This window comes from Pipistrellus hanaki (genome assembly GCF_964339955.1).
Source record: "Pipistrellus hanaki genome assembly, chromosome: 3".
Classification (NCBI taxonomy): Eukaryota; Metazoa; Chordata; class Mammalia; order Chiroptera; family Vespertilionidae; genus Pipistrellus; species Pipistrellus hanaki.
In genome coordinates, this window is record NC_140505.1 from 101,023,258 (window position 1) to 101,166,988 (window position 143,731).

The window sequence follows — 143,731 nt, forward strand, 5'->3', positions numbered from 1 at the left end:
AGTGGACAGGTGGGATCCACCCACTCCAGTGACAGATCCAGCCTCACTGCTCCCCAACCCCTAGCATGTCTGGGCCTGTCAGCCCCTCCATGAGGATGGATGCTGCGGCCAAGAGGCACAAGCAAGTGGGCAGGGAGTTGACTCTGGGTCTTTTGCCTCTGGGGGACTTGAAGCTGTGTCCCAGTTTGTGCTGGCCCAGACTCTGACAGCAGGGAGGAGGAAGTCCCACCTCCACAGAATCAGCCAGAATCAGCTATTGGTCAGACAGCTTTCAGTGGTTTGACAGTCGTCTGACAGCAGGGAGGAGGAAGTTCTACCCCTCGTGAATCAGCAGTTGGTCAGACAACTCCCTGCCACCTGACAACCAGGACTTTCATTCACCTGACAGCAAGGAGGTGGGACTATGTCTAATCATCTACTATTTTTTTATTTTATTTTATTGATTCTTTCCAGAGAAGAAGGGAGAGAGATAGAGAGTTAGAAACATCAATGAGAGAGAAACATCGATCAGCTGCCTCTTGCACACCCCCCACTGGGGATGTGCCTGCAACCAAGGTACACGCCCTTGACCAGAATCAAACCCGGGACCCTTGAGTCCACAGGCTGGCGCTCTATCCACTGAGCCAAATCGATTAGGGCTAAACATCTATTGATACAAGTTAGCTCTGCAGCTGAAAGAAGCCAGCAGGGGAAGGCAATTAGGAGTGACCAGGCTGGCATAGGAGGGAAGTTGGGGGCAAACAGGCTGGCAGGGGAGCAGTTAAGACATCAATCAGGCTGGCATAGGAGTGGTTAGGGGGTGATCAGGCTGGCAGGCAGAAGTGGTTAAGGGCAATCAGGAAGGCAGGCAGGTGAGCAGTTGGGGGCCAGCAGTCCTGGATTGTGAGAGGGATGTCCGACTGCTGGTTTCCCAGATTAGAGAGAGTGCAGGCTGGGCTGAGGGACAACCCCCCACCCCCCACCTCCACCCCAGGATCCATGCACAAATTTTCGTGCACCAGGCCTCTAGTCTATATAATAAAAGCCTAAGTGTCCCTTATGGTGGAACGACCGGTTGCTGTGATGTTACTGACCACCAGGGGGCAGACGCTCAATGCAGGAGCTGCCTCCTGGTGGTTAGTGTGCTCCTACAGGGAGAGTACTGCTCAGCCAAAAGCAGGGCTCATGGCTGGTGAACACAGCGGCAGTGGCAGGAGCCTCTCCCACCTCTGTGGTAGTGCTACAGAGCAGCAAGCAGAGTGGTAAGGAGCAGCAAGCAGGCAGGCAGTACAGAGCAAGGGGTTCCAGTCTGTGAGAAGGATGCCCGACTGCCAGCTTAGGCCCATGGACATCCTCACAGACTGTGGGAGGATGCAGCCCAGGCTGAAGGACACCACCAACCTCCCCCCCCCCCCCAGGGCACGAATTTCTTGTACTTGGCCTCTAGTATTTAATACTTTGTTACAGACCTAGCTGGTTTGGTTCAGTGGATAGAGCATCAGCTCATGGACCAAAGGGTCCCAGGTTTGATTGCAGTCAAGGGTGCATACCTTGGTAGTAGGCACGTACCTTGGTTGCAGGATCAATTCCCGCTCCTAGTTTGGGTATGTTCAGGGAACAACCAATCGATGTTTCTCTCTGTGTCTCTCCTCCTCCCACTCTCTCTAAAAATCTATGGAAAAATATACTTGGGTGAGGATTAACAAAAATAATAATAATGATACTTTGTTACATGCTTGAAAATTGCTAAGAAAGTAGCTCTTAAATGTTTTCACAACACATAAAAAATGTAATTATGTGAGGTGATGAATGTGTTAATTAACCTAATTGTGGTAATCATTTTGCAATACTATATATACATGTATCAAATCATCAGATTATATGCCTTACATAATCTTAGATGTCAATTATATCTCAATACAGCTAGCTGGGGGGAAATAAAAACTAAAAATTGTAACTGGAGCCCATGTCGTTGTGGCTCAGTTGGTTGGAGCCTTGGCCAAAACACCAAAAGGTGGAGGGTTTAATTCCTGGTCAGAGCACATACCTAGATTTCAGATTTGAGCTTGGTTAGGGCATCTATGGGAGGCAACTGATCAATGTTTCTCTCTCTCTCCCATTCCCTCTCTCTAAAATTAATGAAAAATATATTCTCAGTGAGGATTAAAAAACAAACTGTAGCCTAGCTGGTACGGCTCAGTGTTTGGGCATCAACCCATGAACTAGGAGGTTTGATTCCAGGTCAAGGCACATGCCTGAGTTTTGGCTCCATTCCCAATAGGGGGTGTGCAGGAGGCAGCCAATTGATGACTCTCATAATTGATGTTTCTATCTCTCTCCCTCTCCATTCCTTTCTCTAAAATCAATAAAAACATATTTTTAAAAATCATAACTGGAGAATCAATCATAGCCCACCCCTACCCCCATTAAAATCTGCATTCATTTCTCATTGAATTAAATATATATCTAAACTCCTTGTCATGACCATCATGAACTAGGAAGTCCCAGTTAGATTCCCAGGCAAGGCACATGTCCAGTTTGCAGGCTTGATCCCCAGTCATGGGCATACAAGAAGCAACCAATCAATCATTTTCTCTCACCATTGATGTTTCTATCTCTCTCTCCATCTCCCTTCCTCTCTGAAATAAATAAAAACATATTTATTTTTAAAATATATTTTATTGATTTTTTACAGAGAGGAAGAGAAAGGGATAAAGAGTTAGAAACATTGATGAGAGAGAAATATCAATCAGCTCCCTCCTGCACACTCCCTACTGGGGATGTGCCTGCAAACAATGTACATGCCCTTTATTGGAATTGAACCTGGGACCCGTCAGTCCGCAAGCTGACGCTTTATCCACCGAGCCAAACCGGTTGGGGCTATTCTATAATGATTGAGCATTTTAATATTTTTGAGCATTTTAATATTTTTAAGCTACCTATAGGAATATATTACAACTTCATATATTTTAGAATATTTTTTTATTCAAAAATTACTACATGGATTAGATTATTATTATATTCCATCAAATATAAGACCCAATGATTGTAAGATACACTGTTATTTTATGTAATTCTAAGATTAAAAAGTCTTGTCCAGCAGGCAAGGATCAGTGGTTCAGCGTAGACCTATGAACCAGGAGATCATAGTTCAATTCCTAGTCAGGGCACATGCCTACGTTGTGGGCTAAATCCCCAGTATAGAGTATGCAGGAGGCAGCTGATCAATGAGTCTCTCTCACAATTAATGTTTCTATCTCGCTTTCCCTCCAAAATCAATAAAAACATATTTTTAAAAAAGAAAAAAGTCTTCAATACCCAATTAAAGAACAAAAAGCCCACAGCAAGTTTTCTATCTTATGGGCTTTCTGAGATCCATTAAAAGACTGAGATTAGCAATTAGGCAGAAGCAATTGCCACACCCTGTTGGAAAACCTCTCACCCCACCTGTGGACAATTGCTTGAGGCTACTCAAAATTGAATCCAGTCTGCAGGCAGAGGCGGGTCTACGGAGGCTTTAGTCTTTACCTTATGTAATTAGTCAGAAACAGCATTTGGGTCAGTGCCAAAGACACTACTCTAGACTGCACAGGGAGGTAAATGCCAGAAGGACATCACCTGCACTCCCCCCACCACCACTACCACAGACACCATCCCAGAACACTCTGTGAAGCAAAAGCCAGAGGGACCCCAAATACCTGCAGCTGGCATCTGAGGAACTAGATCTGTAGTGGAAGTCAGTACAGCTCAGACCAAGGATAATCAAAGTGTGAAACTCAAAGAAGACCCAGCCTCTGGGCTAAGGAGTCCCCAACCATTGGACAACTCAGGTCTTCAACCTCTCAGACCTTAACCAAGGGCCAGAAAGGGACAGTGACACATCTGCACTTGCACTAGAGGAGCTCCCAGGAGACCCAGGATAAACACATCAAAGGTTCACATTCAACATCAGAGCAAAATCCAGTGAGCCCCACTTGACCCAAAGCACTTGTATAACAGCTGGCATTATAGCACTGGAGTTGAACCTCACTGGTAGCAAGTTGGAGGGAAGATCCCTCCCACGAACAGGACATCAAAAATCAAGTTCCAATTACAATAGGAGAGCCTAAATAACTCACACAAAGGACATCCCTAGAGTAGCCAGCTCAGGTGAACAAAGAGACTGCACCACTGGACCCCTCAAGATACTTTCTACATAATGCCATCCCACAAATACTGGGAGGCATAATAGTTTTATCTAATGCATAGAAGCAAATACAAAGATACAGCTAAAATGGGGAAACAAGGAAACCCCAAATTTAGAAAAAAGAATGAATCTCAAGGGAAAAAACACTAAATGAAATGGAGGCAAGCAACCAACCTATGAGACATAGAATTCAAAGCAATGGTTATAAAGATGCTTAAGGGTCTTAGTGAAAATTACAATAGCATGAAAAGGGAAACAGAGGCCTTGAACAAGAACAAATGAATGATATATCTGACATCAAGAATTCACTGAAAGGAAGGTATTAAAAGTAAATTGGATGAAACAGAGAATCGAATCAGCAATTTGAAAGACAAGGTAGAAATAAATACCTAATTATAGTTTGAAAGAGAAAAGGCAGAAAGCTGGCTTAAGGGAGCTCTGGGACAACATAAAATGTAAAAACATCACCATTATAAAAAATACCAGAAGGGAAAGAGGGTGAGCAAGGAACAGAGAACCTGTTTAAAGAAATAATAACAGAAAATTTCCCCAACTTGGTGAAGGAAAATATCACACCAGTTCAGGAGGCACAGAGTCCAAATCAAGATGAACCCAAAAGACTCACACCTAGATACATCACAATAAAATGGCAAATGTTAAAAACAAAGAAAAAATCTTAAAAGCAGCAAGAGAGAGACAGAAAATTACCTACAAAGGAGTTCCCATTAGAATGTCAGCTGACTTCTCAATAGAAACATTTCAGACCAGAAGGGTGTGGCATGGAGTACTCAAAGTAATGAAAAACAAGGGCCTAAATCCAAGACTACTGCATCAAACAATGCTATCATTTAAAATGTAAGGTAAATAAAAAGCTTTCCTGACCAAAAAAAAAAAAAAAAGGTAAAGGAGTACATTACAACTAAACTGGCAATGCAAGAAATGTTAGACTGCTTTAAGAAGAAGAAAAGAGAGGAGGATCTTCTCTGAGGCCTGGAAAACCCACAGCAGAGGAGACCATCGAGCAGCTCTGATGCCCCAATTGGCGCAAATACGTGGATTCAAGGGAGTTCTTCAATCACCCACGGAAAGGAGAAGGAATACCACATAGCCAGACATCCTGAAAAGAGAGACCATGGGGAGACAAAGAAATAGCCTGCACATGAAAGAAAAGCAGGCATCACCAGAAAAGGAAGTAAACGAGTTAGAGGCAAGCAACCTACCAGAGCAAGAATTCAGAGTAATGATCATAGGATGGCTAAAAAGAATGGAAGAGAAATTTGATGATATGAATAAGAAACAAGAGGAAATGAAGATGAACCAAGAAGAAATGAAAAATGATATCGCTACTATGAAGAACTCAATAGAAAGCATCAAGAGTAGACTAGAAGAAGCAAAGGACCACATTAGTGAGCTAGAAGACAAGATGGAAAAAAATACCCAATTAGAGCAGCTTCTGGAAAAAAAATTAAAAAGCAGGAGGAGAGCCTAAGGGAACTTTGGGACAATACAAAACAAAACAATGTTAGAATAATAGGGGTTCCAGAAGGAAAGGAAACTGAGAAAGACATGGAAAACATATTTCAAGAAATAATGACAGAAAACTTTCCTGAGATAGAGAAGAAAAAACCCACACAAATCCAAGATGCTCACAGAGTCCCAAGCAAAATGAATCCCAGAAGACCGACGCCAAGACACATTATAGTTAAATTGGCAAACACCAACGACAAAGTAAGAATCTTTAAAGCAGCCAGAGAGAGACAGAAAGTTACATATAAAGGAACCCCCATCAGACTAGCAACTGACTTCTCAACAGAAACTCATCAGGCCAGAAGGGAATGGGATGAAATAAACATAGTCATGCAAAGGAAGGGTCTGAATTCAAGAATACTGTACCCAGCAAGGCTATCAATCAAAATTGAAGGTGTAATCAGGAGCATCACAGACAAAAAAAAGTCTAAAGGAATTTATCTCCAACAAACCAGCAATGCAAGAAATGCTAAAGGGTCTACTGTAAAAATAAAGAAATAGGAAGTGAAGAAGGAACACAGGGGTATAGAATAAAACTGGCATCAAATGAGTACCTATCAATAATATCTTTAAATGTAAATGGATTAAATGCTCCAATCAAAAGACATAGGGTAACAGATTGGATAAGAAAACAAGACCCATATATCTGTTGTCTACAAGAAACCCACTTCAGAAAAATAGACGCACACAGACTAAGGGTGAAGGGATGGAAAAAGGTTTTCCAGGCAAATGGAAATGAAAAAAAAGCTGGGGTAGCAATACTTATATCTGACAAATTAGATCTCAGAGTGAAGGACATAACAAGAAATAATGAAGGCCACTTCATAATACTAAAGGGAGCAATCCAACAAGAAGAAATAACCCTGGTAAATATATATGCACCCAACACAGGAGCACCCAAATACATTAAAAAAAAAAACTGCTGGAGGACATTAAGGGAGAGATTAATAGCAGTACAATCATTGTAGGAGATTTTAATACCCACTGTCACCCTTGGACAAATCATCCAAACAAAAAATCAGCAAAGAAATATCAATCCCAAATGACTCACTAGACCAGATGGAATTAATCGACATCTTAAGAACATTCCACCCCAAAGCCACAGAATATACATTCTTCTCAAGTGCACATGGGACATTCTCAAAGATAGACCACATTTTGGGACATAGGCAAAGTCTCTTCAAGTTCAAGAAGATAGAAATCATATCAAGCATCTTCTCAGATCATAGTGGCATAAAACTGGAAATTAACTACAATAAAAATAATCCAAAGAAATCAAACACATGGAGACTAAACAGCATGTTATTAAACAAGAACTGGCTTACCAGAGAAATCAAGGAAGAAATTAAAAACATTCTGGAAACAAATGACAATGAAAACACAACAATCCAAAATCTATGGGACACAGCAAAAGCAGTTTTGAGAGGGAAGTTCATATCCCTACAAGCCTATTGCAAAAAAAAACAAGAAAAAATAGTAACAGATTATCTAACTCTACAACTCAAAGAGTTAGAAAAAGAGCAACAAGAAAAGCCCAGTGTAAGCAGAAGGAAGGAAATAATAAAAATCAGAGCGGAGATAAACGACATAGAGACCAAAGAAACAATACATAAGATCAACAAAACCAAGAGCTGGTTCTTTGAAAGGATAAACAAGATAGATGAACCTCTAGCCAGGCTAACCAAGAAACAAAGAGAGAGGACCCAAATAAACAAAATCAGAAATGAAAGAGGTGAAATAACAACAGACCCCGCCAAAATACAACGGATTGTTACAAAATACTACTAACAACTCTATTCCAACAAACTGAACAACCTGGAGGAAATGGACATATTCCTAGAAAAATACAACCTTCCAAAACTCAATCAGGAAGAATCTAAAAATCTCAATAGAGCAGTGACTTGGGAAGAAATTGAAACAGTCATCAAAAAGCTTCCAGCAAACAAAAGCCCAGGGCCAGAAGGCTTTACAGGAGAGTTTTACCAAACATTCAAGGAAGAACTAAAACCTATCCTCATCAGACTATTCCAAAAAATTCAAGAGGAAGGAACACTTCCAAACTCCTTCTATGAAGCCAGCATCACCCTAATACCAAAACCAGAAAAAGACAACTCGATGAAAGAGAATTACAGGCCAATATCCCTCATGAACATAGATGCCAAAATCCTCAACAAAATTTTAGCAAATCGGCTCCAGCAGAACATCACAAAGATCATACCCCATGACCAAGTGGGATTTATTCCAGGAATGCAAGGATGGTACAATATCCGCAAATCAATAAACGTGATACATCACATAAACAAAATGAAAGATAAAAATCATATAGTCATATCAATTGATGCAGAAAAAGCATTTGATAAAATCCAACACCCTTTCCTGATAAAAACTCTCAACAAGGTGGGAGTACAAGGATCATACCTCAACATAATAAAAGCTATATATGATACAGCCAGGCCCGGAGCAGCCAGGTCTGGTGCGGCCAGGCCCGGAGCAGCAGCTGCCAGGCTGGGAGCAGCCAGGCCCGGAGCAGCTGGGTCGGGTGCAGCCAGGCCCGGAGCAGCAGCTGCCAGGCTGGGAGCGGCCAGGCCCGGAGCAGCCGGTTCTGGTGCAGCCAGGCCCGAAACAGCGGATGCCAGGCTGGGAGCGGCCAGGCCCGGAGCAGCAGCTGCCAGGCTGGGAGCAGCCAGGCCCGGAGCAGCCGGGTCTGGTGCGGCCAGGCCCGGAGCAGCAGCTGCCAGGCTGGGAGCGGCCAAGCCCGGAGCAGCCGGGTCGGGTGCGGCCAGGCCTGGAGCAGCAGCTGCCAGGCTGGGAGCGGCCAGGCCCAGAGCAGCGGCTGCCAGGCTGGGAGCGGCCAGGCCCGGAGCAGCCGGGTCGGGTGCGGCCAGGCCCAGAGCAGCAGCTGCCAGGCTGGGAGCGGCCAGGCCCGGAGCAGCGGCTGACAGGCTGGGAGCGGCCAGGCCCAGAGCAGCAGGGTTGGGTGCGGCCAGGCCCGGAGCAGCAGATGCCAAGTCCAGAGCAACTAGGTCGGGAGCAGTAGTGACCAGACCCGGAGCAGCTGGTTGTGGAACGAACCAGAGCAACAGAGGCCAGGCCCGGAGCAGCCAGGCCCGGAACAGCTCGCTCCTTGCCTGCCCCCGCCCCAAGGCTGCCTCTCAGACATGGCTGGAAACTTTTGCGGGAACTTGAGGGTCTGCTGAATCAAGTGATGAAGGCTTAGATCTGGATGTGTTGAGTTAGTATAGGGCTGGGGTGTTGATCTGTGAGTGCCTTGTACGGGGCCTGGATGAGGTTGGTTGACCTATTTGGAAATGTCTTTTGTGTGAAGTGTAACTTTGGGCATGTGAAGGTATTACTGATATGAGAAAATGCTAAGTAACTGATTTACTATCTGAAAAGGGATTTACTATTGGGGAAAGGGAGGGAGGAAGAGACTGAACATAAACTGCACCTATGGATGAGGACAATGGGGGATGGGGAGGGGGCAGAGGGTGGGGTGGGAACCTGGTGGAGGGGGGAAGAAATGAGGAACCTTTGTAATAATATGAACAATAAAGATTGATTAAAAAAAATAAATAAAAATAAAAGCTATATATGATAAACCCACAGCTAACATCATACTCAATGGGCAAAAACTAAAACCATTCCCTCTAAGAACAGGAACAAGACAGAGATGTCCACTATTGCCACTCCTATTTGACATAGTACTGGAAGTACTAGCCATTGCAATTAGACAAGAAAAGGAAATAAAAGGCATCCAAATTGGAAAAGACGAAGTAAATTTATCCTTATTTGCAGACGACATGATATTGTACATCAAAAAACCCAAAAGACTCCATTAAAAAACTAATTGACTTAATAAATGAATTTGGCAATGTAGCAGGATACAAAATTAATGCCAAGAAATCCATGGCATTTCTATACACCAACAGTGAAATTACAGAAACAGAGACTAAAAAAGCAATTACATTTACCATTGCACCAAAAAAATTAAGATACCTAGGAATAAATTTAACTAAGGAGGTAAAGGACCTATTTGCGGAAAACTACACGACACTGAAAAAAGCGATAGAGGAAGATGTAAACAGATGGAAGAACATACCATGTTCATGGATTGGTAGAATCAACATCATCAAAATGTCCATACTTCCTAAAGCAATCTATAGGTTCAATGCACTCCCCATTAAAATACCAATGGCATATTTCACTGGCATAGAAAGAACTTTCCAAAAGTTCATTAACAATAAAAGACCCCGAATAGCCACAGCCATCCTGAGAAAGAAGAGTAAAGTAGGAGGGATCTCAATACCAAACTTCAAGCTGTATTACAAAGCCACTGTTCTCAAAATAGCCTGGTACTGGCACAAAAATAGACATATAGATCAATGGAATCGAATCGAGAACCCAGATATCAACCCAAATCACTATGCTCAATTAATATTTGACAAAGGAGGCACGAATATACAATGGAGTCAAGACAGTCTCTTCAATAAATGGTGTTGGGAAAATTGGACATATACATGCAAAAGAATTAAACTAGATCACCAACTTACACCATACACAAAAATAAACTCAAAATGGATACAGGACTTAAACCTAAGACGGGAAACCATAAAAATACTAGAAGCATCCACAGGCAGCAAAATCTCAGACATATGCCAAAAGAACTCCTTCACTGATACTGCCCCTAGGGCAATGGAAGCTAAAGAGAAAATAAACAAATGGGACTACATCAAAATAAAAAGCTTTTTTACAGCAAAAGAAACCATCAACAAAACAACAAGAAAACCCACTGTGTGGGAGAATATATTTGCAAATGTTACCACTGATAAAGGTTTAATCTACAGACCTCTTATACAACTAAATAAAAGGAAGATGAATGATCCAATTAAGAAATGGGGAATGGACCTAAATAGAATATTTTCAAAAGAAGACAGAAGGAAGGCCAAAAGGCACATGAAAACATGCTCAAAGTCACTAATTGTCCGAGAGATGCAAATCAAAACAACAATGCGGTACCATCTCACACCTGTCAGAATGGCCAACATCAACAAATCAACAAACGATAAGTGTTGGTGAGGTTGTGGAGAAAAAGGAACCCTCGTGCACTGCTGGTGGGAATGCAGACTGGTGCAACCACTGTGGAGAACAGTGTGGAGTTTCCTCAAAAAACTGAAAATGGAACTCCCATTTGACCCAGTAATCCTACTCCTAGGAATATATCCCAAGAAACTAGAAACACCAATCAGAAAGGATATATGCACCCCTATGTTCATAGCAGCACAATCTACAATAGCTAGAATTTGTAAACAGCCTACGTTCCCATCAGCAGATGATTGGATCGAAAAACTATGGTACATCTACACAATGGAATACTATGCTGCCATAAAAAAGAAGGAATTCTCATCATTTGCAGCAACCTGGATGGAATTGGAGAACATCATGGTGAGTGAAATAAGCCAGCCAATGAAAGAGAAACACCACATGACCTCACTCATTTATGGATAATAAAGAAATTATAGACTGATGAAACAAAAGATAGATATAGAGACAGTAAAACAACAAGAGACTGTAAAATTACAGCGGGGAGAGTAGGGAGATCTGGGGGAGATAATAGAGCAACTGAAGGACTTGTATGCATGCATATAAATACAACCAATGGACACAAAACTCTGGGGAGGGAGGGTATGTATGGGAGCGGGGGGCAATGTTAAAATATGTACACAGATAATATTTTAATAAAAAATGTAAAAGAGAAAAAAAAAAGAAGAAAATAACACACACACACACAATGAGAGAGAGAGAGAGAGAGAGAGAGAGAGAGAGAGAGAGAGAGAGAGAGGATCTTAGGCATAAAGAAAATAAAAATGGCAATAAATAAATACTTATGAATAATAACCTTAAATGTAAATGAATTAAATGCTCCAATCAAAAGACATAGGGTGACTGAATGGGTAAGAAAAGATAACGTAAAAACAAAACAAAAAAAATGACCTATATATATGCTGTCTATAATATACACACTTCAGAACAAAAGATACATTCAGCCTGAGAGTGAAAGGGGAAAAAAGCTGGGTAACAATAATCATATCAGACAAAATAGACTTCAAAATAAAGGCCATAGCAAGAGATAAAGAAGGCACTTCATAATTCTAAAGGAAATGATTCAACAAGAAAATGTAACTCTTTGTAAACATATATGCACCCAAATAGGAGCACTCAAGTACATAAAAAAAAACTCTTGATGGACTTTAAGGGAGAGATTGATATACAGTCATAGTAGGGGATTTTAACACCCCACTAACATCACTGGATAGATCTTTCAGGCAAAAAATGAACAAGGAAACAGAGGCCATCAATTAGATGCTAGATCAGAAGGATCTAACTGATATTTACAGAAAATTTCACTCCAAACCAACACAATATACATTCTTTTCAAGTGCACATGAAACATTCTCAAAGATAAACCACATGTTAGGGCACAAAACAAGTCTGTACAAATTCAGGAAGGTTGATATAATACCGAGCATCTTCTCAGATCACAATGGCATAAAGTTAGAAATCAACTACAATAAAAACAACAACTCAAAAACACTCAAATACATGGAGGCTAAATAGCATGTTATTAAACAATGAATGATTATCAATGAGATCAAGCAGTAAATTAAAAACTTCCAGGAAACATGAAAATGAACATGCAACCACCCAAAACCTATGGGACATGCCTAAAGTAGCCCAGAGCAGGAAGTTCATAGCACTACAAGGCCTACATCAAGAAACAAGAAAAAGGACTAATAAACTATCTAACCTTACAACTAAAGGAATTATAAAGAGAACACAAGAAAAGTCCAGAGGCAGTAGAAGGAAGGAAATAAAAAAGATCAGAATGGAAATAAATGACATAGAGACTAAAAAACAGTACAAAAGATCAATAAATCCAGGAACTGGTTCTATGAAAAGATAAACAGGATTGATTAACCCCTAGCCAGACTCATCAAGAAACAAAGAGAGAGGACCCACATAAATAAAATCAGAAATGAAAGCGGTGATATAACAATGGACACCACAGAAATACAAAGGATTGTAAGCAAATGCTATGATCAACTATATGCCAACAAACTGGATAACCTGGGCAAAATGGACAAATTCCTAAAAACACACAATCTTCCAAAACTCAATCAGGAAGAATCAGAAAAACCAAGTCGGCCAATAACAACTGATGAAATTGAAGCATTAATTTTAAAAATTCTGGTAAACTAAAGTCCTGGATGAGGTATATTTACATCAGAGCAATTTACAGGTGAATTTTAGAAAACAATCAAAGAAGAACTAACACCTATCCTCCTCAAACTATTCCAAAAAATTCAAGAGGAAGGAACAATTGCAAGCTCTTTTTACAAAGCAAGCATTATCCTAATTCCAAAGCCAGATAAGGACACTACATAGAAATAAAATTATAGGCCAATATCCTTGATGAACACAGATGCTAAAGTCCTCAATAAAATATTAGTAAACCAGACCCAGAATTATATTTAAAAGATCATACGCTATGATCAAATGGGATTTATTCTGGGAATGCAAGGATGCTATAGTAATCACAAATCAATAAATGTGATACATCAGATAAATACATTAAAAGATAAAAATCACATGATCATATCAATATATGCAGAAAAAAACATTTTATAAAATCAAGCACCCTCTTTTGATTAAAAACTCTCAGTAAAGTGGGAATAGAAGGATTATAGCTCTACATAATAAAGACCATATATGACAAACCTACAGCCAACATAGAACTCAATGGACAAAAATTAAAAGCATTTTCATTAAGAACAAGAGCAAGACAAGGATGCCTGCTTTCACCACTCTTGTTCGACATAGTACTGGAAGTCCTAGCCACAGCAATCAGACAAGAAGAGATAAAGGCATCCAAATTGGAAAGAACAAAGTAAGACTGTCATTATTTGCAGATGACATGATGTTGTACATAGAAAACACTAAAGATTCTACCAGGAAACTACTAGGCTTAATAAATGAAGTTGGCCAGCTCACAGAAAACAAAATCAACACCTAGAAATCAATGGCATTTTCATATACCAATAATGAACTCTCAGAAAAAGAAACTAGAAAAGCAATGTCATTTACCATTGCAATATATATATGATACTTAGGAATAAATTTAACCAAGGAGGTAAAAGACCTGTACTTGAAAAACTATAGAACATTTAAAAAGAAATAGAGGAAGATACATACAAATGGAAGTGTATACCATGTTCATGGGTTGGTAGAATTAACATCATTAAAATGTCTACAGTACCCAAAGCAATCTATAGATTCAATGCAATCCCTATTAAAATACCAATGGCATACTTTATAGAACTAAAAAAATACTCCAAAAATGTATATGGAATCAATAAAGACCCTGAATAGCTGTGGTAATCTTGAGAAAGAAGAACAAAGTAAGAGGGATCACAATACCAGATATAAAACTATACCACAAAGCCATTATAACCAAAACAGCCTGGTACTGGCACAAGAACAGGCATATAGATCAATGAATCAGAACAGAGACCCCAGAAAGTGACCTACACCATTAGGGTCAATTAATATTTGAAAAGGAGGCAAGAACATACCATGGAGTAAAGACAGTCTCTTCAACAATAGGTGCTGATAAAACTGGACAAACACATGAAAAAAAAAAAATGAAACTAGACCACCAACCTTCACTATACACAAGAATAAACTCAAGATGGATAAAAAAAACTTAAGTGAAACCATAAAAATTGTAGGTAGGCAGTAAAATTAGACATCTTATATAGCAATGTTTATGAATACATATCCTAGGGCAAAGGAAACTAATGAGAAAATAAACAAATGGGACTACATCAAAATAAAAAGCTTCTGTGCACACAAACACACACACAAACAACCATCAGAATAAAAAGGGAACCCACTGTGTGGGAGAACATAATTGGCAATGATAGATCTGATAAGGAGTTAGTATCCAAAATATATAAAGTACTCATACAACTCAACAGAAGAAAGACAATCCAATTGAAAAATGGGCAGAAGACCTGAATAAACATTTCTCCAAAGAGGACATACAAATGGCCAAGAGACTTATGAAAAAATGCTCAAAATCACGAATCATCAGAGAAATAGAAATTAAAACCACAACACGATATCACCTCACACTTGTCAGAATGGCTATCATAAAAAAATCAACAAACAAGTGCTGGTGAGGATGTGGAGGAAAGGTCACTGCTGGTGGGAATATAGATCGGTACAGCTGCTATGAAAAATAGTAAGGAGTTTTCTAAAAAAATTAAAAATTAAACTTTTATTTGAGCTAGCAATCCCACTTATGGGAATATATCCTAAAAACACCATAACACCAATCAGAAAAAAATATATGCATCTTATGTTCATAGCATCATTATTTACAACTAGTGCCCCAGTGCATGGATTCATGCACATTGAAAGAAAATTAATTGGAAGGTAGCCAACAGGGCAGGACTGAGTGAGACAGGCCAGAAATGCCCTGGAGCCAACCTCCCAGGGTCCCTTCCTGGCCAGCTGCACCTGAGGTGGTGCCACGGCTTGAAGGGCATCTATGGAGTGAGCAGGGTTCCTCCAGCAGGTGGAGTCCCTCGGTCTGGCCTGAGGGGATCAGGCCAAAACTGGCTCTCCAACATCCCCCAAGGGGTCCCAGATTGCAAGAGGGTGGTTATCAGATGACACACCCTGGTATCGGGCTCCCTCCTCTCTGGTTCCGTGGTGCATCACCCGAGAACCACCATTGCCAAGTCACCGCAGCTTGGCACTCCTGCATTGAGCATCTGCCCCCTAGTGGTCAATGCACATTATAGCTACCAGTCGGACAGTCAGATAGTCACTTAGCCTTTTATATATATAGATAGCTAAGATTTGGAAACAGCCCAATTGCACGAGTAGATGAATGGATAAAAAAGCTAGGGGACATATAGAAGCATGAATAGACTATTGAACCTCAGAGGGAAGGCAAGGGAGTATGGGTGGGAAGAGATCAACCAATAAACTTGTATGCGTACGAGTATATGCATAACCTGTGGGCTCAGACAATTGTGTAGTGATGGTTTGGGGGCAGGGGCAGATGGGAGTGGGCTGGAAGAGGTTAAAGGTGGAGAGGGGGAGGAGGACCTATGTAATACTTTCAACAATAAAGATTTTTTAAAAAGAAAGAAAAAAAAATCTATGGGACATTTACATATGTCCCATATTTATTACTATGGAATACTATGCAGATGTAAAAAAAAAAAAAAAAAAAAAAAAGAGGGATCTCTTACCTTTTGGACAGTGCTGGGGCTGACCAGCAGACCTTGAGCAATGGATGAACAGATTGCTCTGACACACGTTTCTGTGAAAAAGAGGCTAAGGGACTGTTTTTACTTTAGAAGTAAAAAGCAGTCCTGTTCTTAAGCTTTTATTATCACAATAGCTTGAACGAAAATTAATCTTTAGAATCAATCAACAGAGTATCCTTGAGGTATATGCTTCTACGAGGTCGGATCTTTAAAGACTAAACATTCAAACAAAACACCCAGGGGAGCAGACTTATTTGGACAAGTCAAGGTAGGGGCTTCTGCCTTCAGCAAGTTCCCTTCAGAGGCCCCTGACCTTTCGGAGCATCCTCCTTACAGACATTCCAACCAAGTCCTGTGCTCCCCCACAGGACCACATGGGTGGACCTAGAAAACATTATGCTAAGTGAAATAAGCCAATATGAGAAAAAACAAACATCACATTATTTCTCTTATTTGTGGAATCTTTTTTACTTTCTTTCTTTTTAGAAAAATATATATTTTATTGATTTTTTACAGAGAGTAAGGGAGAGGGATAGAGAGCTAGAAACGTCGATGAGAGAAAAGCATTGACCAGCTGCCTCTTGCACACCCCCTACCGGGGATGTGCCCGCAACCAACGTACATGTCCCTGACCGGAATTGAACCTGGGACCTTTCAGTCCGAAGGCCAACACTCTACCACTGAGCCAAACCGTTTCGGCTGTGGAATCTAATGAACAAAATGAATTGACCAACAAAATAAGACCTGAAGCATGGAGGAATGTAACAGCCTCACATACCTTGATGTAGGGTTGGAGAGATGAGAAGAGAAAAACCAAATAACTTATGTACTACAAGTATTCTCTCTTTTACCTCTTCCAGCACAGCTAGAGAGCAGGCCACAAATCCTGAGTAGGGGCGACGGGGGATTGAGAAAATAAAAGAAAGTGGCAGACACAGAGACAGAAGGGAAAAGCTGGGGCTGGATGGGATGCTGTTCTCTCTAATGGAGAGACAGAGACCCAGAGCTGGTGCAGCACGTTTATTTTATACAATATAATACCAGGAAGTTTTACTAAAGTTTAAGATAAAAGAAAGGTGAAATCATGGTTAAAGATCAAGCTGTAATTCTTCATTCTTGTAGCTTCTTGTAATCATCACTTTTGGCTGGGCCCGGATAATTGCGTACATTCCTGGCACCTGGCTGAACTTAGATAATGAAAAAGGTCAGGCTGACAACACACCTGCCTCTGGCAAGGTATGTTTCCAAGGCATGGCTCTGCTAGACACCACTGGATTTAGGTAACAATCAGCTCAGGGGCCTTTCTGAGGAGCTTGCTACAAGGTACTTATATGCATAGCCCATGGACATGGGAAATAAGGAAGTGAAGACCTGGGTGGGGGAAAATTGGGGGTTGGGAGGAGAGAATAAAGGGGGGGATGGGCAATATATGTAATACTATCAATAATAAAAAATTTTTTAAAAATATTATTTAAAATTATTTTGTACTCATCATAAAAGCTCTTTTATACTTATTTGAACACATTTTTCTTTAAATTATATACACTCTTGGCCTACATAAAAAGGAAAATAAAAGCAAATTTAGCACCCATTTATGATAAAAACTCTGAGCAATGTGGGAAGAGGAATCATACCTCAACATAATAAAGGTCATATGTGACAAAACCACAGCCATACTCAATAGGCAAAACTAAAAGCATTTTCCCTAAGATCATTAACAAAACAGGGATGCTGCTTTCACCACTCTTATTCAACACTAGAGACCCGGTGCACAAATTTCGTGTCCCTCAGCCCGGTCTGTGCCCTCTTGCATTCTGGGAGCCCTTGGGGGATGTCTGACTGCTGGGAAGAGGTAAGCTCCTGCCACTGCCACTGCACTCACCAGCCTGGCTTCTTACTGAGTGGCACTCTCTCTGTGGGAGCGCACTGACCACCAGGGGGCAGCTCCTGCATTGAGCATCTGCTCCCTGGTGGTCATTATGCATCATAGCAACCAATAGCTCCATTGTTGAGTCAATTTACATATTACCCTTTTATTATACAGGATAGTACTGGAAGTCCTAGACACAGCAATGGGATAAGAAAAAATACTGTAAAAGGTATCCAAATTAGAAAGGAAGAAGTAAAACTGACATTATTTGCAGATGACATGATGCTGTGTATAGAAAACTCTAAAGCTGAAACTGGTTTGGCTCAAGTAGGGGTGTGCAAGAGGCAGTTGATCGATGTTTCTCTCTCATCGATGTTTCTAACTCTCTGTCCCTCTCTCTTCCTCTCTGTAAAAAATCAATAAAATATATTTTAAAAAAAGAAAAAGAAAACCCTAAAGATTCCACCAAAAGATTACTGGAACTGATAAATGAATTTAGTAAGGTAGCAGGATACAAATTAATATTCAGAAATTGGTGGCATTTTTATACACCAACTAGAGGCCCAGTACACAAAATTTGTGCCCAAGGGGGCGGGGTGTGTCCCTCAGCCTAGCCTGCATGCTCTCCAATCTGGGATCACTCTCAAAATCCAGGACTGTTGGCTTCCAATCGCTCGCCTGCCTTCCTACATGATTGCTTTTAACCTCTTCTGCCTGCCAGCCTGATCACCCCCTAACCATTCCTCTGCCAGCCTAATAAACACCTAACTGCTCCCCTGCTGGCCTGGTTGCCCCAATCTGTCCTTCCCTGCAATTCTGGTCCCCCCAACTGCCCTAACCTGCAGGCCTGTTCCCCCCCACTGCCCTCCCCTGCAGACTTGGTCGACATTATATGCCCTCCCTTGCCACCCTGGTAGCCCCAACTACTCTCCCCTGCTAGCCTGGTCACCCAGAAACCACTCCCCTACCAGCCTGTTTGCCCCTAACTGCCCTCCCCTGTAGGCCTGGTCACTCCTAACTGCCCTCCCTTGCAGGCTTGATCACCCCCAACTGCCTCCCTTCCAGGACTGGTCCCTCCCAACTTCCCTACCCTGCTGGGCATCTTGTGGTGGCCATCTTGTGTCCACATGCAGGCAGTCATATTTGACCACATGGGGGCAGCCATCTTATGTGTTGGAGTGATGGTCAATTTGCATATTACTCTTTTATTAGCTAGGATAAAGACCTGGTGCAAGGATGGGGGTCAGCTGGTTTGCCCTGAAGGGTGTCCTGGATCAGGGTAGGGTTTCCTTGGGGCATGGGGAGACATGGGTGAGGGGCCTGTGGTGGTTTATAGGCCAACAACACCCCCTGGCAACCCAAGTGGAGTCCCTGGTATCTGGGATTTATTTGTCTTCTATAATTGAAACTTTGTAGCCTTGAGCACAGCCAAGCCTCCTGCTTGCTCCACGGCAGCAGCCATTTTTGTTGGGATTTATTTATCTTCTATAACTAAAACTTTGTAACCTTGAGTGGAGGCCTGGGCCAACCAGGGTGTGTGGAAAGCTTGGCTTCCTCCATCACCAGGGAAACCCAAGCCTCCCTCCTGCTCTCTGTAACTGCAGCCATCTTGATTGGGTTCATTTGCATACTCGCTCCTTATTGGCTTGTGGGCATGGCTTGTGGTGCAGTGGAGTGATTGCTAATTTGCATATTACTCTTTTATTATATAGGATATATATCCTATATGTATACATACATACACACACACACACACACACACACACACATATATATCCTATATAATAAAAGCCTAGGTGGTGTCACACGATGCTCTTGTACAACACTGTCACAAGATAGCCACCGCAAGATGGTCATCACAACATGGTTGGCAGGGGACGGCAATTGTGGGCAATCAGGCTGGCAGGGAAGGGCAGTTGTGGGCGATCAGGCCAGCAGAGGAGGGCAGTTGTGGACATTCTGGTCAGCAGGGGAGGGCAGTTGGGTGCAACCAGACCATCAAGGGAGGACAGTTTTGGGGGACCAGGCCTGCAGGCAAAGACAACTGGGGATGACCAGGTTTGCAGGGGAGGGAAGTTGAGGGTGAGATCAGACCAGCAGGAGAAGGCAGTTGGAGGCGAGATCTTCTGGCAGGGGGAGGGCACTTGGGGGTTATCAGGCCAGCAGGGGAGGGAAGTTTGAAGCCATCATGCTGGCAGGGGAGGGTAATTGGGGGTGAGATCAGGCCAGCAGGGGAAGGCAGTTGGGGGTGACCAGGCCTGCAGGACAGGGCAGTTGGGGACAATCAGGTCAGCAGGGGATTGCAGTTGCAGGCAATCAAGCCTGCAAAGGAGGGCAGTTGAGGGCGATTGGGCCGCCAGTGGAGCAGTTAGGTGTCAGGAGAGCAGTTAGGGGGCATTTAGGCTGGCAGGCAGAAGTGGTTAGGGGCAATCAAGCAGGCAGTCAGACGAGCGGTTAGGAACCAGCAGTTCCAGATTATGAGAGGGATGTCTGACTACTGGATATCCCCCCAAGGATTCCCACATTGGATAAGGTGAAGACTAGGCTGAGAGACACCCCTCATGCATGAATTTCGTGCACCGGGTCTCTAGTATATCTATATAATAAAAGCCTAAGTGACCATTATGGTGGAACGGCCAAAATGGCCAGTTGCAATGATGTGCACTGACCACCATGGGACAGACACTCAATACAGGAGCTTCCCCCTGGTAGTCAGTGCACTCCCACAGGGTAGTGCCACTCATCCAGAAGCTGAGATCCATAGAGGTAATTCCTGTACAGAAGCTCTCCCACTGTAGTCATAGCTGGTCCTCACAGCCAATTGGCCTGGAGGTCAATTCCTCACAGTGATGCCAATAGCAATCAAGGCTCAACCACAAGACTGTGCACACAACCCACACAGTGTGCTTAGAGTGCCCAGCTTAGGAGACTGGGGAGGCTGAGCCACTGGGCCCTATAGGACACCTGCTACTCAAGGCCACTCTACCAATATCGAAAGGCATAGGAGCTCTACCTAATACATGGAAATAAACACAGAGAAGCAGCCAAAACGTGGAGACAAAGAAACATGTCACAAATGGAAGAAATTGAAGTTAGCAAACTACTGGATACAGGGTTCAAAATCATGGTTATTAGGTTACTCAAGGATCTTCATGAGACTTTAAAAGACCTTAGTGAGAATGACCAGTCATAGATTAAGCACACACTAACTGAAATAAAGAATAATTTACAGGTATTCAATAGTAAAATAGAGTATTCCAAGAATCAAATCAATGATTTGAAATATGAGGAAACAAAAAACACCCAATCAGAAAAGCAAAGAAGAAAGATTTTCCAAAATATGACAATAATGTAGGGAGTTTCTGGGACAACTTCAAGTACCAACATTATGGGGGTGCAGAGGAGAAGAGAGAGAGAACAATACTGAAAAACCTATTTGAAGAAATAATGACAGAAAACTTCCCAGCCTGGTGAAGCACAGAGAGTCTCAAACAAGAGGAACCCAAAGTGGTCCACACAACATACATTATAAGTGAAACACCAAAGATTAAAGGCAAAGACAGAATCTTAGAAGAGAAAAGCAGTTAGTTACCTACAAAGGAGCATCCATATGACTGTGGTTTGATTCCTCAACAGAAACTTTTTAGGCCAGAAGGGAGTGGCAAGAAATATTCAGTGATTAATAGTAAGGATCAACAATCAAGATTACTCTACCCAGCAAAGCTCTCATTTGGAATTGAAGGTCAGCTAAAGATCTTACCAAACAAGAAAAAGCTAAAGGAGTTCATCACCACCAAACCAGTATTACATAAAACACTGAAAGGTATCTCTATTATAAAAATCCCATGACCATGACACTGTCACACCATCATGACCAAACACCAAAAGGCACCTGCTGAATGTCATATGATTTCTTCATGGGAACAAGTAAGTGTTGCTTTGTACAATTCTCATCTTCCAACGAAGGTCAATTTAAGTGCTCCTGAAAAGGAAAGGTTAGGGCAAGAAACTAGTCTTGTCTCCATCCACAACTGTCTTGTGGGGCTGCATGCCTGCTGAGGCACGCTTGGGTGGGTGGGACTTGATGCTGGGTCTCACTGCGCACTGGGTCTGGGTCTCACACAATTTTGCAATGTGGGCCATTAGTTCTTTAATAAGAGAAAGAAGAAGGGGAAGGGAAGGAGAAAGAGAAGGGGAAAAAGGAGAAGGAGAAGAAATAAAAATCTATAATAATAAAAGTATAATATACTAATTAGACCAGACAGCTGAACAACCTTCCTGATGACCTTCTGGATGAAGCCAGGGTTGTGAGGGCCAAATTTTGTTTCATGCATTGGGCCTCTAGTATGAACAGTAAATACATATCTATCAACAAGTGAATCTAAAAATCAAAATAAACAAACAAGAAATCTTATGAATAAAATGAACTGGAGAATAGAATAGAATCAGAGGCATGGAAGCACAGAACAGACTGATGAATCTCAGAGGGAAGAGAAGGGGGGACTGGAAGAGATTAACCAAAGATCTTACCTAGGGACATAGATAATAGGGTGGTGAAGATCTGAACCAGTTGGGGGGAGAAGGGGTTATATTCTCACCACTAAAGATTAAAAATAAAAGACTTGAATGTCAAACTTGAAACCATTAAACTCCTAGAAGAAAATATAAGCAGTAAAATTTCATACATTTCTTGTAGTAATATTTTTTCTGACATATAGCCTTGGATAATGGAAACAAAAGAAAAATAAACAAATGGGGCTACATAAAGTTAAAAAGTTTGTGCACAGCAAATGAAACCATCAGTAAAATCAAAAGGCAACCTATTGATTGAGGAACATATTCATCAATGAAATCCTATCTAATAAAGATGGAATATGCAAATTGACTATCACTCCATGACAAATATGGCATTGCCCACAACCAATAAGGAGGGAATATGCAAATTGATGTGACAAAGATGGTGACGGCTGGCCTGGAATGCTTGCATCATTGCCATGGCGATGACATAGGCATTCCATCCTGCCCTGGCTGCTCCAGGTCTCTGGAGGTGCAGAGCAGCCAGGGCAGGGCAGGATGCCTGCTATGAGTCGGGGTGTGTGTGTGTGTGTGTGTGTGTGTGTGTGTGTGTGTGTGAAGGGAGCTACAGGAGGGCGGCAGGGGCGGAGCAAAAGTGGAAGGCAGTGGCTAGAGTGAAGGCCCGGGTCCTGGGTGCTGAAGGGAAGCTGGTGCTGGCAGCCAGGGGAAGGAAGGCCTATTCTTGCATGAATCTTTGTGAATTGGGGCTCTAGTATCTGATGAGAGGTTCACACCCCAAATTTATAAAGACCTTATACAGTTTAATACCAGAAAAACAACCCAATTAAAAAGTGGGCAGAAGGCCGAAACCGGTTTGGCTCAGTGAATAAAGCGTTAGTCTGCTGACTGAAAGATCCCGGGTTCAATTCCGGTCAAGGGCATGTACATTAGTTGCGGGCACATCCCCGGCAAGGGGTGTACAGGAGGCAGCTGGTCAATGTTTCTCTCTCATGGACATTTCTAGCTCTCTATCCCTCTTCCTTCCTCTCTGTGGAAAGTCAATAAAATATATTTTTTTAAAAAAAAGTGGGCAGAAGACCTAAATAAACACTTCTCCAAGGAAGACATATAATGTACAGACATATGAAAAGTTGTTCAGCCTTAACCAGTTTGGCTCAGTGGATAGAGCGTTGGTCTGCTGACTCAAGGGTCCCTGGTTCAATTCTGGTCAAGGGCATGTACCTTGGTTGCAGGGACATACCCAGTAAGGAGTGTGCAGGAGGCAGCTGATCAATGTTTCTCTCTCATTGATGTTTCTAACTCTCTGTAAAAAAAAAAAAAAAAAAAACACACAATAAAATATATATATATTTTAAAAGTTGTTCAACATCAGTAAACATCAGAGAAATGCAAATTAAGACCACGAAAAGATACCACCTTACACCTGTCAGAATAGCTATCACCAATAAATAAACAAACAAGTGTTGATGAAGATGTGGAGAAAAGGGAACCCTGTGTACTGTTGGTAGGATGCAGATTGGTGCAACCACTATAGAGAACAGTGCAGATGTTTCTCAAAAAATTAAAAATGCAATTGAGACAGCGATTCCACTCCTGGAAATATATCCTAAGAAACCTGAAACAGTAATTTGAAAGAATATATGCACCCCTGTGTTCATTGCAACATTATTTACAATAGTCAAGATATGGAAGCAGCTTAAATACCCATCAATAGATGAATGGATAAAAAAGCTGTTGTACATTTACACAATGGAATACTATTCCAGCATAAAAAAAAAGGAGAAAATTTTACTTTTTTTTTGTGACAGCATAGATGGACTGTCAGGGCCAGCCTGATGGTTGAACTGGGCTGAAATAGGGAGGTGGGAATTAAGAGAGAAAAAAAAAAGAAAAGAAAAGAAAGACAGGAAAGCGGGATCGGGAGGGTTGCGAGCCATTGACTGACTGCAGCAGCTTTATTAACTGCATAATGCTTTTTATACACAAAACACTGAATAGGAGTTCTGTCAAGAGGAATGTACTCTTTGTTCCTCTTAATCTCTAAGGGAGAGATAAAGCAGAAAGGTAAATTCTCGGTACAGCAAAACTCAGTAAATAGTTACAGATTTCTTGGTAAGCTATAAAAGGTTGCTCTCATTCCACAAAGGCTGCTCTCATTCTACTGATAGTCGCCATCCAAACAAGTCTGGGAAAACTGTGTGGGTAGGGGACCAAGCCTTGCTAGTCCCTTTGGGTGCAAGGTCCGTGTCAGCTTACATCGGTCTCCAACACTGGATCTGGATAGGATTATGTTAAGTGAAATAAGCCAGTCAGAGAAAGATAAATGCCATATGATTTTATTTATATGTAGAACAAAATAAACTGATGAACAAAATAGAAACAGAGTCATGGATACATGGAACAGACTGACAGCTGTCAGAGGGGAGGGGGCTGCATAAAAATGGTGAAGATGGCTGCATAAAAATGGTTTAGAGGGCTGCGTAAAAATGGTGAAAAGATTAAGCAAAAAAAAAAAAAAAAAAGTCATAGATACAGACAAAAGTATGGTGATTACCAGAGGGAAGGGAAGGGGAGGGAAAATGGGAGGAGGTAAAAGAAGGTAAAGGGGGTATAAATGGTGATGGAAGGAGACTTGACTTTGGCTGATGAACACAAATACAATATACAGGTGATGTATTATAGAACTGTATACTTGAAACCTATATCATTTAATTAACTGATGTCACCCCAATGAATTCAATAAAAATTTAAAAATAAATAAATGAAAATAAAAACAAACAAATAAAGGAATTGCCTTATTACCCAGTGATCCCACTTCTGATGATATATCTGAAGAAATCTAAAACATTAAGTTGAAAGATTACATTCACCCCTATGTTCATTGCAGCATTATTTATAATAGCCAAGATATGGAAGCTAGAGAAGATGTGGAAACAACCCAAGTGCCCATCAGTAGATGAATGGTTCAAAAAACTGTGGTACATTTACACATGGAATAATATTCAGCTATAAAAAAATGAATAAAATCCTTCCTTTTGTGGCAGCATGGATTGACCTAGAGGGTATTACGTAAAGTTAAATAAGTCAAACAGAGAAAAACAAATACTATGTGATTTCACTTATATGTGACATCTAATGAACAAAACAAACAAAATAGAAACAAACTTATAGATACAGAGAACAGACTGATAGCTGTTAGAGGGGAGGAGTGTTGAGGTAAGGGGGCTGGATAAAAAGGTGAAGGGATTAAACAGTACAAATTGGTCATTATAGAATAGTCTCAAAGATATAAATTGCAGCATTTGGGAATATAATCAACTAGAGGCCCAGTACACAAAATTTGTGCAGGGGTGGGGGAGGGAAGGAAGGGGTGTCCCTCAACCTGGTCTGCACCCACTCCAATCTGGGACCCCTCAGGGGACATTCCTCTCACAATCCAAGACTGCTGGCTGCTAACCACTTGCCTGCCTGCCTGCTTGTGTGCCTGATTGCCCCTAACTGCTTCTGCCTGCCTGCCTAATTTCCCCCTAACACCTCCCCTGCTGGCCTGATTGAAGCCTAACTGCTCCCCTACTGACCAGTTCACCCCCAACTGCCCTCCCCTACTGGCCTGATCTTGTCCCCAACTGCCCTTCCATACCCTCCCTGATCGCCCCCAACTGCCCTCCCCTGATGGCCTGGTTACCCCTAACTGCCCTCCCCTTCTGGCCATCTTGTGGCAGCAATATTGTGATGATGTCATGTGAGGGCATCGTGGGACACCACCTAGGCTTTTATAAGTAACTAGAGGCCTGGTGCACAAATTCATGCACCAGAAGGGTCTCTCGGCCTGGCCTGCAGGATCAAGCTGAAACTGGCTCTCTGACATCCCCTGAGAGGTCCTGGATTGTGAGAGGGTACAGGCCAGGCCAAGGAACCCCTCTGGTGTACAATCAGGGCCAAGGAGGAACATAGGAAGTTGGCCAGCAGGGGAGGGACCATAGGAGGGCTCCAGGGTGTGTCTGGCCCATCTCACTCAGTCCCGATTGGCCAGACCCCAGCAGTGAGCTAACCTACTTGATCAGTACACATCATAGCGACTGGTCAATCAGTTTACTGTCTGCCCCCTGATGATCAGTACATGTTATAGTGAGCAGTTGAGCAGCCTTAGCATATCATTAGCATATTATGCTTTGATTGGTTGAATAGACAACTGGACATTTAGCATATTATGCTTTTATTATATAGGATGTCAAGATAAATATGTATGGGGCCAGGTGGGTACTTAATGCAGCGGAGGTGGGGGTTGGGAGGAACCACTCTATAAAGTACATGATTTTCTAACCACTTTGCTATGTCTGAAACTAATACTGAATAATATTGAATGTAAACTGTAATAGAAAAAAAAAGAGACATAAATAACAAAAAAGAGACAAAAGGAAAGAAAAGAAAAACTTGTTATTCAGACCTTAGTATGTTGCAAATTTTTTTTCTAATGAATTAAAGGAGTCCATCACCGCAAGGAAAACAATTGATAGTATTTTTTGCTAAAGATAAAATTCAAGATTTAAGCAACTTTTTAAATGACTTTTTAAATGTTTGCCATTCATGATTCATTAGTCATTTTGAGTTTTATCCTCATATTTATTATCAAGAATAATATTGTATTGTATTTTTAACTAGAGGCCCAATGCACGAAAATTCATGCATGAATAGGCCTTCCTTCCCCTAGCTGCTGGCACCAGCTTCCTTCTGGCACCCAGGACCTGGGCCTTTGCTCTGGCTGGAGTCGCCTTCCACATTCACTTGGCCCTGCTACTCTCCTGTAGCTCCCTGCACTCCCTGCCCACCTCCCCTCCCCATAGCAGTCATCCTGCCCCACCCCCACAGCTCTGGCCCTGCACAAACATGCGCACGAATGCACATGCATATGTGTGCATGTGTGCTGCCCAGAGGCCTGGAGCTGGGACCAGGTGGGACCACTGTCCTCAGATGGATATACTGGGACCCAGAGCAATACAGCGTGTTTATTTTAGACAGCAAAAACCAGGCAGTTTTACTAAAGGTCAAGACAAAGGAGATTATGTGCATTCTGGGGTAGACCAGAGTGGTTTTCATTCCTGCTGCTTGGTTGAATTTAGATAAGGAAACTCAACCCCTGGCGCCTGGCTGCAGGTCAACCTGACAACACTCCTGGCTCTACCAACGCCACTGGATTTAGCTGACAATAATTAAAGAAATGCTCATGTGCCTTACCAGGCGTTCTCTACAGTTACGTATTTTAAAGTAGTTTCTATCTTTCTAGAAATGCATATGAAATTTTTACAGATAAAATGATAAGAAGTGAGAAGGTTGAGAGAGAAACATCCATCAGTTGCCTACTATATGCACCCTGACCAATGTTTGAACCTACAACTGTTATGCCCAGACTTCGTGATCCCCAAGGACCACCAGGGAGCCCAGTCCTTTGCAATTGCAGAAAGCCTGAATTCCATGCTAGCATGGGCTCTGTCCCACTCACGACGACAACAATGTGGTGGAAGAGAGGCCGAACTTCAACAGGTCAAGGGGTTTTTTAGGGATGATGATGTCACGCTTTGGCTGACCCTGATTGGTTGGGTAAGGGCTAGGGTCCAGTTACACAAAATGGAGGATAGCTTCGCCCTGCCGCACAGTACAAAATGGAGTCAGGAGTTAGCCTTGCCCCGCCCTGCCCTCTCATTACCTAGGTATGTGCCCTGACTAGGAATCGAACCTTTTGGTATATGGGACAGCACTCCAACCAACTGAGCCACCTGGCCTGGGCAAGGATTATATTTGTGATTTTTAGGAGAAAAAAAAACATAAAATATATGAAATATGGCCCATCCCTAAAATCATATCTGTGTCATGAATATTATCTGAAACTTGGGAGGTGAAAGAGGGCAAAGGCAGGGACAAGTGGGGATGAAAAGACACTTTGCTTTGGGCAGTGAATGCACAATGCAGTATTCAAGTTGTATAATTGAAACCTGTATGCTCCATTAATCAATGTCACCCTAATAAATTAAATTTTAAAAAATTCTGAAACTTATATTTAAAATCCAAACTTAGAAGTGCTGAGGAATTGTTTTGTTCATAGGCAAGTGATGGCCAGTCACCCTTCAAGACTTTTCCATGTAATTGGCAAGATTTAAGCATTCCTGCTGCTTTTCTCCAGTGTGAAACTTGTGCTGTTCTGAGGATGATACCCAATTCCCTTTTCAAAGTAAAGCCCTAATATAAAACCCTTCCTTTTGTTAACTAACTCATTTCTCACAATACTCCAAGAGGAGTTTTCCAGTATGACCTGACTTCTCCACTGAACTCTCACTATAGGGCTGTCACATAGAAGCCATCTTGATTAATAATAGACCCTTTATATTTCTCTCTATCAACCTACATTTGACCTCCTACTTTCTATAAAAGTCTAAGTTCATCTTCCAGAGCAACCCAGCAGATTGTTAACCACACAAATCTAATTAGACTTGAATTAAGGTGCAGACCCAAGGAAGGGTTCAGATTTGCTGTTAGGTTGGTGTATGAAATTTAAGATTTCACAGGTAAAAGATTTTAAAGATGTAACCATAGCAATGAACTGATAAATTATGAAAAAAAAGTTTGGCAGTGAGCCGAAACCAGTTTGGCTCAGTGATAGAGCGTAGGTCTGCGGACTGAAAGGTCCCAGGTTCGATTCTGGTCAAGGGCATGTACATTGGTTGTGGGCACATCCCTAGTGGGGGGTGTGCAAGAGGCTGCTGGTCGATGTTTCTCTCTCATCGATGTTTCTAGCTCTCTATCCCTCTCTCCTCCTCTCTGTAAAAAAATCAATAAATATATTTTAAAAAAAAAGTTTGGCAGTGGCTAAGAGGAATACATAATGTACTGGATTTTAATTTTTGTTAATCCTTGCTTGAGGATATTTTTTCATTGATTTTTAGATAGAGTGGAAGGGAGGGGGAGAGACACAGAGAAAGAAATATCAATGTGAAAGAGACACATTGATAGGTTGTCTCCCACACACACCCCTATCAGGGATTGAGCCTGCAACTGAGGTATGTGCCCTTGACCAGAATCAAACCTCGAACCCTTTGGTTCAAGGGGCAATGCTCTATCCACTAAGTCAAACCATCTAGAGCCTGGATTTTAATTTTTTTTTAATGGTTTGAAGAACTGATTGGCCAAATAAAAACTGGCCTGTGTGGCCGAAACTGGTTTGGCTCAGTGAATAGAGCCTTGGCCTGTGGACTGAAAGGTCCCAGGTTAGCTTCCGGTTAAGGACATGTACCTTGGTGGCAGGCACACCCCCAGTAGGGGGTGTGCAAGAGGCAGCTGATTCATGTTTCTCTCTCATCGATGTTTCTAACTCTATCCCTCTCTCTTCCCCTTTATAAAAAAAAAAAATCAATAAATAATATATATATATTTTAAAACTAGCCTGTGTGAATCATTCTGGGAGATGTACCTAGTTTCCCATCTCTCTGATGCCAAAATTATAATCTATGATCTTATGTACATGTCACGACCAGTTTGAGCTCCTCTTAGGTAAGTCAACTTGCAAATCTGGAAAAGTGCAAAATAAGTTGTTAGATGATAAAACATTGATGTCAAATTATAATGTTACTGTTTTTACTCAGGTGTTGTATATATTTTGTAATCACTGTTACAATTTTATGTTTTATTCATGATTTGAAATATTTGATGTGTAACACAATCTTATATATTAAACTTATATTTTAAATAAATATTTAACTAATTAAATTTATTAGTTATTTATAAATTTAGTTGTTTGTTTTTTTTTTTAAAGGGAATCTGATTATTAAATCTATGTGTTTTGCCTTATTATGCATGCAAATACTCCTTAAATGCTGAGGAAGTTTGATTAGACTTTACTAGGCATTTGAAGTTCTATAGAGTAATACATTTATTAAATGTGTGACTTATAGTTTGAAATGTCTAAGAGAATTTGGTAAAATGTTGAAAGGTTAGTGAGATTTAATAATAAATTTAAAATTAATAATTTAAATTTATAATATGTTTGAATATTAATCAAGTACAAATGAAGATGAGTTTTTTTAATTTCCTGAAAACCATATTAGATTTACAAATAAAATAAGATTTGTAAATTGAGCTCAAAAGGTTCAAAAAACTAAATTATAATATATAGTAGGGTGATGGAAGGGTGTCCTGACAGTTGTGGGTTTTACTCCTGGACTCTTTTATAATTAAAGTTTGATTACTCTGTAGTTATTTGAATGCCATGAGTCTCAACTCAGTTAGTCAACATTATTAATTTGCAATGGATAGGTATGTTTTATGATCTCAATACATCGCTTCACACAGGGGCACTGTCTCAGGAAGATCTAGTCTGTTCCAAATATAAAAGGAAGTTTAATATTTATTTTTGGTACTTTCTCACCTCCACTCCCAACATCCCCCTATCTACCAAATACCATTCATTCTTTGCCCTATCTTCACATCTCCTACCCTATTAAAAACAGGCAATTTAAAGCCTGTTTTCCATTAGTTCTTGCTAAAACAAGGGCTGATAATGGCTTACAGTAAGTTATTAGTTCTTATGAGCTATTTGTATTTTAATAAAAATTCTTAAAGATTAAATACTCAGGGTACTAAATATCTAAGGTTAAACTTAAGCAGTGGGTAAAATATTTCAGCTGGAGAGGAAGGGGGTTGGGTGATTACACAGGATACAGGATGAGCATGGCTCTCACTTGTGATTCAGATCATGGGTGTAGTGGCAAGTCTAGACTAATGTAGAGCTGGTACTTCTGTGCTAGCATGGGGAGAATGAATGAGCCACTTGGTCAAGACATTGTTTGGCTTAGGGAGAAAGAAGATCCACTACTTTGGTAATTTATTTATTTAAGCTTTCTTGGGGGGAGGTGAGAGGAGCAAGTTGGGGAGCTCATACTAAGTGCAAGTGGAAAATTAGAGACAAGGAATTATGACCTCCACTTTCAAGGTTTGTACCCTAGGTTGTGGGGAAATCCAACACCTTCCTTAATAGACTAGCCCGAACACAGAATATGTAAAGGGGCCACAAAAAAATAATCAAGCACAAAATTAAATTCTAAAATTTGTAACCATAAGTGAATACTAACTAAAATAAAGAGACAAATAAAATGACCAACAACATGGATTGGTTACATAAATTGTAATTTATCCATATGATAACATTTTCTAAAATGTTTTTATTGATTTTTAAAGAGAGGGAGAAGGAAGAGGGAAAGAGAAATAGAAACATTCATTGGAGAGAAACATCATCATCTCTTCAAATTCAAAAAGAAAGAAATTATATCAAACATCTGAGACCACAATGGCATAAAACTAGAAATTGACGATAAAACAATTAAAAAATCAAATACCTGAAGGGTTAATAGCATGCTACAATATTAAACAATGATTGGGTTATTAAAGAGATCAAAGAAGAAATAAAAAGCATATGGCAACAAATGACAATGAAAACACAACAATCCAAAATCTATGGAACACAGTGAAAGCAGTCCTGAGAGGGAAGTTCATAGCTCTATAGGCATATCTGAAAAAACAAGAAACAATGATAATAAATTATCTAACCATACAACTCAAGGAGTTAGAAAGAGAAAAGCCCACATAAGCTGAAGGAAGGAAATAATGAAGATAAGAGTGGAAATAAACGACATAGAGACAAAAACAAACAAACAAACAAACAAAAACAATACAAAAGATCAACAAACACAAGAGCTGGCTCTTTGAAAGGATAAACATGACTGATGAACTTCTAGCCAGGCTCACCAAGAAGCAAAGAGAGAGGAGTCCCAAATAAACAAAATCAGAAATGAAAGAGGTGAGGTAACAACTAATCCCACAGAAATACAAACAATTATGAAAAAAATACTATGAACAACTCTATTCCAACAAAATGGACAACCTAGTTGATTGATATATTCTTTTTTTTTTTTAAGGGACATATTCTTTAAAAATACAAGCTCCCCAAACTTAATGAAGAAGAATAAAAAAAACCTGAATAGGCCTATAACTACCTGAGAAATTGAAACAGTGATCAGAAATCTTCCAGCAAACAAAAGCCCTGGTCCAGACAGCTGTAGAGGGGAGTTCTACAAAGCATTCAAAGAAGAACTAAAATCTATCCTCCTCAGACTATTCTAAAAAATTCAAGAGGAAGGCACATTACAAGCTCTTTCTATGAAAGCCAGCATTACCCTAGCTGGTAAAAACCAGATAAGAACATCACAAAAAACAAAACAAAACAAAAAACAAAACAAAACAAAACAAAAAAACAAAACAGAACTAGAGGCCTATATCCTTGATGAAATCCCCAACAAAATTCTAGCAAATCGGATTCAGCAATACATTAGAAAGATCATACATGATGACCAAGTGAGGTTTATTCTGGGGATGCAAGGATGGTACAATATCCACAAATTAATAAATGTGATACATCACATAAACAAACTTAGAGACAAAAATCATATCAATTGATGCAGGAAAATCATTTGGCAAAATCCAACACACTTTCTTGATAAAAACTCTCAGAAAAGTGGGAATAGAGGGATCATGCCTCAAAATAATAAAAACCTTATATGACAAACCTACAGCCAACATCATACTGAATGAGCAAAAACTAAACCCAATTCTCCTAAGAACAGGAACAAGACAAGATGCCCTTGTCCACTTTCACCACTCCTGTTTGACATGGTATTGAAAATACTAACCATTATGATCAAACAAGAAGAAATAAAAGGCATCCAAATTGAAAAAGAAGTAAAACTATCCTTATTTGCAGATGACATGATATTGGATATATAAAAAAAAAAAACCCTAAAGATTCCATCAAAAAAAATACTAGACTTAATATATGAGTTCAGCAATGTACCAGGATACAAATTTAACACCCAGAAGTCTATGGCTTTTCTATACACCAATAATAAACTCACAGAAAGAGAAATGAAAAAAAAAAAAAAAACAAAAAACAATCTCATTTACCATTGCATCAAAAAAATTAAGATACCTTGGATTAAAGTTAACTAAAGATGTAAAAGACCTGTACTCAGAAAACTACAGAATATTGAAAAAGAAGACAAAGGAAGACATAAACAAATGGAAGAACAAACTATGTTCATGGATTAGTAGAATCAACATCATTAAAATGTCCATACTACCTAAAGCAATCTATAGATTCAATGCAATACATACTAAAATACCAATTGCATATTTCAAAGATCTAGAACAAACTCTACAAAAATTCATCTGGAATAAAAAATAAAAAAAAAGATCCCTAATAGCCACAGCTATCCTGAGAAAGAAGAACAAAGTTGGAGGGATCACAATACCACACATCAAGCTATATTACTAAGCCACAGTACTCAAAACTGCCTGGTACTGGCACAAGAACAGACAAATAGACCAATGAAACAGAATAGAGAACCCAGAAATTGACCCAAGCCATAATACTCAATGAATATTTGACAAAGGAGGCAAAAGCATACAATAGTGTCAAAACAGTCTCTTTAATAAATGGTGCTGAGAAATTTGGTCAGATACATGCAAAAAAAAAAAAAAAAAAAATGAAACTAGATCACCAATTTATACCATACACAAAAACAAACTCAAAATGGCTAAAGGACTTGAATGTAAGATGGGAAACCATACAAATCCTACAAGACTCCATAGGCAGCAAAATTGTAGACATATGTCATAGCAATATCTCCACAGACACAGATCCTACGGGAAGAGAGATTAGGAGAAAATAAACAAATGGGAGTATCCTATATAATAAAGAGGTAATATGCAAATTGACCATCATTCCAACATACAAGGTGGCTGCCCCCATGTGGACAGAAGAGGCTACCACAAGATGGCCAGCAGGGGAGGGCAGTTGTGGGCAATCAGGCCAGCAGGGGAGGGCAGTGGGGAGTGACCAGGCCTGCAAGGCAGGGCAGTTGGGGAGGACCAGGCCTACAGGGGACAGTTAGGGCCAACCAGGCTGGCAGGAGAGGGCAGTTAGGGGTAACCAAGCCAGCAGGGGAGGGCAGTTAGGGGCAATTGGGCCGGTAGGGGGGCAGTTAGACATCTATCAGGCTGACAGGAGAGTGGTTAGAGGGTGATCAGGCTGGCAGGCAGAAGCAGTTAGGGACAATCAGGCAAGCAGGCTGGCAAGTGGTTGGGAACCAGCAGTTCTGGATTGTGAAAGGGATGTCTGACTGCCCTATTAAGCCCAATCAGGGGTTCCAAATTGGAGAGAGTGCAGGCTGGGCTGAGGGACACACACACACACACACACACACACACACACACACACCCTGTGCACGAATTTCATGCACTGGCCCTATATTAAATATATATATATATAGGCAGCTACCCTAACGGCCATAAGGATCTAGCAACCGGTCGGATGCCCACTTTGGCCAATGAACCACCTGATTGGGGTGGGGCTTGTAGCTAACCTTGCGGCCCTCCCCCCTTGCAGACCTGTTCCTGTACACACTCTTTCACTCTAATCTAGAGCGGGGCCTGCTGAACAGATGGCCCTTCCTTTCCCCTCCTAGCCAACCATGCCCCTGAACAGCCATTGGCTCCCCACAGCACCTGGATTTGATTCTGATTGGTCAGTTTCAATGCCAGTCATCAGACGCTCCACCTCCTAGACAGCCATTGGCTCCCCACAGCATTTACACTTAGTTCTGATTGGTCAGTGTTTATCAGTCATTGTCAAAAGCTCCGCCTCCTAGGCAGCCATTTGTTCTTCACAGCACCCACATTTGGTTCAGGTTGGTCGGTTCCTATGCCAGTTAGGGTCTCTGGGCCTATCAATGGGGCCTGATCAGAAAGGTGTGGCTAATCAGCAGCCCAGAGGCTTGGAAAGAAATGGAGGCATGGCTGCTAGCCAGACTGGGAGAGAAAGAGAGATGCAAATGCTGATCAAGAGCTGCCACAGAGGCAACAGATCAGTCACTGCTTCTCTCTTCAGACCTCTCTCTGGCCCTGATTCAAAGCCCCCCTCAGCAGTCAGTGCTGGGGCACCATGCCTGCAGGGAAAGTTGGGTTGCCATGGCAACCCAGTGCTGACGGTAGGATTGACTTCCCATTGGTCCAGCTTTGGTCATGACTGGTCCTTACAAACCAGAATTTTCTATATTAGGATGGTGCTATATATATTCTGTCTTTGTCTCTCTCCACCCACCCTCCCAATCCTATATTCTATACTACAGGATAACACAGAAGGCAAAGAGTTAATACCCAACTAGGTATAGTTTCTTCCTTATTAAAAAATAAATAAAAGAAAGAAAAGAAACAATATGAAGTATCAAGACATGGAAACCAGGTAGAACATTATGAGTTTGGAGTTCTAGTTCACTATATTTCTAACTTCAAGATATATATGGAAGAATTTTGGAAATAAAAATAGGGTACAGGCTAAGCTGTTGCTACAAAGAGACCTTAAGGTCCAGTGTATTGAATACAATCAAAGTTTATTTCTCTGAAGTAGCACAAGTAGCATTCACACACGGTCAATTTTGATTCCTCCACTCAAGCTCCCAATATCAAATTATTTTGAAGAAAATCTCAGGACTTAAATTATTTTTAACAGAATCTAATTGACATGCCATGTAGTGTACAATTCAATGTTTTTAGTATATTTACTTATGCAACCATCACCATAATCTAATTTAAACCATTTTCATAATCCCAAAAAGAAACCTTGTATTCATTAATTACCTTTCTCTATTCTCCCCACTCAATCTTCTCACTTCTTATCATTTTGTCTGTAAAAATTTCCTATGCATTTCTAGAAAGATAGAAACTACTTTAAAATTCATAACTGTAGAGAACAACTGGGAAGGCACATGGGCATTTCTTTAATTATTGTCAGCTGAATCCAGTGGCGTTGGCAGAGCCACGTCCTGGAAACATGCCTTGACACAGGCAGGAGTGTGGTCAGCTTGACCTTCAGCCCAGGTGCCAGAGGGTGGGTTTCGTTATCTAAATCCAACGAAGCAGCAGGAATGAATACCACTCTGGCCCACCCAAGGATACTCATAATCTCCTTCATCTTGACCTTTAGTAAAACATACTGGTTTTTGCTGTCTAAAATAAACATGCTGTATTGGCTCTGGGTCCATGTCTCTCCATCTGAGGACAGTGGTCCCACCCAGTCCCAGCTTTTTCCTTCCATCTCTGTGTCTGTCTCTTTCTTTCATTTTCTCAATCCCCAACAGCCCCTACTCAGGATCCGGACTGCTCTCTAGCTGCTCTGGACACGGAACAAAGAGAAATATTTATACACTAGAGGCCCATTGCATGAAAATTCATGCACTGAAGTGGGAGGTCCCTCAGCCCGACCTTCCCACTCTCACAGTCCAGGAGCCCTCAGGGGCGGGAGGCGTCCCAGCAATATGGGGAAAGTGACGCCCCTATTACACCTCTGCTGCTGCCACTTGATTCCCCACTCCACCCCAGACCCTTACCTCCTGCCACTGTCTTCATCCATAGGTGTAATATTTTTGTCCAATCTCTTCCCACATCCCTCAGACCTCCTTCCCCCTGAGAATTGTCAGTCCACTCCCTTTCTATGTCCCTGATTCTATTATATTCACCAGTCCATTTGGCTCTTCAGATTTTTTATTCACTTGATTTTTAGATTCACTTGTTGGTAGGTATGTATTTGATGTTCTTTTGTTGTTCATAATTTTATGCGATCTGAAGAGAAACCAGAGCATGTGTTGTTCATAATTTTTACCTTTACCTTTTTCTTTTTCTTCCTCTTCTTAAAGAATACCCTTAAGCCGAAACCGGTTTGGCTCAGTGGTAGAGCGTCGGTTTGCGGACTGAAAGGTCCCAGGTTTGATTCTGGTCAGGGGCATGTACGTTGGTTGCGGGCACATCCCCGATTGGGGGTGTGCAGAAGGCAGCTGGTCGATGTTTCTCTCTCATCAACGTTTCTAACTCTCTACCTCTCTTCCTTCCTCTCTGTAAAAAATCAATAAAATATATTAAAAAAAAAAAAAAAAAAAAAAAAGAATACCCTTCAGCATTTCATGTAATCCTGGTTTAGTGGTGATGAACTCCTTTAGTTTTCTCTTGTCTGTGAAATTCTTTATCTGACCTTCAATTCTGAATGATAGCTTTGCTGGGTAGAGTGATTTTGTTTGTAGGTTCTTGCTGTTCATCACCTTGAATATTTCTTGCCACTCCCTTCTGGCCTGCATAGTTTCTGTTGAGAAATCAGCTGGATACTCCCTTGTAGGTAACTAGCTGTTTTTCTCTTGCTGCTTGTAAGATTCTCTGTCTTTTGCCCTTGGCATTTGAATTATGATGTGTCTTGGTGTGGTCCTCTTTGGATTCCTCTTGTTTGGGGTTCTGTGCGCTTCCTGAACTTGTAAGTCTATTTCTTTCACCAGATAGGGAACGTTTTCTGTCATTATTTCTTTCAATAGGCCTTCAATATCCTGCTTTCTGTCATCTTCTGGCACCCCCAAAATCCAGATGTTGGTATGCTTAAAGCCGCCCCAGAGGCTCCTTACACTATCCTCACACTTTTGGATTCTTCTTTCTTTCTGCCTCTCTGGTTGGGTGGTTTTTGTTTCCTCATATCCCAGATGTTTAGTTGGACTCTTGGGGTATGTTGATCTATAGTTTAGTTTATGTATATTCTTTATTTCAGACAGTGTATGCTTAATTTCTGACTGGTCCTTTTCCATTTTTTGGGCATGCTCATTAAGGTCCCTGAAGGTCTCTGCAACTTTCTCTGAGATTTTTAGAAGTTTCTTGAGCAAGCTTTTAAATGTGATTCTGAACTCTGTGTTGTCTAGTAGTTTACTTTCCTCCATTTCTCCCATTTGTGACATGCTTCTGTGTCTCCCATTTTGGTTGTCTCCCTGTATTGATGAAGTGGCTTTTTGTGGTAGGTGACTTATAGGGGCCAGGTGGTTGCTCTTGGTACACCCCTTTGTGGGCTGAGTGCAAAGACTTGGTGTAGTTAAGCCTTGATTGCTGTTGGTCAATTCTCTGGGAGGAATTGACCTCCAGGCCAATTGGCTGTGAGGACCCACTGTGTCTATAATGGCAGAACTGCTGCACTGGAGAGATGCTTATGGTGCAGGCCTTGTTTCAGTGGGGCTTTGGTGCTCAGAGTCTGCTTCCTGAATGTGTCACTTATGGATGTGCGGAGTTGAAATCTGGTGTCTCACACTGACCACTAGGTACACTGGCTTCTGGATCTTCAATGGGGTGCAGTTCAGCTACTGTCTGAGGCCACTCTGCAGGAGCTACAGTGAGAACCACAGTCCTCTCTCCCTGCTTGGAGCTTGGAGGCTTTGGAGCTGTCTGCACCAGGTTGCAAGTTTGCCAGGTTAAACTGCAATAGAGAAGGCCATTCATGCAAAAGCCCTGCTTCGAGCTTGGGTGTGTTTGTAGATTGTGCGGGGCGGAGTCTTAGGGCGTCACTAGGCTAGAGCATGGCAAACAGCGATGGCTGCCAGTCAGCCGTCTCTGTCTCTCTGACCACGTCCCCGTGTCTTGCGCTGCAGCACAGCAAGTAATTATTCTTGAGTGCAGCTCTGCAAGCAAGCCACCCTCACTTTCTGACCCCATGGCAGACAGTCCAGCTTCTTTCCAGAAACTGGATTTCAGAGAGATTGGGAGCTTGTCTTTCTTCAGGTTGAAGAAAGCAATGCCTTCCACCAACCAGGACATGCCGCCAGCCAGTATTGCATGCCCCATACCTTAGTTTTTTAGCGCTTGTGCCCTGAATGCTCTTTTCTCTTTCAGTCTAATTGTAGAGCTTCCTTCCAGCCAGCTTTCTTGTGGTTCTGGGTTATAGATGTTTTGTCTTTTAGTTGTAGTTTTGAAATTGTTGTGCACAGCAGCAGTTTAGGTGTATTTACCTATGCCGCCATCTTGGATCTCCTCCAAAAGTGTATTCTTGTTTCAGATTTTTAATTGGATGACATTCTAGGTTATTTATTATATGACATTTTCTGCGGTCTGGAATTTCTGATTCTATTATTGTGTCATTGTTGACAATGCTCCACTGTTTCATGTATTTCCTATAAATTAGTAGTTGGATCTGGGATCTTAATCAGATTCAAAGATTGTTTGTTTAGATAAGACTATCTCAAAACTAGAAATATTGTCAAACTGATGCTTAAGTTTTCTCTTATTGTGAAATATATCATACTCACAGAAGTATATAAAGCTAATTATATTCCTCTAACTATTTTGGCTCAGTGGATAGAGCATTTGCCTGTGGACTTAAGGTTCCAGTTTCGATTCTGTTCAAGGGCATATACCTTGGTTGTGGGCACATCTCCAGTAGGAGGTGTGCAGGGAGCAGCTGATCCATGTTTCTCTCTCATGGATGTTTCTAACCCCATTCTAGAGGTAAGAAATATCCTCAGTTTTGTGAGAATTATTCTTTCACCTTCTTTATGTCTGTTATAAATATGTTCCTAAAGAGAATAGTGTGTGGTTTTGTCTTTACCTCTATTATTCTATGATTTGATTTTGCTCCCTCCACATTATGTTTTTGTATATTCTATTGATTTTTTTACAGAGAGGAAGGGAGAGAGATAGAGAGCTAGAAACGTCGATGAGAGAGAAACATTGACCAGCTGCCTCTTGCACACCCCCTACCGGGGATATGCCCCCAACCAATGTACATGCCCTTGACCAGAATGAAACCTGGGACCTTTCAGTCCGCAGACCGATGCTCTACCACTGAGCCAAACTGGTTTCGGCCACATTATGTTTTTGGTATTCACCCATGTTGTTTCAGTTAACTGTAGCCCATTCATTTTCATGGATATATAGGATTTCATTATCTATAATAATAATAGCATAATATGCTAATTAGACCAAATGCCCTTCCAGACATCCTTCCAAATGACTTTCTGGATGACTGTAGGGGAAGCCCAGGTCCTGGGTGCAAGAGGGAAGCTGGTGCCGGTAGCCAGGGGGAGGAAGATTTACTCTTGCATGAATTTCATGCATTTGGCCTCTCTTATGAATATACTACAGTTCTTATTTGTGGACATTTACTATCCTCTATTTTTAAATATATTTTTACATGGGAGAGTAAGAGAGGGATAGAAACATCAATGATGAGAGAGAGAATCATTGATTGGCTGCCTCTTGCACACCTCCTACTGGGGATCAAGCCAGCAACCCAGGCATGTGCCCTGACCTGGAATTGAACCATGACCCCCTCGTTCATAGGCTGATGCTCAACCACACTGGTCGGGCTCTATTTAATTTTTTGAAATTATAAACAATAATGCTGTGAACATTCTGGTACATGTCTCCTCATGCATAGGAGTTTTACTAAGGTGCATGTGAAACCTCTGGATGTAAATGCACATATTTAAATTTTTTAAAATATATTTTTATTGAGGCTGCCTTCTGTATTACCCCTACCTGGGACTGAGCCCACAACCTGGACATGTGCCCCAACCCCAACTGGGAATCAAAGCATGACTTCCTGGTTCATGACTACACTGGCTGGGCACATGTTTCATTTTGAAGTAAGGTCAAATTAGTGGCCAATGTGTTCATACCAATTTAGAGTTCCACTAGCAGTGAATGAAAGTTACCCATTGCTCTGAATCCTTGTTAACACTTGGTATTGTCAGATCTTGCCAATTGGTGGGCTATTAGGAAAAGATGTACTAAATCTTTTAGAAATGTGAAATTGTACTATATAGTTGATATTTCAACTGAATTCACAGAACTCCTATTCAAATATTCCTTTCCTTGCCCCTTATTTTAATAAGAAAAATATAATGCTTTGCATTTTAGAAAAATGACATGAAGACATTTCACCTATGGGTTGCCATTGAAATGTCACAATTTTTGAAGGGAGAAAGGAGATATTTGTGTAATTAAAGCCTAGAAAGATGTTCATAAGATGAATGGCCATGTTACTCATGGCTATATAGCCCCTAAACTTCATGGGGTAAGAATTTAAATAAAGTGTGTCATTTGTAAGGCTAAAGCAAGATATTCCAATCCAGAAACAAACTTACTCTCCTCTTCTGATTTCTTTTTTCCTCTTATTCCTCCTGGTTGCTTCTTACACCTGGGTGTTTATAACTACTTATGCAATCTAAGGCTCTAGATAATGTAAAGCTACCTTCCTTAGAGTCTTATCAATTGGAATCAATTAGATACCATAATAGGCATTACTCTTGGCACACTCCAAAGAATTATGGGCACCATCTCACCTTTTAAATTGTAGCCTACACCTCATAGTCCAAAACTTTTCAATCCATAATATTTTTTTTCTAAAATTATTTTTTCCCCACCAATTTCTAGAGAAAAATCAGGTGTACTTAGAAACGATTCCTACTTTTTTTTTACTTTTACCATTTCTTCTCAGACACTTATGCCTTGTGTCTAAGATTCTTTGAAAACGCAGCATTAGCTTCATGATTTTGTATCCTTGAACAGTGCCTCATCCAAGCTGCTATTTTGCAAACTTGTAATTGTCAGACTTATTTTTTTTTCTTAAGCTTGCAATTACCAAGCTCTGATGAAAGGTAATACATTAGATCTGGGTAATTGGAAGGCTCCTAGCTCACTTTTCTACCTATCACCAGCCTGCTTCATGTCTCACTTAACACATGTCTCTTCCTCATAAGATAGACACTTAAAATATTTTTTGACTTAAGATAGACACTTAAAATATTTTTTGCTGTTGTAAAATGTGCATAGAATTTACCATCTTAACCATGTTTAAGTATACAATTCAGTGGTGTTAAGTGCATGCACCTTGTTGTGTAACCATCACCACCATCCATCTTCAGAACTCTTTTCATCTTGCAAAACTAAAACTCTATACACATTAAACAATGCTTTAGCCTCTAAAAATCACTATTCTACTTTCTATCTCTACAAATTTCACTACTCTAGGTGACTGATATAAGTAGAATCAGATGGTTTTTGTGACTGCCATATTTGATTAGCAAAATATCCTCAAGGTTCATCCATGTTAGAGCATGTGTCAGAATTTCCTCCCTTTTAAAAAATAGTTTATTGATTTTAGAAAGAGAGGGAGAGAAACATAGATGTGAGAAACATGGTTGGTTGCCTCCTGTATGCACCCTAAGGATCCAATCCACAATCTGAGTAATGTTTGAGTGGGAATCAAACCAGACATTTCAATGCACAGGATGATAATCAACTGAGCCACAAGCCTCAGGGCAGAATTTCCTCACTTTTAAGGCTAAATACTGTCCTATATAATAAAGAGGTAATGTGCAAATTGACCATCACTCCAACACACAAGATGGCCACCCCCACGTGGTCAAAGATGGCTCCCCCCATGTGGATACAAGATGACCACCACAAGATGGCCAGCAGGGAAGGGCAGTTGTGGGCAATTAGGCCTGCAATAGAGGGCAGTTAGGGGTGACAGGGCCAGCAGGGGAGGGCAGTTGGGGGCAACCAGGCTGACAAGGGAGGGCAGATAGAGGTGTCCAGGCTGGCAGGGGAGGGCAGTTAGGCAATTGGGCTGGTACGGGAGCAGTTAGGCGTTGATCAGGCTGGCAAGGGAGTGGTTAGGGGGTGATCAGGCTGGCAGGTAGAAGCGGTTAGGGACAATCAGGTGGCAGGCAGGTAAGTGGTTGGGAGCCAGCAGTCCTGGATATGTCACCCGGTGGGATTGGGCCTAAGTGGGCAGTTGGATATTCTTCGAGGGGTCCCAGATTTGAGAGGGTACAGGCTGAACTGAGGGACACACACACACACACACACACACACACCCTGTGCATGAATTTCATACACCGGGCCTCTAGTTCTATATATAGACATATATATATATATATATATATATATATATATATATATATATATATATATATATTATTGTTGTTTATCCATTCATTCAATTTTCTTTATCTATTTATCTGTGGGTGGACATTTGGGTTGCTTGCACCTTTTGGCTATTGTGAATAATGTTGCTGTGAATATGGGTGCACAAATATCTTTTCATGACCTTGCTTTTAATTCTTTTGGGTATATTCCTGGAATGTAACTGCTGGATGATAGGCAGTTTTATTTTTAATTTTTTGAGAAACTGCCATGCTGTTTTCCATAGTGGCTACACCATCGTAGACACTTTTAAAGTTTCTGTCATGCACTGCGAGGGGGGATTATTTTACTATCAACTATAGCCAAGGAAAAGGATTGCATGTCCAAGAATGAACATTGTCAATTATCATGCTTTATTAGAAAATTATTTAAAAAATGGAATTCCTAGAATTTTAACCATTTGGTCCACTCCCCTCATTTGAAGGTAAGTAAAATAGGACTTGGAAAAGAAAAATGGCTTATGAAGGTCAATGGTTTGTGAAGGTTAAAGTGCTAGTTAACTAGGGAGTCATAACTGGCACTCAGAGCTTTTCAACCTTCAACTTACTGCAAATAAAATAATGTTCAACTTGAAATATTATGCAGTGAATAACAAGAATTATGGAGTGGAAAATTCAAAACATCCTCTAGGATGCACTGTCTGTGTTTTGCTTTTGTATCTTGGTCTGGTTCTGAGCCTCCAGAATTGCCTGGGTTGGCATTAAAACCGAGCCTGTTTTTCTTGCTGCCACTGCTGCCTGGGTTCTGGGCATCCAACCTAGAAGATGGAGGGGAAGACGGAAGACCATTGGTCAGTCAGGATCCACCGAGCTTGGACCGCGACCCTCTCTGGCCTGAGCGCTGGCCAAGGCCGCGGGTGCAGCGCGGATTTAGCTCCCATTCTGGGGCCTCAGATACCCCGCGCGCGGAGGGCGCTTCTGGCTCTCCGATGTCCCCACGTTCTGACATCCAAACGAAGGTGTTCAGGGAACAAGGCAGCTCTTGCCGTGCCTTCTCCCCAGCCGGAGCCGCCGAACCCCCGCGACTGCCCCTGCGGCGCGGCAACCATTCCCACCGCCCCCGCCGGGAGCGCCGTCGCAGAGTGCGGGCTGCGGACACACGGGCACGTGGCTCGCCCGCCGCGCTGCGCCAGGACCCGCTCCGCTCGGCCCAGCCTCCGCGCCCGCAGCGCCCGCCGCGGAGAGGTCCTCCCCCCGCCTCTGCGCCAGTCGGAGGGAATTTGCGGTCGGTGACGCTCATCCTTAAGCGAGCCACCTGCAGCGCGCGGCTGGCAGCTCCGGAGGTGCCGCAGGGCCGGGCGGCGCGGCTGGGGACCCGGGCTCCGGAGGCCATGCCGGCGTTGGCGCGCCTGGGCGGCCGGCTGCCGCTGCTCGGTAAGGCCCCGCTCCGCTCGCAGCCCCCGGCGCGGCCCCAGCCCCCAGCCCCCGGCCGCCCCGCGGGGGGCGCGCCTCCCCGTCCCCGCCGCTGCTCGCCTCCCCGAGCCTCCAGGCTCCTGCGCCCCTCCCCTCTGTCGCGCCCTCCGGACTCGCCCCTGACAGGCCTGGGGACCCCGCCCTGCCCACCCCACCTTCTCCTGCCTCCTCTCCAAATCCATCGCCGGCCCGGACTCCCGCGGGCGGGCTCGCCGAGGCTCTGCCCGGGCCGGGCAGCGCGCCGCTGGCGCTCTCTCCCGCCGCCCGTGGGCCCGCGCACCGGGGCTGGGCCTCTGCCCGGTCTGCCAGGTGCCCCGTCCTGGTCGGGACCGACCCTGGATACTGTAGGCTCCCGGGTGGCGTCTTTCATTCTTTTGGGGTTTTTATGTATGAACTCTGGCAAGTGCGCCCGCGTTCTCCCCCAAAGCGAGTCGTTGCGAATAATGACCCCCAACCCCGCCGAGTTTCGGTTGGATTAACGAAAAAATTACTTTGGGAATATTATGCAAATAGGATTTACACATTAAAGGACTAGCTACCCCTTCTTTCTCTACTCAATTTTTATCCCTACTTTAAACCCTAAAGGAGTTTTCAAGGTCTCACGCATGGTTCCCAAATAATCTGCTGGGTAGCATAGTTGATTATATATATATATATATATATATATATATATATATATATATATATATATATATATATATATCCCTTTTAATGCACTTTACCTGTTTGGAAAGATGAGAGAGTTGACTCGAGTTTCTGGTGAAAGAGACAGAATACAGAATTCCGGGAGCCCAGGAGCCTCAGGTTCCAGTCCTCGTGCAGACTTGGAACCAGCACTCACTGTTCCCAAATTCTAGGATTCCAACAAGACGTCTCTGTGGTATACAGAGAAAAGATTTTCAATGTAGAGGTGCAGGAATTATGTCCAAGTGGTTTTGCTACAAATCATTCAGAATTACAGAGTAAGAAATGTAACATAAGGGAGAAAAGCTTGGGAAAGCAAAGACAATTGCAAACATTTTTATTGGTTGGTAAATATGTATACTACAAATGTATAGTACAATATGTTTTTCAGTCTAGGAATACAAAAAGTTCACTTTCTATTAAGTATGACACTAGTGAGCGTTTCAGTGGCATATAAAGGCTTTCAAAAAGTATAAAGACAATATCTGCAACTTATTTAAGCTGTATTGAGTTCTTTAAGAAAGAGCTCCCTGATTTCCATATCTCTGCAGATTGTTGCAAAAAAGATATAATTTGCACACAGCAAATATGCACAAGTCTTAATGGTGCAACTCCATTAACTTTTGTATATGGATATACCCACATAATCATATTGGATCAAGATAGAGACCAAGTCTACCTCAGCACTTTCAGTCACTACCCCACAAAAGTAGCCACTATTTTGATTTCTAATATCATTGGTTCACTTATTTTTAACCTCATGTAAACTAGACCATCATTATGTATTCTTTTATGTCCAGCTTCTTTCACTCAGCATTGTGATTATGGAATTTAACCTTGTTCTCAGCAGCAGTGGTCATTTTCCTTTAATTGCTGGGTGCTATTTCTTAGTATGAATATACTGTATAATTTATTTACTTTATCATTGAAGAACATGTAGGTTGTTTTCAATCTTGTGTAATATGAATAATACTGCTGTGAACATTTTTTTTTACATGTTTTGGGTGTACACAACACCCCATTTCTCCTAGGTTGATACTCACAAATGGAATTTCTGGATTATAGAGGAAGGAAAACATTCAGTTTTGCTAGATACTGTCCAACAGTTTTCCTCAGTGGTCATACCAATTTACATTCCTACTACCAGCATATGGGCGTTCCTTACATTTTTGCCAACTCTCAGTATTACAGATTTTCTTGAATAGGCACAAAGTGAGAAGCTGAAAAATGAGGGTTTTAAAATATTTAAAGCTTTTAAATTCCTTGGATTATAAATTGCAATCCCCATTTCCTTTATATGCTAAACTCTACATTTTATGAATAATGATAACTTTTTAAAGTAATGTGTAAAGAATGGAACCATACTCACCATGACCTCAGCTGTATTGTGTGCTGATATTGGGTAAGAAGGGGAGAAATTCAGTATTTTAACAACTATGATATGATTTCTTTCACTAGTGTCAGAAAATTCATATTCAGAGCATCGAGCTACACATTTTAGTTGCCATCCTTTGTCCTTATTGCTTATCTTTCTTCATTTGCCTTCTTGTGAACTGCTAGCCTAAGGGAGGTTTAAATCCTGAGGAGGGAGACCTGGGAGAGGGAGGAGATGCTAGTCAAAGATCGGTTTGGATTAGGTAAGATACCAGTGGCCTGATGCTAAAACCCCTTCAATTCTAAAAGTCTAGTTTGAATTTTTGCCATCATACAAGTTTAGATGGCTATGCATTTCTCTCTAGGTACTTCACATCTGTCTATAGTAAATTATCCTCTTAAATTTAACTGTGAATTCTTGCCTTCCATTAGGGAATGGCTTTAATTTTTACAACTAAAAGTTACTCCCAGTAACTCTTAGGTATCAGTAAAGGTTTTGTTATTGTCCTCAAATTTTCCAATTGTTTAACTAAAAAACATCTAGGTAATGAGATATTAAATGTGAAGAAGGACCACCTACCAGGGAAGACTTCAGATAGGAAAAACAGAAGAAAGCTTGCATAAGGAAGAAAGTTGTGTGTGTGTGTTTTTTTTATATAGTTTTCATTTAAAAAAATATATATTTTATTGATTTTTTACAGAGAGGAAGGGAGAGATAGGGATAGAGAGTTAGACACATCAATCAGCTGCCTCTTGCACTCCCCCTACTGGGGATATGTCTGCAACCAAGGTACATGCCCTTGACCGGAATCGAACCCGGGACCTCTCGGTCCGCAGGCAGATGCTCTATCCACTGAGCCAAACCAGTTTCGGCAGAAAGTTTTTCTTTGACAGGTTTTCATTGAATACCTATTTCTGTGCATTGCACAAAGGGGTACAGAGATGAAAGGGATAGGGGTGGGGCAGCTTATTTCGAAATAACAAATTCCATTTTATGTAAGTAAATGAATGGAAAGTGCCTCTCCCTAGGAAAAGCATTTGGGCTCAAAGCTTGCTTTTATTGATAGTTAGTTCAACCTTCCAATAGAGACTTTGTTCCTGTGGATGAAATATATCGTGCTTCAGTGAAGGGAGATTTAATCAGGTCAGAATAGGAATCCAGGTGTTTTGTACCCTAAAACTATACACAAACATATCCTGTTTCAGTGGAGACTGTATTTTGGTGGTTGTGGGAGAGAAGCTGCTCTCCCAGTCCCCAGCGAAACAAATGGACTGTTCCAGAGTTAAGAATGACCATTTTTTAGGTTTTGGAAGAAGTTTCTGAACGGTTCTTTGAACAAATTTGTTGACTACATTTTACTCCCAGAGGCATGTCTGCTCACTTGAGAAGCCCACAGGATGGCTTGGTCTTATCACTGTCTGCACAGTTCTTCTTGCTCCTCTTCTCTTCTCATTCTCAAATGAAACTCAGAAAGCATACGTGCCACAAAGCCCTTACAGTCAGTGCTGAAGATTACAATCTTGCTGACTGACTCAAATACCCACCAGATATTGTCCTAACCTTTGGGTCAAGATTCTGATTTGACAAAAAGCAAATAACCTCAAAAGTATTGTATTTTATAATTTTTCCTGATGTTGAAAGGGACCATGCAGATAACTGAAGTAAGAGGAGTAAGAAATTGAAGAAGGGAAATTGAAGGGTTTAAAATTAGCCTTGCCTGTTTTATCATTTAGTTTTGCCTCTAGGCTGTATCTTTCATTCAAAAGATGATAGGAAATTCTTGTGAATCTCACAGTAGATGGTTTGTTTGAGGAGAGCTTCTGGTTTTATCAGGTGACTTTGTGATCTTAAGATTTTTACCCTGACTTACAAGAAGCTTCCACCACTTCTCAGTTAGGTAGCCGCAGTGTGTGGCTGAAGGTCTTTGTGGCTTTTTGGGGTCTATGAGCTTTAAAATAGGTGATTTCATTACTTTTGGTTGATACCTTCTATGACTGTATCATTAGTGGTCCTCAAAGGATGAAAATGTTGGTGGCACTTGCTGATGGTCATTAATTTTAATCAGGCAGTTCTGTTCTATGGGTACCAACACATGTGGAGGAAATTTAAAAATAATATAAAGTACACACACACACTGTTCTTTGTGGCTAGAGGAATTGCATAAGACCCTAAAAGAGGAACTATTGTGTTTTTTTTTTAGCTTAAACAGTAAAAATATTTTTTTTCACTGCTGTCATTATGTCAATTGGTAGCCAAGAATTCTCCATAAAATTATTTACAGCCTCCACTAAAATAGAATATTGTTATATTTTTTAAACTTTTGTGTTTTGCTTATTAGATATCCACTAAATTCAGTTGTCAAAAGCATTGCTGTTTGAGTTCAGAAATTCCCAGTGTGAGGGATTCTGTTTTTGGAGGGCTGCAGGCAGGACTAACAACATGGAAACGTGTTCTTTCCTCTGGCAGGGGATTTCTCTGCACTCAATTTCCTCATTTGTAAAAAGAAGATAAGCAGTACCTTAGTCTTTCATCAGATAGTACTATAAGGTACAGCTGCATTCCTCATCAGATGCGTGCTTTGCAGAAAGAAAAATGTACAAAGTCTGGAGAGATCATTAGGATTGAGAGTCACAGGATTTTCCTTCTTCCCTTCTTAGACACTTCTTGAGCACCAACTATGTCCAGAACTTGTGTTAAGTGCCACATAGGACTGGTTCCTTCCCTCCAATAACTCACAGTCTAATGGGGGTGTCAGCAGGAAAGGGTCAGGACTATAAAAGGAAAACGGCAGTGCAATTTTAAATGTATACACAGAGGGGGGGTTTCCGAACCAGACTAGGAAAACAAGGCAAGGCTTCCAAGAGGAGGCGGTGATGCCAGAGCCAGCACGAGGAAGGAAAGGAAGAGTTGGCAGGGGAAAGGAAGGAAAAGGACATTCCAGGCAAATAGGACAGCAAAGAAAAAGATACAGCGGTAACAAGGAAACATGGAACAGACAGAAACTGTAATTCCCTTCTGGTTGCTGGGACCCAATGTATAAGGCCTTCTGAATAGAGTAACTATAATTCACAAACTGTTAACACAGAAATCGTCTGAAGTTGTTCACTGGCTAGTTTTTTAAAGAAGTCCAGATTGGCAAAGGCTCAATGTGTCATGTGTAAGTATTGTAGTGATGTGATAAGGGATTTGGCCTTTATCAGGTAGACTTAGAGTTTCTGGATGGAATTCAGGGTCCATTGTATCCCAAAGAATGTGTGTGTGTGTGTGTGTGTGTGTGTGTGTGTGTGTGTGTGTGTACATGGTATTTTTTTTGGAAAGAGAGTTCATTGCTTTCATCAGATTTTCAAAGAGGTCTGTGACTCAAGAATGGACCATTGCTGTAGGTTATGGAGTGGTTTTAAACAGAGAAGTGACACTCCCTGATGTATTTTGGAAAGACAGTTCTGGTATCTGCATGGAGGATGGATGCCAGGCAGACCGAGAAGTTGGTAGTGTCCAGGCCAGAGAAGATGAGGGCAGAATTGGGGCCATGTAAGAGTGAGGCAGGGCTGCATATAGAATTGGGAATCAGCAAAAGGTTAAAATGTCCAGGCTTGACAACTGACTGGATAATGAAAAATGAAGAAGAGGGAGGAGTCAAATGGCATGGGTTTCTGGCTTTGGTGACAGTGGATGTGCTGCCACTAACTGAGAGGAAGAGAAGACGGAGGAAGGAGGAGGTTTAAGAAGGAAAAAAGGCAAGGTTAATCCAAGTTCCTGAGGGCCACTGATATATAATTATATACACTGCAAGTATGGATCAGAAACTCATGAGCAAGTAGACAGTAGTTAAAATCATGAGAATATATAGAGAATGAGACCTAGGGCTTCCCCAATTCTTTTTTTTTTTTTTTTAAATATATTTTATTGATTTTTTTACAGAGAGGAAGGGGGAGAGACAGAGAGCTAAAAACGTCGATGAGAGAGAAACATCGACCAGCTGCCTCTTGCACACCCCCTACTGGGGATGTGCCGCAACCAATGTACATGCCCTTGACCAGAATCGAACCTGGGACCTTTCAGTCCGCAGATGGATGCTCTACCACTGAGCCAAAGTGGCTTCAGCAGGGCTCCCCCAATTCTAAGGCAAAACACTCATGTGTCTCCTCCCTACACACGTCACTAACACTGAACATTCCTGGCACTCTGGCCACCAATGTATGTGGGGGGGTAATTTCCCCACACCAAGCAATTCTGTAACACCAGCTGAGAGTTCTGTGATTTAACTCTAGTCAGACACTACCCAACTGGAGAGAGTGTCAGATCCCATAGGTCAGTGGTCGGCAAGCTCATTAGTCAACAGAGCCAAATATCAACAGTACAACGATTGAAATTTCGTTTGAGAGCTGAAAACCGACTTCTGCGCATGGGCCACGAAGTTTCAATTGCACGGTATGTGCGGGCCCACATGTAGTATTTTGTGGAAGAGCCACACTCAAGGGGCTAGTGAGCCTCATAGGTTAAGGATTCAGGGATGCCCCTCCCCTTCCACTTCGGATGCCAATCACAAGTCCAGGTGTGGCCAGGGCCGTGACAGTTGCAGGTGGAGCACCAGGTGTCAGACAGGTGGAGTCAGACCAGGTGGGGTTCAGCAACTTCGGTACTTGAGTTTTGGCTAGGAAAAAATTCAGAGTCAGGACTCACATGATAAGAAAACATTTATTTGGAAAACCCTAGGGTAGAAAAAGTAATTTGTAGAAAAATGGGCTTAGGAAACAAGTTAGAGTCAAAGTAAGGGCCCTTGGAGCTCGGGAGTGACGAAGGTAATGGTAATGCGCCTGGGCAGGGGGAGGAGGACCTCCTGCTCCCAGGAGGGAGAGCCACCCGGTCCTTGGGGTGGAGATTTAGGGGAGGTCCCAGGGGAAGATCTCAATAGAATATTCAACTTTCCAGGTGTGTCCTTGTAGGGTCGTGGTCTCTACTGATTGGTCGGTCAGTGCCAGGGAAAGGGGTCATTATTCAATGTAGCTGATCCTAGATCAGCCTGTGAAGCCACTTGTCTGGTTTTGCTGCTTTTGGTGCTTTGAGCTGAAATACAACTGAAGCCTAGATGTCATCTCTAGGGAGGAAAGGTCAGGGCATCCATACTACATGACCAGCCCTACGCAAGGGGAGGAAAGGTCATCTTGGGAATGAAGTCCTTTGCTTCACCCTATAATTGTCCTTTGCTAGGCACCCAGGGCGTTCTGCCCTGGTGACCTCCTGCACCTTGCTCGTCATCCTTGCTCTGCTCATGTCTGTCTAACTGCTTTCTACATCACGACAGGCAGTAACCAGAGGTTCCCTTGACCTACTCCCAAGATTCGATTAATTTGCTAGAGCAGCTCACAGAACTCAGGGAAACATTTTATTTACTAAAATAGCTGTTTATTATAAAAGGACATAACTCAGGAACAGATGGAAGAGATGCATTAAGGCGAGGCATGTAGGACAGTGTGGAGCCTCTGTGCCCTCCGGGCAGCCACTTTCCCAGCACCTCTACATGTTCACCGAAAGATGAGACAGAGTACCAGGACCACAGGCTTTGTTAAAAAGAGAGCACATTTGCAGGGGTAAACACTCCTTTTGAGGGGAGGAAAGGGAAGAGATGGGGCTTAGGGTACTAGGCACGTGCTGATTGGTGGTTTCATGTAAGGCACATGATTAGGCACGTAAGGACTTAGGAATCGGGGGCTTAGGGTATTTGGCAGATGCTGATTGGTGGTTCAATGTACAGTCCATATAAGGTCCTGGTTAGGTGCTCAGGAATGTCCAGGCTGCAGGTACAGTTTACGTCATACTCTGTCCATCAGTCGGGGGAAGGGAGGATCTATCATTCACCAACCCAGAAACTCATCACATCTTTCAATGGAAGAATTTTTAGACCTTAATCTGCAGCACCCTGCTCCTTTCCTATGGTCAGTGGTTGGGGCTGAAAGCTCCCACTTTCCAATCACCTGATATTTCTGGTGACCAGTCCCATCTTAAGGCTGTCTAGGCCCCACCCTATGTCACTTCATTAGCATAAACTCCACTGTGTTAAAAAGGAGCCTCTTAATGAATAATAAAGATACTCCTATCACTCAGGAAGTTCCAAGGGTTTCTGGAGCTTTGTGCCAGGAATCAGGACTAAGACCAAAGGCACCAAACCAGTGTCCTGCTCTCTTTCACCAGGTGAGGAAATGGGTCCCAAAGAGGCTAAAAGACTTGCCGAAATTCAGTTATTAAAACTGATAACCCTCATCCTCATCGGAAGGACTTGAGGCTCAAGTCTTCACATCTTTTGCAGTTATTTTTGCCTCAGGGAAGACTTGGCTGGAGGATTTGTAAATGAGGTGCTGTGACTTTCTGTGGCTTGTTTCCTCATGTCTAAATCCATCACTTTTCAGTGGAGTAGATTTTACTTTTACCTGAAATTTTATTTTAAGTTCATGCCAAATATTTTTCTCCATCTACCACTATACCCCAACTTCATTCCTGTCCCTTCAAAGGAGACAACTTAGCAAGTCCTTTTCCAGTTCTATAGTTGTCCTCTTGATGAGAATGGGTTTAGAACTGGACTCTGGGAAGTGTCATTAGGGTTTGGGAATAAATTCATATAAGGCACATGATCAGGCACTTAGGAACTTAGGAATCGGGGGCTTAGGTGGCAAATTCTATCAATGGTGGCAAATTCTTCATTTGGCTTTTTTAAAAGGCAGGTTTATTGAGGTATGATTTTCACATAGCAAGTCTTGCATAGCAAGTGTATGGTTACATGTGTCTAACACATCCACCTCTAACAAGGACAAAACATTTCCCTTCTCCCCTAAACTTCCCTTATGCCCCTTTCTAGTCAACTCCAATGCTCACCCCCAACCCCTGACAGCCAGAAATCTTTTTTTTTTTTATGTCCCCAACACTTTTATTTTTCCAGAATGTCTATAAGTGAAATTTTAAATAACCTTTTGAATACCTTTCTTTTACATAGCACAATTATTTGAGATTTATCCATGTTATTATGTCTTTCAGTATATTTTATGTGTATCAACATATTTTTAAAAATAAATCTTTATTGTTCATATTATTACAAATGTTCCTCTTTCCGCCCCCCCCCCCCGCTCCATTGCTCCCCTCCACCAGGTTCCCACTCCACCCTCTGCCCTTTCCCCACCCCTCATTGTCCTCATCCATAGGTGCATAGTTTATGTTCAGTCTCTTCCCACACCCCCTTCTCCCCTTCTCCCCGAGAATCGTCAGTTCACTCCCCTTCCATACCTCTGATTCTATTATATTCAACAGTTAATATTGTTCATCAGATTTTTTAATATAAATTAATTTCCTTGGTTTTTAGATTCACTTGTTGATAGTTACATATTTGTAGTTCATAGTTTTTATCTTTATTTACTTTCTCTTCTGAAAGAACCCCCTTCAGCAATTCATATAATTCTGGTTTGGTGGTGATGAACTCCTTTAGTTTTTTTTTTCTTGGTGAAGCTTTTTATCTGGCCTTCGATTCTGAGTGATAGCTTTGCTGGGTAGATTATTTTTGGCTGTAGATTCTTACTATTCATCACCTTGAATATTTCTTGCCATTCCCATCTGGCCTGCATGGTTTCTGTTGAGAAATCAGCTGACAATCGTATGGGTACTCCTTTATAGGTAACTACCTGCTTTGCTCTTTCTGCTTTTAATATTTTCTCTTTGTCTTTTGCTCTTGGAATTTTAATTATGATTTGTCTTGGTGTGGTCTTCTTTGGAATCCTTTTGTTTGGAGTTCTGTGCACTTCCTGGACTTGTAAGTCTAATTCTTTCACCAGGCAGGGGAAGTTTTCTGTCACTATTTCTTTCAATATGTTTTCGATATCTTGCTCGCTCTCAGCTTCTGGACCCTCATAATTCTGATGTTGGTTCGCTTGAAGTTGTACCAGAGGTTTCTTACATTATCTTCAACTTTATGGATTCTCTTGCCTTCTTACTTCTGTGGAGGAATGTCTTCTGACTCTTTATGTTCCAAATCTTTGACTTGATTCTTGCGATCTTCCATTCTGTTTTTAGGACTCTATATAATATTTTATATTTCAGACAATTTATTCTTTTTTTCTTGTTGATCCCTTATTATTTCTTGTTGATTCCTTATTATGTCTTTTCATATCCTCATAGGACTTATCAATCTTTTCTAGGAAATTCTTGAAAAACCTTATAAGCATGGTTTTGAACTCTATATCCAATCACTTTTTGTTCTCCATTTCTTTCGTTTGTGATCTATTTTCTTGTCTTGGCATTTTCGCAGCTTCCCTGAGTTGGTAGCCTTAAAAATCTCTGTGTTGTGCTTGGATGGGGCGGAGTTTCAGGGTGGAGCCTACAGCCTTGGCTTCCATCAGCCACGCCCTATGCGGCTCCTGAGTTTCAGTGTTTCTCAGGGTCCTTCGGTACTAGCTGCAAGCACCTCTGAGAGAAAGGTGCCCTCGAGTTTCACCTGCTACCAAACAGTCTAGTTTCTCCCCCAATGAGCCCAGAACTGGGGTTCAGTTCAGTTGGAAGTGGAATTGGAAGTGGGATTCAGAACAGTCTGGAGCTTTTGTCTCCTTCCCACCAAGGCAATCCCGCGGCACAGCCAGCCGTCCCTTCTCTGCGAGCAATGTGCACACCTCCGGGGGCTCTGCCTTTCACTGTTCCCCTGCTATTCTGCCTCACAGCCCAGGTTTCCTCTGTATGAGCCTGGGTCCCCAGGGTCTGGCCTAAAAATGGGGTTCAGTGCTGTCGGGTCTGGGGTTCAGCACAGTCCAGAGCTTTTATCTCCTTCCCCCTAGGGAACGCCAGCCAGGCACTCAGCCGCCCCCTCCTCTCGAGCTTCGTCCTCTCCATGCTAGCTGCGTGTCTCCATACCTTAGGCTTTTACAGCTCCTCCGCGCTTCCTTATGGTTTTCTCTTTCCTTCTCATTGTAGAATTTCCAGTCAGTCGACTTTCCTGTAGTTCTGGGTAATGTCCATTTTGTATTTTAGTTGTATTTTATTGAAATTGTTGTGTGCGGCTGCGGTTAGGTGTTTACCTGTGCAGCCATGTTGGATCCTCCTATGTGTATCAACATATTTTTCCTTTCTACCGCTGAGTACTATTTGATTGTATGGATATTTATCTATTAACCAGTTGATATTCATTTGTTTGCTCCTAGTTTCTAGCAATTATGAATAAAGCTATTATAAGTATTTGAATATTGGGTTCAGGGGTGGGCTTTAACTTTTCTTGGGTAAATATCCAGTAATAGTGTTGTATTGCTGGTTCGGATGCTAACAGTATTCAACTTTGTGTGAAACTTCCAGTTCTTCAAGGTGATTTTACCATTTTTTCACCAATGTAGAGTTGCAGTTGTTCAGCATCAATGTGAGCACTTAGAAAGGTCAATTGTTTTTTTTGTGTGTGTGTACTTTTTAAAAAATTATTTATTTTAGAAGTGTGAGAGGGAAACAGAGAGAAAGACTTGTTGTTCCACTTATTTATGCATTCATTGGTTGATTCTTATATGTGCCCTGACAGGGGATTGAACCCACAACCTTGACATATTGGGACAATGCTCTAATCAACTAAGCTATCCAGGCAGGGATGATTTTGTTTTTTTAACAATTCTAAAAGGAAGATAGCAATATGTCATTGTGGCTTGTTTCTTTTCCCCATTGATTTTTATAGAAAGTGGAAGGGAGGGGGAGAGACAGAGAAAAAGAAACATGAAGGTGAGAAACACATGGACTGGTTGTGTCTAGGAGCTAGGGAGGAGCCTGCAACCTATGTACATGCTCTTGACAGGAATCAAATCCAGGACCCTTCTGTCCATGGGCCTATACTCTATCCACTGAGCCAAATCAGCTAGTGCTCATTGTGGTTTTAATTTGAATTTTCACAATGATGAATGATGTTGATCATCTTTAGATATCTATCTATCTATCTATCTATCTATCTATCGATTTCAAAGAGGAAAAGAGAGGGAGAGAAAGATAGAAATATCAATGATGAGAGAGAATCATTGATTGGCTGCTTCCTGCACACCCACTATGGGGGATTGAGCCTTCAATCAGGTATATGCCCTTGACCAGAATTGAACCTGTGACCCTTCAGTCTGCAGTCTGACGCTCTATTTGCTGAGCCAGATCAGAGGTCTGATCATTTAAAAAAATATATATCTCTTGTTGATTTTTATTTTTTTATTTTTACAGAGAGGAAGGGAGAAGGATAGAGAGTTAGAAACATCAATGAGAGAGAAACATCAATCAGCTGCCTCTTGCACACCCCCCTACTGGGGATGTGCCCGCAACCAAGGTACATGCCCTTGACCGGAATTGAACCCTTCAGACTGCAGGCTGATCTCTACCTACTGAGCTAAACCAGCTAGGGCTGATCATTTTTTGGGGTGCTTAATTGTCAGCCTATATTTTGTTTGGTCAAGTACTCCTAAAATATTTTGCCCGTTTTTAAAAATCAGGATGTTTGTTTCCTTATTAATAGGCTTTAAGTGTTCTTTGTATATTCTTCAGGCAAGACCTTTATCAGATATGTGTTTTGAAAATATTTTCTCCTAATCTGTGGCTTGTCTTTTCAATTTTTAAATAGTATTTTTTTAAGAGCATAAATTATTAACTTTGATAAAGCCCGCTAGTGGGAAAACATTAGCTCTACATATTGTTCTGGTCCCACCTTAAAAGCAAAGAATAAAGTGTTTATTAACTGAATCTCAAAAAAAGTTTAAGAATATTTAACAATACAAAAATGACATACCAGGTAAAACTCACAATAAGATGTACAACATGCTGACTATAATTATATATTATATATTTGAAAGTTGCTAAGAGTAGTTCTTAAAAGTTCTCATCGCAAGAAAAAAATGTAATTATATAAAATGATAGATATTAATTAAACTTATTGTGTAACCATGTTGCAAATAAACATATCAAGTCATTATGTTTTACATATTGATAATATCTCAATAAAACTAGGAGGGGGGACTATAAGAACTCAATAAAAAGAAAATAAACAACAGAATTTAAAAGAACTTGATTTGGGTGAAACATGTGAGCAGGCACACTACCTAAGGATACATAGGATGTCATGTAAGCATCTGAAAAGATACTTAATCTCATTAGTAGAAAAATGCAAATTGAAACCACAGGGAGATATAATATACCTATTAGAATTGTTAAAATTAAAAATTCTTATAATACCAAGTGTTGGTGAGGATGTGGCACCACTGGATTTTTAAAAAATAAATCTTTATTGTTCAGATTATTACAATTGTTTCTCCTTTTTCCCCCATAGCTCCCTTCCACCCGGTTCCTGCCCCACCCTCTTCCCTTATCTCCCCACACCAATTGTCCTCATCCATAGGTGTATGATTTTAATCCAGTCTCTTCCTGCACCCCCATAGCCCTTTTCCCCTAAAAATTATCAATCCACTCCCTTTCTTTGCCCCTGATTCTATTATATTCACCAACTTATTCTGTTCCTCAGATTTTTAATTCACTTGATTTTTAGATTCACTTGTTGATATATCAATATATTTGTTGATCATAATTTTTATCTTTTTTTCTTCTTCTTCCTCTTCTTAAATAACACCTTTCAGCATAGCATTTCATATAATACTGGTTTGGTGGTGATGAACTACTTTAGCTTTTTTTTTTTTTTAATCTATGAAGCTCTTTATCTGCCCTTCAATTCTGAATGATAACTTTGCTGGGTAGAGTAATCTTGGTTGTAGTTTCTTGCTATTCATCACTTTGAATATTTCTTGCAATTCCCATCTGGCCTGCATAGTTTCTATTGAGAAATCAGCTGACAATTGTATGAGTGCTCCCTTGTAGGTAACTAGCTGTTTTTCTCTTGCTGCTTTTAATATTCTCTCTTTGTCTTTTGCTCTTGGCATTTTAATTATGATGTGTCTTGGTGTGGTCCTCTGGATTCCTTTTGTTTAAGGTTCTCTGCGCTTCCTGGACTTGTAAATCTATTTCTTTCACCAGGTGGGGGAAGTTTTCTGTCACTATTTCTTCTAATAGATTTTCAGTATCTTGCTCTCTCTCTTCTTTTGGGACCCCCATAATTCTTATGTTGGTATGCTTGAAGTTGTCCCAGAGGCTTCTTACACTCTCTTCAACTTTTTGTATCCTTTTTGCTTTTGCTTTTCCAGTTGAGTGTTTTTTGCTTCTTGGTATTCCAAATCTTTGACTTGGTTCTTGTAATCCGCTAGTCTGCTTTTAGATCTCTGTATAATATTTTTTTATTTCAGTCAGTGTATGTTTAATTTCTATTTGGTCCTTTTTCATATCCTTTGGGTCTCATTAAATTTATTGGTGTTTTCTAGGAAATTCTTGAAAAACCTTATAACCGTGGTTTTGAACTCTATATCCAGTCTTTTGCTTTCCTCCATTTCCTTCAATTGTGGCCTGCCTCTTCAACTCCGCATTTTAGATGCTTCCCTGAATTGATGGAGCTGCTTTGTGTGTTGGATATCCTAGCAGAGCCCAGTAGCTCAGCCTCCCCAGTTATCCCTGGTGGACCCTCTTGCTGCATCCCTTTGTGGGCTGTATGTGCAGTCTTGTTGTAGTTAAGCCTTGCTTGTTGTTGGTATCACTGCAGGGAGTTGATCTCCAAGCCAAATTCCCTTCTATTCCTTTTGCTGAGAGCTTTTATTAAGAAAGGGTGTTGGATTATGTCAACTGCTTTTTCTGCATCAGTTGATATCATTATTTGATTTTGTCTCTCACTTTATGTTTACTGATTTGCAGATATTGTACCAGCTTTTATCCCCAGAATAAATCCCACTTGGTCATGGTGTATGATCTTTCAAATGTAATGCTAGATCTGATTTGCTAGAATTTTGTTGGGAATTTTAGCATCTATGTTCATCAGTGATAATGGTCTGTAATTCTCTTTCTTTGTAGTGTCTTTATCTGGTTTTGGGATTAGGGTAATGCTGGCTTCATAGAAAGGGCTTGGAGGTGTTCCTTCCTCTTGAATTTTTTTTTAATAGTGTGAGGAGGATATGTTTTAGTTCTTCTTTGAATGTTTGGTAAAACTCCCCCATGAAGCTATCTGGTCCAGGCCTTTTGTTTGTTGGAAGTTTTTTGATTAGTACTTCAATTTCATTGGTACCGTGTTTCCCCGAAAATAAGACATCCTCCGAAAATAAGACCTACTTACAGGTTTCCTTCTGAGTGAAATATAAGGCATCCCCTGAAAATAAGGCCCCCTAGGCTCTGTCTCAGAATGAAAGTTAATTTACCGTAAACTTTGTGAAACCTAAACTGCAAGAAGTTGTGACTTGGGTGAAGAATTCATGGGAGAAAATCACTGGTAGTTGCATTGCAAATGCACTGCGAGCAGGCTACCTTGACAAGAAGTACTCATTTAAAGACAGTGCTATTGCTAAACATGAGAGATTTGGTCCACTCTTTCTGAAAGAAATGGAGTCACAAGAAATTCACCAGGAAATTCAGGAATTGGATTGTTATGATGATGTTCCAGAAGATGATGACATGATTGTCATTGAATAAATGAGTAAATTCTTGATACTGTAGAATTCACAGTTTGTCTGGTTTGTGTTGACAACTACCGTACTACCGTATCATATACAGGTAATAAATTTCCTTTATTTTCACTTAACAATAAATGTGTACCGTATTCTTCTTCATGGAAAAATAAGACATCCCCTGAAAATAAGACCTAGCGCATCTTTGGGAGCAAAAATTAATATAAGACACTGTCTTATTTTCGGGGAAACAGGGTAGTTATCAGTCTATTCAGGTGTTTTTTTGTTTTTGTTTTTAATTCTTCCTGATAGAGTTTTGGAAGATCTTATTTTCTAGCAATATGTTGCCTAAGTTGTCCAGTTTGTTGGAGTAAAGTTGTTCATAGTATTTTTTTACAATCCTTTGGATGTTTGTGGGGTTGGTTGTTATTTCACCTCTTTCATTTCTGATTTTGTTTATATGGGTCCTTTCTCTTTATTTCTTGGTGAGCCTGGCTAGATGTTCATCAACTTTGTTTAGCCTTTCAAAAACCAGCTCTTGGTTTTATTGATCTTTTTTTTTTTTTTTTTTTTTTTTTTTTTTTTGTCTCTGTGTCATTTATTTTCACTCTGATCTGTATGAGTTTCTTCCTTCTGATAACTCTGAGCTTTTCTTATTGCTCTCTTTCTAATTCTTTAAGTTACAGGATTAGATGATTAATTACCTTTTTTGTTTTTGATTTTTGAGGTATGCCTGTAGAGCTATGAACTTCCCTCTCAGGACTGCTTTCACTGTGTCCCATAGATTTTGGATTGTTGTGCTTTCATTGTTGTTTGTTGCCATGAAGCTTTTTATTTTTTTCTTTGATGTCTTTGGTAAGCCAATCATTGTTTAATAGCATGCATTCAGCCTCCAAGTGCTTGATTTTTTTTCATTGTTTTTCTTGTAGTTGATTTCTAATTTTATGCCATTTTGATCTGAGAAGATGCTTGATATGATTTCTATATTCTTGAATTTGAAGAGACTTTGCCTGTGTCCCAATATGTGGTCTATCTTTTAAAATTCCCTGGTGTACTTGAGAAGAATGTATAATCTGTTGCTTTGGGACGAAATGTTCTGAGGATGTCAATTAATTCCACCTGATCCAGTGATGTATTTAGCGTTGCTGTTTCTTCGTTGTTTTTTTGTTTAGAGGATTTATCCAGTGGTGTCAATGGAGTATTAAGGTCCCCTGCTATGACTGAATTGCTGTTGCTCTCTTCCTTGATATCTTCCAGAAGTTTTTTTTTGTTTGTTTGTTTTTAATGTATTTGGGTGCTCCTGTATTGTGTGCATATATGTTTACCAGTGTTATATCTTCTTGTTGAACTGCTCCCTTCAGTATTATGAAGTGACCCTCATCACTTTAATGTCTATTTTTTTTCAGATATAAGTATTGCTACCCCACCTTTTTTTTATTTTATTTTTATTGATTTTTTACAGAGAGGAAGATAGAGGGATAGAGAATTAGAAACATCGATGAGAGAGAGACATTGATCAGCTGCCTCCTGCACACCCTGCAGTGGGGGTGTGCCAGCAACCTAGGTACATGCCCTTGACCAGAATCGAACCTGAGACCCTTCAATCCGAAGGCCGACACTCTATCCACTGAGCCAAACTGGTGTCGGCTGCTACCCCACTTTTTATTTTCATTTCCATTTTCCTGAAGAAAAAAAAAATTCCCATCCCTTCACTATCAATCTGTGTGAGTCCTTTGTTCTGAGGTGAGTCTCTTGTAGACAGAAATGTATGGGTCATATTTTCTTATTAATTCAGCTACCCGATGTCTTTTGATTGGAACACTTAGTCCATTTACATTTAAGCTTATTATTGAAAGGTACTTGTTTGTAGCCATTTTTACTCTTTATATCTGTGTTCCTTCTTCCCTTTCTACTTCTTCTTTTTACAGCAGTCTCTTTTGCATTTCTTGCATGCTGGCTGGGTGGTGATAAACTCCCTTAGCCTTTTTTTGTTTGTGAAGCTCCTGATTTCACCTTCAATTTTGAATGATAGCCTTGTTGGGTATAGTATTCTTGAATTCAGACCCTTGCTTTTTATCACTTTATTCCATTCCCTTCTGGCCTGATGTGTTTCTGTTGAGAAATCAGTTGATAGTGTAATGGGAGATCCCTTGTATGTAACTTCCAGTCTCTCTCTGGCAAACTTTAATATACTTTGTCACTTTTGTTTGCCAATTTAATTATGATGTGTCTAGTTGTGGGTCTTTTTGGGTCTTTCATCTTTTTGGGGACTAGTGTGCTTCTTGGACTTGTGTGACTTTTTTCTTCCCCAAATCAGGGAAGTTTTCTGTCATTATTTCTTCAGATTTTCTATTCCTTGCTTTGTTTTCTCTCCTTCTGGAGCCCCTATTATGTGGATGTTGTTTTGTTTTGTGTTGTCCCAAAGCTCCCTTAGGCACTCCTGGTTTTTAAATTTTTTTTCCAGTTACTGCTCTGTATGGGTGTTTTTTACTACCTTGTCTTCGAATTCACTGATATAGTCCTCAGCTTATTCTAGTCTATTGTTGAAACCTTCCATTGTGTTCTTTATTTTTTATTTTTTAAATATATTTTTATTGATTTTTTTACAGAGAGGAAGAGAGAGGGATAGAGAGTTAGAAACATCAATGAGAGAGAATCATTGATCAGCTGCCTCTTGCACACCCCCTACTGGGGATGTGCCCGCAACCAAGGTACATGTCCTTGACCGGAATCAAACCTGGGACCCTTCAGTTCGCAGGCCGACGCTCTATCCACTGAGCCAAACCGATTTTGGCTATTGTGTTCTTTATTGAAGCTATGTCATTCTTCATTTCCACTTGATTTCTTTTTATGCTGGTGAAATTCTCATTCAGCTCATTATAATTCTCATTGAGTTGTATGCATTTGTCATCCAGAGCATCCATATAACCGTTACTCTGAATTCTTTCGATGACAAATTATTTGCCATCATTTCATTTATTTCCTTTTCCGGTGATTCCTCTTTTTCTTTTACTTGGGGATTGTTTCTTTGTCTCCTCATTTTTTCTGTAATGTTTTAATTATTTCTGTGTCTTATATCCAACTGCTTTGTTACCCAGGTTTTTTGGGGGTTTTTTTGAGGTTGTCCTATGTAGTTGGTGATTTTGTGGACCTAGTGGTGCAGTCTCTCAGATCTACTGAGCTTGGTGTTCTAGTGTAGTCCCCTACTTGAGTTATTTGGGTTCTCCTGATGTAGTTGGGTCTTGAATGTTAGTTTCTTGTTTGTGGATGAAATCTTGTTATTGGTTGTCTGACAATGTGAATTATCCTCGGCCTCATCATGCAAGCTTTTGTGGATGTGCTGTGGTTTCAGCTCTTATGGAAAGGGTTGCCTGAAGTCTCAGTGGTGTGCACTCACTGTGAGATCCTGGAGTTCATGACCTGGAAGAAAGTGGTCTCAGGGCCTGAGGCTCAGGTAGTTTAACTCTGGCAGTGTTGTGTGACTCTTGCTGGGGTAGTGTCACTCTGCAAATCACTATGAAGGTCTTGGAGCCCGTGACAGTAGGAGGCAGCTGTCCTGTAGTCCGTGGATGAGGGAGTGGTGATTTCACTCTGTGAATCATGAGGGAGCCAACGTCTGGGGATGTGGGAATCTCAGAGTCTATGGCTGAAATAGCATGACCTTGTCTTGGTATGCAAGCCCTTAGTAGCTCACTGCAGTATATAGATGTTGGCCACCAGGGAATGGGGAATTGTGGTTTCTCTTGAGGGAGTTGTGTGCCTTTGGTTGGAGAGGCACATGCCTAGTGGTGGCTCATAGAGGGTCCCAGGAGCCGCCTGCTGGGGAGGTGCGTTCACGGGGCCCGCATGCTGGAGCTGAGCTACTACAGTGACAGATGTTGGCCGCCGGGGAGCGGGGAGTTGTGGTTTTTGCAGAGGGAGCCATGAGCCTTTGGAGGTGGACATCCTGGGTGAGGAGCCCCTGCCACTGCTGCAGGTCTATGGGAAAGGCTGTATGACTTTGGCTGGAGTGGCTTCAGGGTCCTGGGCAGTGTCGAAGGCCGGTCTTGGTGGAGGCAAGGCTGGGTTCCTAGTGGAGGCCTCTCTTCCCTCCAAGATGGCCCAAGCCCGCAGTCTTGGGAGTGCCTGTAATAGTGGCAGGGGCTCTTCATCCAGGAGAGCCTGGTCTGTCAGCCCCTAATACTCCTAAAGAATCTAACTGGCCCTCACTCACACAGGCACACACACCCCTTTCGCTCCCTCCCTCACTCACAACCTCTCCCTCACCACTGTCTTGCCAGCTGCCATCTTGCAAATCTTTTAGTGAAGTATTTTAAAAGACAAGGGGAAAATGGTCAAATGTGTAATAAGCAAGAGAAGGTGTAATAAATAAGAGAATGGCTGGGTCATTTTATATCCCTAAAAGAATGCAAATCATTTATATGTAGCATCCTAAGAAATGCTTATATTGTATTCAAATTGGTATATAAGAGGATTTCTGTCTACAATTAATTGAAGACTATATATATATAGATGGCAAAAGTTCTAGAGAAATGAAAATTGTTTATTTGTTAGAATATAAGAATTTAGAGTGAATTTTCACTTATAGTTCTACTAGCATTGGTGTAATGTGACTTAAGCAAGTAATCCCATATAGTAAAGCCGTAATATGTAAATCGACCATACTGTACAATGACCAGTCGCTATGATGCTCACTGACCAAAGGGAGCAGACGCTCAATGCAGGAGCTGCCTCCTGGTGGTCAATGTGTTCCCACAGGGGGAGCGCTGCTCAGTCAGAAACTGGGCTCAAGGCTGGCAAGTACAGCAGTGCTGGCAGGAGCCTCTCCCACCTTTGCTGCAGGCAAGCAGTAAGGAGCGAGTGGTCCTGGATTGCGAGAGCCTGGGACTGCAAGGGGGATGTTTGCCTGCCTGCTTAGGGCCCCACAGGGATTGGTCCTTAAGTAGGCAGGCAGACATCCCTCGAGGGGTCCCAGACTGCGAGAGGGTGCAGGCTGGGCTGAGGGGACCCCCCCCCCCCCCAAGAGCATGAATTTTGTGCACAGGCCTCTAGTGAAATAATAAAGACAGAATAAAATAAACCAGTGAATGTGCCTTAATATGTATTTCTATAGCTGTAATACTGACATTTTAAAGCAGATTACAAGGTAAGAAGGTGGCTGAACACATACATTTACCTCCTGTCCACTAAATGACCTTAAATAAAATTAAGACATAAAGAATAAGGACAAAGATAATGGGGAAGCAGAAAATAAAATTTTGAGAGCTTTAAAGCACATGAAGAAAGCTGAATCATAAGGTGGGGTGGAGAAAGCTGAAAGCAACCTGATTTTATGATTGATTTTCACTTCAGGACCCTTGACATGGGCACCAGCTCCAGTCCCACAATATGGGCAGCAGACAAGCGAGAGAAAAGTCTCTCTGGGGAATCTGGCCAGCCCGTGAGAAAACTTAAAGATAACCATACAGAGGAGATCAGGCAGCAGGTCAAACCATGTGCACAGAGCTTATATGATCTTTTTGTGCTTCATTTTATATATGAGCACTCTATCAAGGATCATCACTCATTTGGGGAAAACATCTCAATAATAGGAGAATAAAATGTGAAAGAGAGAGAGAGAAGGAATCAAATAATTCAAGAAAACTCCTCCAGAGAAGACAATGAATTTCTAGATTGAAAAGGCCTACTGAGTATCTAACACCATGGATGGAAATAGATGATGAAAAAAATCACATAATTTTGAAAATTTTAATGTACCAAGAGAAGATTCTACAACCATCGATATAGAAGAAGAAATGGCTTGTATACCAATGATCACCTCTGTAATTGCACTAGCTTCATTTCAAATGCTTAGTAGTTACATGTAGCTAATGACTACCATGTGGAGCAGCACAGGGGAAGAGTATCTCCGTCTCTGCAGAGCCTTCTGGTGAACAGCACTGCTCTAAGTATCGCTGCTCCTGATTTCTAGGAAGACACACCCTTTATGAAATTATATTTCCTGCTGGCCACTTTTCCACAATGACATTGGTTTTGTTGCAAGATGAATATGTGTTTTCTTTTAAAGATGTACATGTATCAATATCACTGTTTTTATTTTGTCTTACAGTTGTTTTTTCAGCAATGATATTTGAGACTGTTACAAATCAAGATTTGCCTGTGATCAAGTGTGTTTTAATCAATCATAAGAACAATGATTCATCATATCCCACGGTAAGTTAATATTAATAGTATAAGTTTAATTATATTTTCTATTGAAACCTACCATGATTATATGGGCTTTTCTTTTTATGTTTTTAAATATATTATGTACTCATATCTGGTACATATAAGCATCTGTACTCATTGCTACCCGGCACTCCACTCCATTAAAAGTCAAATTCTCTTTGAGTTTAGTTTCAAGGAAGAAGTAAGGGCATCTCACTTTCTTGTTAGAGAGCATCCAGACTTCTCTCACAGCCCGAGTCCCCAATTTCTAACTACCTCCTGGCAATAGATAGATGTTGTCCATTTTCTCATTAATATTTATATCCATAATTAATTCCAGTTCTATTTCCTCAAACCTGTTCCCATTCTTATATTAATTGATTTCTGTTTATGGCCCTGTCTTGTTCCCAGGCTTGAAAGCTTAGTGTCATTTTTGAGTACTTACTCTCCTTTGCCTTCATATGTGCTCCGTACCAAGTCTCATCAATTTCCTTTTTTGACTAGTTCTCACATAATCACCTCAGAGTCCCTAGTCTCACTGTCACTTCCCTAATTCAATCCCTCATTAACTCCATCAAAATCAACAATAATATCTTGTGTAGCTTCTTCCTTCTGCAGCTCAGCTCATATGGGCTCTCAGGCTGTTCTTCTGGAAGCACAACTCCAAGCCTTTACTGCTGGCCTTGAGACCTTCACTGACCTACTTAAGCTGACATGCAAACTGCTCCATAATCTGGCTCTGACTCCTTCAGCTTCCAACCTTGATTTTCATTACTCTTCTCCTTGCTGTTCATCTGACATAGCCTGAGTATTTACATAAATAAAGGAAGCTTAAACAATAGTGAACTGAGAATATTGGAAGCCTGTGTACAATGAAGAGTAAACCTAAATTAGCCAACTTCATGGACATTTTCCGTTAAGGATTTATATAAATATATACTCACTATTTTCTTTTGCATAGGTATAACACATAAACACATGACATGATAACCCATGTTCCCCCAAATAAAGATATTAGAAATATTCTCAAATATTAAAATCAGTATGAATAAGTTTTAATGACAACATTCTACATGAATGATAACACCTAATTTAATGCATGATTTTTTGATGCCAGAAGCATGTTTGGTTTAAATTTGTTAATCACTATTGGTATAATAACACATTGGCATATTAATATGTATTTGCATACATAGTATTTCAGCATGAAAAACTAAATATTATTTCTATAATGTTTTGAATTTTTAGTGTCTTTAAATTTTTTAAAATTGATGTAGAGAAAGAGGAAGGTGTGTGGGAGAGAGAGAAAAACAGAAGCATTGGTTTGTTGTTCCAGTTATTTATGCATTCATTGATTGATTCTTGTATGTCACCTGACTGGGGATCAAACACACAACCTTGGCGTATTGGGACAATGCTCTAACCAACTGAGCTACCCAGCCAGGGTTCAGTGTCTTTTCAACATAAGAAAATAATTGCACACATTTAAGTGCTTTCTTATAAAACACAATCTTTAAAAAATTGATGATTAGTTTTGGTTCCTAGTATTAAGTCTTGTATCATTATTTTTTCAAGTAGTATAAATTATATTTTTAATCAATATTCAGGATTATTTTAAGATCCATTAGATAAATAACCATAGGACTTCTAATTGTGGCAAAGGTGAGCATTCCTCATCATGCACATTCATCTCCTTGAAGCTGAAGCTGCAGCTGCTGTGTTTGGGTATTTTCACACTTCAATGTTAAGTGGATTATCAGGGTTTCTGTGGCTTTTTTTTTTAAGTTAAAAAATATTTTTTTTAATTTCAGAGGGAGAGAGAAATAGAAACATCAATGATGAGAGAGAATCATTGATTGGCTGCCTTCTGCACACCCCACACTGGGGATTGAGCCTGCAACCTAGGCATGTGTCCTGACCAGGAATCAAACCATGACCTCCTGGTTCATAGGTTGATGCTCAAACACTGAGCCACACTGGCCAGGCTAAAAAAGGTTTTGAAAAAGATTTTTAAAATTTCTTCCACAGTTTACAGTTTTCAAATGAAATATCTCTCTGGAAATTTTATACTCCAGGAGTGTTTTGAATAACCGTGCATTCATTAGTAGGAAAATTTGTCCATGAAAACCTAATAAATAATCTTCTACAGCCTTTAGCTATATTAACTGTATACCCTGGACCCAAATTAAGATGATTTTACTGTGCCCACAGTCTACTTAATTGTTGTTTAAAATCAGAATATTTTCATCATTCTTCATTTCTGCTTGAAGATTAAGTTGCTGTGTGCTGGGTTCTCCACTGCAACTTACTATTTTTCCTTTGTAATTAATAAATATTTTGGGGGAGATACAAATATCACTTTTCTCTTCCAATTCTCACCTGCTGGTTTTAGCTTCCATTACTGGACTTTGACTGCAAAGTTATTTCTGTGATGTTTGCCTAATGGTGATTGTTCCTTTTCCCTCACTCCCTCTACATTTAGAGGAAATGAAGGAAATTGGCATTCTTTTGTGAGGAAGAGCTGTCTCTTCTCTCTGTTTTATTTATTTATTCAATTATTTATCAGTATGGCCTCACAGACATTATTTGATTCTGTGGTTATAAGCCAGAACTGTCACTTTTATTTTGCTGTGCAAATGGTTCCAGCATTGGGAGCTACTTCAGATTGGCTCCTGTGTTCCTTTAACATGTCCCTGTCTTTTTTCAAACACTTACTTCTTGCCATTATAATGTAGTTCAGGCTCATCTTGTATTTTTCTCACCTCAGCCCTGGAATTAATCACTTCTCCTAAGAGCACTGGTTTCTTGGAGAACAGTATTTAGAAACTAAGATCTTAGAGCTGGATGTGCTCATTGCTACTGGATGTCATTGCTTCTAGGCCCTCTCAGTAAGCAAAGCTAGGAATGTATGTATGTGTATTAACCCCCACAACACACACACACACAGACATACACACACACACACACACACACACACACACACTCACTATATTGCTCTCTATCATCTCTGCATCTGTCTGTCATCTGTCTGTCTGTCTATCTATCTATCTATCTATCTATCTCTCTATCTATCATCATCATCATCTCCATCCATTATAGTACGTTCAATATGATAACTCTGATTTTAATTTGGCACCAAAGGTTTTATTCTAACTTTCCCTCTTTTCTTACTAGTATTTCTCTCTCTGACAGTAGGAAACCTGGCTCTCATTATCTATAATTTACTTATATATTTCATTCTAGCATAGTGGTTTCAGAATTGTTAGCCCACATCCCAGTGAGAAACAAGACAAATAAGTAGAATTCTATTGTTGTGATATAATTATTTTTTTAACCTTATTGTATCCAAAGTATTATTTCTCTGAGTCCTTTACTTTTTTTTTTTTTTTTTTTTTTTTTTTTTTTTTTTACCACCTTCACTATGGTTATGTTATTTGTTAGACATTAAGTTCATTTGGTTTGCATCCCATTTTGAGTTCCTCCCATATCCCAGTTGGTTTTAATTATTTATTTTTTAAGTATATGCAACATGATATAATCCTAAAAGCCAAAGCAATATAAAAAGGTATACTCAGCTAAAACTGGTTTGGCTCAGTGGATAGAGCATCCACCTGCAGACTAAAGGGTCCCAGGTTCGATTCCGGTCAAGGGCATGTACCTTGGTTGCAGGCACATCCCCAGTTGGGGGTGTACAGGAGGCAGCTGATTTATGTTTCTCTCTCATCGATGTTTCTAACTATCTCTCTCCCTTCCTCTCTATAAGAAAAAACAATAAAATATATTTTTAAAAAGGTATACTCAGTCCTGGCTAGGTAGCTTGGTTGGTTAGAGCATCGTCCCAATACACCAAGGTTGCAGGTTCAATCCCCAGTTAGGGTACATACAAGAAACAACAAATGAATGCATAAATAAGTGGAACAACAAATCAATGTTTCTCTCTCTCTCTCTCTCTCTCTCTCTCTCTCTCTCTCTCTCTCTCTCTCTCTCTCTCTCTCCTTCCCCCCCCCCTTCCTCTATCTCTAAAATCAATCAAAAATTTTTTTAAAGTATGCAAGAGGTATCACTTTCTTCTCATTACTATTACCAAGTTTCCATCCTTCTACTTACCTCTTGTACTTAACCAATCCCTTTAGGTTTTGGATACTATTCCTGTATTTCTTGTGTACAAATGAGCAGATACATGTGCATTTTGTTGTTGTTGTTATTGTTAATCCTCACCCAAGGATATTTTCCCATTGATTTTTAGAGAGAGTGGAAGGGAAGGGAGAGACAGAGATAAAAACATCAATGTGAGAGAGACACATTGACTGGTTGCCTCCTGCACACACCCTGACCAGGGCTGGGGATCAAGCCTGCAACTGAGGTGCATGTCCTTGACCAGAATTGAACCTGGGACCCTTCAGTCTGTGGGCCAATGCTCTATCCACTGAGCCAAACCATCCAGGGCTATATTTTTTTTTTATATTCCCTTATTTTATATATGAATATATATATATATATATATATATATATATATATATATATATATATATATTAATAATCTGACCACTCAGGGTATTTCTTATATAACAAACTATATATAACACTGAGTGGCCAGATTATTATGATCACTGAACACATAATAATCTGGCCACTCAGTGTATATCCTATATAATAAAAGGCTAATATGTGAGTTCTCCCCTTGACCAGGTGTTTGACCAGCAGGCAGGTTGGCCAACTGCCCATGTCCCCTCCTATGCATGAATTCTAATATATATCAGAGGCCCAGTGCATGGACCTCCTCTCAATATATATATACTGAGTGGCCAGATTATTATTATGCATTCAGAGATCATAATAATCTGGTCATTCAATGTGTGTGTGTGTGTGTGTGTGTGAGAGAGAGAGAGAGAGAGAGAGAGAGAGAGAGGTTGTTAATCCTCACCTAAGGATATTTTTTAAAAATATTTTTTTATTTTATTTTTTTTTATTTCAGAGAGGAAGGGAGAGAGAGCGAGAGATAGGAACACCAATGATGAGAGAGAATCTTTGATTGGCTGCCTCCTGCACATCCCACACTGGTCATGGAGCCTGCAACCTGCCCTGACTGGGAATTAAATTGTGACCTCCTGGTTCATAGGTTGACACTCAAACAGCGAGCCACGCCAGCCTGGCCTATGCCCATCTTTTAAGATCCAGCTTCGCTGCTGGATTCAGTGAGGCATGCCCAGCACCCAACTTGGAAGTTGCTTGTCCCTCCTCTGAATTTGCCTGTCAAAGTAATTGATGCCTTTTTATGGGTCACATTTTATTTCAGTTTTACTTACTTCTTTTTTTTTTTTTTAAATATATTTTATTGATTTTTTTACAGAGAGGAAGAGAGAGGGATAGAGAGTTAGAAACATCAATGAGAGAGAATCATTGATCAGCTGCCTCTTGCACACGCCCCACTGGGGATGTGCCCGCAACCAAGGTACATGTCCTTGACCGGAATGGAACCTGGGACCCTTTAGTCTGCAGGCCGACACTCTATCCACTGAGCCAAATCGGTTTCACCAGTTTTACTTACTTCTTAATACTAGACTCAAAACTTCAAGGATAAGATGAGTGTCTTTTCTTTCTAGATTTATAGTGTCTGGCAGATGGTCTAGCACTTATCAGATACTGATTAAATGAACTTATCTGATACTAACTGAATAAATGAACAAATAAAATCAGAAATATGACTTATGGTCAATAACAGAAGAGCTACCTTGCTTCTCACCTGAAGAAGCTTTTGTGTTTGCACACACGTGTGTGCACTCACTATATACTACATGTTAGGGGGTAGGAGGTGAAGGTTCTCGCATTAGAATTTTCTACCACACCCTCCTCTCAGTATATCTCCAGTTTTTGAAGCAGGCCAATGTGGTGGTGGCATTGAGCCTATGGGGAATATCTGCCCAGAAAATATTTTGGTTTTTAAATTCCCTCTAACACAAATAACAATTTACTATGTAGATTTGTATCTGCATACCAAGAATCACAAAAGCATTTACCTATGTATTACAGATTTTGTGATTATTGTCTGTATATTAATTTGCTAGAGCTGTCATAACTAAGTATCATAGGCTAGGTGACTTAAACAACATAAATTCATTGTTTCATAGTTCTGGAGTTTAGAAGTCTGAAATCTAGATGTCAGCGGGGTTGGTTCTCTCTGAGGTTGTGAGGGAAGGAACAGTTCCAGGCCTCGCTCCCTGGCCTATGGTTACCCTCTTCCTGTTAACATGGCATTCTCCCTGTGTTATTTGGAGATATTTTCGCCCATCACTAAAATATCTCCAAACTTCCTCTTTTTATAAGTATACCAATCATATTGTATTAGAGACCTCCTAATGGCCTCATTTTAACTTGATTAATTCTGTAAAGACTATTGAAAAATAAAGTCACTTTGGAGGTACTGGGGGTTAGGACTTCAACATATGAATTCGGGGGTCGTGGGATGGCACGATTCAACCCATAACAGCCTGTAAAACATTTTAGAAATGCAGTCTAAAGTTATCTACCTTTTTAAAAGATAATTATAATTAATGGGATTTTTCAGTCAGTGATATGTTCTCAATGATGCAGTACATTAACATGTATGTATTTGGAAAATGTTCCAACTAAGAGGCAGCGTTACATATACACTTGTAGTAAGTTCACGTTGTTTTGTATGTTTCACAGGAATCAGAATCCCCAGAAGACCTTGGCTGTGCCTTAAGGCCTGAGAGTGCAGAGGCAGTCTATGAGGCGGCCAGGGTAGAAGTAGATGTATCTGCATCCATCACACTGCAAGTGCTGCTCACAACCCCGGGGAACATTTCCTGTCTCTGGGTCTTTAAACACAGCTCCCTGAATTGCCAGCCACACTTTGATTTACAGAACAGGTAAGGGATGGAGGTGGATAAGGATATTTGGAGGAATACTTTTTTTGCTGCTATAAAGATATGTTTTGCTTCATTTAGAGTTTATCTTCAAATTTCTGTACATGTCCATTGTAACTCTTATCTCCAGTGAAATAATGAACTAAACATCTACTGGGCATAGATAGATGATATTATATATTTGTCAAAACTCATAGGATATACAACACAAAAATTGAAACCTAATGTAAACTATAAACTTTAGTTAATATAAATATTGGTTCATCAGTTGTAGCAAACTGGGAAGGAAGAATGTACATAGAATTTCTTTTTACTTTTTGCTCAGTTTTTCTGTAAATCTAACATTACTCTAAAAAGTCTATTAATTTTAAAAATTATATAATCGATTCAATCAATTTCAGAGTAATAAAAGAATTTTTCAGAACAAATTTTGATTTTACCTAATTTTTGCCTTACAGGCTGATTTTAGAACCTAACACACCATCCCACTGAAAAAAATGGGGGACCTCAATAGAGGCCATCTGGGTTTTTCAGAGCGCTAATTCTGATAGTCCCTGGGTCATGTCAGAGACATGGTGGTCAGCACATGTCATAGTGAGCGATCGAACTCCTGGTCTCCTACTCAAACTCCTGTGGGAACACTTTGCATATTAGCCTTTTATATATAGATAGATAGCAAAAAAACTATTTGGGTGTCTTGTTTCTTAACTGTCTTGAAGATAAAAAGAAAGTTTTAATTGCATTCTAATTAAAGTGTCAAGAAGCTTACTAGATAAAATAGTAAGAAGCTTCTTCCTGAGAAATGCTTGGGGAAAGAACATTTGATTTTATCTATTTTGTTTTACAGTATGGCATTATTGAAATGTGATATCCATAAAATGTTTTAGAAAGAAATTGATCTGTGTGTGAGGAACACTTGTCTCATGATACATAAAAATATTTTAGCCAATATTTGTGGATTGACAAACAAGCCTTTATCTAACTCTGTCCTGATTGCTGTCACCTGTTGTCCCTGTCCTCTTGCTGAGACCTAATGGGCTCAGGAAGCAAGGGGTAAGGCCATTTAAATGACCACTTAATAATTCAAAAAATAAAATTAAAATAAAAAATAATAATTCCAAGGCTGCCTTTCTCCCTCTCTCTCTCTCTCTCTCTCTCTTTTTAAAAATATATTTTATTGATTTTTTACAGAGAGGAAGAGAAAGGGATAGAGAGTTAGAAACATTGATGAGAGAGAATCATTGATCAGCTGCCTCTTGCACACCCCCTCCTGGGGATGTGCCCGCAACCAAGGTACATGCCCTTGACCAGAATCAAAGCCGGGACCCTCAGTCCGCAGGCCAATGCTCTATCCACTGAGCCAAAGCAGTTTCGGCTGCCTTTCTCTCTTATTCTTGGGGGTGTTCTGGAGCCCAAGATCTGTAGAAGAGGTGTTATCTTTCCAGAGCAGAAAGACAGCAAATAGCACCCAAATGACCTAACGGGGGTATCAGGCTACTTACTGAGGTATGGGAACATCTCTGTGATGGACTTGTACCAAGTATTTCTACTTTTTTGTTGTTGTTTGTTTTTTGTTTTTTTAATTCAAGCAGACTCAATTAATTATCAGTATAGTGGCTATAATTCTGAAGTTTGGTTCTAAAACTTGGAACATATTTATTTTCTTTTCCTCTTTTGAGGCTATATTACTCACTTCTGTTTTTCAGTTACCTTTATCTTTGGCTTAAACTGAGACACCCTCATATTAAGAATTTTGGTTTTAAGAAATGTTCTGGAAATATTAAAATTTGATGCCACAACAGTTCCTGTTGGATTGAGATTAAAAAAAAAAAAAAAAAAAAAAAAAAAAAAAAGTAAAAAAAGTAGGGTTCTTTTCACTCCATGAGAGTAGCCTTTTTTTCTTTGGAATAAATAGGCAACTCTGTTTGTTAGCCAAAGACATAAATATGTCTTGTAGATTAGTTAACTTAATATCAAAACATTAGTTAACATTAGTTAACTTAATACCAAAACTTTTTCACAAGTTACATGAGAAGAGGGAATGACTCAGAGAAAGCCCATCACCAGACTATCTCCAGAAACCAATCAAATGTATACCAAGCCGGTGATTTGCTGTCTATGTGAGTGCAGCACAAATACTCCTGAAATCTGCTGCTTGGAGCTTTGAGCATTGGATGGCCTGGGGATCTTGTTAAAATTCGGATTCTGGTTCAAGAGGTCTAGGTGGTGCCTGAGATTCTGCACGTCCATCATCTCCCAACTGATGCAAACACTGCCAGGGAAAGACCATACTTTGAGTAGTAAGAGTCTAAATGTCAGGAAGTGACATTTAGACTCTTTCATCTAACATTACTCAACAGACGGCTAGAAAATATTTGAAGCTTTAATGAGAATGGGTATTGCCCAACACACACCAAAACTGTTTCTTTAAAGTGAATGCCTCTAGCCAAATTTATCTTCTCTGAATATCTGAAAAGTTAAAAATGCAAACATTGAGACATCTTCCTTATACGTATCTATGTGCTATGTCAGCGTCACTATTACTTTATAGGAAAATGCCTTGTGTCAGATTTTGCTTGAATTCTCTCATCCAGAGAGGCACAAAAAGATTTATTTATTTTCAGTCTCAGCATATCTTGCTTGTACAGTAATCTGGTTCTGGAAATGGGAACTGAGGCCGGTGGCCAGGTGACTGGGCCAATATGACTGTGGAGAGTGTGTGGTCAAAGGAAGTGGTACCCTATTGCCGACAGGAGCACACCACTGCACCTGTGTGTTTGGGATGGGAGATCCTGTGTGTTTGGGGGTTGGGAAGCATGCAGGGAAGGTGCTGGAATGGAATTCCTTTACTTGAGAGTGAGAGACTGGTTAAAAGTCGAGGTTAAACAAGTGTTGGCCACATGACAGAAGCCGTGTTCTCCACAGAGCAGCCATCCGTGCCGCAGTCACAGACAGAATATGGAAGACATCGAGGCGCCTTCTGACTCAGAATGAAATTTTATGTTTTTAGTTTCACACGTTTTTCAAAATAACCAGTTCTCTTTCTTCTTTTTTAGAGGCGTTGTTTCCATGTTCATTTTGAAAATGACAGAAACCCAAGCTGGAGAATACCTACTTTTTATTCAGAGTGAAGCAACCAATTACACGATATTGTTTACAGTGAGTATAAGAAGTAAGTGCCACTTGCTACTAGGACTTCACAGTAGGCCATGCCATTGTTTACAACCCAGGAGCTTCCCCGGCTGCTCCAGACACAGCGTACAGGTTTCCCTCAACATGGAGTTGAATTGATTGAATTCACTTCGACCATCCATATATGTAGCCTGTTGAGACTCTCTGACATGACCCAGGGACTATCAGAATTAGCGCTCTGAAAAACCCAGATGGCCTCTATTGAGGTCCCCCATTTTTTTCAGTGGGATGGTGTGTTAGGTTCTAAAATCAGCCTGTAAGGCAAAAATTAGGTAAAATCAAAATTTGTTCTGAAAAATTCTTTTATTACTCTGAAATTGATTGAATCAGACCCTAGGAGCTCAAAAGACAAGACTACGCTTTGTTGCTCTTTGATTTTGGTCCTGTTGTCTGTCCCCTCCCCAACCCCTGACTCCTCTGTGGGACAGTAAGTTTGTGTGCTTCAGGTTGGAAGAGAATAAGAGATTTCTTCTTCTTCTTCCTCCTCCTCCTCCTCCTCCTCCTCCTCCTCCTCCTCCTCCTCCTCCTCCTCCTCCTCCTTCTTCTTCTTCTTCTTCTTCTTCTTCTTCTTCTTTTGTTATTCTCACCTGAGGATATTTTTCCCATTGATTTTCTGAGAGAGTGGAAGGGAGGGGGAGAGACAGAGAGAAATAAACATCAATGTGGGAGCCACACATTGATTGGTTGCCTCCTGTTCAGGGCCAGGAATCGAACCTGCAAGCCAGGTATGTGTCCTTGGTGGGAACTGAACTCTCAACCCTTCAGTCCTCAGCTTGAGGCTCTATCCACTGAACCAAATTGGCTAGGGTGTCCATTGATCTTTTAGAAAGAGTGGAAGGGAATGAGGTGAGAAAGAGAAAGAGAGAGAGAGATTAATTGGTTGTCTTATGCCTCTGCTCTGACTGGGGCAGTGGGCAGGAGATTGAATCTGCAAGCCAGCTATGTGCCCATGACTGGGAATGGAACCCCACCCTTCGATGAGTAGGCCAATGCTCTGTCCACTGAAACCAATGCTCTTTCCACTGAACTACTGCAGTGGTTCTCAACCTGTGGGACCACTAGCAGGGTCGCCTGAGACCATTGGAAAACACAGATATTTACATTACAATTCATTAATAGTAGTAAAATTACAGTTATGAAGTAGCAAAGATAATAATTTTATGTCTTATTATATTTCTGCATTCTAAATTTGTGTATTTCTGCCTACATAAAATTATGGGAAGAAAGTTGGGTCTTAAACTATATAAGAATGGGTTTTAGACTTTGATATTTCCAGTTTTCTTTTTTCTATCTATATCAATATTTGTATTTTTACATGGGCTCCCTTCACTCATCTTTATTTGTCTGTGGATTTATAAAACACCCAAGAAATCTAGCTAAGAGCATAAAGCTAAAGTTGGTGTTTTTACTAGAGTTGAATTTATTATGTTGATGAGGGTTATATTGGTATATATATTTGGACTGAAGCAGAAGACACTGCTATGTTATAAAATCCTAGCCTTTCTTTTTTTTCTTTTTATTTATTTTTAAAATATATTTTATTGATTTTTTACAGAGAGGAAGAGAGATAGAGATTTAGAAACATCGATGAGAGAATCATTGATCAGTTGCCTCTTGCACACCCCCTATTGGGGATGTGCCCGCAACCAAGGTACATGCCCTTGACCGGAATCAAATCTGGGACCTTTCAGTACGCAGGCTGATGTGTTTTTTTGGGGGGTTTTTTTGGCTGTTTTATTTATTTATTTTTTATTTTGTTAAATATATTTTATTTATTTTACACAGAGAGGAATTGAGAGGAACAGAGAGTTAGAAACGTCGATGAGAGAGAAACATCAACCAGCTGCCTCCTGCACACCCCCCACTGGGGATGTGCCCACAACCAAGGTACATGCCCTTGGCCAGAATCGAACCTGCGACCCTTCAGTCCGCAGGCCGACGCTCTATCCACTGAGCCAAACCGGTCCTGGCTGATGCTTTTTTTAAAACCGGTTTTGGCAAGCCTTTCTTTTTTAAAAATATGTTTTTATTGATTTTTTTTAGAGAGGGAAAGAAAGAGGGAAAGAAAATAGAAACATTGATGATAGAGAAACATTGATCAGCTGCCTCCTGCATGCCCCCTACTGGGGATCAAGCCCACAACCTGAGAATATACTCTGACCAGAAATTGATGAACCAACAACTTCTTGGTGCATGGGACAATGATCAATCCACTGAACCACACTTGCCGGGCACTATTAGCCTTTCTTAATGATATAGAATTTTTTTGAGAGGACTGCTAATACAATTTTTTAATATTAAAATGTTAATAATTTGTGATGCTTTAGATACACTGCTTTACACATTAAGGAGACCATACTTTAGAAAAATGGAAAATGAGGATGCCCTGGTCTGCATATCTGAAAGCATTCCAGAACCAACTGTGGAATGGGTGTTTCGTGACTTACAGAGTGACAGGTACGATGTGTTTATAGAGGTAACTGTGATGATTCCTATACTTATTTGGTCTTTTTCCAACGCAGTTGATGTCATACTGGATGTACAGTTGAACTTGTCACCATGGTGACAGGAAACTTTGGCATTTGGAATGATCAGCATGAACTTTAACGGACGGGCTGGGGGCTGCTGTTTTAGTAAGGGCCTTTTAGGACTCTCCTGTGTTGCCTCACTAAACTGCAGGATTCTCCCTGAACATGGCACAGCATGAGTAAAAGCTCTTTAAGTTACAGGATTGTTAGCTCCTTGAGTATCTGGTTGGGGAAAAAGAAAGGTATGGACTGTAGTTTATTGTTCCTTATAAGTAAGAAATTCCCTGGAAATAAATGCTTGATTTGTGGTTATTATGTTTGTTCTGGAAGAGAGCAGTTTACTAGTAAATTGATTGTTTAAGGACATAGAATCTGGCCTGAGTTTGAACCTGGCTTGCTTACAGTGTGCTGTGTGGCCTTGAGCATGTTACTTAATCTCCTTTCTCATCAGAAGAATAGAGATGGTAACAGTACTTCCTTATAAGATTGCTATGGTGATTAAATGATTTGCAAATTTTGAAATACAAAGAACTGTGCCTGGAGATAGTAGGTAGCACATAACTGTTTACTTTTGTTTTTTGAATGTGCAGTAGCTAAATTTTCACAAAGTAAAAATTTATGCAATTTTAGCTAATTAAAATTTATTAAACAACTTTTATTCTAAAATGGGACTAAAGAGGAGAAAAAGAAATAATATTAATGTGATCCCAAATTTTAGATGGGAAAGAAAAAGAGATTACCTGTAGATAGGTATGTAATGTATGCATAGATAACAAAAAAAAAATTAGAAAGCTACACACAAAAATCTGGGTAATTAAAAACTTTTTTCCCCCCTCAAAATTTTCCAAAATTCCTACAATGAACCCAAATTATTGTTGTCTTATTGTCTGGGCCCAGAGTGGGTCTGCCTAGGGCTGATCAATAGTGTGTGGGTTCTTGACTTTGTACAGCAAAGATTTTACAACATGAGTCTTGGTGATTTTGAGAGTATGTTTATTAAACCCAGGACAGAGAAACAAGGCTTAGGATAGAAGAAGCAACAGGAGAGAGACAGGTGCGGCTGCTTTGGCCTCTGGAAATGTTATAAGAAAGAAGTGAGTCAAGGCGGGGCTCACTGGGAAGGCAGAAAAGGGGGCCTTAGGGCCAGGTTTAGGGGGTCAGCTGGGGACAGCTCTGCTACCCATTGGTCCTGTGGTTGCAAGTTTCCTAGGGACCTTGGAGTTTACCAGAAAGGCAGCAAAAGTATACAACTGAGAAATGCAGGAGCATGGACATACTCCAAGGAGAGCACACACAGGCTCCTTTTATCTTGAGGGTTTTCATATCTATTTTCTAAAGGCAAAAATTTTAGGAGAGATCGCAACAGAATATTTATCAGCTCTCCAGGTCTGTCCTTCAGTTTGTTGATTCATTGAAATGAATGGATAGACAGGTCAGGGTAATTCTCTGGTCAGTTTCACCTTGAAAAAAATGTCATTGAAGAGGGTCCTGACTGAGGCAGGTCTGTCTGGAATGTGGAAACCATTTGCTCCTAATTATGCTTGGTTGGGAAAGATAAGACCTTTCGATTTATTTTTATTTTTTTAAAATATATTTTATTGATTTTTTACAGAAAGGAAGGAGAGAGGGATAGAGAGTTAGAAACATCGATGAGAGAGAATCATCGATCAGCTGCCTCTTGCACACCCCCTTCTGGGGACGTGCCTGCAACCAAGGTACATGCCCTTGACAGGAATCAAACCCGGGACCTTTCAGTCCGCAGACCTACGCTCTATCCACTGAGCCAAACCGGTTTCAGCCCTTTCGATTTATTATCTGGCTGAAAATGCTTGGCTGTTTCTCCAATACACTTGCCAAGGAATTTTCCTAGCTTTTGCTATCCTGCCTCATTATAATGAGAAAGGAAGAAAGCTCTAATGGAATGATGTATAAACAAAGAAAAAAACACACCTGCCTGCAATGATAAAGAGGCGAAAAGTGACTGTACACAGACTCCAAAGCATCACTGCTTTGGGAAAGGTCTCGCTTAGGGGAGCTCTCAGAGGACCAGTGAGGGCCACCGTCCATCCTCTGCTGAGGGAGGAGAGGAAGGGAGCCCCACTGAATCCTTAGATGTGGCTGATGTCCCTCAGGAGGGACCCTTGACTCTCCCCTGTTAGCTCTGGGAATTCATGACGTTTGCTCTTCTCCCCTCAACTGGTTGTCCCTTTTAAGCTTCAAAGAAAAGCTCTGTTAAGCTGTTTTATTATAATCATGCTTTTTCCTCCTTTCCTCCCCTAACTTCTATCTTCTTTCTCAATTCTTTTTCTCTTTATAGAACAACAAAGGAGACACCAAATACAAAAAATTTGAAACTGTTCTATTATGTACTACTCTGGAGTGTACTTCTCATAGTTGAGATAATGTGTAACTAGTTCTTTATGAACTCGGCTGAAATGACAGATGTGGGTTTTTATCTATTTGCACTCTTAAATAGACTCTTTTTATAAATTTCTTTATTTATTAAGGTGTTACATATGTCTTAAATAGACTCTTAATAAAACAGGCTCTACAACCTGTAACTTTGTTCTCCTGAACATTCATTTGTAATTTTAAAATATGTTTAGTCAAATGACATTTCTTTTCTAATTATAGCTATAACGGAGAAAGTCCACCCATTGTTACAAAGGAGCAAAGTGTACTTCATGAATTATTTGGAACAGACATAAGGTGCTGTGCAAGAAATGAGCTGGGCAGGGCATGTACCAAGCTGTTCACTATAGGTAAGACCTTAATATTTCAGTGACTATTCCTTAGAAACGATCTGGGACTTACTGTGACCGTATAGGTAGTCATTCAACTTTAGAAATTCTATGTTCCCTTTATAACACTTTAAATGTAATATTATGGATTCTGTAAATGCTACAAGATTTAATAAAAACTAAATATTTTAATTTATTAATTTTTAAAGATCCTTAAAAATAAAGATGCAATATGTAAATTGACCCCCACACCCTCACAAGATGGCTGCCTACAACCAGGCCAGCAGGGAGGTTAGTGAAGGACAACTAGGCTGTGTGGGCAACCAGGCTGGCAGGGGGGACAATTGGGGGTGACTAGGCCTGCTGGGGGGACAGTTAGGGGTTACCAGGCCAGTGGTGGGGGGACCAGGTTGGCAGGAGGGGGGCAGTTAAAGGTGATCAGGCCGGCATGCAGAGGCAGTGAGGGGCGATCAGGTGGGGAGGGGGAGTTGGGGGGACAGTTAGGGGTGACCAGGCAGGCAGGTGAGTGATTAGGAGCCAGTGGTCCAGGATTGTGAGAGGGATGTCCAACTGTCAGTTTAGGTCCAATCCCTAGGATAGGGCCTAAACTGGCAGTCGGACATCCCCCAAAGGATCCCGGGTTGGAGAGGGTGCAGGCTGGGCTCAGGGAACCACCCCCAATGCACGAATTTCATGCACTGGGCCTCTAGATAATAATATAATAAAAGATTCATGACATTTGCGATGATGTTAAAAACTTTATTCTTTAGAACGTTCGGCATATACTTTATGATGAGTAAAAGTCACTTTTTTTCTTACTTGGGATGTTTTCATCTTCTAGATCTAAACAAGACTCCTCGGAACACACTGCCACAGTTATTTCTTAAAGTGGGGGAACCCTTGTGGCTCAGGTGCAAAGCTGTTCATGTAAACCACAAATTTGGGCTCACCTGGGAGTTAGAAAGTCAAGCACTGGAGGAGGTAATACGATGCGTTTGCACTCTGAAAATGCAGAAACAGCCAACTGATAGTCCACATTAAAATGATTGAATCCATGTTGTTTTATTAAAACCTAGGACAACTACTTTGAGATGAGTACCTATTCCACAAACAGAACTATGATACGGATTCTGTTTGCTTTTGTATCATCAGTGGGAAGAAACGACACTGGATATTACACTTGTTCCTCTTCCAAGCATCCCAGTCAGTCAGCTTTGGTTACCATCGTAGGTAATGCAGGCTGCTCATGCAACCTTTATTCATATTTTTAGTTGCTTTGGTGTGGACTGTGAGGTATGTGCTGTGAATTCTGATTTTAATATAATGTTAGTGTCCAAAGCCGAGAAAGACACTGAGTCAGATTAGCTTTGCAAACATAAGATTCCTTTTCCAGTCAAGCCGGATTGAATGTCACTGCCTTCGTAATTGCCCCACTGCACTATGACCATCTGCTTGTGGAATTTTGTCTTCCAGTAGAAGTTTCTTAAGGACAGGAGAATCCCTTCTATCCTTGTAGTCCCAGGACCTGGAAGAAAGCCTGACACAAAGCAGACAGTTGATAAATGCTTGTTCTAAGAACTGAGCGGGCAGTGAATAATGAGAGATTTAGACAAGCACCTACCTGCATTGAAATTTGGGTGAAAGATGAAGGATTTGAAAATAATCATGCTTTTTAAGTAATTTCATATTACGTGGCAGCCTTCAACTGTAATGAACAGGCTAGGAAATGAAATAATTCTCTCATCACACTGATAAGGAAGTGTTCTACAGGGAAGCCTTGTGAATATCGGTGCTAGACTGTTCTTTTTTTAAAAATATATTTTTATTGATTTCAGAGAGGAAGGGAGAGGGAAAGATGGAAACATCAATGATGAGAATCATTGATTGGCTGCCTTCTACATGCCCCCTACTGGGGATCGAGCCTGCAACCCTGGCATGTGCCCTTGACTGGAATCAAACCCGGGACCCTTCAGTGCACAGGCCGATGCTCTATCCACTGAGCCAAACCAGCTAGGCTAGCCTGTTTTTTCACTTGTGCCCTATGGTTACTTTTTGTAGTGTGTGTCACAGAGAGAGCAGTCTGACTGAGGACCCCTACTCTGTTCATGATTGGCTGGGCTGGGGGAGCCTTTTCTTTTCTTTTTTTCTTTTTTTCTTTTTTTTTTAATATATTTTATTGATTTTTTACAGAGAGGAAGGGAGAGAGACAGAGAGCCAGAAACGTCGATGAGAGAGAAACACCGACCAGCTGCCTCTTGCACAACCCCCTACCGGGGATGTGCCCGCAACCAACATACGTGCCCCTGACCGGAATCGAACCTGGGACCCCTCAGTCCGCAGACCGACGCTCTACCACTGAGCCAAACCGGTTTCGGCTGGGGGAGCCTTTTCAACCTTTTAAAATTGTCTGCAAAAATCTATAGGTTTATTAATATATTTGGGGAAGGAAAGACTCAATTATTTACATTCAATTCTTAGAGGAATCTTAATTCTGGAAGGGGATGAGCTCAGGCTTATAACTGGATAGGTCTCCTGTATTTCTTAGACTAGTTAATCTAACCTGCAGCATGAGTTTTCTTGCATTAAACTGATGAATAAAAATGTATTTATTTTCTCCATATATTTCTATAAATATTTTTTTTACAGAAAAGGGATTTATACACGCTTCCAAAACAAATGAAGAGTATGCAATTGACCAGTATGAAGAGTTTTGTTTTTCTGTCAAGTTTAAAGCATATCCACAAATCAGATGTAGATGGACCTTCTCTAGAAAATCATTTCCTTGTGAACAAAGTTGCCTTGACGATGGGTACAGGTGAGATGACACAGCTCCAGGTCTCGGCATCATCTTCACACAACTCTTTTGTTGCCCCAGCAGAAGAATTCATGGTTTTGTGTCATGAATTGATACATTATTGAGTTGACACTGAAGTCAGCACATGTGCAGACACAGTAACAGAGAGTTTTAGAGTCAGTTCAGATAGTATAACTCACTGCATGAAAAATGGAAAGATTCTGGCTGGTGTGGCTCAGTGGTTGAGCATCGACCCATGCACCAAGAGATTGCCAGTTCAATTCCTGGCCAGGGCACATGCCCAGGTTGTGGGCCCATCCGCATTGTGAAGTGTGAAGGAGGCAGCTAATTGATGATGTTTCTCTCTCATCAATGATGTTTCTCTCTCTCTCCCTTCCTCTATCTCCCTCTCCCTTCCTCCTTTCTTTCTAAAATCAATAAAAACACTTTTTTAAAAAGAAAAATGGCAGGAATCCTATTTGAGCCAGGTTCGTGGCATTTTCTGAGTCACCAGATTGTTACTTCCTATGTGAGAGTGCACGCTGCAGTGAGTACGCCAACTCTCCCTCAACACATTTGCAGAGATTGAGGAAGTAAAGCCCTTAAAAGCAGGAAAGCATTACCTATCAGAGTATTGTTTTGTTTTCAAAAAATTGGTGCAGAAATTGCCCAATAATTAATGCTAAAGGAAAATTTCATTTTCCTGGGATTTGTACAACTGTACTTGGAGTTCTCTAATGGGAGAGATTCTTCATCCCATTATTGGAAAACAAAGATTTTTTTTTCCTTTGTTTTTTCTATAGCTATGACACCTTTTATCTCTTGAAAGGAATCCTATGCAACTTGGTTTCAGGCTAGATTGTGACTGAGAGTCACTCTGTTCTCCTGAGGCCTGATCAACAGTCCCCTAACTCAGGGCTTCTCAACAGCAGTGCTGTTGACATCTTGGTCTGGAAATAATTGTTCTGAGGGCCTCTCCTAGGCATTGTAGGGTGTTTAACAGCATTCCTGGTCTCCCCGCACTGGATGTCAGGAGCACGCCCCCTCCCCAATTGTGACAACCAAAATTATCTCCAGACATTGCCACACATCTCTAGTGAGGAAAACATTGCCTAGGTTGAGAAATACTGCTTTAGAGGGATCACCCCATTGTCAGAAGCCCTTATTCTGAATCATCAAACATGAAAGTAGGAGGTGGGGAGTCAGCCCCCCTTCTCCTAGTTGAGTTGACTACCACAGGCCTGTGTTCAAAGGCTCTCAGAGCTATAACTCCCCGCCCCCCATGTTGTGGCCCACTGTCAGGAGCACTTGACACTATGGGATTCTCTTTTAACCCAATTCAAAGAGATAAAAATCCCAGTTCAGTTTAGTTCACTGAATGTTTCCTTATTATCTTCTTGATGGGCTTGATTCTGTGTGGGGCTACAAGGGTGGATAAGGTAATATTTCTCTCCCCCTCTCCTTCAGTTTTACACAAGCACTTTTAAGTGCCAGAGGCCACCTGGGAGATCACTGCTATTGTGCTGGATGACATCAGGTACAACCTCTTAAGATTTTACAGATTTATTGATTAGAGGACCATGTTTCTGATATATGGGTCATGGGCCAATTAGTAGGCTAGTTAATTAGATTTCATTCCATGATCACAGTGTACATTCCTGACCCCAAGTAATTATCTTATAACTACCCAGCCAAGTGAATGAATCAGCACCGGTCCTGATTCCTATAGTGTTTTGTACCTCTCATTTGTCATGACCTGGTGATGTAGTGAAGCTCTGTGTGTGTTGAATCTCACCTGTGAGTATATAAGCTCCATAAGGATAGGTTCTCTGTCATTTCTCTATCCTTGTACAATGCCTCCTTCAGTCAAGGGTGGTTTAATTAAGTGAATGAATTGTTGTCACCCCTCAAAAGCAACTCAAAGTGCATAACCTGGGTCAAAGATGTGTCAGCTCATCCTTTTTTCATGGCAAGGACCACATACATGAACTTACCATAACAGCTGCACTCAGTGTTCAATTTATTTTAAAAAGTTATTGAAGAACTATAGTGTTTGTTGGTGATAATGATGCACCAGGGATGATGGACTACAAATACATAGGGAAGATGGTGCCTCCTTCTTCCTGAAAAAGGTGGTCAAAATATTGCATAAAAAAATGAACAACAAAAATGTCAATACTAGTGCTCTAAATGTCTTGTGTTCACATGAGTCTCTGTTTTGAGAAAGGGCATGGCAGACTAAATTATAATGAGTTCTTTTCAACCTTTTATCATAAAAAGTTTCAAATTTGCCAGTAAATTCAAAGAATAGTACAGTAAGCACCCTTTCCCCACCATCTAAATTCAACAGTTTAGTCAGACTGAATTTTGTTGTGAAGTACAGTATTTTAGTGTTGTAAGAGATGATACAAGTGTTTATATGTAACCGAAAGGTCTATGTAATAACTTAACTCCTGAAAAAGCTTTGATGTGGTCATAGTGTGTGTGCCAGAAGTTTCTCAGCTTCCCTACTTTCACAGCTTCGTTTCTCCAATTTACTTCCTCAAATATTACCCCACGGCTGATTAGGGCTTGCCTGGATGTGTTTACACTTTATTAAACTGTAACTTCCCAGCAGTCCTGATATCCTGGTCTTGAGAAAAGGTTCTAGGGCATGTCATTTATTTGTATAATTTTTTATCTCTATAGACTGAATTATAAACAAATCTACCTTAGCTTTTCTTACTTTCATGATTAAAAAAAAACAACCCCAAATTTTTAGACTTTTATAATTATTTAATAAATTCCTCTGAAAGACTCTTCTTAGACCTCTGCAGGAACTTCCATCTGAGGGAGACAGGATCATCCGCTTCCTGACCGGTGTCTTTCTGGGCTGAGCAAGCCACCTGTCCTGCCAGCTGGCTCCTGCCAGCTCTCAGCTCTCATTTCAGAAGCGCTCAGCCTCCCTAGTGCCCATTTTATTGTTCTTTGCTTTCTGATTTGACTTTGATAATCTCTTATTCTTTGAGTAAAACACTTTTTACTTTATTATCAAATGATTCCCTGAGCCACTAGAAAGAGCCTGCCCTTTCTCAACTCCCTCTAGGTGCTAAATGGGAAATAAAAATGACCTGCATGTGGGTTGTACAGAGGGGAAAACCCTTTCCATAGCTGTAATGAGAATGCATCTCCTTAGTCACCAAGGTATGATGTCAGTGTAAATTCCAATTCACTCACCTCCCACCTCAGGCCAGCTGACCATTTTTAGAAAAACACCAGGGAAACAGGAAGCCGCGAATCTCTCCGTCAACTAATTGGTTAGTCCCTTTGGAATTTCCAGGGAGGTTCGGTGACGCAGCTGTTTCTATTGCCAGGTTCAGCTGTCTTAAGCAGGAGCACAGGCGGTTTGAAATGACCTGGATACTCAGGCTGTTTAGATCACTGTCCTGCTGGGAAGAGTGAGAACCTTTGAGATAATACGTGCTTGAAGGCAGCACAAAAGCCTTAGGAGGGAGAGTTCACAAAACATTTTGCTATGGACAGCATATAGCAATCAATAGTTGTGTCGGTAATTACTTTCTTTCTTTCTTTTTTTTTTTTTTTAATCTCCTCTCATTCCTTTTCAGGGCCTTTGGCTATTGTCCAGTGAGAATTACATTTCCCCTTATAGAGACTCACATCTTTCTCATCTTGGACCACATAGACGCTGTCTCCCTAAAGGCTGGAAATCACATATTTACTTTTCTCCCTAGTGTTGCAATTTGGTTTTTCTCCAGTCTTTCTACCACTTCCACGTCATCAGTCATGCCCTTCTTGTTGTTCAGAAATAGGCTAGGATAAGAAATTCCCTTTTTACTTCTTTTTTAAAATTTATTGTTAAATTACAGTTGATATACAATATTATATTAGCTTCAGGTGTACATCAGTGATTCAACATTTATATGCCTTACGAAGGGATCGCCACAATAAATCTAAGTACCCATCTGACACCATACATAGTTATTACATATCACTGATTCAATTTCTTGTGCTGTACTTTACATCCTGTGATTTATTTTATAACTATTAATTTGTACTTCTTAATCCCTTTTCACCTGTCGTCCTACCCTCTTTCTTTAAAATTGAATTTTAGAGAGAAGAAGGGGAAGGGAGAGAGAGAAAACCATTGATTTGTTGCTCCACTTACTTATGCGTTCATTGGTTGGTTTTTGTATGTGCATATCGGGATGACGCTCTAACCAATAGCCATGTGGCCAGGGCTATTCCTACTCTGTTTTTACTTCTTCAGCCTTCTTGTTACCAAGGCAGACCAAAAACTTGTTAAATGCTCATGGAGCAATGAAGTCTATCATCACTATACACAGTCAGAATTACTTTTTTGCTGCGGAGTTAAGGATATACAACATTGATGTCACAGGCTCATCGCTGCTCATCAGTACTAGCTGTGCAATTTGAATCTTGCATCAATTAGTGTTCTAGTTCCTCTTTCATCTCCATATCCAATCAAACACCTGCTTTCTCTTTTTTTCTGGGTACATCTTGGATTTGCTCTTTCCTCTCCTTTCCCATTTTCCCTACCTTAGACAACACTCATCTTTTCATGCTCTATTTAAGACTGAACTTTTACTTCTCTCCTAGGACTTCCCACATTATATTGTAACTGCTTATTTACTTGTCTGCCTTCACCACCAAACTGCAAATTCTATGAGAACAGAAATCTATTTTTTTCTAATTCAGTTGTATTTCTGATTCCTCCCATAAATAGGCTCTACCAATGATGGTAGAATGAATGAATAAATTCATGAATGAATGAATGAATGAACAAATGAATGAGTTTCTGGGTTACAACACTGCCTCCAGATTTTATTCCAACCAAGTTTTCCTACTGCCATCAGTCTAAATTAAGGAACTGTTCCTGATAATCCTCCCCTGCTCAGTACTATAGCATCTTCTGCTTTCTCTATCAGGTCTAAACAATTCAGCTGGGTTTTCAAAGTCCTTCATCACTGGCTTTCCCCTACCCATTTAGCTCTCTTTCACACCTTCTCTTCCCCCTCATCTCAACAAGCAGCTCTGCTCATCCATTGGCCTCCCCATATCTCTCCTTTAATAAGGCTGTATGGCCAAAACCGGTTTGGCTCAGTGGATAGAGCGTCGGCCTGCGCACTGAAAGATCTGGGGTTCGATTCCGGTCAAGGGCATGTACCTTGGTTGCGGGCACATCCCCAGTAGGGGTGTGCAAGAGGCAGCTGATTGATAATTCTCTCTCATCGATGTTTCTAACTCTCTATCACTCTCTCTTCCTTTCTGTAAAAAATCAATAAAATATATATTTTTTAAAAGCTTAAAAAATAAAATAAAAATAAGGCTGTATGAATTCCCATCGTATCTCTCAGTCCTGCCCTTTCCTCCTCATTGAATGTGCTTTTGCCCTCATTAAAATAAACTCATCTGGGCCTAGCCAGTTTGGCTAAGTGGATAGAGCTTTGGCCTGTGGACTAAAGGGTCGTGGGTTCAATTCTGGTCAGGAGCAGGTATCTCAGTTGCAGACTTCTGGCACTGGTCAGGGACATGAAGGAGGCAACCAATCAATGTGTCTCTCTCATCTGTGTTGCTCTCTGTCTCTCCTTTTCCCTTCCTCTCTAAAAATCAATAGAAAAAAATATCCTCGGGTGAGGATTAAAAAAACAACACACACACCACAAAAAAAAAACTAAGTCATCCTCGAAGACCTAGCTCAAGTCCCACTTCTATGAAGCTATTGGAACTTGGTTCATCTATATTGGCCTCTGATCCATTCATCTTCTCTTGGCCATATTATATTGTTTAATGTTATAACTATTCTGTTTATATAGGTTTTGTCCAACTACCTGGATATGATATATTTAAGGACAAGAGCCATATTTTATGATGTGTTTGGTTTTTTTTTGCATTCTATATGTCTCCTAGTTTATATAGACCTCCATTCTGGGTCTTCCTGTTTATATTTTTACCCTACCCATTTGTAATCTTTTTTAAAAAACAAACAAAAACTTCAAGTAGTCTGTATAGAGGAAGCCTAATTAAGTAACTTCTGAGAAAGTCTTAGATTTTTTTTAATCTAAGGGAAACTTTATTTCTGTGAACAAACCTTCATTTTATTTTTAAAATCAATTTTAGGGAGAGGAGAATGGAGAGAGAGATGTTGATTTTGTTGTTCCACTTATTTCTGCATTCATTGTTTGCTTGTTGTATGCACCCTGACAGGAGATTGAGCATGCCACCTTGGTGTATACAGATGCTCTAAGCAACTGAGCTACCCGATCAGGGCCTAAACTTTCTTTATCTTGTTAATGCATGAAGGCATAATCAACACCATCCCTACCTTTTCTACACTATCTTATATCCCACTACAGTAGCCAGTGTCCTATACACATGGTAGACATTTTTGGATAACCCCCAAGATCAAGTTATCCATGTCAAAATGTGTTGAGTGGTTGATGAGCACTCCAAGGGGATACTAGAGACTGCCCAAACATTTTGTACAAACCCAGCTGATATGAGCCTTCATCACTGTTAATTACTATTTAAGTCAAGGGTTCGTCATAGGTCTTGCTTTGGACCAATGTTGGAGAGCCATTCTCTTAGGAAGTAAGGGAGTTACAGGCTCCTCTACCTACAGAGGTTTTCCATATTTCTGGGAAGTTGGACTAGTCCAGAATGTGTGGAACAGTAGGGTTGGGAACCTTCTTGTCTCTCTGAGGAGCCCAGTCTAGATCAGTGTGTCTCAACTTTTAATTTGCATATGAACCACATTAAAATGCAGACAGTAGGTTGGGTTGGGGCCTGAGATTTTGTATTTCTAACAAGCTCCCTGGTAATACAGGTGCTAATGCTGCCTGTCCACAGACCCCACTGTGAGTAGCAAGGGCCTAGTATACAAACACCTCCTTGTCCATTGAACTTGAGAGAGTGTCTCAAAGGAGTTCCCTCCTATGCACACCATCATTCGTTTTAGCATTTCCTGTAAGAGTTGGGCTAAGTTTGTTTTTAATTCTTTTCCAAACAGCCTATCTAAGTTTTGCAACCACAAACACCAGCCCGGAGAATACACATTCTATGCAGAAAATGATGATGCCCAGTTCACAAAAATGTTCACGCTAAATATAAGAAGTAAGTTAAATTATAAAGAAATTTAATTTAAGTCTTATAATTCCTTAACTACTTATTAACTATGACTAGAGAGAGCTAACTAATGACTTAGAAACAATGCTGTAAGACTTTTTATATATCGAAGTCTTTTTGAAATTTTACTTTCATGCCTACTGGCTTTGTTTATACGTATTTCTCTTTCTGTGTTCATCCTTTGAAGCTAAGAAACTTATTCCATATGCTCTGTAAATGTGTTTAATATTGTGACTATTGACTTTAGTACTTTGAAAAATCATGTTAAGGAAAGGCCAAAAGTCATATTACCTGCCATTTACTTGTTTTAATAATTTTTGTTTCTCTGATCTATGAAAAGATGAGAATATATTTATTGAAATTTTTATAGATGCTTCTGAAGCTAAGAATCATTTTGAGGTGTTCACGTATTTCAAAGTATACACCTTAGCTCTCTATGGAGCCTAGCAATGGGAAAGTGGTGTTCTGCAGGTCAGCGTAGGGTGCCTATGCAGGTGACGTGCTGGGAAAGAGGGAACAACCAGAGGTCTTGCATCATTCTGCATGAGACACGTTCCAGAAGCACAAACTGCTCCGAGTAAATGGGCAGCCTACGCGTGGCTGACTTTGAAACCTTTTGGAAAGTCTGATACTACCTGAGCCTATTTTCCCTATTCTCTACAGGGAAACCTGAAGTGCTGGCCAACGCCTCAACAAATCAGGCCTCTTGTTCCTCTGATGGATATCCATTACCATCTTGGACCTGGAAGAAGTGTTCAGACAAGTCTCCCAAGTAATAAAGACTCTGGTGTCTCTTACATTGGAAGAACATGAAACACATTCTCCCTGACATATTGGCTCTTTCACATGAATACGGTTCAAGGAGAAATGACTAAGTGTTTAAAATGTTTACCTTCTAAGTCCACCATAATTCTATATGGTCATAGAATTTCTCAGATAACTTATGTAGATGAATCTCTTTTTTGAGCTCACTAGAGAAACCGTGACTTCCAGCCTGAGGACAGCCCCACCTCTCTAACCTCCTTCTCTGTCTGCCGTTTCTTTTTAGCTGCACAGAAGAAATCACAGAAGGAATTTGGAATATAAAGGCTAACAGAAAAGTGTTTGGACAGTGGATATCGAAGAGCACACTGAACATGAGCGAGGCCATCAGAGGGAGCGTGGTGAAGTGCTGTGCGTACAATTCCCTGGGCACATCTTGTGAAACAATGCTTTTAGGCTCACCAGGTAAACAGCAGCTGCTATTGCAGCAATCCACCTCCAGGAATTCCCCACTAGGAGTTAGTGCCTGTTCATTTTTATTGGGGAAATTTTACAAGAACTTACAGGTTCAGTGTGTGATGCAAGAAGACTTTCTGAGTCAGGCAGGAATCCCCAGTGAGCGTACACTGCTGTGTAGGTCAGAGGCAGAGTGATTGCTGTGTCAGGTTATTAAGACTCAGGAGTGATGTAGGTAGAGCCATAAATTCCCAGAACAGTGAATATCTCCTGAAAGATTCAATTTTAGAAAAATAGATTTAATAATTTGGAGTAGCTGTTTTCCCTTTTGCTTAATCTCCTTATCTGCCTTTAGCTTGCTGGTTTATAATTTTTAGTTTTGTTTTTTAAAGCCATCCTAAGTCAATACTGAAAGCTGGCTGCCTACACTTACCATGCAGAATCACCAGCATCCTTTAAATAAGTTTTCCATATTCATAAAATAAGATGTCTTCAATATTTTTTTTTAATCTGACTTGTCTATCCTTTGAGTTTAAATAGATGTAATTCTTACAATCCTAAGAATGGGTTCGGGATCATTTACAATTTTCTAGGAAGGAAACTATTCATTTATACTACCATCGCCTGATTTTCCATGGGGAGTGGAATATTTGCAGAGAGTGTGTAAGGTAGCAAATCCTAGTAACTCCAGCAGGATGCGTGAAATCACAGTGAGCATTTATTGTAAGGCCAATCGGGAATCCTAAACTTTTTTGTTGCAGGCCCCTTCCCTTTCCTCCAGGACAATGTCTCATTCTATGCCACCATTGGGCTGTGTGTCCCCTTCATTGCCGTTTTAACCGTGCTCGTTTGTCACAAGTACAAAAAGGTAAAAAACAAAAAAACAAAAAAACAAAACAAAAAAAAAAAAAAAAAAAACACCACCCCAAACCCCCAAACTCAAAAGTAAACTTTTGTCATGGTTTCCTATTTCTGAAGAGCTGCCTGTTACTAACAGACTCATTTCATCTCTGAAGCAATATAGGTATGAAAGCCAACTGCAGATGGTACAGGTGACTGGTTCTTTGGATAATGAGTACTTCTACATTGATTTCAGAGAATATGAATATGATCTCAAATGGGAGTTTCCAAGAGAAAATTTAGAATTTGGTGAGAATAGAATGTTCCAGATGTTTCTATAGCATTTCATTTCTGTAGGAAAATCTTGAACTTGTACTCATTCACTATTTCTCTTGCAGGGACGGTGTTAGGATCAGGTGCTTTTGGAAAAGTGATGAATGCAACAGCTTATGGAATTAGTAAAACAGAAGTCTCCATTCAGGTTGCTGTCAAAATGCTGAAAGGTACAGTGGAATGGTAACCACTGAGATGGGTGGTACAGGCTCCACCTCCCCTTCTCTTTCCCATCTTTTTTTTTGTGGTTACTGCTCTCCATTCTTCAAAGCTGAGAAGGAAGTGAGTCAGGGTTAGTATCAACCAAATCATTAATGTAAAATGCAAGTCAGAATTTAAAATTCCACCTTTTCTTCTTCTTCTTCTCTTTGTTTACTTTTTGTGGGGAGGGTGGAATGAACAGGCGGGGAGGAGAGTGAACAGGGTGGGGGAGCTTTAGTGTTTGGGAATACTGTTGCTACAGGCATATGTCGTTTCTGCCATTTTGATGTAGAGTCTGGGTAGAAGAGAAAAGTGGAGCGCTCTGCATCATTTCTCTCTCCTTTCTCTATCCCAGTGGTCGGCAAACCGCGGCTCGCGAGCCACATGCGGTTCTTTGGCCCCTTGAGTGTTCCAACGCCATTTCTTCAAAATATATTCACCCAGGCCGAAAACCGACTTCTGTGCATGGGCCACGAAATTTTAATCTCACTGTGGTATTTTGTGGAAGAGCCACACTCAAGGGGCCAAAGAGCCGCATGTGGCTCGAGAGCCGCAGTTTGCCGACCATTGCTCTATCCACTTGCATCTGGCTCACACCTTCACCCCTCCTCTTAGTCTTGCTCACTTTGCAAGACCCCTTGCCCACCCCCCTGGCTTTTGCTAAGGCGATCAGTGACCTCTAATGAACTAAAGTCTAATGAGCATTTTTCAGTCCTCATGTGACTTGAATTTTTAATATGAATAGGCAGGATGGACTCTTCTCCATCTTTAGATGCCTTTTTTCCTTTGGTTTCCATTTCACCATTTTTTCCTGGTTTCCCTCCTACCTTGCTGACTGTTTCACAGCCCTTTGCTGGTGGTCTTCTGCCCAGTTCTTTATTTTTTATTATTTTTTAAAAATATTTTTATTAATTTCAGTGAGGAAGGGAGAGGGAGAGAGAGATAGAAACATCAGTGATGAGAGAGAATCATTGATTGGCTGCCTCTTGCATGCCCCCCACTGGAGGATTAAGCCTGCAACCTGGGCATGTGCTCTTGTCTGGAATCGAACCCAGGACCCTTTAGTCCACAGGCCAGTGCTCTATCCACGGAGCCAAACTGGCGAGGGCTGCCCAGCTCTCTATGTGGTGTTCGGAACGCTCGCTCCTGAGTGCCCTTCCGTTTTCACTCAGCGTGCTTACACAGGCAGTGCCAACCACACCTGGGACCTTACCTTACACTGGTGTTCTGATGACTGCGTCTCTCTTCTGAGCTTCAGGATCACGTGTCCAAATGCTTGGCTGTCTCAAAAGTCCCTTTAACTCAGCTCATGCAACTGAACTCCTCCAACCTTTTCCACACAATTGAGCAAACCAGTAACCTAGGCCTCATCCTTGAAACTATCCCCATTCTAACACCCAGAAGCTATTCCCACAGGGTTCTGCTTAGTGTCTTTCAGTCCATCCTCTCTCTTATCTTTATTACTACCATCCTAGGCCAACTTCATCTCTTCTGAATAACCGCCATAGCCTTCCAAGCAGCTACCCTATTTACACTCCTACTTCCTTTTAGATTCTCTATGCTGAAGCCCAAGTGCTGGTGATGAAATGCAAAGCAGATCTTACCATTTTCCTACCTCACATTTCCAGTTGCTTTTAATTACTCTTGAAATACACTACACAGCCTCGTGTGGTTTGGCATCTGCTCACTGCTCCACCCTGAACTCTCGGCTTTCTTTCAGTTCCTCCAGAGCCCAGTGCTCCCTCCCATCCCAGAGCCTGGCCCAGGCTGAGCCTCTCTGCTCACCCTTCCCCTTCCACATAGTGCTCGCCCACTCCTCCTTCAGATCTCAGCTTAAATATCACTTCCTCAGGAAACTTGTTCTCACACCAAAGATGAGGTTGTTTCTTGCTAGATGCTGTCCTAGATCTCTGTAGATGCCCTCCCTTCACCCCCCGCCACACACACACATACACACACATACACACACACATAGAATTTATCGCAATATGTAACTATATCTATGTTTAATTATGCAATTTATATCTTATTTGCCACATTAATCTGTAGCTTTATGAGGGCCGGGTCTGCATCTGTTTTGCTATGGTCTTTTCTTCCTTGGTTTTTGCCCTTTTTATTCTTTTAATATAAAAGATTCTCTCTACTTCCTCACTGTGCATTCACCTGATTAATTCCTATTTTCTTCAGTCTCAACATAGACATTGGTGTCCCTTCCTCTCTTCTCGAAGGCTAAGTTTGGTATCCCTCTGGTGTGACCCCACAGCACCCTTACATGCATTTGCTGTATTGCATTTATCATACTACTAGAGGCCTGATGCATGAAATTTGTGCACGGGTAGGGTCCCTAGGCCTGGCCAGCAATCAGGGCCGGTCAGGTTCACCACCTCCGAGCCTCTCTGCCTCCTCCTTCCCTCACTCCCTCAGTGTCCTGCCACTGCCACTAGTCGCCTGCCATGTTCCGTGCCGACCTCTGGTGGTCAACGCACGTCATAGGGAGTGATTGAAAGTCTCGTGGTCACACTCCCAAGGGACAATTTGCATATTAGCCTTTTATTATATAGGATATTATAATTGTTTGTTCATGTCTTCCTTTTCCAGGAGACTCTAAGTTCCAGGAAGGCAGGGGCTGTGTCTTGTCTATCACTTATTTCCCCAATGCTTGACACATGCTTCATATACAGTAGGCACTCAATAATTATTTGTTTAATGAATGAATGTTAAGTAGCAGTATATTGCTTTGAAAAAGTTAAGCACATGCCGAAACTGGTTTGGCTCAATGGATAGAGCATCGGCTTGGGGACTGAAAGGTCCCGGGTTCGATTCCGGTCAAGGGCATGTACCTTGGTTGCGGGCATATCCCCAGTGGGGGGTGTGCAGGAGGCAGCTGATAGATGACTCTCTCTCATCGATGTTTCTAACTCTCTATCTCTCTCCCTTCCTCTCTGTACAAAATCAATAAAATATATTTTAAAAAAAGAAAGAAAGAAAGAAAAAGTTAAGCACACCACAAAATGTATTATCTTGGTTATGAGGAATAAGACATGAACATTCCAAAGCCACAAGTCCCTGTACAACTGGAAGCAGAAGAAGACCTGAGGTGCTAGTGGGTCACAATGCACAAGTGAAGGATTTCACGCCCTAGACAGGATGTTGGAAATAAGACCACCTTGGCAGCATCGATGCCCTCTGGAAAAGACACCATAAAGGCTAGAATGTTCTCCAGGACAAAATAATATCTAAAAAAATAGACCTGGAACTATCTAATACAATCTTCATCGAATGTAAAGAATGTATATTTGTAAGAAATATTATTAAAGGGGTGAGTGGCTGGTGCCTGGAACCTGGAGAGGGAAGTCCAAAGACCCTGCCATTGCCTCTAGGGCTCCAGCATCCACCTGGGCAAGGTCTCCCTGACCAGCTGGCACATCAGCCTCAGTGAGACAAAACCTCTGAGTTCTTCAATAACTACCTTCATGCTATGCGTCTAAGCAAAATTATGGGTATGATTACGAGTACAAGCTATCTAGACTTCTCTCCAGGGAGAGAATGTATAGACCAGTGGATACATTCTAGCCTATTCACCAGTTATATTTCTCATTGTCAATTAATGAGTCTCTTGGGAACTTGGTTAGTGGGAATTGGTCCTTCTCAACATTGGGTCCACTTAAAATTTAAGGTTGTAGAGCTGGAGGCCAACAGCTAGAGCCAACCACCTTCACTGACATTCCTAGCTTGCTTCTCTATGAACTCAAATTTAAGAGGCAAAACAAACAAGCAAAAAACCCTTTTTTTCCCTTTAGCATATGTATTATCTTCTGTGGAGGAAAAGCTATTTACTTTTATTTTGTTTTATTTGCTTTTTGAGGATCAATATTAAGGATTTTTATTTTGGTAGAAGAACCCTCAATAGAAAGGCACATTATTAAATTCAACCCTTAAACTATTGTAATCTTTGAAATTGTCTTAAAACACAGAAATTACTCAAAATTCATGTAGTAGTTTATACATTTTAAAAATCTTTATGCAAATCTACTCTGAACTGAGAAAAGTTTTAACTTATAAAACGACCTAAAATTCCTGCTTTACAATGATGTTCTTCCATTGGCAGAGAAAGCAGACAGCTCTGAAAGAGAAGCTCTCATGTCTGAACTCAAAATGATGACTCAGCTGGGGAACCATGAAAATATTGTGAATCTGCTGGGGGCATGCACGAAGTCAGGTAATCAATTCCCCCTCAAAACTCCTAGTCAAACACAGGTAAGCCTGAGGACAGAGAGGACATTTGTTCTCATGTTTCCTCTTTTCTCAGTCACAGGGTGGGTCCTCAAACCCTAGTGGAGTGAGATAAGAGTAAGCATATGGGTCAGTAAAGGATGCCTCTCATTCTTGGAATATGTCTCATGGTTCTAACCCACTTAAAAAACACCACCCTGCAAGTACATTTTGTGGGTTCTCCCTCTACCTTTTCTCCAGCTGTGAAGGACTGCCCAACTTGGCCACTGCCCCAATGGCTGCATCAAAGAAGCACAGCCAAAACGAGATTCCAAACTATATTTTCCTAGAATTCAGTGGAGCACACACTCTGATTTTTTCACTTCTTCCTAGAAATGCCCGAACAATGTGTCCAGGGTTATTTTTTTCTGGGACAGCTGGCCTGGGACTGGGTCTAAAAGAAGAGAAAAAGAGAAAATGGAACTCAGAGAGAATTAGGGATAGTTCTCCCTCTTCAGGAAAACCATAGGTCAGCATATATTTACCAAGTGCTCATCATACAGCGGACATATTATTTCCAATTGCAAACTGGAGAATCTAGGTGGACAGTGGTTATAGGTGAGGCTGCACGTACAAGGGTCCAAGTGGAAGGTAAGAAGGCACTATTTTACAAGGGAGTTTGAGTAAAAAGCTGAAATTGAATTTAAAGTATAAGAAGAGATAAGCTCAGAAAAAGTTTTACTCTCCCAAAATCAGGAGAGAAGTGAGCTCTCACAGAGTATAAAATGTTTCCTGCTACACAGACTTCTGAAAAAATTCCTGGGTGTTTGTCTACCTACAATTATAAACTGTCACTATTTCAGGGCCAGTTTACTTGATTTTTGAATATTGTTGCTATGGTGATCTTCTCAACTATCTAAGAAGTAAAAGAGAAAAATTTCACAGAACATGGACAGAGATTTTCAAGGAACACAATTTCAGTTTTTACCCCACTTTCCAGTCACATCCAAATTCCAGGTAAGAGAATAGGTCAAGATTTCCTAATTATGCATTCTAGGACACATACAAAGTATGATGGTTAAACATCTGTCCTCCCTCTTCCCCCCTCCCTGCCCCAACACACACACACACACACACACACACACACACACACACACACACACTCAGCTGGCTTCTACAGGCTACACTCCAGCATTGTGGAGTCTGGGTTCTAAGACCTCGAAAAGTCATTTATCTTTGATAGTGTCCCTGTTGATTTGGAACAATGGAGCCTTTCCTTCACTATAGCTGAGCCAGCCTCTGTCCACCTGAGCCTAAATCACACCCTATACACATATTTAGTTTTGGGAAAGGTAAGTTATTCAATCCTCCCTGGCCTCTGGTTAATAAGTAGGTATTAGAAAAAGAATGAACACATTTCCAAAGTCCTGGACACGTTCATAGAGGTCTCAGGGAGTATTGCACAAAAGAGCTCTAACCTCATAAATTGGATTTAAAAAATAGGCTAGATCCATTGACATAATGTGATGGGGGCAGAATAAAGCTGTGGTAGCATTTGTCTCAGTGCTCTGCGTTGTGCATTCCTCCATCCATGGGAATCCTGACTCAGCACTGGCAGAGTCCTTGTTTTGGGATGCATAGACAAGGGCTGGAGAATTTTGATGGGATGCTTGTCCTTATCCTTGGAAATGTCTTGCTGATTGCTTGAACATCACAGCTCTATAACACCGTTCTCTGAATGAATTCACAGGCATTGTGATGGAATCATCCCTGGATCCACAGTGCTTTCCTGCTTCCCTGCGTATGTGAAAGCTCTCCGTTATCCGAAAGGCACATTTGTCAGAGGCTTTTATCATTATTGGGGGACTTTTGGAGGGTGCTTTTGAGATCAAGCTTTGTTTTCTTAGCAGGTGTTTCAGTGCAGGCCTTTGGCTTTCTAAGGTCTGAGACAGACCCAGCGTCAAAAGCTGTAAGGCCCCATGGAGATCCCCATGCACGTCTTTGTGCAGCTCCCCTTTATTGATATATACCTGTCACACTAGTCCTCCCTTTTATACTCACTTCTCAGCTTATAACCTAAAACTGAGACAATTCTCATGTCATCCGCATTCTAGAACAGGGTCTGTCCTAATGAGTCAGATATGTGTGGCCAGAAGTGTCTGGTTAGTAATAACCAAGGCTGGTGAACTCAGCGCCTTTGATTCAGTCTATCACTAAGCTATGAAATGCACTGAAACAGTTACTTTTGGAATATTTGTGGCCTGAACACTTTAAGCCATTTTCAGAGATATGGAAACTATAAGTTGGAATAAACTTGAATGCTGGAATAAATTGAATTATTGTCTGTATATACTAGTAATACATAGACAGTTCCTCAGTGAAGAGTTCTGTATTACACTAGAGGCCCAGTGCACAAAAGTGCATTTGGGGGGGGGGGGGGCGGGGGGAGAGTGTCCCTCAGCCGAGCCTGCACCCTCTCCAATCTGGGATCCCTCAGGGATGTCCGACTGCCCGTTTATGCCCTATCCCGGTAGGAAGTTGGACATCCCTCTCACAATCCAGGACTGCTGACTCCCAACTGCTTGCCTGCCTGCCTGATTGTCCCTAACCGCTTCTGCCTGCCAGTCTGATCACCCCCTAACCACTCCCCTGCCAGCCTGACTGATGCCTAACTGCCCTCCTCTGCCAGCCTGGTCACCCCTAATTGCACTCCTCTGCAGGCTTGGGCCCCCCCAACTGCTCTCTCCTGCAGGCCTGGGTCTCCCCCATCTGCCTTTTCCTGCAGGCCCAGTCACCCCCAACTTCCCTCTTCTGCCATCCTGGTCCCCCCCCCCCCAACTGCTCTCCCCAGCAGGCTTGATCACCCCCAACTGCCCTCCCTTGCAGACCTGGTCCCCCCACAACTGCCCTCCCCTGCAGGCCTGGTCCCTCCCAACTGCTTTTTCCTGCTGGCCATCTTGTGGTCACCATCTTGTGTCCACATGAGGGAAGCCATCTTTAACCACATGGGGGCAGCCATCTTGGAGGGATGGTTAATTTGCATATTAATCTTTTATTATAAAAGAGATTGGCATTATTATTATTAATTTCACAAGAACAGGAAACAAGCTTTGCAAAGGTCACCTTGAAAAAAGGAGGATGGTAGAAAATGTAGAGTTCCCTTTAGAAGATCTGTGTTACTTGAGCTGTCGCAGGGAAGGGGATACCAGTTTAGAAACAGTAGACTTGGGTGCAGTTGCACTCTTTATAGCTCCATGATTTCAGCAAATCATCTCCATCTCACCACGGTTAAGTTTTTTTTTGTTAATCCTCACCTGAGGAGACTTTTTCCAATGCTTTTTAAAGAGGGAGGGAGGGGATTTGAAGAGAGAGAGAGAGAGAGAGAGAGAGAGAGAGAGAGAAATTAGAGAGACATATTGACTGGTTGTGTCTCCTGCACACGACCCGACTGGGAATCAAACCCATGACCCTTTGGTACATGGACCAATGCTCTGCACACTGAGCAACACCAGCCAGGGTAAACATAAATTTTCTTTTGTAAAATGTGACTTTGACACCAGCTTGTAGACTTGTGGTAAGGATTGAGTGAAGTCATCTTTGAACTGTGACTTCATACAGATACCAAACCCACTATTCCCCCAATTACACAGGCTCAATTACACAGATGTTTTTAATTCCACAAAAGTAGACAAATAGATGCTGGACTTTTAATTTAAAAGCCCATTTATAATTGGAATTAATTTCTTTGATAAATTGTATTTTTTTTAAATGTCTACTCAGAAGAACATAAATAATGAAATAACAATTTTTTTAAATAGTATGCCCGGTTCCCAAGAAGTTCATATACACCAGGACACAGACCGTATCTCTGGGTTCAATAGGAATTCCTTTCAACCCAAAGGTAATATTTTATTCTAATTAATAGAACTTCAAAATAGAAATGGATAAATGATTTCTGTTATCTTTTTTTGAAAATGTGTAGATGCAAAAGCATGTTTTACATTGCTACTGTTATCTATAGGCTCTGTGAATGAATATTTGCTTTAAAAGTAGTTAAAAAACAAGAGTTTATGTATTGTGAATCTTACATCAATATTTAACTAATAAACACTGGGGGCTATTTATTTGATCAGATTATTCTTCTTAAAATAATAAATTAATTAGAGTCATGCATTACCTGGTAAGTGGAAGAGATGCTGAGTTCTGGAGTCAGACAGAAGTTGGGTTAATCTCTGGTTCCTTTACTTTCTGGTTAGATGACTTTGGATAACTTATTTAACCATCGGAGTCATAATTTTCTCATTTGTAAAATGGGCCAAATGGTACTTCCCTCATCAGACTATTAAAAAGATCAAATGGAAAACATCAAGTATACAATATGTCTCCTAAAATGGGCTGCTTTGCTTGTCTTGGCACCTCATCTAACTGTGGCTTTAATAATCTCCTCATAGAGATTTACTAAGGCAACTTCTTACAGTTTTGGAAAAAATGAGAACCAGTTCTATTTTACAGATGAAGTTGAATATGAAAACCAAAAAAGGTTGGAGGAAGAAGAGGACCTGAATGTACTTACATTTGAAGATCTTCTTTGCTTTGCTTATCAAGTTGCCAAAGGAATGGAATTTCTGGAATTTAAGTCGGTAAGCTTGTTAAAGAAGAAATTAAAACAACAAAAGATAATTTTGAAAAAGATATACTTTTTTTCTTGTTTATTTTAACTTTTATCCCTTAGCCTTATCCACTGTTGGAATCATCTAGAATGTTATCTCACTCTTGGCTAATCTATACTAATGAAAGGGTAACATGGTAATTAGATGGCTCAAGCAGACATCTTCTGGATGTTTGACTTCCTTCTGGACAAAGCCATGGTAGTAGGGGTCAAAGCAGAGGCTGTTAGGGGCAATCAGACCAGCAGGGGAAGAAGCAGTTAGGGGGTGATCAGGCCAGCAGAGGAAGGTAGTTAGGGGCAATCAGGCCAGTGGGGGTTTGGGAGCAGTTAAGGGTGATTAGGCTGGCAGGCAGGAGCGGTTAGGGGGAGATCAGGCTGGTGGGGAGCAGTTGGGGGCAATCAGGCCAGCAGATGGGGGGGAGGGGCAGTTAGGGGTGATCAGGCTGGCATGGAGGAGCAGTTAGGGGGCAATCAGGTCAGCATGCAGAGGCAGTTAGGGGCAATCATGCCAGCAGGGGAGCAGTTAGGGGCATCAGGCTGGCAGGCAGAGGTGGTTAGGTACATTCAGGCAGTCAGGCAAGTGAGCAGTTAGGATTGTGAGAGGGATGTCTTACTGCCGGTAGTTGGATATCCCTCAAGGTTTCCCAGGTTGGAGAGGGTGCAGGCTGGGCTAAGGGACTCCGCCCCTGCTCTGTGCACGAATTTCACGCACCGGGCTTCTAGTCTATATGTAGGTATAAAAGGTTAATATGCTAAGTGTTCCCTCCCACCATCTGACTGGTTGCTATGACGTGCACTGACCATCAGGGGGCAGATGCTCAATGCAGAAGCTGCCATGATGCACACTTGCCATTTACAGAGAAATAGCACTGCAGACCTGGTGCTGACAAAGCGACACTAGCTCCCCCAAGTGAGACACAGGCCCTGCCACCACCCTGGAGCGACAGCCCACCAAATCACAGCCAATGCTGGTGAAACCCCATGGCACAAAATGCAGCCCACAACCAAGCTCAGCCCAGAAATGGTGGCTGTGGGCACTGGGTAATGATGTCATCTAGCAAAGTTCCTCTCCCTAACTACTAGCCTCCTTGCAGTTTCTTCAGCCCAGGATCAAGACTTGCTTTATAGCCAGGTGGAAACATTTACATTTTAACCAAATGTCTGTGAAGGGTTTTCCCATGCCTCATCTCATTTGATCTTCACAGAAATCCTGGAGTAGGTAGATAGGAGACTTGGTGGAATCATATTTTCTTCTTATTTGCCAGAAAATGGAGATTTAGAAAGCTTAGAAATGACCCAACTGAAAAGAAATAAGAAATGGTTTTCTCACTGTGCAGAATATAGTCAAACACTACTGCAGTTAAATATTTTACCCTTTGTTCTCCTTCTGTGATCTACAATAATAAACTGCTTCATGTTGATGTTTACTGCTGTGTTGCTGACAGTAACCTGAAAGAGAAGTTGGGATGCTTCACTGGGCTAGAATAAGTTTAGCTACATCAGAAAGCAGGTCTAATTAAGCAAGTTTATTCTATATCAATAAAAAGTTAAGTTGACTCATGCCTGTGCCATAAATATAAAGCTCTCACTGGCGCCAATCGCATGTGTGTTTCTATTTGTCATTGTCAATCATGAATTTGGTTGACAGTTTTATTATAGAGAAAGGGCAAATAGTGATATTAAAATATTTCTTCTAATTACTTCCCTTTCAATGTGCACAAATTCATGCACTGGGCCACTAGTTATAGTATAAAAGCGCAAGAGCCTTTTTAGATAATGGTTATTATAACTCTCCCAGGCTACCGGGATGTGTCCAGACAGTAAGTCCTCAGGAATCCCTCCTTACAACAAGGTGTAGCAGTGTTGGTTCTTTTTAGACACTTCAGGTTGTCAGGCCATGCCTTGCACATGGGCACTTGACCCAGGGGGGAGAGGATCAAGTACAGAATTCCCTACTTTCTAAGCCAGCCACCCTGGGTGCCTTTGTCTGTTTCACAGCTTCCTGCTATGGGCAGAAGCCCTGGAGACCTGCCTACTACCTCCTTCGCTGATAATTCATGATCCTTCAGTGCTATGAGGAGAAGGTCCTGGAGCCTGCCTCCAATCATGGCCTTTACCTCAATTTTGTGATCTTTCTATAACTGCCTTTCAGCCCTAGTGTTCCCTGATGTTTCAAGTGTTTCCTGCCTATAAGCAGATTTAAGTAATTCCTCCAGCTACTTTTGTTCTCATTTGCTTGCCTTTCATTATCTTCTCTTTATTTCCCAAACTTTTTCTCTTCTTTTTTTCTTTGAGCCTTTTACTTTCTTCCTCCCTCTCTCCTCCACTTTCCTCCCTTTTATTCCTTTCTCCCTGAGTTTGGAGAGAATCATTTCAACTTTATTATTTCCTTTTAAAAAAGTACTCTATAATGCAATGTTACATGTCAGTTACATCTCAGTTTTTAAAAAGAGTAACATGAAGGGGCATAGAAAGGGAGTAGACTGACAGTTCTTGGGGGGAAAGGGGAGTGGAGGGTGCAGGAAGAGACTGAACAAAAGGCATCACCTATGGAGTAGGACAGTGCCGGGGGGGGGGGGGGGGGGAGGGAGGGGGGGATAAGGACAGGGGAGGGTAGGAACCTGGTGGAGGGGAGCTATGAGGGGGAAAAAGAGGAACAATTGTAATAATCTGAACAATAAATATTTATTAAATTTAAGTAAGTAAATAAATAAATAAATAAAAAGAGTAACATGAAATAAGCCAAAAGCTTGGAAGACTAGAAAAAAATTCTATTCATAATAGCAACTAAATCTATAAAACATCTTAAGGTAAACATAACAAGAAATATTTACACTAATAAAAGAGAAAAATGCTAATTGACCGTACCTTCATGAGTTTGGTTGACGCCCACAGCTAATCAGAGCGAGTATGCAAATTAACCCAACCAAGATGGCGGTTAATTTGCATACACTGAGGGAGGGAAGAGTGAAGCCTGAAGATAGCATAGAAGGAAGAGGGAGGAAAAGTGGAAAGCTGCTGGAGGGAAAGTGTGGGCGGGGCAGGGCGGGGCAGGGGGCAGTGGCGGCGATGGGTGGGGCAGGCGGTGGCTTGCAGAAATCTTCCTGCAATGAGCTCCTAGTCCTACAATATATAATAAAAGCCTAATATGCTAAGTGTCCAGTCCACTGGTCGGCTGATTAGCCAATCAAAGCATAATATGCTAATGATATGCTAAGGCCGCTCAATCACTCGCTATGACATGCACTGACCACCAGGGGGAGAATGCTCCGACCAGTGGGTTAGCTTGCTACCGGGGTCTGGCCAATCAGAACTGAGTGAGATGGACCAGACATGCCTTAGAGCCCTCCTGTGATTCCTCCCCCGCTGGCCAACCTGCCCGGCCCTGATCATGCACTGGTGAGTCCCTCAGCCTGGCCTGTCCCCTCTCACAATCCGGGACCCCTTGGGGGATATTGGAGAGCTAGTTTTGGCCCAATCCCACAGGGGGAGTGCTGCTCAGCCAGAAGCCGGGGTGGAGGGTGCAACAGCGGTGGCAGGAGCGTCTCTCACCTCCTTGGCAGTCGGACATTCCCCAAGGGCTCCTGGACTGCAAGAGGTTGCAGGCAGGCTAAAGGACCCCCCCTCCCCCCATCAAGTGCATGAATTTCATGCACTGGGACTGTAGTCTTTATATGAAAGAAACCTGTGAATCTTTACTAAAGGGCAAAAAAAACCTCCAGATAAATTAGTTCTACTATATTCATAGGAGACAATGTTTAAAGGGAAAGTCAATTTCCTCCAAATTAATTTGTATATAGGGGTAAGCAAAAGTAGGTTTACAGTTATTCATCTGAGAAGCGACATGCAGGTTATGATTACTACAATAGCCTCATTAACTACATGTCATGAGTACTCACAACTGTAGACCTACTTTTGCCTACCATGTATTTAGCACAACCTCAATTAGAAGTGCAAGAATCCCTGCCCCCCGAGGATATTAAAAGTACTTATTACCTATTTGCTCTTCTCTTCCAAATTTGGACATCCTTGCTCAATAGTTTTTAAAAATTACGTCTCATAGTATTTTCTTTTTCTTTTTTAAAATATATTTTATTGGAATTTTACAGAGAGGAAGGGAGAGGGATAGAGAGTTAGAAACATCAATCACCTGCATACCCCCTACTGGAGCTGTGCCTGGATATCCCCTACTGGAATTGAACCTGGGACCCTTGAATCCACAGGCCGACACTATCCACCGAGCTAAACTGGTCAGGGCTCATAGTATTTTCTTGACCTTCATCTCTGAGGTACATTCTTCTCTTCATCTTCCTTCCTGCTGTTGGATTCTCTTTGTCCAAGTTCCTTTATCTGTGTAGTTCACCTGCACGTCAACAGTAGTGCTTTCACGGGGATCTTTGCAGATGCTGGAGGGTTATCCACCTGGATCGTCTGGTCCGGTTGGCTGTCTGTAGTTAAGTAAATACTCAAACTGCTCACAACTGGGGGTCAAGGAGCACTGCTTTTCCCCTCTGGGCTTGTAGAAAGAATATTTTGAAGAATATCCAGTACCTTAGGCCCTCTTCCCTCATTTTCCCTGTAGGCCTTCCCCTGAACCACGGTGGCACTATCTCCTGTTTTTGTCCCTCTGCAGGCTCTGTGACGCCCTCAAATATTACTTGAGCACCGGCTAGTGCTAAGCACTGTGCTATGTGCTGAGATACAGTCAGAGCTCATCATTGTTAGGGGTGAAAGAGATCAAGAGTCAGGCAAATCAGTGATTATATTGGAGCATGATAAATACTGTTTCTTGCCAAAACCGGTTTGGCTCAGTGGATGGAGCATCGGTCTGCGGACTGAAGGGTCCCAGGTTTGATTCTTGTCTAGGGCATGTACATTGGCTGCGGGCATATCCCCAGTAGGGGGTGTGCAGGAGGCAGCTGGTCGATGTTTCTCTCTCATGGATATTTCTAGCTCTCTATCCCTCAACCTTCCTCTCTGTAAAAAAATCAATAAAATATATTTTAAAACAAACAAACAAATAAATACTGTGTTCTAGTAAGATCTGGGAACCCAGGGCAGCGACAGGCACTGAGGGAGGGAGGTGGTGCAGAAAAGCCTTTCTGAAAGAAGACCAGCAGGGAACATGGGATGAGGTCAGAATATGGAATCAGAGGGAGTTTGTTGAGAAAGATTGTGGGTTTAAACATGTTGAATGTGAGATTCTTTGGGCAACAAAGCAGACACTTGGCTATGCCTATCTGAAGCTCAAGGGAACTGTTTGAGTTGGAACTAGAGATCTGGGTGCCGATGGTTGCTCCCTGGGTTGGACGAAGTGCTCAGGGGAGGATGTGGAACCGCCAGAGCAGTAGGAAGGAAACAGCCTGGAGAAGGCTGGACAGCAGAACTACATTCCCAGGGAGCTCAGATCCACTCATGCCTGGATAGGCGCTGTGCAGGTCGGCCTGGGCTTAGCCAGAGCAGCCTGGGCAGACCCCTGGGAGGTGGGAAGGGGGCGGGGGGCTGCAGGGGCGTGGTGGGGAAGTGGGTGAAATGTAAATGGAGCCTTTAAGTGAACAGCACTCACAGTAGGAAGGAAGGGAACTACAGGAATTTGAGTCCTTATGGCTTTTGCTTTTATATTTTAAATATTGAAAACAGACCTTTGGACCTTTGCTACTCGTGCCCTGTTCCTTTAAAAATCTTCCTTCTTAATTTTCTTGACAAACCACTTGGATTAAAGTTATATCATATTTAAATTCAGGGATTGTTTTTTCTAATTCCACTACAGTCAACCTTCCCAAGCTTATTTTTAGTATTCTTTTCTGAATGTTTTCTTTGAGGTTACTCCATTTTATTGCCAAAGTCATTTTCCAGTCAGAAAAGTGACTATTTTCTCCATCACCACAATAAGAGTGCTGAAAGACAGCTCTGAAAATCCCTCTGGGAGCTCAGCAGAGGGCTGTGTTTTGTCCCATATTTAGAGCAAGATGCAACATCAACTCCGTTTGATCTCCTTTCTAAGAACCCATCCCCTTTGGCCTCTGAGAATGTTCCATTAGCAGCACAATGTCTGTAGCCATGGTAGCTGGAGAATTGGGCCCTGACTTGGTTATATTTCATGGTGATTGCTCATGACCCAGCAAAGATAAGACACCGCATGAACTATGCATGCATTCATCTGTAACTCCTGCTGAACTCAAAGCCAGAAGAAAGGTTGCCACTGTGAGCTGCACCACAGCAAATAACTCCCGTATCGTTCCTTCCAGTGTGTCCACAGAGACCTGGCCGCCAGGAACGTGCTGGTGACCCGTGGGAAAGTGGTGAAGATATGCGATTTTGGATTGGCTCGAGATATTATGAGTGATTCCAACTACGTTATCAGGGGCAATGTGAGACTGCTGTTTCTTACACGTTTTTCTCCCATTATTTTGTGTTTTGTCATTGTCATGGTGAACATGTGCACTCACCGCAGTGTTGATTAACATCCAAACATTTCCTTTGAGCAGTTTGCTTTTTAATGCTGAACAAATTTTCTACAGCTTCAGGGAATATTTTGTCTGTAACAAAATTTGAGCAAAACAGCAACTCATCTATCCTGGGGCTCGTCAGAATAGGTCATTTAGGGTCCTTGGAGTACAAACCACACTAAAAAACAAAGCTCATTACTTGCAATTCTTTCTCTTAACTATAAAGTGACTATTGAGTTATGTTTTCAATGATGGGAATAACTAATAGATACAATAAAGTACTTAATGTAAATCAAATATTAAATATAAATTTCTATAAGGAACAATGTGCAAATTAAATATTAGTTAATGAATATTTTTCATCCTATTACTTTTACTCAGGGAAACGTAGAATATGACTAAATTTTCTTGTTTAAAAAAACCAAGGATAGGTGTGTTATTTATAAGAAAAGTATTAGAAATACTAGAAGATAACATTGAGTATGATTGTTACACCTGGACTCAAGCCCCTATTCTTCTTTGGGGCTCTTCATTTTGGGGTTTCTAGCTGCTTTATTGTCCTTACTTGTAAAATAATCACAAATGCTGATATCATGCTTACTGAGTGCTAATTTCTGTTTTATGGGCTTTACATATATTAATTCAGTTAGGTCCGGGGTCGGCACACCGCGGCTCTTTGGCCCCTTGAGTGCGGCTCTTCCACAAAACACCACGTGCGGGTGTGCACGTTCAGTGCGATTGAAACTTTGTGGCCCGTACGCAGAAGTTGGTTTTCAGCCTGGGCGAGTCTATTTTGAAGAAGCGGCAATAGAACACTCAAGGGGCCCAAGAGCCACATGTGGATTGCGAGCCACGGTTTGCCAACCACTGAGTTAGGTCAAAAGTACTCATTTGTGGCTGAGGAAACTGTAGCACAGACATGTAACTTGCCCGTGATTACACAGCCCAAAGATGAGAGTGTGAATAGTCTGAGCCTGAGTCTCTGTATAACCACGGTGGACGGTACGGTGTTTCCCATGGGGAATATTCACTGGTCTGAGTCAGCATCACTGTGGGAATGAACCAATAAAATCCACATGAAAGCTCCTGTCCAGGGTAAGCATCCAATAAATGTTAAAAATCAAATTCAATTATATTTCCACCAGACTCAAATAATCATCTGAGCTGATGTCAGATCTGTGCTTCATTTAGCTGACGTCACAAATAAGATGAATGTTCACCTATGCAGTTTCTACCCTACTAATTGGTGGTCACTCCTGTAAGAAGCTGAATCACATTTGCAACTACAATTCACTCATTCAGTTGATCAAATTAGCCAGATTCGTCTGCTTGGTCCTATCAGTTCATCAATTTGTGGAGGATTTAAGATAGGGTTTCTATCTTGAGTTTTTATTTTACTTGACAGAATAAACGTGCACTGCGAAGGGCTCCCTAACCATGAAGAAAAACTATTACACAACGCTCTTCGTCCCTGTCTTGGTTCTAATCTGAGTCTGTGCTCATTTAAAATCCCCGTTTCATGCTGCTGGAAATTATTAAAGCCACAGAAGCCTGCCTGCTATCATTTCTGGAAGTGATGACATATGCTTCCTTCACCACATTTTCTTGTGTAGAGCATTTTCACTGAAGTTCTTCCAAGAAATGCTTTAACAAAATGATGCACTGATTCATTAGTATCCACTTACCTCCGAGCAACTGACTAGCTACCCCTTAATGGAAAGTATCTACTGTTAAGCTTTTCAATCGCAAGCACAAGTTTTTGTTCAAGTTAAGTTTTAAAGAAATATGGGCAGGGTTTTTCTTAAGACTACTATGTTAGAATGCTAGTTTGATATGAGGAGTATGATTTTCTCAATAAAGCATTAAGAGTGGCCTTAGGAAGATCAAATTTATCTTCTAGCTCACAAGAGACAAGAAGTGTTTGTCCATGGAAAACTCACCACTGATCTCTTGGGTTTTACACAGGCCCGCCTGCCTGTGAAGTGGATGGCTCCTGAAAGCTTGTTTGAAGGGGTCTACACTATCAAGAGTGATGTCTGGTCATACGGAATATTACTCTGGGAGATATTCTCACTTGGTAAGGTTTGCAGTTTGCTGCCCTCTCTGGGCTCTGGGCTTCTGTGCCCTCCTCAGCTCCTAAGCCAGAGTGGATGAAATGCCACCTGGAATGCGCCCAGAGCTCCCAAGTCTTACTTCTGTTGCAGCAGGTGCCACTCGATGTTTTATTTACTGGGATCAGTAGTTCTGTTGTCAGCCCATTACCTGTTTGACAGCTGGAACCATGATTTGGCCCAGTAACAGCCCAGCACAATTCAGCATCTGGCTCATTGGAGCTCTCCATACATTTGTTAATTGAATGAATGAAAAAAGAAATGAAGAATGAGCCCTAGCTGGTTTGGCTCAATGGATAGAGCATCAGCCCATGGACTAAAGGGTCAAAGATTTGATTCCCATCAATGACGCATACCTTGGTTTCAGGGGTCCATACAGGAGGCAACTGATCAAAGTGTCTCTCTCACATGGATGTTTCTGTCTCTCCCCCTCCTCCATTCTCTCTAAAAATCAATGGAAAAATATCGATGGATGAGGATTAACAACAACAATAGCAGGGAGGGAGGGAGGAAGGGAGGAAAGGAGGAAGGGAGGAAAGGATGAAAGGGGGGAGGGAGAGAAGGAGGGAGGGAGCGAGGAAGGAAGGAAGGAAGGAAGGAAGGAAGGAAGGAAGGAAGGAAGGAAGGAAGGAAGGAAGGAAGGAAGGAAGGGAAGAAGGAAAAATGCTTCTACTCCCCAATGTTTCCCTCAGGTGTCAATCCTTACCCTGGCATTCCGGTTGATGCAAACTTCTATAAACTCATTCAGAGTGGATTTAAAATGGACCAGCCATTTTATGCTACAGAAGAAATGTAAGTTCTTACAGACTGTGAAGTGGCTGCAATCAGAAATTCTTAGTCTGTGTAGTTCCCAGTGCATGACAAGAAAAGTAAAACTCCTTAATGCAAAGCTCATATGATTCCTCTTTAGAAAAGAAAACTCCCCCGTTGTGTCTGGGGGTTTCTGAACGAAACCGAGCCTTTCCTGACCTGAGGTACTCTCACTTCTGGGTTTCGGTTCCTTTGCTTGAGGGATCCTGAGTGATAAGACTCCATCTCCTGACGTCTGGTCCACATTGTATTTTTTCAAATGCATTTCTGTCCATCATCAAATTTGCCCTTTCTGATATGAGTTCAAAATCCAGTCAAGTACTTGCCACAAAACAAACATGCCACAAATACGCAGCTCCCTGGCAATCAGTGGTACTTCGTTATGTGAAAAATTATTCCTTTTGCTCCATTCAGATTTCCTCATCTTGCTCCCTGTTCTGTTACTTTTATAGATACTTTATAATGCAGTCCTGCTGGGCTTTCGACTCAAGGAAACGGCCATCCTTCTCTAATCTGACTTCATGTTTGGGCTGTCAGCTGGCAGACGCGGAGGAAGCGGTATGTGGTAACACGGCCCTTTCTCAAGTGGGACTCTAAAGGAGGCCATGAGAACAGTCGCTGCCGGTTTCCAAAGAACCCAAGGCACCAAGTTGCCTTCCTCACCCCAACTTGTCATGGTTGCCCTTTAAAAGTTGTGTGTAGTGATACACTTGAATCTAATATAATATTGTAGGTCAACTATAATTAAGTTTTACACAAAAATATATTTAATTAAAAAAAGAAAAAGATAGTATGGGTGAGACATACTTATTAATAAGGAATTTCTTTTTTTTGGCGGGGGGGAGTTTTTTTCTGAAAATTTCAGCCAATTGATTAAGGAATTAAATGCTTTTAAGTGTCCAGTGCAGAGGACTAGACAACTAAATAAAATTTAATCCCTGACCTACCTTTCCTAATTCATGATGAAGCTCTGTACAATGCAATCATGTAATATAACAGAATGGAAAGAACATTAACCTGAATCTGTGAGTGTCTAATACCAGTTCTACTTCTCTGCTCTCTAAGAGGAGTGTGAATTATAGGAGATCACTTTATTTCTCTGGGCCTTAGTTTTCTCACATGTAGAATAGGTTGCTAAATTAAATGATCCTTGAACTTTGGGAACATGGAATTACTTTGATGATTCTTTGTCTCATCAGCACCACCTCGTACAGCAAAAGGAGCCATCCCCTAGGTTAGGGGTGTCGAACTCAATCAGAGAAGGGGCCAAAATCTAAAATCCAGCCTAGATCGCCGGCCGAATGGTTTACTGAACAGTCATAAACTGACAATGTCATAAACTGACAGCGGAGTGCAGTGATGACAGCGCGGTGCGGGCCACATTGCAAGGCCTGGCGGGCTAGATTTGGCCCGAGGGCCTTGTGTTTGACACATGTGCCCTAGGTGAAGTGAACGAAAGATGGCACCTTAAACTCCCCATACCTGGGTTTAAATCTTGGCTCATTAGTTTGCTCCTTATATGACTTAAGCCACTTAGCTTTTTCTGCGGTCTGTTTCCTGATCTGGAGTATGGGATTAACAAACCTTACTTTACATAATTTTAAGGAGTACTGTAATTAACAAGACATATGTACCTTGCCAGTGTGGCTCAATGGTTGAACACTGACCTATGAACCAGGAAGTTATGGTTTGAGTCCTGGTCAGGGCACATGCCTGGGTTTAAGGCTTGATCCCCAGTAGGGACGTGTGCAGGAGGCTGGCGATCAATGATTCTTTTGTCATTGATGTTTCTATCTCTCCCTCTCCCTTTCTCTCTGAGATCAATAAAAATATTTTTTTAAACTTATTTAAAAAAAGATGACATATGTGAAAAGTCTTAACACATAGCAGGCACTTAGTAGTTACTCAATAAAAGTTAATTAAATGTGAATCTGATTCTTTAAGTGGATTATCTTTCTTCTGTTTTGAAGTTATTAAGAGCCCATTTTCAATTCTGTGGTTTCTCTAGAGGTCTATGTAGAAGCTACCAATTGCTACCAATTGCTGTCCTTTCCTTCTGCTATGATTTTTTAAAAATCGTGTATAGAAACTAAGATATTGTCAGGAAATTAGGTCAAAAAGGTTATGAGAAATAGAAAGCCCCGAAGGGACTACAGGCTATTGGACAAATTACCTGTAAGCAGTTAATGACACCATGAAATAAACTGAAAGGAGAGTTATAGAGAGAAACAAGAAATGAGCTGGTGGAGTAAAGAAAAAGGGTTGAGTGATTTTTACTTTTTGGAAAGTTAGGTGCAGGTTTACAGAGTGGTTTTTGAGCTCTGCTGTGAAGAATGTGTAGTATTTTGGCTACCGAGGAATGGAGGGTTAGTAGTGTATTCCATGCTAGATGAGTAATATAAAGGGTCGAAGTTGAGAAATTAGAATGGGAAATAAATGGTTGTGACTACATTGTAGGGTGAGTGAGGGGAAATGGAGGAAACAAGACTTTGAAGGTGGTAAGTGTAGCCAGGTGGGGAGGGACCCCGTGGCTCTGGTCAGGATCACCTTGGTCTTGGTGTGCGGTTCTCCTTTCATGCCCCCCCCCCCCCCCACACACACACAGGATGTCCAGATCCCCTTCCTTCTGTTCAGGGGGCATCAGGAATGGAATAGCAAGCTTTCCATAGATCAAGGGTGGGTAACATCCGGCCTTTGGGCCTTATAAGGCCCCCCAAATCATTAGGTCTGGCCCTGCCAAAGCATTAGGGGTGAGTATATTAAATGTTTGACCAAATTTAGCAGGCTAATTTTTAAGTTGATAATTTTGTACGGCCCTTGAATGATGTTATTATATAAATACTCAGTGGCCCTTGGCAGGAGAAAGGCTCCCCACCCTTGCTATAGATAATGCTTCAGCTGAGGGTATCCATGCTCAAGGTCAATGCTCCAACTTTCCCCCCAATTTCTTCAGCTCTCTCCCTGACCCTCTGTGATGAAAAGATGTTGTCTTACCAGAATCAAAGCCTCTGGTAGCAATTGGTAGCTTCTTTGGGTAAATTAGGAAAAGGCGCCCCCTATGGGTGGGATGAATACACCAAAAGAAGTTCCTGACCACTGCCTGGCATATCCAGTCTAGACTCCTGGACAGCATAGCACATACGGGTTTCAGTCCCCACTTGCCCATTTGGCTAGGCACCTTTGAGCAAGGTGTAACCTGCACAACCATATCAGGCAGCTCTGCCCACTGTGAGCAAACTGTCCCTCCTCTGCTACCACTCCATCTTTTCACAACTTTGCATAATCACGTCCAGTCTCTCCCCCCCCCCCCAATATTTTTATTGATTTGAGAGAGGAAGGGAGAGGGATAGAGAGATAGAAACATCAATGATGAGAGAGAAACATTAATCAGCTGTCTCCTGCATGCCCCCTACTGGGGATTGAGCCCACAACCCAAGCATGTGCCATGAAACCTGGGACCCTTCAGTCTGCAGGTCGATGCTATGCCACTGAGCCAAACCAGCTAGGTCATCATATCCAGTCTCTTGAATGGGAAAACAGACCTGGCCAGCATACTTTGCTTGGGGTCACCTTTTCTGGAACGCATGCAAATGGTTTTTGTAGAATCTCTGTTTCTGCTTTATTATGCATAGGGAAAGGAAGTGCTCTCAGAGAACAAGTGAAAATGGAGGGAAATGCATAGAGAAAATGTAGGCTAATACTTTTAGATATAACCCAACCCCAAAAGTGTAGGATGAGGGCAGGGTGATCATTGAATAACCTACTAAAGTATTATTTAAAGAGTGGTGAACCAATGAAGATTTTAGAGCAGACAAACATGCTTCAATGTTTGTCTTAAAGACCCAAATCACTATGTATGGTTAACTAGACTTATGGGATGATCATTTTGTTTTGTGGTCCTCTTTCTCATCACTGGACTTGATGTATGAGGACAAGGGTGGTGCTGCTCATCTTTACGTCACCTGATGGAGTCCCCTACACAGGGGACAATAGCTGTCACTAAATAAATGAACAAATGTGGGTTGAGGCCACATCTGTACTATTTACCATTATATATCCAACTGCTAGCATAATGTTTAGTATATAGAAGTTGGATGTAAATATTTCTAGAAAGAAAGAAAGGAATCATAAAAGTAAATTAGGGGAAACAAAAGCAAAAGAGTGAGAGTAAGTGTACCAGTTAAGAGATGAGTGCATAGCCAGTGTGGCTCAGTTGGTTGAATGCCATCCAAAAGGTGGGTTTGATGCATGAGGGAGGCAGCTAGTTGATGTTTCTCAACTCACATCAATCTTTTTCTCTCTCCCTCTCCCTTCCTCTCTCTAAAATAAATAAAAATACAATAATAAAAATAAAGAGGTGCCCAGCCAGTATGTCTCAGTGATTGAGTGTCAACCTATGAACCAGGAGGTTCAACTCCCTGTGAGGCAAATGCTTGGGTTGTGGGCTTGATCCCCTGTGTGGGGTGTGCAGGAAACAGCCAATCAATGATTCTCTCTCATCATTGTTAGAAATTCAGTGCCAGAGACATACATTTGTTTCAGCAAGTCGAATAGGTCATCACCAATTGCTGTATCCACTTTACAAAAAAGATGTATTGCCCTAGCCAATGTGGCTCAATGGTTGAACATTGACCTATGAATCAGGAAGTCAAGGCACATGCTTGGGTTGTGGGCTCAATTCCAAATGTGGGATGTGCAGGAGACAGCTGATCAATGATTCTCTCTCATTATTGATGTTTCTCTCTCTCCAACTCAGAAATCTCTGAAATAATGAAAATATATTTAAAACAACACAACAAAAACTAACAACAGCAACAAAGACAGTAGTGAGGAATGGGGGAATGGAGGAGTCTGTCAAACTTAAAGAATACACCATCTCTGCTTCATAAGGAGTTCTTTTTTTAAAATGTATATTTTATTGTTTTTTACAGAGAGGAAGGGAGAGGGATAGAATTAGAAACATCGATGAGAGAAAAAACATTGGTCAGCTGCCTTCTGCACACCTCCTATGGGGGATGTACCCATGACCAACGGAACATGCCCTTGACTGGAATTGAACCTGGGACTTTTCAGTCTATCTACTGAACCAAACCAAATTAGAGCAGGAGTTCTTATAAATAAATAAATAAATAAATAAATAAATAAATAAATAAATAAGCCAGCCCAATATAAAAGGGCAAAGGAGATAGACTGTTTAGAATAAAATGAGAAAGGTCATTGAATATAGAAGAAGATGCTTAACTTTGTTTATCATGAAACATATGCAGATAGGGAGGGATAGAAAACAAGTATCTGGATAAAGGGTAGAGATGTGGAGGACTGTTACTACCCACTTTTGGTAAGGCTCTGGAAGTAGTCTTCCCAGCACAGTGGATAAAAATAGAGGTAAGGAACCCTTCAGCAGGTCAGCACAAGTCAAAGGTATAACAATTCAAATGTGTATTTCCTGCCCTTGCTGGTTGCTCAATAGTTAGAGCATCTACTCATGGACTCAAGGGTCGCAGATTTGATTCCGGTTCAAGGAACATACCTCAGTTGCAGGCTCTATCCCTGGCACCAGCTGGGGTATGTTTGGGAGGCAACAATTGATTATCTCTGTCTCTCCCACTCCCTTCCACTCTCTTAAAAAAATAATAATAATAATAATGGAAAAAACATCCTCGAGTGAGGATTAACAATAACAACAAAAAAATGTGCATCCACCTGATCACTTCCCCCACCTCTTCCAAAGACATAGTCACATGTACACTTTTTAACTGCATATTATTCTAGAGGCCCAGTGCACAAAATTTATGCACTCGGAGGGGTACCCTCAGCCTTGCCTGCACCCTCTCACAATCTGGAAGCCTTCAGGGGATGTCCAACTGATGGATTCCTATGGGGAACTGGCCTAAGCAGGCAGTCAGATATCCTTTGTGCTGCCACAGAGGCGGGAGAGACTCCTGCCGCCACCTCTGCACTTGCCAGTCATGAGCCTGGCTTCTGGCTGAGAAGCACTCCTCCTGTGCCTCCTTACTAGGGGGCAGCTCCTGCATTGAGCATCTGCCCACAGTGGTCTGTATGTGTTATAGCAACCGGCTGTTCCACCGTTTGATCAATTTACATATTAGCCTTTTATTATATAGGATAACCAATTATGTACCAATTATGGTACATCTATGGTACTATAGAACTCTAGGCTGCCATTAGAAAGATATGGTTCATGTTTAGTAAATAGTGGAAAGATGTAACCCATGTAACATATGAACATCATAATTGACACATATAACATAGGAACAACTGTTTATATATAGTATTAGTAATTCAAAATAAGGTGCTGAAACAGAATCTACAGTCTGAACCAACTGATACAAATTTGTGTGTGCAAAGCAAGCTATCTATAATGGTGGGCACCTCTGATGGTTTTAGCTCTTTACTATAGAATGTTCTATATTCCTTAAATTATCCTATGAATGTGTATTAATTTGATAACCAGACAAAAAAAATAGAGCTCTTTTTGTTTTTGTAAAAAAAAATTTTTTAAATCACTAAATCTCCACCCAGCTGGCATGGCTCAGTGGTTGAGCAATGACCTATGAATCATGGTTTGATTCCTGGTCAGAGCACATGCCCGGGTTGTGGCCTCAATCCCCAGTGTAGGGCTTGCCGGAAGCAGCCCATCAATGGTTCTCTCTCATCATTGACGTTTCCATTTCTCCCTCTTCCTTTCTCTCTGAAGTAAAAATATTTTTTAAAAATAAAATAAAATAAATAGAACCATATTTTAGAAAAGTCACTAAACTCCCAAGTCAGAAGTCAAGAATCAGTTCCCTGTATTAATTGCATAATGATCAATTGTCTTTTTTGTGGACTTTTTCTTTTGTGGTTTTTCTGCATGGCTTTAGGATTTCTAGATCAAGATTTTATATCTAAAAGTAGAAGTAGTAATGAAATAAAATATTTGACTATGACTTGATTTCTCCATTAATAGACAGCAAAAAATTGCTTTATCAATTAATATATAGAATAGCTTCTAAAGCCTATGCATAGTAAAAGTAAGCAATAATTTGCAGAATAAGCACGTGACATGTAAGTGTTAACCAGATGATGAATGTTCTTTCTCTTTTCTGTATTCAGATGTATCAGAATATGGATGGCCATGTTTCTAAACATCCTTCCGGCTACCAAAACAGGCAACCTTACAGCAGAGAGACGGGTGCAGGGCTGCCCTCTCCGCAGGATAGCGCTGAAGACTCGTAGAGAAACAATTTAGTTTTAAGAACTCCTCTCCCCCTCACCTTCGACTGGTTATTGATTACCAAAACAAGATTAACTTCATCACTAAAATGTATTCTCAATTGCTGCTTTGCTGGACTTTTCTCTAGAAGCTCTCTATATTTACTGTTGTTTTCAAAGGAACTTTTGTAAAGTTGAATTTGCACAAGGCAGGAAGAGCTGATAATTAACTTTATCGGAGCATCTACATACATCCAAAGGCCTTCTCAGGCTGGTTTGAGTGAAAGTTGTGTACCTAAGTATAGTATATTCTTGTAAATACATAAAACAAAATACATTTTGCTGAGGAGAAGCTGATATCATTTTTTTAAATCTATGTTTTAAGATAATATGTATCTTTTTCAGATATTTAGTGATATATTTTATGAATGGAAATAAAGTTTCTACTATAGAAATGGTTGTTACTGAATTATTTGCACAGTGTATTTAGGGCAAGACTTACCTGGAGTTCATGAACCTACTGAAATTGTGTGTGATGTTTTGTTTGTGCCTGTGTGGGTTTTCTCTTGCTGAGAAGGCCCATCCCTTCTTCAGATTCTTTAAAGGACCCCTGAGTCCTGCCCCCTGATGGGAGGAGAAGAGCTGATGCTGGACGTCTGCTGTCTTCTCTGTAGCACTCTTGATGTAGTCCCCTTCGTCCTCTGGAGCTTAGCACCCCCATCCCACAGGCTTATAGACTTGGATTTGTCCAGTGTAGCCTTTTCTTACTTCTTCTTGGCCTCCCTTTAATTTTAGTGGCTCCAAATACGAGTTCCCCACCACTTTTTAACTGTGTGATGTTCGGCAAATGACTGGACTTCTTCAGGCCCCTGTTTTCTCTTCTGGAAAATGGATAATAATGGCATCTATCTGACAGGGCTATTGTAAGAATTAAGTGAATTACATATATCTTATATGTATGTTATAAATATAATATATACATATATTACATAAACATATAAATCATTTAGAATGATGGTTGGCCCATAGACATTATCTAATTGTCATTTGTGCTTTCCTTCCTGGTTTTAATCCTTTCTTGTAGACCAGTCCCCATAAACTCACTTAGATTACACTAATTTTTTTCTTGTTTATAATTGATTAGGAACCCAGTGCACAAATTTTGTGCACCAGAAGGTCAGCCTGCCCCCTCTCACAGCCTGGGAGCCCTCAGGGGATGTCCTACTGACAGCTTAGGCCCGCTTCCTACGGGAGTGGGCCTAAACTGCAATCTGGCCTCCTACAGGCTCATCAGGGGAAGGCGCCACCCCCATCACCCTGCTGCTGCTGCCACTGCTGGCTGCCAAGGTGTTTTAATCAACACAAATTCAAGTCCCTTCACCATGAAAAATGACAACTTTCTTTAGGCATTTTCAAGATGTCTCTTTCATAGGAAATGACCTTTCTTTCTTTCTTCCTTCCTTCCTTTCTTCCTTCCTTCCTTCCTTCCTTCCTTCCTTCCTTCCTTCCTTCCTTCCTTCCTTTCTTTCTTTCTTTCTATCTTTCTTTCTTTCTTTTTTCTCACCTAAAGATATTTTCCCATTGATTTTTAGAGAGCTTGGAAGAGAGAGGAAAAGACACATCAAAGTGAGAGGGACACTCGATTGGTTGTCTCCTGCATGAGCCCTGACTTGGGCCCCAGTCTGGAAGGAGCCTGCAACCTAGGTACATACCCTTGATCAGAATCAAACCCTGACCCTGCCTCCACAGGCTGAGTTTCTATCCCCTGAGCCAAACTGGCTAGGGCAGGATATGATATTTCTTAGTCCCTCCAGCAGCGAATCTTTGTTTTTTCCTCCAGGAGTGAGGTGGAAAAACCCTAGATCACCTTCTTGGATTCTTATTATCCATGTTACCAAGAACACTACTAGAGGCATACCAGGAGTTTAGCCAATGAATAGTCAGAAAAGGTGTTTCTGCCCTGCTTGGTTTGGCTCAGTGAATAGAGCATTGGCCTGCAGACTCAAGAGTCCCAGATTCAATTCCAATCAAGGGCATGTACCTTGGTTTCTGGCCCATACCCAGTAGGGGGTGTGCAGGAGGCAGCTGATATATATATATATATACACACACACATATATATTATATATATATATATATATATATATATATATATATATATACACACACACACACACACACACACACACACACACACACATATATATATAAAAGAAAAGGTGTTTCCTCTGCAGCTCACATACAGAGGCTGGGGTCGAGGGGTAGTGGTGGCCTGGGCATGCCCCCCTGCCTCTCTGCTCCCAGGACTGTGCCATCCATAGCTTGACTCACAGCACAAGCAGTCCCCTCATGCCCGTCTGCATGTGCAACCTCCTTCTGAGCAGGCTGTGATTGTTAATTTGCATATTACACACACACACACACACATACATACATACATATATATATATATTTCTGAGAGAGGGGAAGGAGGTTGGGGGCAGGGCGAAAGAGAATCATCAACCTGCCCTAACTGGTTTGCCTCAGTGGATAGAGCATCGACCTGCAGACTCAAGGGTCCTGAGTTCGATTCTGATCAAGGGCATATACCTTGGTTGCAGGCACATCCCAGTAGGAGGTGTGCAAGAGGCAGCTGATCAATGTTTCTCTCTCATCAATGTTTCTAACTCTCCCTTCCTCTCTGTAAAAAAAATAACAAAATATATATATTTTTTAAAGAAACATCAATTTGTTGTTCCACTTATTTATGCATTCATTGACTGATTCTTGTATGTGCCCTGACTGGGGATTGAACCCACAACCTTGGTGTATCTATGCTCTAACCAACTGAGCTACCTGTCCAGGGCTGGATTACACTAATTCTTTCTTCACTTAACTGCTCCTATTCTCTCCACCACCCAGTGTTTTCCCTGAGACATTGACAGATTCATTTTCCCAAAGTACTGATCTGCATCTGTCACTTCTGGGCTGGGAGCTTGCAGTGGCTCCCGTGTCCATCTGCTAATGTCAAATTCCCAGCCTGCAGTTCCTTGCAGCTGGTTCACTGCATTTCTTATTCTAGATAGCATATGCTCTGTCTAGCCCCTGATCAGTGAATGTATTAGGCATTCTCACCTCTTTTTTTTCTTCCCCTCACACTCCCTCTACCTAGGACCCCAACTCCCTTCTCCTCTCCCTGTTTAAGCCATTGCTTCGTGACCAGCCTGGCACTGTCTTCTGCTCAAGCTTTCCTCAGCTCTGTTCACCATTAGTGATCGCTTCCCCACTGAAATCTTGGATGGGCTTCATGTCTATCTCATCTGGTTGGCTCTGAACATAGTCTACCTATCTCACGTGATGATTTGTTTTCTTAAGTAAACATCCTTTTTAAAAAAAAAAAACTTGGATTTTAAACAAGTTAGAAAGTAGATATGATTTGTGCCAAGTTGTGCGCCACTCTTCTATTCATATGTACAGTCAGGACACAATAGTGAATGTACTCAATTATTTCTTACCTACTCAAAACATATTGTAAAATATGCTAGATGTTAAAAATTCAAGTACTTTTATGTTTTTACTTTCAGTAATAAGTGAAATTTCCCCTTTGTGCACCCAAATCCCAAAATGCTTCTTCAGGGGGACCACTGTTTAAAAGTTTCAGGTATATTTTCTCCACCTTCTTTTTTAAAGATATTTACATTATTCACAGGTACTTACACACAAGCAAACATGCAGAGTTTTTTATTTTTACATAAATGGAATTACACTAGTCACACTGTCAAACATGCTTTTTGTTTTTCACAAGGGATCAATATTTTTCCCAGCTATGTAGTTTATGTACTAAGCACATAATAGGAATGACATATACATTATCTCATTGAATTTTCAGAAATATCTTATATAGTAGGTACTAAAATTACACTAATTTTTTTCTCAAAATAGAAATATAGATTAATAACTTGCAACCATCAAGCCCCTATTAACACCTTGCAATTTCTCTTGGGTTCTACTAATATTTTATTTTATGTATGTATTTATTTATTTACTTTTAATTGTGGTTAAAAAACACACATAATGTAAAACTGACCCTCTTGACCATTTTTAAGTTCAGTGGTGTTAATATATTCACTTCGTTGTGAAATATATCTCCGGAACTTTTCCATCTTGCAAAAGTGAAACTCTCCATCCATTGAACAACGGCTCCTTTCTTGCTCCCCAACCCCGAGAACCACCATTCCGCTTTCTGTCTCTGTGCATTTTAATACCCTACATATCCCATGTAAGTGGAATCATACAGTGTTTGTCTTTTTGTAACTGGCTCATTTCACTTAGCATACTGTCCTTAAAGTTTATCCATGCTGTGTTATACATATAACACATTTGTTTATTCGTTTATCATTTAAAAATGCTGCTATGAACCTAGGTGTGACAATATCTCTTTGAAACCCTGCTTTCCATTCTTTTGCATATATGCCCAGAAGTGGGATTGCTGAATCATATGGCAATTCTATTTAAATTCTTGTGTTTATTATTTTTTACTATATTCTTTTTTTAAAATCTTTTATTATATTATTTTTAATATATATTTTATTGATTTTTTACAGAGAGGAAGGGAGAGAGATAGAGAGCTAGAAACGTTGATGAGAGAGAAACATCGACCAGCTGCCTCTTGCACAACCCCTACCGGGGATGTGCCCGCAACCAAGGTACATGCCCTTGACTGGAATCGAACCCGGGACCTTTCAGTCCGCAGACCGACGCTCTACCACTGAGCCAAACCGGTTTCAGCTATTCTTTTTTTTTTTTTTTTAATATATTTTTTATTGATTTTGTTCAGAGAGGAAGGGAGAGAGATAGAGAGTTAGAAACGTTGATGAGAGAGAGTCATCGATCAGCTGCTTCTTGCACATCCCCCACTGGGGATATGCCCGCAACCAAGGTACATGCCCTTGACCGGAATCAAACCCGGGACCCTTCAGTCCCCAAGCCGACGCTCTATCCATTGAGCCAAACCGGTTTCGGCAAATTCTTATGTTTATTATTTTTAATGACTCTGTTGTAATGACCATGGGTTTCTTTGACCATACAGTATCAAATCTCGCCCCCCCCCCCTCTCTCTCTCAACAGCACCATGATTTAAGGTGTCATTTCTCCCTATTGTATGCAGTGCAGTGGGACTTTAGTCAGGGGGCTTTCCCATCTAGCCAAGGAGGCACTTGACTTAAGGTAGGGGGATAAACATCCTCTCTTGTTGTGGAGCTTTGTACCTTGATCGGATTCAGGCAAGAATGAAAATAGGAGTTGGAGCTTGTACAACCTGAGAACCTTGGTGCAAACACCTGCAATGACTCAGTTTCCTTGGCTTAACTGAGGGTTTCATCTGCTTTACCTTCTCTAGAAAGTCCTCTCTGATTTAGTTGGTCAATGGTCTTTCTAGCTTTAGTGCCATACTGATTTATCTTTACTGGCATATCCTTCTGTCATCTTGCTAGGATTTGAGGAGTTGAATCACAGGCATTTTGTAAGCCCTCTTGAATGGCTTGTCCAAAATGTTGGTGATTAAAGGGAGGAAAATAAAAGTGAGCTAACATTTATAGGGATCGTCTCTTTTTCCTTCTGCCAGAGTGACTTCAGTCAGGACACACACACATTCCAAATCTGAGTGCACTGTGGAGGGAGCCAAATGAGCACATTTATCCATGGACCAACACATCCCTTGTTGTTGCAGTGTTAAAGGCACCAAAGAGTTTGATTTCCTTGAAAATGAATATTCTCTTGTTCATGAACTTTATAAAAATGACACCATACTCTATGTAGAATTCCAGATCTGGCTTTATTAAAAAAAAAAACAAAAAAAAACACACAACATTATGCTTTTAAGATTCACTCATGGTGTTACATGAACCTAGGGTTCTTTCATTTATTTCACTGTTGTACTATGTGAACATACAATCACCACTATTTTAAAAATATATACATTTTATTGATTTTTTGCAGAGAGGAAGGAGAGGGATAGAGAGTTAGAAACATCAATGAGAGAGAAACATTGATCAGCTACCTCCTGCACACCTCCTACTGGGAATATGCCCACAATCCAGGTGCATGCCCTTGACCAGAATCGAACCTGGGACCTTTCAGTCTGCAGGCCGATGCTCTATCCTCTGAGCCAAACCTGTTAGGGCCAATCACCATTATTTAGTCACTATCAGAATGATGATATTAATATATGAAGTGTTTTTGATTGGGTGTGGTAATGGGTTCACAGGTATTCATTATATAACATTTGTTATACCAAATATGATATTTAAAAGGCAGCATTCTCTGAAAACGGATGACACAATGAAATTAGATTCTATTAAACCCAACTCTTACAACAGTTGCAGTTTACTCACCAGTAGGTGGTGCCCTAGGACCACTGATTTTTAATGAGTCCCAGCCATCAGGCCTGACCATTACTACACCCTACTCCTGAACAGGCACACTTTCAGCAGAATGAAAGAAAAGTTCAATCAGTTGATCAGACAGGAAAGCAGTCATCTATAGAGGTAACTTCGATCCATTTATTCCACATTCAATTGTTTATTGACTGTGGTAACAACTGTGCATTTTGTGTGTTACTTACCACATTCCTGACATTTACTGAGCAGCCTAATGTCAGATTTTGTTACAGGATCTGGTTTTTACCACTCTGTTCTGGAGTGCATTCATCTACACATGGAATTTACTTTTGAACTTCTTGTTGCACCTTCTATGCTGTGTTGTCTGAACCTGGACTGGCTTCCTATATTGAAATAAGAAGTCTATTTCCTGGCAATATATTTGGAGAAAGAACAACATCCAGAGCTGTTTGTCTGCAGCAGGAAGATGTCCTGTGTGACCTCTTATTCCAGTTCCAGCCCTTCAATTATTCACCTGCCTTTCTGTCCCTCCTTCCCCCACCGCTGCCACTTGTGTTTTTTCCTGATCTTCCTTCTATCTCCTTCTTTCATGAAGGACTTTCTTAGTAACAGATTTGTCTGACCTCCTCTATCACTCTGCTATCTTTTTTGTTAAAAATAGAATTTTTCGCTGAAACTGGTTTGGCTCAATGGATAGAGCGTCGGCCTGGGGACTGAAAGGTCCTGGATTCGATTCAGGTCAAGGGCATGTACCTTGGTTATGGGCATATCCCCAGTAGGGGGTGTGCAAGATGCAGCTGATCGATGACTCTCTCTCATCGATGTTTCTAACTCTCTATCTCTCTCCCTTCTTCTCTGTACAAAATCAATAAAATATATTTTTTTAAAAATAGATTTTTTCTATGCCATGGTCACCATCAGCAACAACAACAAAATAGGTGGGGGGAGATTTCACCTAAAAAACTACATCTTTTTAGTAACTAGGGGACCAAACATGTATTAAATTTCAAATTATCTTAATGAGGCAGAAAAGGCTATAACAAAATTTTTTTTTTTTTTTTGGTAAATGATACATAAAATAAAACTTCCCATTTTAACCATTTTTAGGTGCACAGCTCTGTACACTTACATACATTCGTGTTATTATGCAACCAGCACCATCATACATCCTCAGAACTTTTCCATCTTTGCGAACTGAAACTCTGCCCTCATTAAGCACTACTAATAATTCTCCATTCACTCTTCCCCAAGCCCTGACACCCATCCTTTTACTTTCTGTTTGTATGAAGTAGACTACTTTAGGTATCTCATATAAGTGGGACATACAGTATTTGTCTTTTTGTAACTTGCTTATTTCACCTAATATAATGTCTTCAAGGTTGGCTTTGATGCATTCTTTATATTAGCATTTATTGATTCATGTATCCTAGAGCTGTATTAATGGCTTGGCATGTGCTGTTTCATTTAATAAATTGTGAAGTAGGACCTTGTTCTGTAGTCATTCAACAGACCGTGAAACCAAGGCTTAGGAAGGTTAGATTCGTGGAGGTGCTAAATGCAGGCCTGGGTTGGAGCCCGCCCTGCCTGGCTCCTCACCGCCACACGGCCTCTGAGCTCCTTCCTGAAGCCCTCGTCTTGCTTTGGCTCAGAATTCAGCCAATGGAAATGGCCTGGTAACAGCAAGATTATAGGATTTCCAGTTTCCTATTTGTCTCAAATCGTGAATGTATATGTAGAAAAGCAAGCTGGCTTTCTGGCATCTTAATGAGAAAACACTCATGCATAAAGTTCCATGCACAAGAAGCTAATAGCTATCATTGAAGGGAACAGACATATGAAATGTTTCAACTAAGAAATGGAGTAAAAATTGAACTGTCTAAGAATTTTTCTCTAGCCCTGGGCAGAGAAGCTCAGGTGGTTAGAGCGTTGTCCCATTGCACCAAGGTTTCTGGTTTGATCCCTGGTCAGGGCACATGAGGGAATCAACAAATGAACGAATGAATGGATGGCACAGAAAACTGGTGATTCTCTCTCTCTCTTTCTAAAAGAATCAATAAAGTATTAAAAAATGAATGTTCTCCATGTACTGCTAAAAGTATCTTAAAAGAAAAATTATAATAAAGTCAACTATCATATTTTCAGCAATTAGAACATAAGAATCATATCCTGTATGATTAAACACAAATTATGAGGCTACATTTATATAGAAGTTAACTAGCTTTTGATATATAATTCATATAGCATACAAGTCACCTATTTCTAGTGTATAATTCAATAACTTAGCTTTTTGCTTGGATAAAAATTGCCTTACAACACATGCCAAGCCATTAACACAGCTTTAGGATACATGAATCAATAAATGCTAATATAAATCACCTTAAATTTCTTTGATTGCTTTGATTGGTAAGAGTCAAATGGGGTAAGGTAAGTCTCTGAGAGCTCTGTAGCATGGGCTGCCATATTAGTTCCATATAAATAATATTTTTTTTTGTCAGTGTTGTTTCTATATCCATGACTATTTAATTCCTTAAAATCTTAGTGTCTTAAAGGTTCATGTGTTGTAGGTATTTGGAATTCCATTATTATATGATAGAACAAAATAAAAGGAGGTGGGGGGGAGGGAGGAGGCGTTAGAAGACTAGGTGATAAACACGAAAGGATTAAGCAAAAAACAAACAATGAACAAATAACTCTCATAGCTCTAGCTGGTTTGGCTCAGTGGAGAGAGTGTCAGCCTGTGGACTGAAGGGTCCCAAGTTCTATTCTGGTCAAGGGCACATGTTCGGGTTTTGGTTCCAGTTTTGGTTTCGGGTTTGATGCCCCAGTGGGAGGTGTGCAGGATGCAGCCAATAAATGATTACCTCTCATCATTGATGTTTCTATCTCTCCCTTTCCCTTCCTCTCTGAAATCAATAAAAATATATTTTTTAAAACCCTTCATAAACACAGTATGGTGATTACTAGAGAGGAAGGTTGGTGGGGGAGGTAGAAAAGAGTAAAGGTGGGGGGGGGTGCGGAATGGTGATAGAAGGAGACTTGACTTGGGTGGTGAACACACAACACAATATGCAGATGATGTATTATAGAATTATAATATAATTGTATTGACCAATGTCACCTCAATACGTTCAATGAATTTTTTTTTAAAATAAGAGGAGGTTAGCTTTCCAGTCTGTACCAGAAATGCAGTGACGTCAGTAGACAGCCCATCCTACCAGGTGTATCAGCACTTCCTGGAGCCCAAGCATATTCCACTTGCAAATGCTGATGTTTATCTCCTGCTGCTCCTAGAGGAGCTGGCCAGCCCCGGGCTCCACGCCCCAGGGAGGAGCTGCTGGGAGGGTGGGGAGACCCTCAGATGCAGAGATAAGAGAAGGAAATAGTAAGGAGGCCAGGCAAAAAGTGGGGGGAGGGGGGCAAAGGCAATGGCGCCAGGTCCCCCTTCTTCCTTGGCTTCTGCTCCATCTTCTTTCCCAGTTACCCAGAGCCTGGGAATAAGGCCGGGGAGCCTGGACGGGCAGCAGTGTGGGCCCCAGACAATCTCACCTTCCCTTTCCCCGCAGCAGACTCTGGCATTGCGGATGCTGCACAGGTCAGCTCTGGAATGAACCGAGGCTCAGGCTGGTGGTGGGGGCAGAAGGGGACAAAATGGGTACTGGGCTGCTAACCGGGTCTGTGGCAAAATCTCAGGGGCAAGGAAAAGACTATGTGACACTGAAGGCAGAAGAAAAAAGAACATTCTGAGGTTAGTCCAACAAAGAGACTGTAATAGGAAATGTTGTATTAGCCAACATCTAGGTAGTGCTATGCAAAGGAGCTGTTTTAAGCACCTTGGTATATTAATTTACTTAACCTTTGCAAAAGTTCTATTAGGTAAATACTATGATGATCTTTTTTTTACAGACGAAGAAACTAAGATAAAGAAAAGTTCAATGACTTGCCATATGTCAGATGGTGGGAGCAGAGCAGATCAGAACTCTCCTGGGTCCATGCTCTCCACCCTAGCCACAGGCTGGCAGCAGCAGGATGCATAGGATGGTGACAGGTAGTATTAATATTCTATAGCTTCCTTCATACTGAAGACTAGATCGGTAAATGTGGTACTTGTGGCACCAAAATTTCCCCTTTGCAAAACAAATTTCATCAGTTTCTTTTCAAGGGATGAGGTCTCTACCCATTCTTCAGTCATGACTTTGGCCCAGGTAGTGAGGGTGAGTCCTGGCCTGGGACACATCTACAGAGTTAGGACAAAACCTGTAGCTGCTGACAGTTTGTCACAGACCACAGGGACAAGTGTAGAGGCAGGGCACTACTGTCACCTGCACCTTACAGACCGCAGGGACAAGTGTGGTTTATTATTAACATGGTTTCTCTCTCTCTTTGAATTTGATTCAGATGGCAGCAAATGTGTAGCAAGATTGAGCCTGCAACCAAGGTACGTGCCCTTGACTGGAATGGAACCTGCGACCCTTCAGTCTGGGGGCTGATGCTCCAACCACTAAGCCAAACTGACTAGGCTGCGTTTTAATTTTAACAGGAAATTGCAATATCTTTATTTTCAAAATCTGACCTCTCCTTTTCTTTGACTTTATTTTCCACAGTATTTTTGTTTTCAGCATCTGTGAAAGATATTAGGGTAAAAATTAATCTATGACTCATTATTTGGTCAACTGAGTCACCCTAAGGGATTTATTGCAAGGTCAGACTGCGGGCCCACCGCAGGCATGGTTCTAGGTCCCCTGTCTAAAGAGCTTTTGCTATATACCTATTGTGTTAAGCATTTGAGATACAAGGAAAGAGTAAAATATGCTACCTGTCCTCCACAGCAACAACAATAGGTGGGAAATCAAATTCCAAGGGGGTTGACTTGTGATGTGTCTTCGAGGTTCTCAGGGAAAACTTCCTTGGGATAATGTTGACATTAAACTGTTAATGACACCAAAACTGTCTGTGGCTTAAATGCTGAGAGTGAAATATGGCCCCTCCTGCTTTGACGGTGCGAACAGTTTGATTGAAAATGTTTGCCACACAGAGATCTTCACTCCCTGGATTAGAACCCTTGTCCTGTGTTTGCTCATTACACAAGTCCTCTGGATCTGCTTCTCCCGAGCACTGAAAACATGCCAACCTGGTGTCGCATGAAAAACAAGCTGTGTATTCAGCAGCTACAACCTTGTGAGCAGAGTCACTATCACCCACTCCGCGAGAGGGGAGCCGACGTCCCGCTGCCTGTGGCGATGGACATGGAGAAGGTCAACTCCATGGACTTCGGAGAATTTGTGGATGTGTTTGGTAATGTCATTGAGAGATGCCCTCTGATTGCAGCTGCTGTTTGGTCCCAGCGCCCATTCTCTGGCTTGGAAGATTTAGAAAAGCACTTTTCTGCCTTCATTGACGCCCTGCCACAGTCAGGTAAGGCTTCACGGACGGGGGGATTCCCACAAGGGATTTCAACTGTTCTTATCAAAACATGGTTGGATCTGTTTAGTTGGTTATAATTGTTATAATTATTTAGCTAGTTTTATTGTAATGGTCACTAGGTTTCCTTAAAATTAGTAAATGGGAGTCAAACACTTGCAAGGTGTCAGGCCAAAAGTCAGATGAAAGGATGTGTGTTGGCTCAGGTAACGTGGCTGTTAAATATTAAAGCTCTGAGGTCATGAGGAAGAGGACGGGCGGCACAGAGGCGCGGAGGCTGAAGGTCAGGCTTCGGGCCTATCCTCTTTCAGCTGAATGTGTTCACTCTGGGAATGTCCTGAATGCAGGAGAGAAGGCAGGTCGATATCAGAATATCTCAGGAGCCCAGGGGAAAAAGCGAATGGCTGACATTTTTATCAGAAAGGGCCAGTTTGGACTGGATTGCTGAGGAAAGTAAACTCATTCAGATCAGCTTCTCCCGGAGGGAAGTAAAGGAGGAAAGACAAAAATCTGAGTGAATTCCTCTGGAGAAAGGGAAAGAAATTGTTGATTTCCACTGGGTAGGGAGAGAAAGGAGGCACTTCAGGGTGTAGGGTTAAATGCTAAGGTTTAGGCAAACCCCAAATGACAGCCTCACAGGGATTTAGAAGCCAAGGGGGCCGTCTTGATAATCTTCAGAGAGGCCAACACCTTTTCTGGGATCTGATGAGCATGAGCATCTGGGTCATTCCCAGTGCAGTTCTGCCTACCAAAAGTGGCCCCCTAGGCCAGTGTTTTTCAACCTTTTTTGGGCAAAGGCACACTTGTTTCATGAAAAAAATCACGAGGCACACCACCATTAGAAAATGTTAAAAAATTTAACTCTGTGCCTACATTGACTATATATAAAGTAATTCTCTTGAATAGGAACCAAATAAACACAAAGAAAGTATTTTATAATTACTTTATTATGAAATATTAAGTAAACAAAATAGTGAAAAATTATAAAATTCTTGTCTTGTCTGCACCTACGGCACACCAGGCAACATCTCGCGGCACACTAGTGTGCCGCGGAACAGCGGTTGAAAAACGCTGCCCTAGGCCACTTGCATTCCATACAGAGCTCCATGCCAGCAAGCCTCTTACCCAGTTAATGTTTGAGAATAGGTGGACATAGTTTTGGCCCCAAGGCCTCTAATCATTCGCTTTACCAGATAAAACCGAGTGCCCAGGAGCTGAAGGGAGGGGAGCGGGGCAAGGTTCCTTCCGCAGAGATCTGGGCCGGGAGGCAGAACTCATGCTCTCTCCTCTCTTCCATGGTGAGGCCAACACACAGAGTAGTCAGGGTGAGTCCCTGGGCTTTAACATCTGGGGAGTAATTTCCCATTGTCACACGAACAGCTTCCAAGTAAGAAACTCATTTTAATTCAGTTTAAGCACGTCCAGGAAGAGTGGAGGACAGTGTTACAAAGTCAAACTGACAGAAATGTTGGGGCCATGCTGACACCCATTTTTCAGCGCCTCTCCAAAGCCAAGCTCTCTGTCTTCCACCCCTGGGCTCAGGCCTTAGGGGAGCTGATGGACACTGGAACCTTCTGACAGGTGGACCCAGGAACAGCCAGCCAGAGCCTGCAGAGCAAGCCGAAAAAAGCAAGGGGCCTTGGGAGCCCATGTTCAAAATATCTGGCAGGAAAATGGATGAGGCCAAATGCAAATCTTCTAAGCCAGAGGGGAATAATTTTTAAAGGGTGTGAATGCCTTAGGAATGACTATATATATAGTCATATATAGGAAAAGAAAAAAGAAAAAGAGGGAAGAAAATCCCATCACCTGTCTCAGTATAGAGGTGGTAGGGCTGGGGAATGAATGTATCGAGAGAGAAAGCTATGACAGCATAAATAATTGCAATCTATTATTCACTGGCTTCAACAGTTATTCAACATTTGTTTGGAGTTTGCTCTGTACCAGGAGTTTAGACAATGCAATAAAAATTCCCTTATTTCTGTCTTCTTTTCCATCAGCAGTCACTCCAACCATCTTGACCAGAAGCTCTAGTTAAGGTTAGTTAGGTCTAATTAAGGTATCTCTCTGCTGGTGGAGCCTGCTTCTCAGCCCTATCCTGGTGTCCAGGCTTCTCTTGGCCAGGCAGCTGGGAGCAGAACCTCAATGCAGTCAGCATATCTAATCACCTTGATGACGTCAGAGAGGTGGTATTAGCAAAGGAATAGTAATAACAATAGTTAAAAGGTATTCAACCCTTACTATCAGTGTGTTTCAGGCACTTTTCCAAACACTTAACATTTGTTAACTCATTTGAACCTTATACTAATCATATAAAACAAATATTATTGTTATTTTAAAGAGGAGAAGACTAAAATGAGGAGATTAAGTAACTTGATCAAATATACATAATTAGAAAGTGGCAGAACTGGAGTCCAAACCCTGATAGTCAACCCAGCAACCTTAGAAGGATTTTCCAGAGAATCAGAAATAAAGTCTAGAAACAGTTTCTAGGAATTTTATTCATTTGTTTACTAATGTGTTCAATTAACATACATTCTTGATCTCAGATCCCTTTTTAATTGTTTAAATAATCAAATAAAATGGGTTTACTGCATAGTCTAGTTTTATTCTTTGAATAGTAAGGAACAAACTGGGTGTATGTCTTCATGTCCTAAAACTAAAAGAAAGCTTAATATTTTTTCCTCGCCCAAGGATATGCTTTTTATTGATTTTAGAGAGAGGAAGAGGGGAGGGCGAGAAACATTGATCATTTGCCTCCTACAAGCACAGCACCTGGGCATTGAACCTGCAACAGGGTATGTGTGCTCTGACAGTGAATCAAATCCACCACCTTTGGGTGTACAGGACTATCTAACTGAGCCACACCGGCCAGCACTAAAAGAGACTTTAAAGAGATGTGCAGGCTATGGTGATCTTCCTGGTCAAACATTTGTTTTTAATGATCTAAGAAAATTCTACCATTAGCAGGAAACTGAAAACCCTGTTTCTTGAGTAAAGCAAGGTTGACAATCCATAAAGATTATTAGCCAGTAGGTGGCAGTCCAGGATTAATAGTTGGCTCCAGCAATAATAGACTAAGCATTCTTTCAAGCCAGTCTCTGGATTTCCAGGAGAGGAGAATAGCAATAGTAAGGGGAAGAAAGTTGAAATTCTCTCTCTCTCTCTCTCTCACACACACACACACACACAAACACACATACACACAGCCAATAATGAACCAGTTCACTATTGATTTGTGTTAAAAATCAAAGAGCAATAAAACAGTTATAATAGACTTAATTGTGTTAATTATATAATAATTATATATATATATAATAGAGTTAATCTCTGTGGAATTTCAGAATTGAAATTTGGCATAATTCATTATTTAATACTCACTTCAAAACATAGTTTTTGAATTAGTAGAACTTTATACTAACAAATCCCTTGAATGTAGGCTAGATGGTAGATGAGACTATTAAAGAGATGAGAATGTCAAAGAAAATATTTTAAAAACTCTTTCCCAAGAGTGAAGTGTTGGTCAATAAATACTTACAGATTGGCCCTGACTGGTTAGTTCAGTTGGTTAGAGGGTCATCCTGATATGTCAAGGTTGTGGGTTTGATCCCCGGTCAAGGCACATATAAGAATCAACTAATAAATGCATAAACAAGAGAAAAAACAATCAATGTTTCTCTCACCCTCTCCCTTCCTTCCTCTAGTGCTCTCTAAATTCAGTGAATAAGGCCTAGCCTGTTTGGCTCAGTGGATAGAGTGCTGGCCCGTGGACCAAAGGATCCCAGGTTCTATTCCAGTCAAGGGCACATATCTTGGTTGCAGGCTCCTCTCTGGCCCAGCGCCTGGACAGGGCTCATGCAGGAGGCAACCAATCAATGTGTTTCTCTCACATCTTTGTTTCTCTCTATCTTTCCCTGTCTCTTCTGCTCTCCCTAAAAATCAATGGAAAAATATTCTTGGGTGAGAACACACACACACACACATACTAAAATCAATGAATAATAAGTTAAAAAAAAAAAAAAAAAAAAAAAAAAAAAAAAAAAAACACTTATTGAGTGCCCATCATGCCCCAGGAATTGTCCCAGGCATTGGAAATAGGAACACTGACCAAGTCAAGTCCCTGCCTTAATGAGTTTACATTCTAGTGAAGAGAGATAGAATTAGCATTCCATATAATAAAAGCCTAATATGCTACCCTGTTTCCCCGAAAATAAGACAGTGTCTTATATTAATTTTTTCTCCCAAAGTTGCGCTAGGTCTTATTTTCAGAGGATGTCTTATTTTCGGGGAAACACCAAAAGTGCCCAACTGTTTGACCAGTTGATGTGATGCGCCTGACCACCAGGGGGCAGATGCCCCTACCGTTAGGTTAGCTTGCTGCTGGGGTCCAGCAGATCAGGACTGGGTGAGATGAGCTGGACATACCCTGGAGCCCTCCCACAATCCCTCCCCAGCCTCTAAAACGTTTCTTCTAATTAATTTTCTTTCAGTGTGCCCAAATCCGTGCACAGGCCTTTAGTAAATAAATAAGATCATATCAGATTCTAAAACTGAAAAGGAACCTAAGAGTTTTGGCACTTGGGGGGCACAGAAAGACCAAGGTGGTTAAAGAGTAATGAGGAGAGGAGGAATATGAGGAAAGGGAGGTCAGGTGGAGGGACTGCTGTAGTAATAAAAGTGAGAGGTGATAGTTCTTTGGATGAGGACTGAAGGAAGGGAGGTGGAGATATATGGCTGGATTCTCAAAATAGATTTTAGAATTAGAGCCAACAGGTTTTTTGGATTTGTTAGGGGAAGGCAGGTCAAAAACTGAGAGAAATTAAGGATAATTCCTAAGTTTTTAGTATGAGCAACATGGTGGGTGGTGACACTGTTTTTTACAATGAAGAAGACTTAAAAATTGAGAGGACAGGATGGAGAATGGGAGTTTGTTAAGTCTGAGATACCTGATAATCACCTGGATAAAAATTCAATGTGTTCAAGGTGAACCATAACAAAGGTACTCAGTGGAAAGCTGAGGGCTAGGCTAGTTCTGGGTGTCATCAAAGACTTGATGGCATTTCAAACCATGGGATTAGGTGAGAACGCTTAGTGAATCACTGTAAATATATTGAATAGAAGGCAGGAGATGTGAGTCTTGGGTGCTTCAGTGCTAGTAATCTGGCAAAGCAAGAACCACTGGTGAAAGTAGGCTGGTGATGGTAATCTTTCAAGAAGAGAGAGGGACAACCTGGGAAATACACCCAAAGAGGTTTTGGGGAAAGAGGACAGCACTGGTCATGGGCTTGGGCAAGATGTCCATCATCTGTGCCCCTGATGAATGCAGACTGGTTGGTGGGTGGAAAAGTGAACCTGGAATGGGAGGTGAAGAACTGGAGATACTACATAGACAGCTTCTTTGAGTTGTTGTAAAAAGGAGCAGAGACACAGGGAAAATCTAGAAGACATCAGGGACTCAATAAAGGGATTTAATTTTGTTTATGGGACAAGTCATTCTAAGGCATGTTTGTGTGTTGATAATAAGGCAGCAAGTTGAAGAAAGAGAAATTGATGTTTGAAATGGCAGTCTTTGAGATGGAAAGGGGCTGGCTTCAAGAACACCACTGGAGAGGTTGATCTTCAACAGAAAGAGCAGATGATCCATTGTACCAAGAGGGAGCATGCACTAGCTGGCACAGATGTAGGAACACAGGTAGATGGAAAGGGCTTTTAAGCCAATTGCCTGCTCTTCAGTGGCCACTATTGCCTGCCCTGTCTTCTCCTATTGAGACAGAGTGCCAACTCTTTGTCCCAATAGGAATTCTTCTAGGTGCAAAGATTTCATTACTTGTGGCACCAGCAACAATACATATCTACACCTAAATCTCTACATGCGACATGCCAGTGGCATAGGCAGTAGAAAAACTAAAGAGCAGGCAGCATTGAAACGGCCTTGAGAACCACTTTTGCGTCCCAGGTGGGAGGACCTGCAGGACTGGGACAGGGAGGCTGGAAGCACCAGCCCCTCTGGGGTTTAACACCAGGGCTGGGGGTTCTTACAGGGCACAGCTTTGGAAAGGGTGCTGAAGATTTGGTACAAGCCCAGGGTCTGGATCAGAGCCATTTTGGATAGCAGTAAAGGGCTCAGTGGTTTGGGGCAATAAAGACAAGACTGGGTATCAGTTTCTATTTCTTGCAGTTAAAGTGTGTGTGTGTGTGTGTGTGTGTGTGTGTGTGTGAGAGAGAAAGAGAGAGAGAGAGAGAGAGAGAGAGAGAGAGAGGGAATTCCAGTTTATATTTTAGTCTATTTTCTTCTTCTCTTTGCTCTGCCTCTTTTCTCAGCCTCCTTTCTCTCCCCTTGCAAACAGTGGAAAGAAAACACATGCTTAATCCTAGCCAAACATTAACCCCAGGCACTATTTTTGAGAGAAGACAAACCCAGGAGAATGAGAAGAGAGGAGCAAGGGCAGAAGGGAAAGAGGCATGTGGGGTGTGTGTGGGACAGCGAGAGGAGTCCCTTGAGGGAGGAGTAAGGGGACAGGCCTTGCCCCCACACCCGGGCCCCCTACTGTCCCCAACCTTGAGCTGGGCTGGGCCTGGGAGAGTAAGAAATAGGGGGAAGGGAAGCAGAGAGACCTGGGGTCCAGTGAGAGGACTAGGGATCAGTCCCCTCTCCTGAAGGCTGCTTTGAAAATCTGAATATGCAAGGAGGGACTATGGGGCTGGGCGGGTCCTGCCAGGTGGGAACCTGCGGAGCAGCCCGGGACTCACAGCTCCCCCCACCCCAGCCTGGTCCTCCGGGTCCTCGGCTGGGTGAATGCACAGCGGATCCAGCAGCTGCGTGGCACAGCCAGCCCTGACTCAGGGCTAGGAGGTCACCAGGTAGGAAATTTAACCTGTACATTTTCACATCGCCTGGATAGGTGGGATGCAGGAAGCAGGAAAGGACCACTCCTGTTTGCAGGACCTGAGGGACAGAGCCTTTGAGAGTGGTGGCACAGAGGTGGGATTATTGGTGACATGCGTTTCGTTTTGAGCTCCCTTTAACCTTGTACAGGCAGCTAGTGCCTCCAAAATGTCCATGATTTGGAGTTCAGGTGTGATCAGCTACTGGCTAAGTGAGCTTGGGGAGGTCACCTAACCTTTCTGAGCCTCCATTGAATCCTCTCTTAAATGCAGATGTCCCCCCACAGTTCTCCCCGCCACTCAGGACTGGTGTAATCTGGCGTTCGATGGCGTAATCACAATCATACTTTAATTGGGCAGAAATTATAAAGTTCGAGTAAAGAAATGTTTACATCATAATGAAGAAAAGGTTTTTTTAATTTTTATTGATTGATTGATGAGAGAGAGAGAGAGAGAGAGAGAGAGAGAGAGAGAGAGAGAGAGAGAGAGAGATCTGTTGTTCCAGTTAGTTTTGCATTCATTGGTTGATTCTTGTATGTGCCTTGACTGGGCCTCAGAGTCTGAAAATAATGCTCTCACCAAACTGAGCTACTCAGCCAGGGATGAAGGAGGGTTTATATGATCCCCCTTTCCAAAAGAACTATTCCTAGCACCAGAGTCAATGCTTCCAGCTGCATCTCAGTCAGTTACACAAAGTTTCCTATGACTGAGAATAGTGGCGCTTGGATGTTTGCTGGCATTAGACACGTATTTCAGTCGGATGAGTTGTCTCTAATCCTTACAACTACTCAGCAAACTTGATGGCACAGATCACGGCTTCCTCTCACCACATTGGAAACCGAGCCCTGACTTGAGCATTCCAATTCTCTCTGTAGAGCTAAGTGGAAAGACTTAAACGCCTAGGAATCACACGGGGCAAGGGGAGGGGGGGGGGGGGTGGCATCCCCATCTGAGGCCTAGGTGATTATGAGAAGCTGTCTCTCAAGAAAACCCTGTATCTGCAGTGTATTTGGGATCTACTGTTGGAAAAGGGGAATGAACCTCAGACAGGGCGGATGGTGAGTGGGTGCTGTTTTTCTAAAAGGAGGAAAGCTGCTTTCACTCGCAGGGCTGTGGAATTCCAGCTAGAAATTTATTTTTCCCAGTTAATCATCTGCAAGGCTCCTTGGATGCCTGATTCCAGCAGGGCCACAAAATCCCGGGCATTTATTTGCCTTGCCCCATGGATGTTACCCCTGGCACCCTCACCGTCCCCCTTTGGGAGGGACCGAACCCTACCCCTCAGCCTTTGCAGGAAGTCCTCAGGCCCTTGGCCCCGCCCTCTTCAACATCAAAGCCCCCCTGAGAGCAAAGGACTTTGAAAAGATACGAAATGCTCCCGCTCTTATCGTGTCCCTGCTCCCTCCCAAGCAAGTCATAAATTCCGAGTCTCTGTGGCCTCACCTCCTCCACTCTTCTTGCCCCAAGGTCCCAAAGGACAAATTTGTCACTTCCCGCCCCACTCCTGGATCCTGGCCGAGAAGCGGGGAGGGAGGGGCGCAAGATTGGGGACCTGTTTGTGGGGCCAGTGCACCGGACGCCCCTGTTCCTTCAGGACACTCCCTTTTGCCCCCCCCCTCCCCCCATCCTCTCCAGGGAACCTAGACTCCCTCCCGAAGCCTCTTCGGGGCGGGGCGGGCGGTGGTCTCCTTGGCCCGGTCGGCCCCTCGGTAACGCGCTCCCGCGGGTCTGTGCTTCTCCGCAGGCCAGGAGGGCATCCTGCGCTGCCACCCGGACCTGGCGGGCCGCGAGCTGCAGCGGGGCACGCTGACCGCCGAGTCGCAGCAAGAGCAGAGCAGCGCGGGCCTGACCAGCCTGGGCGCGGAGGAGCGGCTGCAGCTGGCGGAGCTCAACGCCCGGTACCGAGCGCGCTTCGGCTTCCCCTTCGTGCTGGCCGCGCGCCTCCACGACCGGGACGCCGTGCTCCGCGAGCTGGCGCGCCGGCTACACCGCCCGCCCGCGCAGGAGCTGCGCACCGCCCTGGGCGAGGTGAAGAAGATCGGCCGCCTGCGGCTCGCCGACCTCCTCGGCGGGGACCCCGCCCGCCTGTAGCGCCCTGCGCTGGGCGCCCCGGGGACCGCGACCCTGCAGTGTGCGCCCCACGCAGGAGGCTGGCGCGGCCCGGACCCCAGTCTACACGCACGCACAGAGGAGAGGAGAATTGAAGCAATCACACGAATGATAAGCCCCTTTGTTCACCCCACCGCCACACGCACACGCTTTGCCAAAATATCTATATAGCATCGCTCTGAGTCCCATTCATCTACCTTCGCAGCCCGTTGACACCATCAGCTTTAGTGGTTTCCAAAGCGCTTATCCAGCTCCGGCCACCCACCCACTCCTGCTAAGCCGAGTTGTCAAGCAAAACTGACGGGAAAGGAATCGTTTATTCCATAGCGGTTTGTCTGTTTGTTTGTTTTTCTCCCCCTTCACTTGCTGCAGAGACATTTACATGTGGGCGAAGCGGCATTCTCACTCGGGCGTCTACAGGAGCCGCTGCAGGGACAGCGGGCGCTGATCTCCGTCTTGGGCGCCAGGGGGGCGGGGGGGGGGAGCAGGAGAGAGCCCCGCGCGGGGCAGCGCTGGGAAGGCGCCCCGTGGGGCGAGCGGAGCGGCGGCTGAAGTGCCCAGAGGAGAGGGGTGGGAGTGGGGCATCTCCAAGCTGGACAGGCCTGGAGGTCAGGGGTGGGAGGCTTGCCATCTCGAAGGTGGGCTCCTTAGAACTTCAGACTGCGGAGGAGACACGGTCATTTTTTTAAAAGTAACAATTAAAAAAATAAATAATGTAGTAACACTCATCGAACAGAACTGGATATTGTGGCTCCTCAGGGTGAAGATGGGACACCATAGTGCGGATAAAGCGGCAAGGGGAGAACATTGGTGCACACAGACACCTTTTTGGCAGGGCAGGGGAGCAGGTCGGCTTAGCTGAGTGTGTCAACGTGGGGATCCAGAGCCCCAGCTGACTGGGCAGCTCCCTGTACTGGCGGCCAGAACGTCCACTCATGCAGGCTCTTTCCCCACTTTCCTCCCTCCCTTCCCCCCCAACCCAAACTGGAAGGGCTAACAGATTCCAACAAACACTATTTAGGTTTCTGCTGGCAGAGGAGAAACTAGCTGTGGTATCCTCTTGGTGAGGGCGAAGTTGGCCCTTTTAAAGCCAAGAGCCCCCATTCCTGACCAGCTGGCCTAGGTTAGCAGCAGCAACAGCAGCAAGAAAACCCGTTTCCTTGAAAAGTGGTGTGGTTGGGGCTGAATTCAACAGAAAGAAGCCACTCTGGCAGCACCGGGGTTTTAATAAGGAATTAAAATTCCCTGTTCGTGGTGAGGCTGAAGGCGTTTGTGGACGGATCTGTGCCAGGTGCCTTTCTGGGTGTTGGAAGGCCAGGTGCGCACCACAGAGGCTCTCAGTGATTCGTCTCTGTGCTCCAGGGCCTCGGGCAATGGAGGGGCCCTTGGGCTTAGGGCGCTCTCCAGCCAGGGTAACTTGGGGGCTTTCCTGGGACGCACAGGAGACCTGCATCTCAGGAAACAAGTGCCACCGGCTGGGCCTGACACTCAGAATGACGCTCTAGATTCAAGGCCCCCTGTCTGAGGCTTGGTGAGGCCAGCTTTTAGATAACGGGGCCACAAATGCAGAGTCTGGGCTCCTTCTGCAAATGTGCCCACCCTAAGATAGGGAGACCTCCCCAGAGCTCACTGAGATTGCCAGTGGTGTTTTCAGACGAGTGTAGATATGATCTGGGGCCTCTCAGGCACGACCATGTGTCTCCAATTTCACAGTTACATTTCAAGGGTTCAAAGCTTGTGGGGGGAATTGTTTATTTCTGCAGGAGGGGATACACGTGGGGAAAGCCGCTGGGCCCGCCCCTTCAAAGGAGCTGGTGGGTTAGGGGAGGATGAGCTGGCGGAGTGGTGCCTCTTTCAAAAGATGCCAGAGCCTTTACAGCCGGGAGCGCGGGCGCAGGTCTGGGCGCCGGCGGGGAGGGCCCGGCCACGCCACCGGTGGCTCCTGCTTTCTTCTCTGGTAGGAGCAGAGGCAGAGGCCATTCGCTGGTGGCTGCCCAGTCTGGCAGGGGGTTTTCTCCAGCCACGGTTTGGCTCAAACCACGAAGCGCCCTGGGCTTCTGCTGGCCTCAGCCTAACGGAGACAGTTCCTTGTTTCTGCGCTCTGGTGCGCAGGATGCGGGAAACAGACGGACAGCACAGCCGGGACTGGGACTGGGATCCCCGCCTGCGCACTAGCCCTGGCGGCGGGGTGGCCAGAGCGCACGTAGTTGAGTGTTGGGGGCACAGTGGTTGGTAGATGCCAGGGAGAATAAGAATATGCTACTTACCAATTCGTTACAAAAGCATGAGGGCAACGCAGCGGCCAGGAGCTGTTTTCAGTTTCTGGAACCCTCCAACCCCTCCATGTACACGCCCTTCTGAGAGGGTCCCCTTCCCATGTGCCAGCCCAGCCGGTGCGTGCTCTGAGGGAGGGGATTCCACAGCCCCCGCTAGGAACTGCCGGGCCCAGCCGAGCTCGGCTTCCACGTGAACTGTGTAACTGGGGACCTGAATGGGGCTCCTTTCATTCCCGGAGCGGGAAGGCTTTCTGTGTCCAAAGGCTCTCCACCCACAGTGGCGCGGGAAGAAGAGAAGGAGGGAACGACACCCCGATTTCTTTTCATAACTATGAACTCGTTTTACATTTGACACATTCTGAGAACAGCCATGGGATATCAGCTTTTATGAAAAAATAAAGAGCTCTTTTCGGAAGTGGGACAAAAGTAGATGGACATCTTCTTTGGAAATTGGAGAAAAATCTGGGATAGAATTTGTGGGGAATTCACCATCCAATAAACGAATAACCCGCCATCAGCAGGTGCCTGTGAAAGGAGAGTAAACAGGAGGGGAGAGTCTGAAATGTCCCCGAAGCAGAGATGGATGGTCCTGGCACAGGCTGGAGCAGGGCTGGGTTGGGGAGTTGGGGGTTCCCAGAGTCATGGGAGGCTCTGCTTCCAGGGTGGCACCAGCGGCTTAGGAATAATTACCACATGCACAGGGTTAGAAGTCATAAATTATGAAAATTCTGTGGCACACCAAAACATGCTATCCTTCTTGCTGATCTGACAAAAATATAAGTATAATTTAGATTCATTCACACCAGGAGA

The 143,731-nt window shown here is 41.8% G+C and overlaps 2 protein-coding genes across 3 annotated transcripts; both read left to right on the forward strand.

Moving 5' to 3' along the window:
• The first annotated feature begins 44,608 nt into the window (after positions 1-44,608).
• FLT3 (fms related receptor tyrosine kinase 3) lies at positions 44,609-120,311 on the forward strand. Of its 2 annotated transcripts, XM_084878679.1 has the most exons (24): positions 44,609-44,697; positions 66,416-66,519; positions 73,201-73,403; positions 76,457-76,572; positions 78,920-79,049; positions 81,755-81,882; positions 82,703-82,842; positions 82,938-83,091; positions 84,508-84,676; positions 91,683-91,786; positions 92,462-92,570; positions 92,847-93,025; positions 93,778-93,884; positions 94,033-94,165; positions 94,255-94,359; positions 98,499-98,609; positions 99,466-99,619; positions 102,421-102,503; positions 103,115-103,242; positions 109,520-109,642; positions 111,686-111,797; positions 112,524-112,623; positions 113,094-113,199; positions 119,758-120,311. In XM_084878679.1, the coding sequence occupies exons 1-24, from the start codon at positions 44,655-44,657 to the stop codon at positions 119,878-119,880; spliced, it is 2,964 nt and encodes a 987-aa protein (XP_084734805.1). In that variant the 5' UTR covers positions 44,609-44,654; the 3' UTR covers positions 119,881-120,311. The 2 variants fall into 2 exon arrangements, with proteins under 2 accessions (XP_084734805.1, XP_084734806.1); XM_084878680.1 differs by lacking the exons at positions 44,609-44,697; positions 66,416-66,519; positions 73,201-73,403 and having other exon boundaries at positions 76,472-76,559.
• Positions 120,312-131,359: 11,048 nt separating this feature from the next.
• URAD (ureidoimidazoline (2-oxo-4-hydroxy-4-carboxy-5-) decarboxylase) lies at positions 131,360-140,973 on the forward strand. Its single transcript, XM_084876973.1, has 2 exons — positions 131,360-131,645; positions 140,281-140,973. The coding sequence occupies exons 1-2, from the start codon at positions 131,372-131,374 to the stop codon at positions 140,625-140,627; spliced, it is 621 nt and encodes a 206-aa protein (XP_084733099.1). The 5' UTR covers positions 131,360-131,371; the 3' UTR covers positions 140,628-140,973.
• The last annotated feature ends 2,758 nt before the right edge of the window (positions 140,974-143,731 follow it).

Bases quoted from the DNA above. Each gene is read 5' to 3' on its own strand.
- URAD (XM_084876973.1), top strand. From the start codon at position 131,372: ATGAAAAACAAGCTGTGTATTCAGCAGCTACAACCTTGTGAGCAGAGT. The intron at 131,646-140,280 runs GTAAGGCTTCAC...GCTTCTCCGCAG, and splicing joins TGACGCCCTGCCACAGTCAG to GCCAGGAGGGCATCCTGCGC.
- FLT3 (XM_084878679.1), top strand. From the start codon at position 44,655: ATGCCGGCGTTGGCGCGCCTGGGCGGCCGGCTGCCGCTGCTCG. The intron at 91,787-92,461 runs GTAAGTTAAATT...TATTCTCTACAG, and splicing joins GTTCACGCTAAATATAAGAA to GGAAACCTGAAGTGCTGGCC. The intron at 112,624-113,093 runs GTAAGTTCTTAC...TTACTTTTATAG, and splicing joins TTTTATGCTACAGAAGAAAT to ATACTTTATAATGCAGTCCT.